We start from the raw sequence: 144179 nt of genomic DNA, 5'->3' as shown, positions 1-144179 counted from the left end.
TTTGAAATGGTAATGTATGATTAAGTCAAAGTAAAGAACTTGCCCAATTAATGCATTATTTCCTGTTTAATGTGACACTAACCTTCTCTAGTGGGCAGTGCATGCTCTCTCTGAGGAAGGGTAGGAGGTTGGGTCGGTCAAACTCAGCATACAAACTGATCTGCCTCTCATGGTACTTCTGCCCCTTATGGTGGTCCCGCTTAAACAGCTTATGCAAATACTGAGGAGAAACAGGTAAAAAGAAGCTAAGCATTCAATGTTGACTACAGCTGGATCCCTCAGACACATCTGCATGATTCAAACCGCCCGTATTCAACACACCACATGTAACAGCTCAGGTCTGTCTTTTAATTCCTCCACCACTTTGTCCATCTAAAGGGGAAAGAAACACACATGTTCATCTGTACAGACAGTTTGGGAGGGTTTAATCAGAAGACTGAGGCCACTGCACTGAACTCACTGATATTTTATCTTCATTATCCAGCAGCATGTCAACAGCTTTCTGAAAAAAAAAAAAGAGAGAACAAAGAGGCGGACATATCCTTCAGACACATTTCTGACTATAAATCACATTCTTCCAAAGTCAGCTATAATATATCTCATCAGCAAAAGAATCCATAACTTCCTGTACCTATGCACTTGACAGGTTTCTTGCATTACATTCTAAAACAGAGGTCCTCAATAAGACCAAAGGAAAAAGATGTTTCACCTCTTTGTCGAAATCCATGAGCAGGACAATCTTATCTTTGATGGAGGAGAACAGGTTGTGTTTGTGAATGAGCTGGTAAACATCTTTGTGTCTGAGTTTCAGGTAGATCTCCAGAGCGCGATCATAACGCTGATCATACGTGTAGCTGCATACACACATATAAGAGCAGTCTAACTTTCTGCAGAGCTGCTTATAAAATGATGTTACAAGCTTTCGTTTAATGATGAACTGGCAGCATTCACTCACAGTTCGGCCAGTGTGGTGAGGAGCATGCTGTTGGTAGGGTCCTTCTTCAGGTGTTCATTCACTGCCTGAACTATAGCCATGTTGTTATACAGCTCTCCCGGCCACTCACGAATCAGTGTGGCAAAACCCTGTGTGAGAAACAACAAAAGGAATGCACTTCTTCCATAAAAGTTGTTGTTGTGATGCATTCACAATTTGAAACCTTAATGTTACGGTCTATCTAACAGGCTACCATCTAGGTCATGCAATTGAAAGAAAAAAAAATATATAAATAATGTTTAAAGGAAAACACATACCTCATAGTCAGTCTTGAGGAACTCATGAAGTATCATCTCATAAATTGCTGGTCGAAGACGAAGGTCTCCTCTTGGTAAGTACTGACTGATGGCCTGAGAGGAAGATGAATGGAGTGGGTAGTTACCAAATAGCATTTGAACAATGCTAAAATGAAAGATTTTAGGTTAAACTTATCATTTTCATACACTATAATTTCTAAAAAAAAAAAAAAAAAAAAAAAAAAATATATATATATATATATATATATATATATATATATATATATATATATATATATATATATATAAAAATGTAACTAATTTCTGACAACTTTGTCAAAAAGTAATAATTAATAATGTTTATTTTTTTTGTAATAATGTAATAGTGTGGTGTTATTATGATTACATTACAACATAATCATAACAAAGATCACACTAATATTTGTTAAAAAACAACATTATATTAATTGTTCAGAACAGCAGGAGAAGTTATAATAATATATATTGTATACATTATACTTAAAAAAAACTGACTATTATTATTAATAACAATTATTCTGAATAATAATAAGTATCCTCATTAATATTATAATACTATTTAGTATACAAGTCCTGCAGGGTGGCAAATAATGATTATTTGAAAAAAAATAATAATAATAATAAATTCTGCAGACTCACTTTCAACTGTCCAATTGTTTTGAATCTGTACACTTCATTCTCCCAGAGATCCATGTTTTTTCCGAGCACTTTTTGACACTTTCTGTCAATAATGAATACACAGAGAGAAATGGGGTGTTTATCAAGGCTTTTATTCATATTTAAATGGTTAGCACATTAATAAATCAGAGAGTTGATGTCCTGTACCTGGCAGCTGCATCATAATCTCCCCTCTCCACCAAATGATTGATGTACGCCATTCCAATTTTCTATTCACAGAGCACAGACAGGAAGCACCCACACTGTGATTCCAAGTTATTATAATAACTAAGACTAGCTTTCTCCAAATGACATCATTCATTTGTTTTCACCTGTACATCATGCCGTTTAATGTTTTTGAAGCTGATCTCTGCAGCCATCAGTGCTTCCTGTGCAAAACATCCAAATCAAAACAGAAATCATTAAGCAAAACTCAAATTTTTAAATGTTATGATGATATAAATGCATCCTTAGACAACTGGACACGTACCTCATATTTCTTCTTCTCCAGAAGCCAGTCAATGTGGTCGTCCTGGTCTCTTTCTTTAGCCACTACAATGTCTTTAGGGCTGATGATGTAGAATAGAGACTCTCCCTCAGAGTGTTCTGGAATCACAAAAAAGAGTTAAAATAATGATTATATAATCAAATTGGGAATTTTACTGATTAGACTATAGGTTTTGGGTGATTATTCTGGTATTCTAGTTGTTCATTCATCCTGTTGTCATCATACCGAGTCTGTAGTCCCTGCACTGGTTCTCCTGGAAGTTGCGTACAGTGAGAGCGTCTGATGAGATCTCCTCACAGCCCTCAGCTAACGGCTGGATGATGTCTAAACGAGGCCGTGTTCTGAACTCCTCCTCCTGTGACAAACAGAGTTATATTTATTATTACATTTTACGCTCACAGTAATACAAAACGGAAGGTTTCTAAGAAGATCTAAAGCAGCGGTTCTCAACATTGTTGTCTCTGAGGCTCCTTATTGCCATATTTTTGGTACTTCTGCTGCAGTGACAAAGCTGCTTTTTTCAACCTTTTTTATTTACAGAAACTAGCAGCGGCAATACATTAAAATAATCCAACTGTTTATAAATCATAAAAAAAAATCTAATCCAATACTTATAGATTTATGTGACTTTTATAGTAATTTTGATAAAAAAATATATATTTTGTACTCATAAATGGTAATTTCTATCCAATAATATCGTTTTGAGCTTGACAAAACTTTCTAGATTTATTTGTTATAATGGTGTGTGTGTGTGTGTATATATATATATATATATATATATATATATATATATATAAAAATCATATTTATTATAGAAGATTTTCAGAACTTTCATTTTCTGTCATATATACAGGTTTTCAAAGACCATAAGAATCCTGGTTCTTAAATAAACTGCCAGTTGTAATGAAATGAATGAACTTGCTTTGTCTCATTTGAAATAACTTGCAGACCCCTTGGACATTCATGAGGCCCCTGATCTGAGCTCTGGTGAGAGTGGGTAATATTACCATGTGCTCAGAGTTCTCCTTGACATAGTACAGAGTGACCAGCTGATCTGCCAAAGGCGCCAATCCACTAATGAAGAACTCTGTCTCAAATGCTGACACTGAAAGAAATAAGAGAAACAATCCAGAAAAAGTCAAAGTGATGCTATTGTACAACCTAAGAGTTAATAAAAGATAAAAGTTTGAATTTTTGGATGAACTGTCTATTTAAATGTAATTATGTTACATGTTCTCATTATGTGTGTGACTGTAACTGCTTCAATACCAATCTCAACGTAGCGACTGGGTAGATCTCTAATTTCTGTTGGGTCACGCTCTTTAACAACACATATCTGAGAAAAACAAATGAAACAAACAACGTTATTCAAATAAAAAGAAACAAATTTAGAAATGAGCTTTCTTAGTTATTAAAACACTTGAGCTGCAGTTGTTCTGAACACACACCTTCACAGAAGAGCCCCAGCCGATGATCAGCGTGGTGTTGTTTTTCCAGCACAGACTGCAGGGGTACATATCCGGCCTAAGACTGGTGTTGTCCCGCAACACGTTAGTGATGCGCTGTTTACTGCCGATGTCGTAAATTTTTACACCCTAAAACACATCCATTACATTTTAGATAAAATCACGATTAGTAAGGCATCTTAATTAACATCTCAAATGTGTGTAAATCTGATTGTACCAAATTGTTTGCCCAGGCAATGAGATTGGCTCTCCATTTCACATTGGTGATGTTTCCCTCTCCTTCATGCAGAACAGATGTCTTCCAACGGTTCAGCCAGTTCCTCTCATAAAGTAAAAGCTACAGGACATATTTCGTTCATTTAAAGTTAGTAAGCAATTGCTGATAGAAATTCACCAACACAAAACAAAATAAGCCACAGGTTTTGCACTACAACACCAGAGGGCAGCAGAACATAGAGCACAAATAGCTACTAAACAACAGAGTCAAAGTCAGTGACTACATGTCTTTTATTTCTGACGTGAGACCATTTTTATTTTATTTTGATTATTTTATGTCTCTAAAAAAATCACAGCTATATTTATTTGGTGAGTAGTACAGTAAAAGCATTAAAAGTATGACCATTTAAAAATGTTAATGTATATTAAACATCCATTATATATTATTGCTATGATGATAAAGCTGAAGATGTAGTCTACATGATCCCTAGAAATTATTCTAATTTGCTGATCTGGTGCTCAAGAAACGTTTCGAATTATTATTAGTGTTGAAAATATTTGTATGGAAACCATTATATACTTTTTTCATGATTCTTTGATAAACAGAAATTTCAAAAGAGTTTATTTGAAATAGTTTTTTTTTTTTTCGTAACATTATAAATATGTTTACTGTCACTTTTGATGAATTGAATGCATCTTTGCTAATATTGCAGTAAGTATTGGATTGGATAAGTGTATTAGATCAGACCAGATTCATGGGCAATGTCATGGTGTTTAGGTCATGTTCAGGAGGAAATTCAATAAAAATCAATTCACAAGCATTATCAAAATCCATTTTAGGAAAAGGGAACATTCGGTTCAACCTTTAGATAATGGGACATTCATAAAGTCTCTTAGGTATGCAGTACAACAAAATCGAACTTCAGAAAGAATAAAAGCACATGGGAGAAAAAGAAACTGACACTCTCATGAACTGACCAGAGAAGAGACGCAAACATCAGATTTTCTATGAAAGGGTATTTAATGTTTTGGTTTACTCTGATAATTCAGATATTATTTGCTGAAAAACTACATTTTCTGAGAGGTTTGTGTGATAATAATCAAGTGCAGAAAGCAGCAACACACTTGATGGCTAACCTTGAATCCAAAGTGTCAAAAATGCCACACACAATCAGCACACAGCCAACCTGACCTGAATGCAGAGAAAGTGACTGAAAGGAAAGACGGTTCAATGTCGCTTCAGTTCTACACTTTTGGCTATGTTAACAGATCACAGCGCAGCAATAGGAGATGACACTCCAAGAGCCGAGCAGATGGAATTGAATTGCCTTTGACAAGATGCGTCTTCAGTGGAAGCTGTATTGATTTTCATGGCAGGGCTGCATTATGGGGACCTTAAGCTAGGCAGAGTGAAGGAAACAAGCAGAAGCGGGAGGAAAATATAGAGGACTTGTCCACTGTGGCACACAATGGACGCCGTTAATTGCTTCTGATAAGCACAATGCAATAACAGTGTGAAGCCATTTTATGAGAATCAATCGTGGCACAGAGGATAAAAATCTATGATTTACAGAAATTGAGAAGACTCTACATGAGTGGTTCAAGATTCATACATCTCAACAAAATCTCTAACAGTCCACTTTACAAAGAACCAGAGGCATTTATTCAAATCCACTTCACAATTGAAGATTTTTCCAACCACAAGATGTCTGATCAGTACATGCGAACAGATCAACTTCTTCCAAGTGCTTTTTATGACAGACACAAACCCTGTTTTCATTTCTACAGATGTACGGAGTCTGGAATGTATCGGACTATGGCATCTTTGGTTGGTAGCATTGTGTCCTTTGAAAAATGAGCGTATTTGTTTAGTCCATAAGCCAAAGAGTGTTCTACATGCTGCAAACACTATATGGCACTCTATGTAATGACAGTTATTTATTGCACAAGAAGAGACAACATCTCTCTAGTGAACAACACTTTGGAGAAAATGGACCACTCTCTCTCTCTCCCTGATTTTCACCCCAGTCTAAGGCCAAGACGGAAAGAGCGTTTCATGCCAAACAGCTTCAGTTTGAGTAACCACTATACACGGCACTCAACATGACAAAAAATGATTCCATTCTAATAATTTAGCTTAACCCTCAGAGTTGAAACATCACAAAATAAATGTTTAGACTAGGTATGAATGTGGCTTTTGTTTTTATTTTTATGGCATTCAGACTACATTAACAGAGACACTTGCTTTCAAAATTCAGTGGTTGATGAATGCGTTTTTTTTTTTCGTATATTTTTGCAAGAAGCCTGCAACCAATCTTGACTACCGTCAAAAGTTTAAGGTTGTTATGATGGCAAAGCTGGATTTTCAGCAGCCATTACACTGTCTTGACACGTGATGAGAAATCATTATAATATGCCGATTTGGTGTTCAAGAAAAAAATTTTGATTTGAAAAACAGTGTTCAGGAATTTCAAGTCTAATTAGTATTAATGTTGATTTGAAAACAGCTGTGCTGCTTTACATTTTTGTAGAAACCATCATGTATTTTTTTAATGTTTTTTTGATATTTGGAATGTTTTTGTATATTTAGTGCTTACTTGCTGAATAAAGTATTTGTGTCTTTATAAAAAAAATTACTGACCCTGAACTTTTGAATTGTAGTGTAGTTACATACTGATTCAAATCTAAAATGACATGCATATATTCTTCAAGCAAAATGGCTGATTTCTATAAATTGGAAAAGTATATGTGCACCAAATATAGGGTGTTGGTTGAGAGAAATGGTAACAAATATGTCAGTGGAAAAGATGACTTATATATTAAGAGATAAATATACAATTAAAAAAAAATTGGGGGGGGGGACCTTTCAAATTGTTTTTAAAATGTGGATGTATGAATGTAAAATACTGACAAGCCTTTTATTTTTTATTTGTTTATTTATTATTTTTTTTACGTTACATGTAAATTTATATGTATGTGTGTGTAATTAAAATTAAATAAAAATATGGCGCATTGAGTCACTACCAAACAAATGTGCACTTGTTTCCTTTTGTAATTATGTGATGCATTGAGTCATTACAAGACAAATTTTCACAATTTTTACTAAAAAATAGCTAATTAGAATTTGAAGGGTGTCATTTGTTGAATAGTGTTGGTGGGTTTTAGGGTTGAAAGGCACCCAATCGCTACTCAAAACTAGCCCAATCCTGGTTAAAATTCACATTCCAGGGGCTAAATCTCACATTATTGGGGGTTGCTTCCAAAACTAGCCCAATCGCATTTCAAGGGGGTCCCCTGTTAAAGTATCCCGAATGCACGGGAAAATTGGACAATGAACGAACTGGGATCTGGAAATAACATACATAAGTTTTGAAACAGCGCTTTGTTTTGTAACAGTGTTTTTTTTGATTCTCAGTTTGTTGTTAAACTGGACTTACCTTATTTCCTCCAGTCACAAACTGTTTATTGTTGGATTTGCTGAACTGAGGGTGTAGCGCCACGACCTGGAATTGATCAAGAGATTTCAGTTCAGTTTACGGCAACATCTGAGTTAATATCAATGTCCACTCCAGTACTTCTGAAGCCATATAGTGCCTCAGAGGGGGTTAAGACTACATCCAGTCTGAAAACATGCTCAAATAGTCCTTTTTAACCCAGGAAAAGTTAAAGGATTGATCCTCACAAACCAATACACAAAAATATCGATATAAGAAGATGACAGCGCCGGCTCTCTTTAATGTGTGCCATAGGTTACATCACTCATGCTCCACAAACAGGCGGCTCATGCATGATATGAAATGCCCTAGAGAAATCAATTAAGACTTGTAGCAGGCTGAAATTACATTGTTTTTCGAGAATTATCCATGTTTGCTATGACGGGAAATCGAAATCAAAGGGCTATTTCCCATCAGGCAGCAAAAACATTGCCAGGGGACCGACGACTTGCATTAACAGCAATAAGTTACCTTGATGGGACAGTCAAAGTTTTCGTGGAAGCCCTCCCTGGTGTACAGGCCGAACACTTGCACCTGGAAAAGATGAGAGAGAGAGAAATGGAGAAAGAGAGACAGAGATGTCTTTTTAAGGTAAAATCACTGTGGTCCAGAGATGCGTTCTGTGATAACAGTTGACTTGGGCAAAGCATCAGACCATATCCAGTGGGCTAGTTAACCATCTGCCAGACTCCCAATTAGTGCAAAGGTCAACTCTTTCTGCCCTTGCATGCCTTTATTTATGACTTAATCACTAGCGGTGCTGCAGTCCCCGACGGCTACAAACAAGCGTTAACAAAACATTTCACCTACACCTGTCTGTATAAAACAAGAGGAAACTAAAATGAGTGCGAGGTCTCAAAAAAAGTATTGAAAAGTGAAGCATCCTCTTGCATTTAAGATGATGGTGGGGAAAAGAATCTACTGACTTCAAGTTGTTCATTTCTTTCTGGTCAGGCAACAAACTTTGCTATTCTGAAAATCATGTATTTTAAAGTGCAGGTTTCTACTTCTTGGAAAAACCTAAAAAAGACTCTTCCTCTTAAGAAATGTGTCATATTTTGCATAACATCAATAGCAAAGTGGCTGGTAAGTGCAGAACAGCAAACAAAGGTCTCTATATTAATAATTTAATAGTTTAATAGTTTGATGCTTAATAATTAACAATAGTTTAATAATTTCATAGTTTAACATATGAAAAAGTTTGCTATTATTAATTGTGAATTGCCAAGATCACCACAGAACAATTCAACATTTATGTCATTAAAATAAATAAATAAATAAAAGTAAACTCAAGTATACTTTTCTAGTTAAACAGTTTGGACAGTCTATGAGCAAATTATATGAATTATTTATTAATTATTGTTTATTAATTATGTATTTATCAGTAGTTTTTTTAAGTTGTTTTTTGAAGTTAACTACTCCTAGATATTGCATGGGTTTCCATTCATTTATTCGCTGAAGACATCATGAAACGTATTTTACTTTGGAACATACCAACTTCAAATTGTTCATGTTTTCTTTTCCATTCCTAACTAGTATGAAAATCAGAATTTTCAACACGCAGTTTCTACTCATTTGAAAAAACCTAATAATGAAAAAAATCTTCCATGTCACATTTTGCCAAACAATGGTAGCAAAGCAGTCTGTAAGCTGGGATTCACAGTGCAGAGGAGTGAACAATGGCCTCCATATCGATTTTAATTGGTGTAGGTGCGACAAGATCTCGCCTCTGCCATAGGAACAGGGACAAACGTGGTCTATCATGCCACAGATCAGCCTGAGAAAGCCACACAAGGTGCTGATGATTAGCCTCCGTGTACTGATAACAACCAGCTCATGATCAATGAGCAGATAGATGGAAAGGAGCGATAGAAATCACAGAAGTATCGAGGAGGAGAGGAGTTCTTTTTTTAAACACATTTTAAAATGGACCAAATGCACACATGCTGTTTCTGTGGGTGTCAGAGTTGATGGAGTCGGTATTGAGTGGGAAGACAGGCACTACATCATGTCTTGCAAACAGAGAAAGATATGAAAACTCAAGTAAACAACTCCTTAGACTCTCGTGGGGAAATTCACTAAGAATGAACTGTGCAATGCTGATGGCATTGTTTATTTGCGCAAGCTTTGGATTTAGCACCCAACTCACGAAATATACCTGCAAATCTGGTAAGGGCATAAACAAACTCAAAAGAATTAGCGCTGAATGTGTTTTGCATAATGCAAATCCCCATTTTGCAGGTCAGTTATGAGTGCTGGGTTATGGAAGATGCAGCAGACTACCATAATCTTACATACTTTGCTGGAAGTGTACAAAATCACTCCACCACTGTGATACAGACACTTAAATATGTTATTAAAATGCCAATAAATCACTAGTCTTTTTATGTATGCCTCTTATTATCATTTTAATTACGCCTTTTATAATTTTCATGGATTTATCAATTTATTTAATTGTTTATTAATTTTCTAATTGTTTATTATTATTATTGTTATTATTATTTATTTTTATTTATTTTATGACTACTATTTTTAATAATTTTAATGTAAGTCACTTTGAATTACAATTCTATATTAAATATAAAATATATAACTAAAAATATAAATAAACTTGCCTTGCCTAGTGAATAGTTACAGTACATGCATGTCTGGATATATGTGCATTTATTATTGTTTTATCCATCATAGATAGAATAGAATAGAACATATACACAAAGATTGTTTGTTCTGGAGCAACATTCCTACTGACCAATCACTGCACTTGGATTTTAGGAGAAGGGACAGGAAAAAGGCCTGTAAGTAATGATTGATAAGTCAATGCCCTTTGATTTTAGGAATAAATTGAGGGTTTGGGGTTTAAACTAGAGATGGGGCTGTGATTGGTTGATCGTAAAAGGTTAATAAATTAAGTTAAAGAACAATGGAAGCTGAAGTTCTCACCTTTCCATCTTCAGAACAGATGCCAACATGATCACCGCTCTCATCCAAACTGATCTGGTTTATTTTCACTAGACTCTATAAGAATAGATAGAACATAGAAAAGAAAAGACAAAAGAGTAAAAATAATCAGACATAACATAGCTAAAACATGGACAGATAACAATTACACAAAGATAATTTCAGACTTGCAATTTCAAACTTCTGTGTAACATTTCCTTGGATATCCAGAAGGTAAACCTTCCCAAAGTGTGTCCCAAGAGCCAGGAACTGAAAGCAGAATGAGACACAAACATGTTAGATACACAAGTCAAAAGCACGGGACATCCTGCACTTATACAGAGTTAAAAGCTGTGGAGGCGGTATTAAAAATGAGTTTTACCAGGCATGGCTGTGAGGCCTCAGTGTTTGTGCGTGTATGTGAGAGTGTGTGTTTGTGTGTGTGGTTTCGTCTTGACCCTTCGAGGGCAAAAAGTGTGAAATTGCTGGAGGACAGGAAAGCCTATTTATCAGAGCGGCCCAGTGTGAAATAGTGTTTTTTTCCCCGACATATCAAAACGCTTCAACATAATATATGCGCCACAGGTCACACATCTCTGCCCTCCACACCAACACTCTGCCTGTCAGGCTAATGCAATTACATTTCAGAGTTTAACGTATATAAACGTTCAGTATTATCTGACGTGAATTGCCAATACCAACCAATTCAAAATTTATGTCATTAAAAAAACTAAATTAATTAGATAAACTAAACTTGTGTTAACTTTTCTAGTTTTACAGTTTGAAAGTTCTAGGAGTATATTATAAATTATATTACAGATATACAGCTCACACACCAAACTTTTTTGAAGGCTGCTTACTCCTAAATAGTGCATGCAATTCCATTTATTCGCAGGCAACATCATAAAACGTCGGTTGAGACCTATTAATCTTCCTATTAATTTGTTAACTGAAACAAGACGTTCAAACAATTAAATAACTGTAATTATATGCAAAAGTAATTAATAGGATAGTGCAAAGAGTTCTATGTACAACAGGTGGTTGGAGGGGAGGGGCTTATAATGAGGTCTAGGTGATGTCAGCAGAAAAGGAAAGTTGTTTCAGAGTCAGAGCAAGTTAGAGTATTATACTTTCATTAAATATTTAAAGCCATTTTTCCACCTTGGAATAACACAAGCTGATGAATGAGATATTATAATGATATTATGAGAGTGGGAATGTGTTTTAAAAAATATGAAAAATTTTCAGTTGTTTTCAAAAAAGTCACTCAGTTCACAGAATATTACATACATCTTTAATTAGCAGAACATTTCTTACAATTACATGTTTCCATGGTATTTAGCAGATTAACACTATTTCATCTGGATCAGTTGGTGAAACAACTGTCCCAAAGCAAGCCAGGTAATTTTGTCAATTGTATAATTATTATTATTATTATTATTATTATTATTATTATGATTATTATTATTATTATTATTATTATTATTATTTATTTTTTTGTAAATCAATTACCACAGTAATGATAACAGCCAGGGACAATTATAACATTAAGTGAAGATACTAGTATTAATATTAAAAATGTAAATTATAAAAATAATATATTAAATTACTGGACAACATTACAATAATTGATCATAACATTACATACATTATAATAAATATGTATTTCTCGATTGTCTCAAACCCTACACTGATTTTTAGATATAAAACATTAGTACTGATTCATTGCTGTCTGAGTCTGACAGAAAATCAGGCCTACGTTTAAAAGCTGCATATTTTTGTAGGCCTAACTTTGTTAATGTTCACTAATTTGCATTATTGCAGTTAAGTAATTAAGCATTCCAACTAAGAGAAGTAAGTTCTCTTTTTTCTTGTCAATATTATTGTTTGATAATATGATTGTTTCATTTGATTTTGAATTAATTACCAATTTCATAAGGCCCTGGTGAATGGAATCAGTGAATTCCATGTGCTCCCTTTAGTTACATAAATATTGGTCATTAAAGTAGCATAAAGTTGATTTTGGATTTTATTAGCTACAGAAGAGCTTATGTTGTGTATGGGCTTTGCATTGTGTCACTAAGGTTAAACAAATAAAATGAAATCAGGCCACATAAGGTGACATTCAGTTCAGTCCAACCGCCAACCTAAAATTAGTTTGACACCCCTGCAGATTTGGGTCTATCACCCTGTCATCTGAAAACTGAACCCAACTTTACAAAAGCATCCAGACACACTATAAAACACACACACAGAATGAGTCTTGCTCTGAAACTGAGGTTACCCTGCATCTAAACACACACACACACACACCTGCTTACACGTGCACAGACCTTTCCCTGTCGCAGCACACCGAGCCGCCCCATGCTTCACTGCAGTCTATAATGAAATGCTTATATTTACAGGCACAGTCGAGCATGTCCAACAGAACCCCCCGCAATCTCCCCAAATAAAATCAGCCAAAAATAAATAAATAAAAGGTGTGGCCTTACCAGCCTCAGTGGCTCTTAAAGGGATTTATCAAAATCGAATTGCTGAGATGAAATTCGGATTGCTGGCACTTAAAATATGAGGCAACATTAGGCAGGAGGGCCGCTGGTGCGAGCGTGTTCTTGTGTGTCTAGGTGGCGGAATGCACATCGGAGCGCATACATAAAAGACTAAAGGAAGAAACAGAAGCAGGGAACGATAGGGATAGGAGTGAAGGAGTGAAGGGGGGACTCATTGGAAATTCAGCTTTTCAATGTCTTCACTTCTTGCAAGCTTGCCTTTTTTTTGAGAGATGGAAGAAGAGAAAGGGGGGGGGGGTCCCCAGGGAAAAACAGGAAAGGGGGGGGGAGAATAAAAATCAATAGCTGTTAATAAAACATCAGGTGAGGAGACATAACTAGGTATGACTATTCCTCCACAGTGTCTGTGCATGAGTGAACCGGCTGCCATGACGATTAACCAGCCCACGTAGAATGTTCCACCAACAAAAATATCAAGCTCAGGACAAAACGGAAAGAAGACAGGCAAAAAAGACATAGAAATCTAAAGGTAGAGGAAATAAACAGGAAATCAGCAAAAGGCTGGTGGCCTGTGAGCATTTGTGCCTAAGCACTTCTCTAAGAAAAGTACAGTGTGGAGAAGACAAGTCAAAAATATTATATTGAGAACGATGCAAATGTGATAATAATAATAATAATAATCTGCTCCAATAAATCTCTGCATTTAAGAATTTAAAAAATAAATGAAAAAGAACTATAAATTTACAGTTAAGTTTCTAATTAAATCATTTAATTTCTGTGCAATATGAAATACATCCACACACTCAAAAAAAAAAAAAAAAAAAAAAAAAAAAATTTGTAAGCACATCATATCCTGCACTTTGTTTCTTAAAAACAGGCAAAATAGCTTTTAAGCACCTTGTCATGCACTGTCATGCAGCTGGCCGCATCCTTCTGCAAGACCTCGGTCACACCATTGGTCAGCCTCTCGTACTTCAGTTTAGGCTCCTCCTCTGTATCCTCCTCCTGTACAAACAAAACACACCCATTCTTCACTAATGTTAAGTTCAAGAGGCACCAGAGAATACAATTTATTCACACATTCATAATTAGCATTAGTAATATGTGTTAAGTAGTAAGATGATTTTTTTAAATGCAAGAATGCATTAAAAGTTACAGTGAAGACATATTTTTTCCAACAAAAGGTTTCAATTACAGATAAATGCTGTTCTTTCGAAGTTTCTGTTCATCTGTGAATTCTGAATATAATGGTTTCCACAACAGTCTTCAACATTGATAATAATAAGAAATGTTTCCTGAGCAGCAAATAAGCATATTAGAATATTTGTGACACTAAAGACTGGGGCAATGATGCTGAAAACTTTAATAAAATTACATTATAAAACATATTCAAACAGAAAACGGCTATTTTAAATTATAATCATATATACTTTCGTACTCTATTTTAGACCACATAAAAAAACCCACACACATTAAATAATCTTATCAACCCAAAACATTTGAAAGGTAGAAGTGTATTTTGGACTTAACAATTCCAATCACTACAATGGAAATAAGTAGCCAGCATAATTATGAATAAGATAAAATCACAGGCATACTGCCTATGTGTTTCATTTTATCAAAAAAAATTTCTTCACGTCACCAACACCTCCATTGTCCATTTCCTGTTGTGTCCAGATGTGAAATTTCTAATGCCTGAGCATTTGTCATGGTCTACAAAGCCATTACAGACAGGGACGGAAAGACAGAGAGAGGCGGGAAAAAATCCTGACAAACTTTCTACGGTGGGGAGAGGTGGATGATTCTCTCCAGTTTCATATCCAATAATTTCTTCCTCTTGTTAGTGTTTGCCATCGCCACGCCGATGTGGTGGATGAGTGTTGTGCCTCATTCCCTGCCAATCCTAATTGGTGCCCTGGGGAGCAGGGGATGAAGGGAAGTCTGTCTTTAATTGCCCCTTTTCTGGAGTGGTGTGACCATCCACACTCTCCTTTTTCACTCATTCCTCATTCTGTCTCTGTCTTTCTAGTTATAAACTTTGCTGGAATGTTATAGTGAAACATTGGACCTCAAAACCACAGATTAATGTCAAACCCCGCCAGCACACACTGCATGACATCATGTTTAGAGGCTGTGGCATGTTTTCTTTAAGCCGTGAGTGGTGCGTTCTTCTTTCATGAGGAGAGACGGCTTTACGTGGAGTGTCATGAATGCTGTCAAGCTCCAAAAATGTCATACAGTATGAGCTCAGAGGACTCGGAAGGTGTAGTCCATCTGAGAGCACATTTCCACTCAGCCTTCAACACATCCATGGTCACATCAGGAAGTGTTGGGGAGAGATAGATGAGGGGATAGAGACGGTATGGAAGGCTTATTTTCATCATGAAATACGAAGGTTATTGATTTTTTTTTTCTTGAAATTTTCTTAACTTTTTTCAGAATTGCAAGATATAAACTCAGAATTACAAGATATAAGATATTATTGATTTTTTTTTCAGAATTACTTTTTTCAGAATTACAAGATATAAGTTAGGTTGCAATTATGTAAGAATTGTGAGATAAAAAGTTGCAATTACTTTTTTTTTTTTTTGGCAGAAAAAAACTCCACAATTATTTTCTATTTGGAATTTAGACTTTTCTTCTCAGAATTTCAAGTTAATATTTATAAATGTAATATGTTTATGCATCAATTGAGAAAAAAAAAAAAGTAAGAATTGCAAAATATAAACTCAGAATTCTAAGAAAAAAGTCACAAATGTGATACAAAAAAGTCATAATTACCTTTTTTTAATTCTGCAGTGGAAACAAGCTCCTTTATCTCACAATTATTTTCTTGCAATTTCTTTACAATTTCGACTTTCCTTCTTAGAACTGCGGGTTTATATCTCAATTTATATATCAATTAAGAAAAAAATGTTCCAAGAATTGCAAAGAAAAAAGCCACAATTGTGAGCTAAAAAAAAAACAAAACAACTGATAACACTTTACAATAGTTCCATTAGTTAAAGTTAATGTATTAACTAACATGAACAAACAATGAACATTACATTTATTACAGTATTTATTAAGCTTTGTTAATGTTAGTTAATGACAATACAGTCATTCATTGTTAATTCACAGTGCATTAACTGATGTTATCAAGCACTTTTGATTTTAATAATGCATTAGTAAATGATGAAATTAACATTAACTAGGATTAATAAATGCTGTAGAAGTATTGTTCATGAGAACTAAAGTAAAAATTAACTTGCTTCTGCCATGGAATAAAAAAAAAAAGGCTGCAATTCTGAGTTTATATTTCACAGTTCATACTTTTGAAAAGAAAAAGAAAGTGACGTGACATACAGCCAAGTATGGTGACCCATACTCAGAATTCGTGCTCTGCATTTAACCCATCCAAAGTGCACACACACACCGTGAACACACACAATTTATGCTGCAGCGCTGGGGAGCAGTTGGGGGTTCAGTGCCTTGCTCAAGGGCACCTCAGTCGTGGTATTGCCGGCCCGAGACTCAAACCCACAACCTTAGGGTTAGGAGTCAAACTCTCTAACCATTAGGCCACGACTGCCCCAATCAGTCTTTTCCTATCAGAAATGCAAGTTTATATCTCACAATTGAGAATTAGAAAAGTTTTTTCTCAGAATTGTGAGATTATATCTCGAAATTCTATGTCTATATCTCACAATAATTAAAAAAATTAAGAATTGTGAGATATAAAAAGTCACACCATTTTTTTTAAAATTCCATGGCAGAAATAAGCTTCCATAAAACACGGCTCTACAATTATGAACAAAACATTTATGAATGGTTTACAGTGAATACAATCTCCAAGGTGCCTGGGTGCATAGAGAAGACAGGAGATAGCTCCACGGACTGAGATTTCATTTACGAGGCTGTTGTTTCCTTCTTTCAGTTTTCATTTTGAATTGAGGACTAGAAGGTCTACTTGACATTTCATTCACTGTATAACTTAAAGACATTTTCAATTTTCAAAAGTTTCTTCATGAAACAGCACTCGAGAAAATGAACACACTGTAATATGACCTTTTACAGTGGCACTGTACACTGAATATGTTACAGCAAGTTACTGTATACAGTTCTGCTAAACACACTCCTTGCACGACTGCAAGATGATAATTTTAACAAAATGGGATCATATTTTTTATTTAGCACTGTCCTGTGTCACACAAAGATGTTTTCATAAAGTCCACAAGACAAAATAAAAATGAACCGGTTCAAAAGTTGACATACCCTTGAATCTTTATCATGCATATTGTTACCTGGATGATCCATGTTTTTATGTTAGTGATATGAGTGGGTGTAAATTTTCTGACTTAGATGATCAGGGTAAATTGTACTAATTTCTGGGAAACATGTAAATATCTCATGTTTCAAATGGGCAGTGCTAACTAATCATATACATCCCCTGGCTTATAATGCATTGTGTTGCCTTCTTGGTGTTTATTCAGTTATTCAGTCTTGTGTACTATATGTAAACATCCATTATGTGTTATTCAGGACAGTACTATATAAAAAGTAACCTGCAATTTTTATGATTAATATTATTTTGTTAATATTATTAACATCTTGCATATTCTACAAGGGGTATATAAAACTTCTGAGCAGAACTGTATGATATAGGATTCTTACATTAGCATTTGACATAACAAATTGTAACATCCATAACGTCCAAAGCTTTACTGTGAATATGTTTACAGTCTCATTACATATCTGTGCACCCCTGAAAAACATATGGATACTTAAGATACAGTATGTACATAATAACAATAAATGAAACCAAGTGGAATATACAAGGTTTTCTCTACTAACTTTACATATCTTTTTATTTTAACTATAAGAGTAACCACAGACAGCAGTTCAAAAATGTTAGACCAAAAAAAAAGGTGTCAAAATAGTTTTCTAATCATAATTTTGAACAGTATATCTATTGTTTTATCATTCAAAATCAAAGTAAAGTATTTTTAAGTGTTTTGCTCTAAAAGTAAGTTTGAGCAACCCATTCTTTCAAATAAATACCACTTTAAAATTTTGTTACCTAATGCATTTTAAAACTACAACAGATTTTGCTTCAATAACTGTAATCAAATCAGTAAATTGAACAGTTCTTGATTTTACCTCTGACTCATCTGTGGATTCTTCACTTAGTTTTCTTCCCTGGGGGGAAAAATGTTTTAAAAAAGAAAACCAATGAATTAATGCTGGAAAAATTATGAACATGGCATATTATTTCTTAAACACCTTTTAAAAAATATATGCAATGGCAAAGCCAACATTAAACCCAACTTAAAAACGTAATTATCCTAAATTTATAGCTGAGTATTCTTCATTTCGTCAGTAAACTTGCTGTCATCCCTGCTGAATGAACAACCGGTTTAAGGTCTAAGGTAGTCTGGTTTAAGATGGTCTTCCAGCTTGCCCAGTTGACAAGTGTCCAAAAGCAGTTAAGCAGACCATGTATGGGAGAGCGGCTAAAACCAGGAAACGACTTTAAGCTGTATTTTTTAGGTAGTGATATTGGCAAATGTCAAACTATCGAGTTAGTCTGACAGAATTACACGATTTTTAAAATAGTTTCTTTAAAATATAATTTACAGCTGCAACCTCAAATAGCCAACACACATTAAAAATTAAACATGCAGAAACATTACATGTATAATCATAGGCTTATGTCATTTGACAATGTTTTCTTCCTTCAGAACCCTACCTGGTCCTCCACTTCCGCCATGATAGGGGCTCCAGATGTGGGATAATAAGGCAGAAATAGTCCTATTCTACTAATCTATGGTCTATCGGCAACGTTAGTAATATTTATGTACACTTAAATCAGTTATTTAGCCAAATAAACCAGCGCAGCTAGTCATGCGATACTCATTATTATGTGCACGGGTTCACGTGACAAAAACAGGAAGCCTCGCAAGCCTAGAGCATCATGGGAGTTGTAGTTAAAGTGTAAGGGAAAGAATACGTTTGCAACCGACCGTTTCTCCAAATATATGTGATTTTTGTGTTTTAATTCACTTTATTATTATAAACATTATAGTAGCAAACGCATTTTTGCCGACCCTCACATTTTATTAAATCAAATCGTAATTGAGCAACATATTTAAATGTCGTCCAAATATATATTTGTATATACATCAGCTGACCCTAAAGAATCACCATCTGCCTAAATCTTTTTGGTTATTATAATACGTCAGTCAATAAGAGGACGTGTGCTGAGATGTAGTTTGACATTGTTACATTTGTAACAGATGGACCACCTTGGACAGCATCATCTGAGACAGGCTGTCAATGTGTCTCATATGTTTATGCCGAAATTTGGCTGGCAGAAGCTCTTGATGTATTTATACAGTAATGAGTTGGAATATCAGCTCCATTCACTTAAATTTGCAGTTTACGCAGCAATTATAAAAATTCCCTGTGCAAATTTATGCAAATTAGCTTATGCACATAAAATATCCACAGAATAGTATTTTAATCTTTGCATAATAAATGTTGATCATATACAATTAGATCAGAACCAACACTGCATTAATAATGAGGAGTTAAATCAGCTCAAAAGAAAGGTGTAACAGATATTTAGCATATCTTGCACATTTCAGTGAAATCTTTTTTTTTTTCCTTGTGACCCTAAACATCAAAGCAGAAGTTAAATATGCTCTAATTTCATTGTGCGATTTATCTCTAATGCCCTCTGTAGTGGGTGAAAGCTCTTTAAATAGTTGAACAGCTGGGGTCATTGCATCTCTGCTACGTTCACATAGTAATAATTTATGAGAAATGACCCACTGTGTCTCTGCTTATTGCTTTATTGTCTCAAGCCTTATAATGCTTTGGGCTGTTTCTAAATTATTCACTGATAATGTCCTATTGGGTTTTTGTTGTTGTTATTGTTGTTGTTTTTTCATCTTCCTTGGTGGTTTAGCTGATATTATCTCTATAAACAGGTCATACCCAAGATTTTTTTTTTTCTCTTTAACAAAACAGTTTATGGTTATTCTTAATTGCTGAAAAAAAAATACTCAGTTACTTATGTAACCTCGGTTCCCTGAGATATGGGAACAAGTACTGTGTCGTTAGATGCTATGGGGAAAAACTCCTTTTTCTCAGAGGACTGAAGCAATCACATTTACAATCATGCAGTGTAACTGCACAGCCATTGGTTTGTGCAGTAAATAAAAAACAAACCAATGGCTCGGCAGCGGAGATGGCTGTATAAGCGGGCATTTCGCCATAGGATCTCAGGTAAATTCAACTGAACCGACAACACAGAGTCGTGCAGCATCATGGCATGGCAAGGAATGTAGTACTCGTTTCTGTATCTCAGGGAACCGAGGTTAAGTAAGTAACCGAGTAAGTTCCCTTTTAATACTTCACTCGTACTGCATTGCAAGACGTATGGGGAACCAATACAGTCCCGCTGTGTCATGAAAGAGGAACGACAGACATGAACTGGCATTAAAGGCTCAGAGGGACCAATTACACGCAGGGTGAGCCCTGCAGGAGGCAAGAGGGCTGAACTCACTGAGATCAGCCTAGCCTTGGATAGTCTTTCCAACGGTTTTGTACAGCCTCAGCACTACTGAAAAGGCCGAGAGCGTACCTGAAAAAACAGGCAATGCCTGAAGAATTAGACTGCCTTAGGCAGGTGCGCATCCATTTAAGCAGATAGATTCCGAGCCTGCAAGGCCGGAACATCCAAGTTAAAGAACCTTGTGAAGTGGACAGTGAGGCCCAGCCTGCAACCACATAAATATCTGCTATAGACACACCGCTAGACCACACCCAGGATGAGGCCACACCCAGAGTGGAATGGGCTCTGACTCCTATGGGGCTATGAAGACCCAGGGAGGAGTATGCTAGCACGATAGCATCAATTAACCATTGAGAAATCCTGTGCTCTGTGACCAGGGACCCTTTGGTGCAGCCACCAAAGCATACAAAATGTTGTCCCGACCACCTGAACGAGGTAGAATGCTCAATGTAAATTCTCAGTGCCCTAACTGGGCAGAGAAAGTTAAACTCCTGGTCCTCCTCTGTAGGAGGAAGCACAGAGAGAGTGGGGTGTAGAGCACCTTAGGAACGTACCCATATCTTGGTTTTAGGATGACTTTGGAGTTGTTAGGCTTAAACTCAAGATAGGCAGGACTAACCGAGACAGCCTGCATATAACCTACTCTTTTAACCGAAGCTAAAGCCAGTTTCAGAGCGGTTTTCAGCGACCGGATTTTCAAGTCTGTAGACTGTAGTGGCTCAAAGTGGGATCCCTTAAGGGGCTCTCAGGACCGTGGGCATGTCCTACTCAGGGACCGTGGGGGACTGGGGTGGATTGAGCCTTGATCCTTTCTGGAAAAGAACAATTAAGTTATTCCGGCCCTTAGGAGTCTGGTTATAGGAGCAGTCTGTAGACTGTAGTGGCTCAAAGTGGGAGCCCTTGAGGGCTCTCAGGACCATGGGCATGTCCGACTCAGGGACTGTGGGGGACCAGGGTAGATTGAGCCTGGATCCTCTCAGGAAACGGATAATTAAGTTGTTCCGGCCCATAGGAGTCTGGTTATAGGAGCATGGGAAGCTGCTATAGCTAAGGGCATAGAGGTGACTTGTAGATTGGGCTTTAGCCTGTGAGGTAATATTCAGGACACTGTCAGGGAGATCGACTGATTCCCATTGAGAGCCCAGAGGTGCAGAGCCTACAGCTTGGGCTGGGGGTGCCAAATCATCCTGTTCGCCTGAGAGAGAAGGTCCAGCCTCAGGGGAATGGGCCATGGGGCTGCTGTCAGCAGCTGAAACTCCTCTGAAACCTAAAGCTGGTTCCTCCAGAGTGGGGCCACCAGAAGGACTCTTTGTCTGTGTTCCCTGACTCAAAACGAACGATTGGGGGGAAAGCATATAGGAGGAGTTTGGGCCAATGTGGGCCAACGCATCCTCTCTCTTCAAAAAATACATTGGTCAATGAGAGTTCTCTTTTGAGGCAAGAGATCGACCTCTGCATTGTCAAAGATCTCCCAGCTTCTCTGAACCATTTGTGGATGGAGCATCCACTCCTCTAAGTGGACGTTGCTCCAAGACAGCATGTCAGCTCCTCGGTTCAATGTGCCAGGCACATGTGCTGCCCTCAATGAAAGCAGGTTGAGATGTGCCCACTTCAAGAGGCGTTTTACCATCTCAAAAAGGCGTTTCGAGGTGAGCCCGCCCTGGTTATTTATATAAGACACCATTTTCATGCTGTCTGAGCAGACTAGCACGTGGTGGCCCTTCAGGTCTGGTTAAAAGGTCTGAAGGGCTCGACATACTGCCGTCATATTGAGGCAGTTCATGTGTAGCCGACCTTCTGTGTCCGACCAGGAGCCGAAGGCCAGTTTGCCCTCGCACAGAGCTACCCAACCTGTGTTGGAAGCATCTGTCGAGACAACCTTCCTTCTGTAAATAATGCCCATGGTGACGCTCTGCTTGAACCACTGGGGGTCCTTCTAAGGGGCCAGAGCTGACATGCAGGCCTGGCTCACCTTGACACAAAAGCATCTGTGATGCCATGCATGGGATGGAACTTGCACTTTCAGGCTGCATTAATTAGGCAAACTGGAACCGGGAACACTTCCCATAACACCCGATGTACTTGCTACATTGTTAGAAGAATGGCATCTACGCTCATATTAGTCTGTTTCTCTCTTATTCCGAGGTCACCGTAGCCACCAGATCCAGTCTGTATCCAAGTCAGAGGGTCACTGCAGTCACCCGGATCCAGTATGTATCCAGCCCAGATGGGGATCAGCACCTAGAAAGGACCTCGACAGCCCTGAAAGACAGCGGAGACCAGGACTAGAGCCCCAGAGACAGATCCCCTGTAAAGACCTTGTCTCAGACGACCACCGGGACAAGACCACAGGAAACAGATGATTCTTCTGCACAATCTGACTTTGCTGCAGCCTGGAATTGAACTGCCGGTTTTGTCTGGTCAGAGGAGAATTGGCCCCCCAACTGAGCCTGGTTTCTCCCAAGGTTTTTTTCTCCATTCTGTCACTGATGGAGTTTTGGTTCCTTGTATGGTTTTGTTTTAAATACCCACAACTTTCAAAACTGTTTATGTAGGGCTGTGCAAAAAATCGAATAAGTTAGTAGTATATCTCCAGCACGTGCGTTCAGATCAGCGTTGCCAGGTTTTCACAACAAATCCTGCCCAGTTGCTTCTCAAAACTAGTCCAAAACTAGCCCAATCGCGTTTCCAAGAGGTTCCCCGATAAAAATTGCAAGTCTGTGGTTGTTTTTCATGTCCGCGGGTTGAAGCGACCCCAGTATCAATAACGTGATATTTAGCCCCTAAAATGTGAATATTACCAAGGGAACCCTGCCGAAAAACGTACACTTTAAACCCGGGATGCAGTTTTTTATCGGGGGAACCTCCTGGAAACGTGATTGGGCTAGTTTTGGATTAGTTTTGAGAAGCAACTGGGCAGGATTTGTTGTGACAACCTGGCAACCCTGATCTGAACGCACGTGCTGGAGTTATGCTACTAATTACAGGACCGTCTTTACTGATGAGATGTGCATGAAAATCGTATTTGATTTTTTGCACAGCCCTAGTTCCTTGCCGCTGTCGCCTCTGGCTTGCTTAGTTGGGGACACTTCATTTATAGCGATATCGTTGACTTGATTGCAAATTATTGCACAGATACTATTTAAACTGAACTGAGCTGCATGATGACATCACTGAATTCAATGATGAACTGCCTTTAACTGTCATTTTGCATTATTTTTCCTAATTAATGTTGTTCAGTTGCTTTGACGCAATCTTTTTTGTTTAAAGCGCTATATAAATAAAGATGACTTGACTTGACTTGACTTTCAGCCAGTACTGAAGTGGTCTCATATGAAGCAATACGAAGAAAAGAAGCTGCTGTATGGACAGTGCACATTCTGGCATCACTACTGCCCTCATGTGAGTCGAAAACTGCTCCCAGGAACTAGGGTTCATTGGCTGGGAGATAGTGAGCTCTTGGCAAAATTTACCCTGAATCCCAGGCATTCTTAGTGGCTGAGGAAGAGGGGTCTGTGAGATATTAGCTCGGCCTCTGACTGGGATAAGATGAGCCAATCGTTGAGGTAGTTCAGAATACGGATTCCCATCTGTCTCAGGGGGGAGAGAGCTCCATCAATGAACTTCATAAAAGTCAAGGAGCCAGGGACAGTCCGAAGGGAAGGACCTTGTATTGATATGCCACTCCCTTGAAGGCAAATCTTAAGAATCGCCTGTGGTGGGGGGCTACCTGAATGTGAAAGTATGCGTCTTCCCGATCCAGAGAAAAGAACCAGTTCCCTGGGCATATTTGCAAGAGGTTCTGTTCCAAAATAGTTATGCTGAACGGCCGTTTCGTGAGGGCACGGTTCAGGTCCCTGAGATTGAGGATAGGCAGGCCACCATCTTTTTTGGGGACGAGAAAATAGCGGCTGTAGAAGCCTGACTCACTCTGGGCTGGCTGAACCATCTCTACAGCTACTTTTGCCAGTAAATTCATCACCTCGGAGCTCAGGACGTGAGTGTCCATGCTCTGCACTAAGGTGGGAACCACTTTGCTGAATCAAGGGGTTCTTCGAGCGAACTGAAGTGAGTAGCCTCATTTAAAATCACCAAAAACCCAGTCTGACACTCTAGGGATGGCCTGCCAGACCTCGGCCCGTGTGACAAGGGGTTGGATTGGTTCGAGTGGTGTCCCGCCTTGTGGGGACCCAACACTCGTGATATATGTAAGAGGAAATTTGGTCTCCTTTCTGTCGCTATAACAGCAGCTGGTTGTGTGGCCGCTATTTGAATACTTTTAAAACTACATTTCATGACACAATAACAGTAATATTTTAAAAATTATCCAAATAAATGGTGGTTGAAATCACAATGCTGCATGAACTCAACCAATCAGCATGTTTAGCGGCCAAGTCCCATCCCCGAAATTTCCAGACCTTTGAAAAAGTACTACCTCGCGAGCAGGGACTTTCTGAGGGGCAACTTTTTACCCAGACCTTTATTTAGATACTGGTTCCTGAGGTAGAAACACACCGAGTACCAGCCCAAAGTCCCTAGTTCCAGAAGTGGAAATGTGGCTAGTAATATTGTAAATCATAAGTTACAGCATTCTGCTCCGATCTGCTTTGAGATTTATATAACAATTATTTAAGATTTATATAAAAATTTCAGAATTACAATAAGAGCTTGTACTCAGGTCAGGACATGTATAAGAACTTGATTTAGCTTTCCTGACAGCGGAAGTATTCTACTGTACTAAAGTCCTAGGCCACCTTGAAATGTTATCTGTGAAATCATGAGGTAACTTGTTAAAGGGTTAGTTCATTTATCTTACAAAAATGCATGGATTCGCTACAGGGGGCCTTTTTTTCATCCCCCAGAGCCATGTGAGGGACGTTTTATTACAGATGCACGCACTTTATTTCATGTCTTCTGAACTGTTGACAACAAACACCCACTTACCCCCATTGAAAGGCTTGGAAGAGCAAGGACAATTTTTTATACAACTCCGATTGGTTTCATCTGAAAGAAGAAAGCCACATACACCTAGGATGCTTCGAGGGTGAGTAAAACATGGATGAATTTTCATTTTTGGGTGAACTAACCCTTTAAAGAACTTCATAACATTTAACTCAAGTCAAGTCACCTTTATTTATATAGTGCTTTCAACAATACAGATTGTGTCAAAGCACTTTACAGTATTAATTAGGAAAATAGTGTGTCAATAATGCAAAATTACAATTGCAAACACTCAATTTTCAGTTAAAGGCAGGTCATCATTGAATTTAGTGATGTCATCATCCAGTTCAGTTCAGTTTAAATAGTATCTGTGCAATCAAGTCAGCAATATCGCTGGATATTAAGTGTCCCCAACTAAGCAAGCCAAAGGTGACCTTTGGCTTGGGAGAAACATGGCTCAGTCTGTGAGCCTGTTCTCCTCTGGACAGATGAAACCAGCAGTTCAATTCCAGACTGCAGCAAAGTCACATTGTGCAAAGGATTCATCTGGTTCCTGTGGTCTTGTCCCGGTGGCCGTCTAGGAGACAAGGTCTTTACTGGGGATTTTACTGTATTTGTCATGGTCACAAGGTCATCTCTAGGTACTGATCCACCATCTGGGCTGGATACATACTGGAGCTCGGTCAAATACTGAGGTGCTAAACCACTCAGGGCTTTAAAAGTAATAAGCAAGATTTTAAAATCTATAAGATGTTTAATAGGGAGCCAGTGCAACCGGGCTAATATGGTCATACTTCCTGGTTTCAGTAAGAACTCTAGCTGCTGCATTTTGGACCAGCTTGAGTTTGTGTATTAAGCGTGCAGAACCACCCAATATAGAGTTTTAATATAATATAATTTTGGTGTTGTGAGCGTGTGTTTTAGTTTTTGTGTTTTTGATTTTGAGAGTATGTGTTATTCTATACACTGAAAAATATATTTTTGAGATGGAAAAAAAATCAGTTTTACAAATGTTATAAATGTGGCTTTCAAAGGAAAGACTGCCATCAAATAGCATACCTAGGTTCCTAACTGATGACGAAGAATTGACAGCAGCCATCAAGTTTTAGACAGTGTTCTAGGTTATTACAAGAGGAGGTTTTAGGTCCGATAATTAACACCTCTGTTTTTTCAGAATTTAGCACTAAGAAATGATTTGCCATCCAGTTTTTTATATTGACTATGCATTCTGTTAGTTTTTCAAATTGGTAAATTTCAGCGGGCTGCAAAGTTATATAGAGCTGAGTGTCATCAGCATTACAATGAAATCTAATACCGTGTTTCCTGATGATATCTCCCAGGGGTAATATGTAAATCATGAAAAGTAATGGCCCTAGAACTGAACCTTGAGGCACTCCATACTGCACTTGTGATCGATATGATACCTCTTCATTCACTGCTATGAATTGATGGCGGTCAGGTAAGTATGATTTGAACCATGCTAATGCACTTCCACTAATGCCAACAAAGTTTTCTAGTCTATGCAAAAGAATGTTGTGGTCAGTAGTGTCAATCGCAGTGCTAAGATCCAGTAGCACTGATAAGAGAGATACAACCACAATCAGATGATAACAGCAGGTAATTTTTATCTCTAATGAGAGCAGTCTCAGTACTATGATACGGTCTAAATCCTGACTGGAAATGGGGTCAAGTTGTGGTTTGTAAATGAGAGGCTTTATAACAACCAGTTTGAAGGTTTTGGGGACATATCCTAATGACAATTATGAATTAACAATAGTCAGAAGAGGATCTATGACTTTTGGAAGCAGTACCGTCGCAAGGGCTGTGCCAAGTGTGCGACCACTCAGGGCCTCACTCATGACCTGCATTTTATGTCATTTATATCTAATTTTTATTACTGTTTTTCCACCCATTTTATCCTTTGAAAGACTAAAATAGTCATAGCTGATAGACAGTATAAGACTCTGTGTATAAGAATGAGTAAAAATGTTTGTTGTTAGGATGACAAAAAGTTTTAAAAGTTAAACTTTTAAGCTGGTTTAGACCCCTGCATTTAACCCTGACTTTTTTTATGCCCCTCGGGCTGGGCCTCAAACCGATTTTCACATCATAGTTCAGACGTGGGCAGGCCTCAGGCCTGTTTTAGGCTTTTCCTCATTTTTATATTTTAGACATCCATCAGTTAGTGATGAAAAAAATTGCCACGCAGGTGGAAACAACATGAGACCGTGCTACGTGACTGTCAAGAGCAGCTCGACAGTGTTTAGTGTCCAGCAGCAGCAGTATGGTGTGTGCCATCAGCACAGCTGAAGAGATCTGCATACAAATGCATGCAAAAGGCTGAAGCGATCCTGACTCGCCATCTCTTCATTAGATGCGCCTTTAGAGAGAAGTGCATTTTTACAGATTATGGTTATAATGAAAGAGTTTTTATTTTTGATTGGTTTATTTTCGTTAAGAAGTAAATTAAATCTTTCTATAGATATATATTTCTCATGTCTGTGAGGCATGTGTTCGCTGAGTTTCGGTTAATTTTTGTGAAGCGCTCCTGTTCAAGATGTGATGGCAGAAAGCGCATCATGTTTGTTTTCTTTATTTTATAAAAGCACAACGTTTTATTGATATTGTGAGTGCACACAAATTAAAGTAGACCCTTTACAGTTATGAATGATGTATTAATCTTACCTTTATGAGCAAAAATGATGGCGTATTCACTGAAAAAATAAATGCAAGTGAGCGCACTTTAGCTTGCACTCTCCACACAAACTATTGGATATAGCGCACATTTATCTAGGTTTAACATTTAAACATGCTTGAACTATTTTGAAAAGGCTAAATTTACCAAACATAGGCTCTCTGTCTGCCGCTAGCTTTTTTAAAGTCGTTACTTTAAAAAAAAAAAAAACTTATGTTTAAAGAATAAAAAATGCTCCAAACGTTTTTCTAAATTATCTTAATAATAAAAATAAATAAATAAATAAATAAAAACCGAAACTAAATATAATCACTTTGCCATTACATACAAAACTTAACTATTTTAATAGATGAAACAGTAGTATAAGCTGTTTTGGGAGAAGGGGAAAAAAAGACAGGCTCGGGCCGGTAATTCTGATAAGCTGTCGGACACATGCCGAGCTAGGGCCTGAGCGTCTCGGGCTAGAGCTTAAATCTGAGGCCCGTGCAGGGCTCTATGCTGGTCTGCCTCAGTGGTACAACAGCGCTGGTCAATGTCAAAATGATTGAGATGGTCAATAAAATCAAAGAAGGCGGGTCTTACTGTCAATGTCACAACGCAACGAGAATTCATGGAAAGCTGTATGTGTAGGCTACTGTATTAGAAAACTGTTTTACGATAAGAGATTTTCAGCGACCGACAGTATTAGACTACCTAGTGACGCAAACTACTCCACTTTTTATGAAATTTCGCCGTTTTGAACTGAAAATATGCGATCATGATTCATGTAAATCATAAATTAACGTGACAAGAGACGTTCGTGTTTTTTTGACTATTACAAATAAGAGTGAATGTGCACATTTTAAAATAAAATATTATTTTCAAATAGTGTAAACTGATTACTACTTCATAACTACAAACCTAGAACTTATTTTAGCATTCTTATTTGCTTATTTAATTGCTTTATTATTATTATTATTATTATTATTATTACTATGCAGTAGATCCTTATAAGCATGTGCATTACCATGATTCGTGTGCAAGCATGTCAGTGAGCACAGCATCTCCTATAGTAGAGAATGAGTGGAATTGTGGAGTGGTAGTAGAGAATGGGGGGAATGAAATTATCATGTTGTAGCTAGGCTTCTGTCAAACAGAGCACATCTAGGTTATGATCAGTGATCATATTATTTACAAAAAGTTCTTTCGTAGAAAGGGACCTGATATTCAATAAGCTAAGTTTTATCATTTGTTTATCCGTATTACATCTGTTTTTTATTTGTTGAACATCAATTAAATTGTTACTCTTAAATTGGTTTGGATGTTTTTTGTATTTTCTAGTTCGGGGAACAGACACAGTCTCTATAGTGTGATATCTAGGTGAAAGAGTCTCTATGCTGAGAATTAGCTGATTTCTGTGACATGAGGCGGCTAGCAGACGGTCGGTTAAGCCAGTCTATCTGCTTCCTGACCTGGGCCCCAGTTAGTCAAGTGCAAACTCTAAGAGTATGTGCCATATTTCTAGAGAGAAAAGCGGCACCAGCCCAGGAGGGATGAAGACCATCTCTTTTCAACAGATCAGGTCTGCCCCAAAAAACTTGTCCAATTGTCTATAAAATCTATGTTATTCTGTGGGCACCACTTAGACATCCAGCCACTGAGTGATGACAGTCTGCTGTGTATCTCATCACCATGGTAAGCAGGGAGGGGACCAGAGCATATTACAGTGCCTGCATCGTACTTGCAAGTTTACACACCTCTTTAATGTTATTATTAGTGATTTCCAAATGGCGAAGTCGAACATCATTAGCGCCGGCATGAATAACAGTCTTGCTTAATTTATGTTTAGCATTAGCCAGCACTTTTAAATTTGCCAAGATATCAGGCACTCTGGCTCATGGTAAACATTGAACTATGGTGGCTGGTGTCTATATTTTCACATTCTGTACAATAGAATCTCCAATTACTAGAGCACTTTGATCAGGTTTCTCAGTGGGTGCGTCACTGAGTGGGGAGAACCTGTTTAATGTTTTGATTGGAATTGAAGAGCGGTGTTTTGACCCACGGCAGAGGCTCTGTAACTGGAACAGAACAATGTACAGTACAGGACTCTCTGAGCTAGTCGCATCCAAAGCCGTATCTACAGCCCTCACATTCTTACTGTCCTCAATTAAAGTTCGAATTAGTGTCTCTAATTCTGAAACCTTCTCTGTCAGCCTAACTATTTCCCTGCATTTATCACATGTGAATCCCTCATCACTGACAGAGAGAGCTAAATTATACATGTGGCAAGTGGTGCGAACAACAATAGAAAGAAAAGAAGCCATTACTCACCTTGGTTGAAGAATGATTCTGACGTACCACTGTTGTTTAATGAACACGTGAGAAACGGGGCAAGAGAAAAATAGAATAGAAACGTGAATGGAGACGTGAATGACAAGCTAACTGGCTAACAAATGCTAAGTTAGTAAACATATGAACATAAAAATACTAAGTAGCTCCGGTTTTTTTTTTTTTTAGAACCACACACATATAGTTTGTGCAGTATCTGTAAGTAATCTGGATTGTTACTGAGAAGCCTATTGTACACTTCATAACAGTTAAAAATCAATTGTATGGCTGCTTTTGTGACAGTTTATCAATGTGACAGACTTGATTGGCTTACTGAAAGTACTTAAAGGCTAGGACAGAAGACTAATTGTCCTGCGAACTGCTACAGGACCTATTCCATGAAGGTAGCTGAACAAACTCAGGGTTATAGGAAAGGTTTTGAGTTTGAGTTTTGACAAAACCAAACCAATGCAATCAGGCTTTGTTGATGCCATGAAGCAGCTCATGAACTTTCTCTGTCAACTTTGATCTTTGATGAGACTGTGTTTACTTTTTTTTAGTTCCCCACTTACTTTACCTTCCTCAAGCACTGACAGAGCACAGACTGAGCCAGGCCAGTTGACATCCAAGCTTTTGATCATACATTCGGAAAAATCATCTGCATGATAAAATGTACAGTAGGTCTGTGTGTTAACATATTCATTTATATTCTAAATCAAAATTGATGTCACTGAAAGCTCACATGTACAATAGAACTACAGTACAACAGATTTTCTTATCACAAAACCTTTTATAACTTTATTACTCACCGGATGGCTGCTGGGGGAGAGCTGAGGGCTGCCCGGGCACTGAAAGTGGCTTGGGCTGGAAGCACAGAGTGAGAACAGCAAAGCGGCTTCAAGTCTAGATAGTAAGCGAAGAGAAGATCGTCGTTGGTTTGGGATGGTTGATCTGAGTTAGTGAGGTAAGCTGTGAAGGAGTTTTTTTATTTTTTTTTTTTATTGGATGAAACTATGGCTGTGAACCTTACACGAACCTTGCACTGCTGTTACACTGTTACACTCTTCTTCAGTCCTCTGAGAAAAAGGAGTTTTCCCCATAGCGTCTAGCGACGCAGTACGAGTGAAGTATCAAAAGGGAACATGTTTTGTTCTAGTTAAAAAAAGGTGATAGTAATATTTATCATAATATAAAAATTTAATTGTTTACAGTGCATATAAACAAAAATAAATAAATAAATTATAATTATATATATATATATATATATATATATATATATATATATATATATATATTATATATATAATAAAATAATACATCTTTAGTTGGCCTAATTATTTTTGAGAGCAGACATTGTTAAGATTAAACTGAAATTTGAACAACACAATAAAACTAATCAAAACAAAATGGTAGATATTTAAAAATAAATAAATAAAATAAAAGCAATGACATTATGATTAGTCCATAGTTCGTTTATAGCCATTTAGCTCTTTACTTCTGTTTATTCTATATAGGTTTCAAAATTCATAAAAGTTGTGTTCATGAAAACTCATGGATTATGGAGTTGAAATGTTTAAGATCTAAGGAAGAATGTGTTGACTGTATTCTCAGCAGGGCTTTCTTTACCGGCCTTGGTGGGGGATAGAGAGGGTGATGAGGGTGAGAGGAAGGGCCAGCACTCCCCACTCACCCGACTGCCCATGTCAGACTGCACCACCATGCCAAGATCAATCTGGAGGGAGAAGAGGGGAGATGGGGGGCAGGTTAGAAATTGTGTAGACAGTGAGACTTTAAGGGGTGGGGGGTTACAGAGGGTAAGACAAGCCTACACTTGTACCTTTGTGATCTCTTTCTCACCTCATGTCCCCTCACTGACAGTGGCAAAGGTCTGGAGAAAGTGAATCACAATCTCACAGTCCATGGAAGACGTGTCAGAATCAAAGCCGGAAGGAGACCTTTACCCATCAGTCTTTGTGCAGTAGAATCACTTCAAACAAAACCCATATAATAACTTGCCTGTCATTGCCTCAGTGCTGGTCTTGTAATCAAAATTCATCTGCAGTGCAACAGAGAGGTCTATTGTAAACTTTTAACGGAAAACAATAGGCAACAAGGACTTTTCCTTATCTCCTTCTCAAAAGACAAAGCAAAATATTTTTGTGCCATAGAACATTAGTAGAAACCAAAGCAATTCAAAAGACAGGTCAAAATCAGGCATACAACAGAGATATTAATAAATAATGTACTATGATGGCATTGTGTTGAAAGCAGGCTCAGGAGGATGAAAGAATCAAGCCAGGGTTGAGGGGCTGAGATAGGTGTGTATGAGTGAGTGAGTGCATGTGGATCTGAGTGTGTCAGATGAGACACCACAATGACCTCCGCACCAAATGGAACTTAAAGGTCACCTCCTAGGAGAATGGCTTTCACACTCAACTTGAGGAAGATACTTTTTTACTCAGTAGAGATGAGTGCAGTAATGTAGGAGGAGATTGGCCATACATTGTGTTATTAGGACACATATTTAAGATGTGTGATGAACAGTGTAGCCTTGTTAAGCCTGCTTGACAAGGAATACTTGAATACACCTCTACTGTGATGAGCATGTTTTTAATTTCTAAAAATCTTTTCATTTTGGATATTTTTGGGGGGCATAAATTCAACTCTCCTGATATTATAATGAAGAAAAAAATCCTATTTAAAACAATGAAATTCTTAAAAATATTTTTTAAAGTAGTTTGGCATATCCTTATGGCTATATAAGCGGGCATTCTGGCATAGGATCCTCAGATTTCTTCTCCTTCAGCAACAACCACAATCTTCGCTCTACGAGACTCGAAGCTTTCGCTATTGACAAGCCTTGCAGCGGATCAAGACCTCTCTGCTCAGCTGATTCACTTCTCCCTGCTGCCACAAGTGACTTGGTCTCGTTTGGTGGAAGCGAGGATGATCCCCTAGATGACATTACGTCATTGGCGGCCTCAGACACGGAGGAGCTATCAGAGTCAACAATCGACCCTGTCCCCTTGCTGTCTGTCTAAGGCTGAGTGGTCTCTGCCGGAGGAGCCCACCCACAGCTGCCTGGACAAATGGTTCCTGCTGACTTCAGCCTTTGCTGGATGAGCTTACTCTTTGACTGGACAAGCGGCCACTGCACTACACTCCATGGCGGTCCTCCAGGTCTTTCAGGCCAAATTTATCCGAAGCATGGACGAGTCTGGCCCTAATCCCGCGACATTCAGAGAACTGCGCACCATGACCAACCTGGCTCTACGCACCATCAAGGCCACGGCTCAGGTGATTGGCAGGTCTATGGCCAGCCTAGTGATGCCCGAGCGCCACTTATGGCTGAACCTAACGGAAATCAAGCGCTTCACTGCTGCACAGAAGTCGTCCCAGGCAATGTGGCACTTCTTACCAGGGCTTGAAAAAAATAAAATAAATAAAAATCAATCGGTTCACTCCGAGCAGAATCGACATTTTAACGTTTCTGTTCCTGCCTTCCTCTGATATTATTACTGTTCCTTTAACGCTAGTGATGCCCGAGCGCCACTTATGGCTGAACCTAACGGAAATCAAAACCAGTTCGGGTGGAAGAAATACCGGTTAATAACGTTAATTTTTTTAATAATAAAGAACAGCATTTTCTTTACTTGGGAGAACATGTCATTCACTTCTTCGTCTGAAGCTTGTGTCTGAAGTATGGCAGGAAGCTAGAGGACACAGTGTCTCATTCCCTACTCAGGGAACCATGGTTACATTCATAACCTGAGATGTTCCCTTTCAAGGGAACTTCGAACTGCGTCCTCTAGGGGTCGCTATGGGGAACAGTATACCCACACCGCCATGCTGAGGGGAGTGCTGGCCAGAATCATGGCGAATACTAAGTACCAACTCTACCATTTCCATGGGAGTTGCCCCTGGGACGTTGTCCGTGACATTATCCCTTACTGCCAAAGGCCTAGGCTACATACCCAACTTACCTGTTAGGGCCTCGACCCGGGGTAGAGCTCAAGGCTTGAAATCAAGAAAGATTCTTTTTAAAGGGATACGGCAAAGAGCCTAGCATTTTATACTAAGTCTTGCCAGTCACACAGGGGCTACCGCTTTGCTCTTGCATAAGCTTGCTGAAGGAACTGTCTCAACAGATCCCTAGTAGCAACACCCTGTTTAGATAGGTGTATGAGAGTATACAGGTGTGGTGTGGCGCAAGACGGGGCTTTTACCAAATCTAGAGAGGGGACGAAGAAGCAAGCGTGTGGAGGTGACCATATATGATTTTAAAAAGACTGCAGAGCACTAGCGTGCGAACTTACCACAGTGTGGATTTCAGAAAGTGCTCAAAGATTTCACGTACGCACTTACCATAATAAGGATTTTAAATACTGTTCTGGGGGGGAGCTTTCACGGCACTCTGAAAAAGCAGCTCATTGATGGGATGGTGCATCTCACACAATATGTTTGGGGGAAAAACAGAGAACTCTATCTCATGGGAGAGGAGAACTCCGAATCCAGGAAGAGAGTAGCGCACTCATAGGCAACCCTTTTTGGTAAAGAGGAGCGCTGCTAAAGTACTACGAGAACCGCCCAAATAGCCCTTCATGTTGAGGGAAGCGATGCTTGAATTGTAGTAATAAAGACACACTGGCTGAGTGGAGCCCAAGGAACCAAGGTTTAACCAACTCAAAGAAAGGGAACGAAGCTGAGCGTGTAACCCTTACCGTACAGGATTTCAGAAAGTGCCCAGAGTCTTGCGTGCACACTTAACACTTATGTGGATTTTAGAAAGTGTGCGAAGTGTTCAACGTGCACACTCACCACCATGTGGTTTTCAGAAAGTACACAGAGCTTAGCGTGTGTATTTAAAGGTTCCTAAGCATCACAGAGGTGCTGAACTGCACGGGAGAGGCAAGCTCAAATTTACAAACCTCTGGCAAGGGGAGCATCACCTGAGACAGCATATACAAGAAGATTATCGCAACTGCCACCTCCACTTCCTGCTCGATGCACAGCAAGAAGGGATATACAAGCAACCAGGGAACCCCTCAAGGTGACCAGGCCGGACATCCAGGAAATTCCTTGCAGTGCCGTGCCGGGCCTGATCATCAAGAAGGCTCCCGCAGAAACCTATGATCTGGCCGCCTGATACCCGAAGCATGAGGCTGGAATCAGGGCTATCATACCGGCTGGGCATAATGCAGTCGAGTGTTTAGAAAAACACTGCGATTAAGCACTGCAAAGAAAACTCAAAGAGGATTAGTACACACATAACAACCAGCAATTTAATACATATATATGTATATATAGAGTGGACCATACTCAAGGTGTGACTCCCTTTAGTCCAGACTATCAGAACCATAGAACCAACCAAAAACATCATAGGTCCAGCATAGGAGACTGTTATGCAAGAAGTTTCCACCTAACCTCGGTCAGGTGGAGAGCTGGTGGTTACAGGGGAATTAGGAAGGGGAAGATAAGGGCAGATGTAAAAAACCCCAAAGGGAACGAGTAGATACTCATGTATTGCTCTGATTCGGATGAAAGTGCTGATGCCTCATCTGGATCACATCCCTTAGGTCTTGCCTACCTTCCCTTGACCCATGATTCCTCTTACCCCTACCCGCAGGTGGGGGATGAGCGCAAGTCGTGACACTATCCTTCTGTGCCCGTCTCTGATCCTCAGATCGAGACGGACCAGGAACCCTATATTGTTTGGGCTCAGACCTGGACCTTCGTGGAATGAAGGATTTGAAGGCAGCTGAGCGCACCTTCGCCTCCCTGAACTTCTCGACTTCCATCTCAACGGAGGTACCGAAAAGTTTGGAAGGTGAAACCGGAGCATCAAGAAGAAAGCCCCTTTCTTTCTTCCCGATATCTGGCAGGTTCACCCACAGATGTCTCTCCATTACCACCATGATGACCTCGCGGCGTCACCTTGCTAGCGCGCTTCCATGGCAAGTCCAACTTTGATGTGGCGCAATCCATAACTCTACATACGCAGAGCAGGAGGATTGAGAAGGCTCAGCCTCAGCTTCTTCGCCATCCTCGGACATCTCCTGCTCTTCCTGGGCTGAACCCAGCAGAGCACTAACCTCTGTATCGGAAAGTGTTAAAGATATAACATCATCCTCCAGAGGCTCTCTCTTGTCCACCGCCAACAAGCACAAAAGGGAAAGTCCCTCTCTAAACTCCTCAGCCAGATCCACCTGTGATCCCCATGAGCTCATTCTCCTCCGTGCCTCAGCAGCAGCGGATCCTGAACCACGGGAAGCAGATAGGTGCAACTCTTTCCTCGAAAAGAAAGACAAATGAGAGCGGAGCTTTTTCATTGAAAAACTATCACAATGCACACAGACTGCCCCCTCAAGGACATCGCGTGCATGCTCTTCACCCAAACAAACAACGCAAAGATTGTGTGTGTCATCGGGTGTCAAATAATGATGACACGGATGCACACACTGTCTAAATGCTTTGCTAGTAGTCTCCATGAGAAAGATCGCTCTTACCACGTTCAGATGCACACTTCAAACAGAACAGTCAGTGAAGACAAAGACCAGAATGACGTTTTCTCCCGGCGTTTTTTTGTCTATATTTATATATGTTGTGACGTGTGGTGCTGTCGCCGGCCAACTTGTTGGTGTTTTTTTTTAATGTATGCTTCAGACACGGGTCATGAAGAGCCATTCCCCATAGCGACCCCTAGAGGACAGTTTGACGTTCCCTTGAAAGGGAACATAAGTCGCGGCTCACATCGCATTTTATTAGCCCTATTACTTTCCGAAATAATGAAGGCCAAAATGCCTGCAGGCTAAAGCAAAATGTTTACAAACATTATAAAAACAGTTATTAGTTTCTCTCCAAAACAAGTCCTCTAAAGTTTAGGCTATAAAAACGTCAATCCAAAAACAAATTAATTTAAGATGAGCTGATGCCTACCTCTCTCATTCGGCACAAATCCAAATGTTTCCATATTACCGACGTATCTGGATGCTAAAATATTATTTATTATATAGTGTTTGTACTTTCATCGGCATAAAACATCATCCTTCACATTGGCTATATCAGCACAGTGAGGCGCGGTAAAGCTGAATGCAACAAATTTTGTACAATGGAGCAGTGTAACTTTTTTATTTGTTTCTTTAACTGTATTTTATTTTGATAATGAACAGACTTCAATATAGCAAAATTATGTTGTGTGTGCGAGTAAGGCGTCGTCATGATGGTCATACCAACGCTGGTTGGTTATACAGAAGCAAGACATTATTCAAAGCTGTCAAGCTTTTGCAAAATAATTAAAACTGTAAAGCTTTTGCAAAATAAAGAAAACTACTCTCTGCTGTTTTGTTTTCCTTTCTGAAAACTTTGGAATGTGTCACAATGAACCGTAATTTTTCCCCTTTTTTTCTTTCGTTTCATTAATCTATCAATATGAGTGAATTTAAGTGAAATATACTTAGTGTATGTGCCTATATTCCTTTTTATGTAAGCCTATAGAGGTTTTTTGTTTTCTCCATTCACAGAAGGCTGCAGGTGCGTGTGATCTCTTGAATTCATCTTACACTATCCTCAGATAAACTCTAAGGGCGGTGCATTGCCATTGCGACTTACCTATGATGAGTTCACAGCTGAGTGGACATTTCACTTGCTGTCTTCAGTGTCACATTTGCATAGGCCGTACTACTGGAATTCGTGATTGGTTGACAGCAAATTTCTAATATTAAATGGAACGATAAAATAACGTTATTAACCGGTTAATGGCCAAATTTCAAATTTTCGATTCTGTTCAGAACTATAAAATTTGATTTAGTTTCTGTTTCTGTTCCTGTCAAAATTTCGTTCGTTTCCAGTTTTCATTCCTTAAACCGGTTCAGAGCCCTGCTTCTTACCAAAGCGCTTCAGCTCTGCAGTTGCTTCCAGTCACCCCAAGTCAGCACCAAATCAGCAAGAAGTCTCTATGCCCTTAAATGGTCGTTCTTCTTTGCCTGGTGTACAGCCTGTGGCAAAGACCCAGTTTCCTGTGACATATTTTTGATACTGTCCTTCCTCCAAGAGATGCTGGATAAGGGTCGTTCACCTTCCACTTTCAAGGTCTATCTAGCAGCTATAGCAGCTTCTCACACTCATATAGCTGGCCAAATGGTGGGCAGGAACAACTTAGTTGTCTGCTTTTTGAAGGGGTCCAGTAGACTTAACCCACCTTGCCCCTTTACCAACCCTACATGTGATCTGCCCACTGTTCTGAGGGCTCTTAAGAGCTATCCCGTTGAGCCGCTACAGTCAACCAACCTTCAGCTCCTGTCACTGAAAACCACTCTGCTACTGGCTTTAGCATTGGTTAAGCGAGTGGGAGACTTGCAGCTACTCTCTGTGAGCCCTTCCTGCCTTGAGTTTGGGCCCAGCGACTCTAAGGTCGTCCTGAAGCCAAGGCATGATTATGTTCCTAAAGTGCTCTCCACTCCGTTCAGAGCACAGGTCATTACACTTTCTGTGCTTCCTCCACAGGAGGGGGACCAACAGTTGTATTTACTCTGCCCCGTCAGGGCGCTGATAATTTACATTGAGCGCTCTTCCCTGTTTAGGCAGTTGGAACAGCTCTTTGTTTGCTTCTGTGGCTGCACCAAAGGTCATCTGGTCATGAAGCAGAGACTTTCCCGGTAGATAGTTGATGCTTTTAATGCTAGCATACACTTTCTTGGGCCTGCAATGCCTTGTTGGAGTATGAGCCCACTCCACCAGAGGCGTGGCCTCTTCTTGGGCTTGGTCTATCGGTGTGTCTATTGTAGAAATCTGTGCGGCAGCTGGCTGGGCCTCATCGTCCACATTTGCAAGGTTTTACAATCTGGACATCGCTGCCTTACAGGTTCCTTTCTGCATAGTTAGCACGCACTTGCCAGAAGGTGGGATTATCTGAGTAGGGTTTGGCCATAACACACTCAAACTTGCCAGAATTGCTTTACTTCTTGTATGCTCTCGGCCCTCCCTGAGTGGCTAGGTCTTTGTTGATTTTTTTTTTTTTTTTTCATGGAATGATTACCCAGGGCATGACCTCTGTGAGTTTAGACCATTTGCCACATGAAGGGTTTACCCTGTTATACTTGTCCCTCTGAGCCCCTTGGGTGCTTAAAGGTCCCATATTGTCAAAACTACAATTTCCTCTCTTTTTTCATGATAACTGAGGTCTAGGGGCTATATATCTACCATATAAATTTCAAAACAGTCAATCCACAGTCAAATGCACAGAGCCTGCATAAAGTAGTTGTGCCTTTTCACGAGCCATTGTGACTTCCTTAAAAATGTGATGTCAGAACTACTCTGCCTTCAGTCACCACCCCGTGTACTGCTAATGTTCATTTATTTGGAAATACCACAGCAGTGTAGTTCGAACTTAACCATCTGTTCTGCACATTTCACAAGTGACTGCTTCATCAATCAGGCACAGTTCAGTGCTGGTTTTTCAAAAAAGCTAATCATCAAAGATGCTGCAGTCCCTACATTATTGGGTACAACCTCAAATCCGCAACCTGTAAGTAAACTTCTCACACATTTTATGTTGCATTATGGAGCCAGCATAATCTGAAATTATAGTTTGTAAATGGTTATGCAATGCTAACGTGATGCTAACATCAACTTACTGTATCAGTAGGAAAGCAATAGTTACGTACTGCATTCGGTGTTTGAAAAAACAAACAAACATTAATTAACATTCAGAAAAATCCTGTTGTAAGCGCATTTGAGGAGGTGGTTGGTTGTCTCCTGTCGTCGCCGATTCGTGTCTGAGTTCGGCTCAAACACGTAAGGCCGAACAACATTTCCCTCAGCAGTGACCATCATTAACATTACCAGAAAGCCGGTGTTTCTATTTACGTTACTTGTGAGTATCACCAAGCCACAGCAGGCTACAGCATACATGACCATAGTTACCTGTGGTTGGCCTGGCCGTGCGTCACTCAGAGAACAACAGGTCAATCAGAAGGGAGGCTCATGAATATTAAATAGACAGGCAAAAATCAACCTGGGCCGGGTATCCCGATAACGATTGATCTTAGTGCTTAAGAGCCTTTTCTATGAGTCATTTTATGAGTTATTTTGTTATTGATTTGTTTTTGTTTCACTTGAAATGCACTTACACAGTGGCACGTAGCTGTGCTTTAAAGTGCTACTTAGAATCGCTTATCCCGTAGTCAAGTGCTGAAATGTCCACCTAATAGAATGGCTTGTAATTGTAGTAGCCTACTACAACCCCCTCAGTTATTGAATGTAAACCTAATGCTGCTTATACAACTCTGAAATAATAACTATAATACAATGTTATTATAATACATATCTATTATATTAAATTATAATTAAGCAATCATAATATACTTTTAATATAAATATATACATATATTATAGTACTACAGTATATAATATAGAGACGTTATTTTCCAGGTCCAATACATTGCTGGGTGTTTCGTGCACGATCAAGCAAGTCTTGTCCTTTTGTTTCTGCCCTTTTATAATTAGTTTCATTTATATATATTTATATTTAACACAACAACAACACAATAAAAACAGAGTAAATAAAGTACAATTCACATCCTTCTATTGTAATCACATTGTGCACTTCTGAATAAAGGTTACAAGTGTATCGCCAATTAGCCTGCAGGTTACCACATAAATCTGTCTTCCAATGAAATATATATTCTTAAGGACATCAAAACCTAAAATAAAGCTCTTGAGGTGTGTTAAATTATGTGAAGTTTATGTATTTGAGAAAAAATGACTTTTTCCTTAAGGGAAGTTCACATAAAAAAAGGCTTCAGATCTCCGGGACGTTGAGTTTACGTTATTAACCAGTACATATGGTGCATCCAACAGCAGAACAATAGCATAAAAAAAAACAACAACATAAAACAAGGAAGTATATCACAGAGAGTTACTCAATAAGTTTCTTTAAATTATGGATTTTTTTATGAAAATGCAAAGTTAGGTGTCATCAAAAATCTTTTACATTTATCAGTATTTATCTATGAATTACACAAATAATAAAAAACAATCTTGAAAATAATTATTGTACTATATAAATATGTGTATAAAATTGTAAGGAAAATATATTATTACTTTTTACTCAAAGGTTACATGATATTTTCATTAAATATTTTAATAATTAAAATCGAAGGTTTTCTTAAAAATGGTATAAAAGTTTTTCAAAACCAAATAAAACCAACATCTTTGCAAATTTGTAAAACCTTGGCACGTGTTTTTTTCTGTCCTTTATTGTGGTCACTCCTATTTGTCATCGACCCACTTTTAAGATTTACATGCATTTTTGGAACGGAGTTTCCCTAAAAATAAAAATCTTTTTTATTTTGTTCCCAGAATAAGGACATCAAGAGTAAACAAATTGCCATTGTTTGCTAGTCCAATTAATTCTGATATAGCATGTATAATTAGTCTATATTTAGTTCAAACTCATATTTTCCTATTAATCGGAGATACTATATTTATTCCTTAATCAAGTTCACAAAGTGCTTGCCTCTAAGTAATGGACACCCATATGCCTCACATTGAACGGCATGCTTACTTTTTGATTAAATTAGCTATTTTATATTCATGACCAAAGCATAAATCACAAACAACCCTCTTCGTTACATCCGTGGCACCGAAGGGATAATAATTTTCGACGGAAAGAGGACTAATATGGTACATAATTCTCGTTTAATGTGGGAATTGGGCCTGAACCACACAATTATCTCCCACCGGAGAAAGACAATGTCTTATTTCACTTACAAAGCTATTCCCTATAATTAGGATGCACCCCTGCATCAGAGCTGGCCCAATGCCCTCAGTGGCAATTAGTATTTATTACACTGTTAATGACCATGGCATGTAAAACTCAGTGAAGTGGTAAATTTAGATCAGTCAGTGGTACTCAGTGGCTTGCTGCTAAATGTTGGGGAGTAGCTATTTGCCAAAGTGTCTGAACTGTGTCTCAACTGCCAACTGAATTAATGCCCAAACGCAAAAAAAAAAAAATTTGAAACAATCTAATCAAATAGAGATAATTTTATAATTTTTATTATTTTTTTCTTTATTTTTTATTCTATATTTTATTACTTTTTTATTTTCTTTTTTTTTTTCATTTTTAATGTAACCTGAAGGCAATATGTTTATGCTTTTGGATTCTAAATGATAAAATGTAAATTGTAAATTTTAGATGTGTTTTGCTTTTATTAAGTCAAAGTAGGTGTTAAAGGGGCTTTCATGTATTGCAATTGAACCCTTCTTCTCTGTCCTTTTCCCTATGATTCACTAATGCACTGTCACCAAGCTTAGGATATTTTTTTTTTTTTCTTTGCAATCTACTTAGCAATGATTTATTGATTGTGGCCTCTACCTTCATACTGAATTAGCAGGCCTTTTGAAAAATCACATTTTCTCACCTCTTGTGTGTGTGAACCTGGATGGGGGTTGACTTTGTGAATCGAAATTGGTGCTTTTGGTTGAGAGCCAATCCCTCCCATTTGGCAACATTTTACCATTTATTCAGTACTATCGTGGAACATTAATAGAAAGGTACTTGTTACAGATCTATAGGCTACATCCAAAGACTTGAAGAATAGCCTACATAAAGTACAGTTTATCCAGTATATGTTGCTGATTGTTGCATGTTAATTACAGAGAGGTGAATTTTAAATGTAATTATCATTAGATAGTATACTTTTAATTGTTGTTTCAATTGTTTGTACTTTTTTGTACTCTATTGTACTGTTTTACAGAGTGAAAAAACTTGACAAATTAAAAAGGAGTCGTTCTTTTCAAAAATCAGTCATCAGGTAAGTCTTGGGTCCCACTTAAGTAGATTTGCCTGTTCTTAATAAACTATAAGTTGATTATGATAAGCTGATAGATAATGACAAGCTTATTGTTCACAGAAGTACTAGCACATGTGCCACACAATTAAGGTATAATGTCGATAATTCAAATAATTTACACGACAACATTTATATGAATGTTTAAAGGTTTAACATGGACAAAATGGTTGATCGATTTTTAATAAATCTTCATTTTGATGAACCGATATTGATTCTTAAATTCAAATATTGAACTTTTAAGGCACGTTCACACTATGATAATTATAATGATAACGATAAAACAGTTTTAAAAACCTATTATAGATAAGTGGTTTTGATCACAGATATGGGTTTTGATCATAGACTGTATAAAAACATGGACGTAGGCTAGTGTCCATGACATCACCTGTAGATTTCCGAAGTGCGTTTTTGAAGCCTAAAGTACGCGCAGGCGGGCGCCATCTTGGCCATCTTGGCAGCGCGTCACTGCGCGTCACTCCTGGATAATCGAAAATGGGCAAAAACGCTGGAGCTGGTTGCTGAAACCACCTAGCGCGACGGCAGTGTCAGCAGCGGCAATCCACTTGTCACTCAAGTGGCCACGCCCTTAATTATGCAGAACTTTAAGGCTTAATATAATTTAAACAGATGAGTTATAAAAAAAAATCACCCCTCTCACAGTTGTCACCAAGGGCAAAATTAGCTATATAGACCAAAATCATTTTTTGTACCAGGCTGCAAACATGTTTTTTCTGCTGTAAAGTTGGGCATTTTAACATGGGAAGTCTATGAAGTCGTGTGGGGAAGTCGTGGCCTAGTGGTTAGAGAGTTTGATTCCTAACTCTAAGGTTGTGGGTTCAAGTCTTGGCAATACCACGACTGAGGTACCCTTGAGCTAGGCACTGAACCGCCAACTGCTCCCCGGGTGCCGCAGCATAAATGGCTGCCCCCTACTCCGGGGGTGTGTTTACTGTGTGCACTTTGGATGGGTTAAATGCAGAGCATGAATTCTGAGATTGACTCCCTTTTGCAGCTAGCCTCTAGCGGCCAGTTGACAAATTACAGTTTAAGTTACTTCCTTGTTGGCCTCACGAGAGATAGCGGGAGGTTGCCCTCGGTTTTGATGCTCTTTAATACCACGTGTCAGAACGCTGTAGCGTCTCAAGCAGGAGATGTCTGCTCCGCGAGCCTCCGCTGACTGCGCGCGCAGGTTACCAAACGCCTTCAGGGAGCAGCGAGAAATGAACCAATAGCACGAAATAAACATGAATGAACATCAGAAAGGTATGTTGAAAGAAACAGTACAGTTTACCGAGATATATCACGTCTCTGTAATCGCTCAAGCTGTGTTTTATCCACGGAAAGGCATCAATAAAACAGCTTTTAACGTTAATCAGTGTAACATAACATTTTATTTACCTCAGGAAAGCCATTCAAAGTCTTTTTAGCTCGTTAGTTAGCAAGAAAATATAACTCTAGAGAGAAGCATTTGACTAAATATATGCACAATAAATCCTTATTTCTGTATATTTTTATTTAGCCTGGTAACGTTACTGATGTTTGGTTTATTACATGTCTGAATAAATCTGTAATGAAATCAAGTTTGTATGACAGCCACAGTTTAAATGATTATATATTTAACAACAAATTGGAGTAGACACATAATTATATCATCATTTAAATGTTTTTATAAAGCTCAGATTTTGAGTGTTTATATAAATAAATAGCAAATGAATTTGGACTGTCTTGATAATGTTTAATATTAAAGTAAGGGTTCTGTTTACATATATGTTTACATATATAGGGTGCAGTTTACATATATGTATTAGTTGTGAGATATCCAAACTAATCAATATCAATTAAGTATTTAATTTGATTTGTGAACTCTGTGTCAAAACTCAGCTCTAATGAATAATAATAATAGTTGCTTACCTTACCAAGACAGTAGATTTTAATCACTAACTGATAATGTTTGCATGCACATGCAACCTGTGTGTATTCATACACTCTGATGTAGTTTGTCCTCTATGTATGCTAGGTGGAAGATGCTTGGAATTTCAAGGTATTAAAAACTATTTGTCAGTGTCAGACAACATACATGCTCGGAGACCTGCACTGCTTGGCAGCCAATGAGAGTCCAGATAATGTTTCCGTCAGTGACTGACCATGGAAGCATGCTGATGAAGACCTTTGAGTACAAACTTCTTATGTGAGTATTTGGACTTCCTCTTTTTAATCTCTCTTACTAATACCACTTCCTCTCGTCAGTTTCTCTGTATTTTCTGTCTCGTTCCCCCTTCTTCTGTCCTGAACGCTACCGAGGCCGATCCGTCATTAGCTCCTGTAGACTTTGATGCACCATAAGGTCAGCTCTGAGATCGATGTAACAAAAGAAAAGAAAAAAAAAAATTCCCCATGCACACAAACTCACTCTCCTGAACAATCAATGGTTCTTTATATTTATCTGAGGGGGTCCTGATAGTGTCTGAAGCATCACAGCTTTCTCCAGCACTCATCACTGATAGGTTATGACACATTTTCTCACTGTTCTCTGATCCTAGTCAATTAAGTAGATTCGTCCGAGCAGCATCAGAGAGAGAAATTGGCTGTTGCTTTTGACAAATGCCACCCATCAATTCACCATGCAATTAATTTTCCTGGAAATAATATTCAATAGAAGTCATTCTAGCATAAATATTTCAATTGTATGGACATAATGATGATTTGAGTGGACATAATGAGATTGAGTGCACTTATGCAAATGAATTGATTTTTAAATATTATGTAAAATATGGTTGGGGGATTTTATTTGTTTTAATATGTTTTTTGTGTTTATTAGTAGTATATGTGTATTTGTTCATCCTTACCTTGTATGGAAGTATTGAAAGAATGTACAAATAATAATGATGATGATTATTTATTTGTGTGTCTTTTTATTATGAAAGTCAGAAAAGTAACTATTATAAACTGATTTAATATTAATCTATGGCTGCATCTAAATATTATATTGAAAATTAATTAATCTGTTAATTATTTCTTTGATTAACTGAATGAAAAAAATATGAAAAATGAATTATTTTAATAAAATTAGCTAATTGTAATCCATTAAAAAAAAAAAACTGTTATTCAACATATTGCTTATTGTTGTCCTTCAAAGTTGTGCAGTTTGAAAGCTATAGTTACTGAATCTGTGTACAGTAAGTTGTGCTATGCATTGTGCAAAATAGTTAAAACATAAACATTCTAAACCAAAAAACAGCTGATTGCTTACATTTAAAATCACTAAATTAAAAACACTAAAACTAAATGTTAACACGTACAAGGAACAGACACATTCACTCATCTGAAGGTAATTGTGTTACATGTATTCTCCATTCTGCTCTCATAAAATATTAATACTTCTTACAAGTAGATTTTTAAACATACATTTATTGTTTAACAAGAAATGTTTTAGACAAATGTTTATTTTATACAGAATTATTGTACTTAATCTGTGTGGCGCACATGCACGGGTTGGCGTTATACCCTGAGGAAAATTTGTCTCAAATTCATTAAAGAGCACTCATATCTGTTAAAGCACATGAAATGGCAAGCCACTTTAAACTACAATATATGCTTTTGTTTGAAACAACTTGGATCGGGCACTCTGCGTCCTCTGCTGCGTTTTGTCTAAAGAAATGCGTTATTCCCTGCTGCTAAGTGAGGTGACTGGTAAATGTTTTCTGTGGATATATTGCGTTTTCAGTTGATTAAGATGTGATCAATAATTAATCAAATTTGTGTGTTGATTATTTCCATTATCGATTATCAATGATTTTATCAATTAGTTGTTGCAGCCCTATGTTATACAAACTTTATTTTATTTTATTTCATTTGAAAACACCCTGAGTACTTTCAGAATATATACTTATATTTAATATATAGTATAGTATAGTTTTTATTTTATTTTATTTAATTTTAATACATATTTTATATATATAGCAAATGGAATGTGTTATAAGAAGAATATTTAGAGGTTTTTGGACCATTCTGAGACCCTTTTTGTGGCCCCGGGGGACTGCAGAGACCCTGGCAGCTAAGACCATTAGCAATTAGCATGGATATCTTATGAGGGAAAAGCTTCAGAAATGACCCTCAGAGTAGGCAAAAGGAGAAAGGGAGGGATAGGGGCTCGAGTGCTTTTTCTTGTTTCTCCTCCTGTGTGGCCGAGAGGGAGTAAGGCGATCCCCAACACACACACGCATACGGTACACACACATTGGTGCACGCACATTGACGCAAGGTCACTTCTCCATATGTTCTTTGGCATGTGGTATTTGGCTTGGAGTACTTGTTTGGTTGTTGCTGTTTCATTAGTGTAATTAACTGTAAAGGAGAGGATAGGTTGGGAGGAGGTGGTGGGACTTTGAGATAGATGCTATGACTTTACATGGTTTGTAGTGTGATACTATTTTCTTTTGAGAAAAGAATAACAAAAGGATGTCACTGTTTGATTTGATTTGTACTGACACCAGCAAATAGTGCACAAAAACAATAACAAATGTTTAAAATGAAATTTTAAAAGTAAAAGATTAAATGTAAAATCACTACTGTTCTAAAGTTTGGTAAGTTTTTTTTTTTTTTTTTTTTTTTTTTTTTAAATAAGTCTCTTTTGCTCACCATGGCTTTATTTATTTGATCAAAAGTCATTTAAAAACTATAAAACTCTTAAATATTATTTAAATTTTTTATTTTAATATATTTTAAAATGTAATTTATTTCTGTAATGGTAAAGCCTTTACTCCAGGCTTCAGTGTCAAATGATCCTTCAGAAATCATTCTAATATGCTGATTTTTTTTTTTTTTTTTTTTTAGAAACATTTCTTATTACTAACAATGTTGTAAACAGTTGTGCTGCTTAATATTAATGTGGAAACCTTGATACATTTTTTACAGTATACTTTCATGAATAAAAGGTTCTAAAGAACAATTAGTGTGTTCTTGATAATATAAAAGTAATAATTTCTTTTTAAAAAACCTACCTTTGGACAGTAGTGTATATTAAATTGTTACAAAAATAAAAAATGAGCAACAATTAACCTTTCAGACCTTAGGTTGATGATGCACTCTTTCAGCAATGTTGCCGTCAATGGGCAACCAGGTGAGACATGGGGCCCACGAATGATCTAAAGTATCCAGATAGAGATTTGTTGCCCATTCTCAAGTTGCCCTATGCATCATCCCCTTAGCAACTAAATAGCAACACTCAGGCATCCACCCTAAAATCGTGGTGAAAACAAGCAGTTCCTTCATTCTTTTTCTTGTAATTTTTCCTTCTGTTTTATTGTACCCTCTCTCCTCCAGCAGCCAGTGGTGAAAATTACATTGTATTGCATCCTCTCAGGCCTGCACCCCCCACCCCCCCACCCACACTCTCCCCTGGCCTCTCACAGCTCTTGTTCAGTCAACAGACTGTAAAGAATAATAATAAAAAGTATTGATTATTTTGATGACTTCACAATTCAATTAGGTATTAATTTTGCCCTCCACTGGACCTATCAGGCAGCTCAAAGGGGAGAGAAGGGACGGGAGGAGGGATGGATGGATGTTTTGCCTTAAATGAATGCAGCGTTAGAAGCCCCCTCGTTCAGCGCCGTTCTGAAATAGAGGGGTGCACTGATGTGTCGGTGAGTCACTTGTGCATAAGTGCACTGAAAAAAATTCCAGTGCAATGATCACAAGAGACATTGTTGCAAAGCATATGAGTATTGACCAAGCGGGCCGCACTGCGAATGACAGCTTAAACTATTCCTATTGATTAACAGTTTCATAGATTATCATGTGTCATATCAAACTTTCATGCACTCCATCTGATAAGCACATTAACAGAGGCCCCACTGGGTGCCATGCATCGACCACCCCGAGGAGGAAGAGAAGTGGGGCAGAATTAAGGGGGGCAGAAACCCTGTGACAGCGCTTGATCCAAACAGATCACCTAGCCCCCATCTCAGACTCATTTGGGCAGAAACGACTCTGTAAATAAGGGAGCATAAAAAGAGAAAAGCAGCTTTTTTGCCCTCCGTATGTCTACACATTTGTTTGCGTGTCTTGCTATCAGAAGGGGTGGGGGAGGTACTTCTGAAGCGCACGGGAGAGAGAGAGAGAGAGAGAGAGAGTGGAGGTGACATCTCGAGCAAGTCTCCAGAGGCAATCCCAGGCTCGCACCAGCAGTGCCTCACTTGATGTATCTGCGTTACCCACACTGGTTTTGGTCTTGGTTTTGTGACAAGCATGCACTGACTGATCTCACCTAACACTCTGGCAATGCTCTAACTGCTCGTGGATTTTAGCAAAGTTACATTTTTGGAGCATAAAAATTTTGATATTTTTTCTCTTTAATCTTGAAGCACCCTTCTGGTAAGTTTCTTGTTGTAGAACTTTTTTGCTTGCTTCTATTTATTTAATTAAAATTTATATATATATATATATATATATATATATATATATTATATATATAATTATATATATATCTATATATATATATATATATATATATTTTAATTACTTAGTTAACTTTATTGTACTTAAATCATACAGGAAATGTAAGTAATATTCTTTAGAAGAACTCTACAATAAATACTTTAAATACAATGCTTTAAATTTAAATTTAAATTTAAATAAAACAATCATGCTGATCATTCTTCTGATTCTGTCTCTTATTGTTTAATTTAAAGCAATTTATTTGAAGTATTAATTCTAGAGTATATATTTTATAGAAAGAATCAGCTGCACTTCATTGAGAACGCAATGGCCCACATTCAACTTCATTCAACTTTAATATTGCGCTATTCATCTCAATATGACCCACACTGAATGTTCTCATCTTATCAGTATTTGATAACACAAAGAGCAGTTTATGATTGGTTTTAGTTAAAGTATTAATGGACACACACATATACCACACACACACACACACACACACACACACACACACACACACACTTTGTGGTCCTCAACACACAACACACACACACACACACACACACACACACATATGATTTATATGTGTGTGTATATGAGTATATATATATATATATATGTATGTATGTATATCATCTTGACAACCAAGTTTGAAAAACCAACATTTTAATTCTCATTTGCATTCTTACTGTTAAATGCAAAAACATTTGTTTATTTAAACAAAACTTTTTTTTTTAGTTTTTTTTTTTGCTTGACATGTGACACATTTATATGTAACTTAAGTGTTCTATTTAATGCTGATGGCTCTTGGGTGATACTCAGTGAAAATGAGTCATTTTGACGAAGTGGAGCATTGTTTAACCAAAATCTTTCAAATGTTCCTGCCATCCACAAGAGCTCTTCAGCACTACCAACCCGCACACAACAGCCATCAGAAAAGAGAGAGATAGAGAGCAAGCGCTTACCATAGAGAGTGTTTAGCAGAGAGTGTTAGAAGAGGTGGTGAGTTTCAGAAAGCAGAGAGAGAGAGAAAGCGAGGAAATGAGCGGGCATGTGTGTGCATGAGACCCACAGAGAGTGAACCAGTGCACACCAAAGCTAACATCACTTCTTTTGCCTTTTTCCCCCCTCATTGTCCTCCCGACCTGGTCTTTCCTCCACTCGCCTCAAGGATCCGATGATCACAGGGCAGCTGAGCAAACCGCTGCTCCCTCTGCGTGCCGATATGGACGCCTGCGAGCTGCGGTTGACGACAAAGTGGCCAGCCCGGACAGCGAGCTCAACGAGGAGCCCATGCTGCTGTCAGCTGACACAGACTCGGAGGGACAAGATGTATGGGTGAGTTCAGCCTTCATTCACCTCATTATTGTGCATGACACCCGGGGTCATGTGCGGGGGAACCTAACACCGGAGAGAGTGTGTTTGTTTGTTTGTGTTTGCAAGATGCTGTGGTAGAAAAAAAGTGCTGGATCAGAGCAGGAAAATGTGTGGTTCATGTGTAGGTAGATCTGGGGTTGTGAAGTTGGAGATTGAAGGTATTTGTGCCTCTTACTCTTACTTTAAATGCTGAGTGACTTCAAATTATGAATGCAGTAATTACATATATATTCCTTAGATTTAAGTTGGGTTTCTATAGAGTTTAAATGTCTGAAAAGTTCTTCTCCAAGTTTACACTGTGCATTTCAAAATGCATTTTTGAGTTTAAATAGGAAAATCTATCAAATTTCCACTGTGGAAAACGAGTGTGGAAGGAAGTGTCCTTCCTTCCTGTGGACGCTGGTGGGGTGCGCCATGCGGTATGTGGGGACCAGTTTTTTTTTTTTTTTTTGGTGTTCATAAAGCAGAAAAATGTGACAGAATCTGGGGCAAATAAGCAACAAGAGACATATAATGTACACACACACACACTCGCACACACACACTCATCTGTCATACAGGGTGACATTTCTTCACTTTTGAGATCTCCTCTCGGGCCTAGGGACTGAAGATAAAATGAGAGAAAGTGAAGAGGCCTGAGGAGAGGAACGTGTGATTGTTGTGGCTGCCACAGCTCATGAGGAGCTCAGAATCTAAGCAGACCTGAATTGTACATCCTTGATGAGGAGCCATCATATACCCTAGAATCTGCTTTAAAAGCCATTGAAGATGTTGTAGAAATCATAATAATAACAACCACCGTCATATTATTATATTATTATTATCATCATCATCAATATTATCAATTATTTCGTTTTATACTTACTTTATTTATTATTCAGATTTTCTTCCTATTCTGCTTTTTTTTAATTACTTTTTGAAAATTACGGCACTTTTTAAATTGATCCTCATGCATTTATGAATGTGTGTGTGTGTGTGTAATTTTATATTAATGTTGATTATTAAAATATTATATTAATGTTGAAAATTATGATTATAATATATTCTAATTATATCATCAATATTCCAGTATGCTAGATGAAGTTTAATTGAAAAACATTTAAAAAATTATTTGAAAACTTAAACGGGCTTCTTAAAAATATGCGTTTATCTATTCTGGAGTACGGGAGCATACCATATCGAATTTTTGCATATTTAATAAGGTCCTGACATCAACATATATATATATTAATAGTATATATATATTATATATATATAATATATATAGTCGATATATAGTATATCTATCTAAATTCAAAACCATTGGCTGGAATTTTTTCCTTAATCCTTCTAAACATAGTGTTCTTCGTGTTTTATGTAAAAACTTGATGTTCCTTGCCGTAATGAATGATTCGCCTCTGGACCTTGTTTAACAGGAAGAACAGCCTAGAATCCTTTAAACTGCTCTGTGTCAGTGTATATAGGTGTGTGAAAAGACAAGGTTTCAGGACCATTTGGATTCATCATGCATTGAGCGGACCTGGTTTGCTGTGGTTGTCAAATTTGCAAACATTAATGATATACTTTAAGACTGTGTGTAAACTTTGCCGCTGGCTTCTTTCAGGACAGAATTTCCTTTTTCAATTTAAATAGAAGTCAGAAAACACATATAAAACATGTGTCAGATAAAAGAAACAGCCTGCAAATTTCTCAGCTGAGATTCCGGGCGATGAGTTTATAGACTCCAAACAGCACTTTTACATTTATTTTCAACCTGTATTTTTCCATTTCCTATAGTAGCACACCAAACCACATAAGATTTTTATAACTTTTTGTTGTTCGTAGAATTGTTCCTGTTCCTAGGCTATATAATCTTCTAACGACTATAAAAGAAATCCCATTTTTCTGTTGTGATTATATTTTGCATTTAACATGTGCATAATACTGAATTCAGAACCGTTTATTCTTATTGAAGAATCGTCTTTTTATGACAGAACATAGAAGCATAATACTGAATTCAGAACACTGCACGCAACAACACCAAAAGTACATTAGTAAAAGCGAGTCATGTTCTCAGAGATGCCGTACAATATTGCAAATAAATGTAAAAGAGCACATGCATAAAAGGATGCAGAATAACTTATTTATTGAAAATCTCAGCGTAATAATGTGACCTTCTCATGCTTTAGAAAGTTTTTACACTCAGACTCGAATGTATTCTGCTGTCATAATGCATTCATTCCTGTCGGCAATTTATCTCTATAAGTATTTCTAAAGCTTATTATGTCAGTAGATATGGAAATGAAGTCAGGCATTCATACTTTGATTCTAGGGCTTCAGGTTTGATAGTCAGTAGCTGGTGACTGCATCTTCCTCTTGTCTGTGTTCCATATCTTGACTGATGCCCTAGGTGAGCTTTTCTAAGCGCTCTCTAGGTTTAGAACTAACAAGCAGCATTACATTAATGATACGAAATTTTGATCCCCTGGGCCAACTTACCTGATCATAATAAACATTATAATGCTATCAGGAGTGCTTTGTATACCTAACATTAAAAGTCAAAAATTAATTTCTTTAGAAATGTTTGAAATATACATGCTTTTATTCTCCACATTTTAGAATATCACCTCTGTGTATGATAATACAGAAGTATATAATTTTCCATTCCGTTACATTATTTGTATTAAAAATAATTTACAGGTGTAAATGATTAACATATTTTTTTTTTCCAAGGTCATTAATGATTGAATTGAATTCGAGAGCATTATTGCGAAAATTTCATATGTTTTTTTCATTTTAGGATAACCTTGCTTTTTATTAACTGAACTCGGGTACTCCGTCTTCATTACCGTACGGTTTTGAGCTACTCACTGAAGCTATGTTTTACATTTAGACAGTTAAAATAAACATTATAAAGAGTATTGCTTGTGTGTTTTGAGAAGAAGTATACATCAAACCCTCAGCTAACCCCCCACACGAGCAGCACACAGCCACCCTACCAAGAGTGTATGGTGTGTTGTTGTGAGGGCCGCATAGTATAGAATCGGGTAGAATGAATTGTTTGGATGAGAATGGATTTGTGAGCGGGACGCTGCCGGTGTAGCCGGGTCTCACCTCCACGGTGACTTGGTGTGTCACCACTGCGGCGCTCTTCTTGCTGACTGATTTTATTTCTGGGAGTGGGGGCTGGCGGGGTGTGTTGGCAACGGGTCTGTTTGTGTTCTGATCCCGTCCCGACCTCTCTGTCAGGCCCGCTGATCTGTCTTGTGGTTCCTGCTGTCACGTCTGATGACTTTTTTTAAAATATCCCAAGGCAAGAAAATCCCAGTTACTGTTTCATTAATGCAAGTGTTACACATTTTCTTTATAAGCAGTTCAAACCCTGCTTTTGTTTGCTATGTTGCTTTTTCTCTTTACGCTCCAGCTTGTAGCATGCTCATTGTCTAGCTGTCAATCTATTCTTTTTTGTAAAAAGCTCACTTTTTTTTTTGTTTGCACACGAGGACACAAACACTTGCACGCACAACCCCAGTTTTGTGATGTAGACAAATTCTTTTTCAGACCTTTTTGTAATGAATCAATACATTTCTCATTTTGTCGTAGATTTGGTCAGACTATTATTTAAACTCTTAAACAAACACGCTTGGCCTTCTTTTAACGCCATCCACATGGAGCATCCCTGCTCTGTTTCTTGCCTGTTTAGACGTACACCAAGCTATGCGGCCGTGGCGCTGTGCCCCGGGGCCTGCTTGGGGCAAACGGGTCAGGGCTGAAAAAAAAAAAAATCTATTCTTGGTGCACAGGTGCCCATCAGAGAAATGTCTGAACAAGGTCACTGAACTTTGGTTACAGAAAGAATTGAGGGAATGAAAGATGTGAAATACCAGGAAAAAAAATGACGAGATTATATGATGTTGTGTGTTTCTATTTATTTGGAAACGTAATTGTCTGTGTGTGTGCCATATTTGTTAAAGACTCGTAGCCTTTTTTACAAATATTATAATGAAAGCAGGCATACCTGAAATAATTTTAAAAAATACATTAAAAGTATTAGAATACAACATGATTATTTGTTAAATATATAACTCGTTTTGACATCAAATGCTATCCTATATATAGTATATATATCTATATGATATATAGGTAGGATTAGTCGTGATATATATATATAGTTAAACAATACATTGAAATAGTAAAAGCATAAAAAATTACTTATAATATATCAGTTTAATTAGAATCAATCTGAAACCATATTGTGTGTTTTACGCTATCTTATTTAATGCATCTATGTACACAATGCATTATGCCACCACACACAACACACACACACATATTTGTTTTCTTTTTATTTATATACAATTAGCAAACGCAAATAAAGGCCTCTAACATAGCTTGTTCCTATTCTTTTCCTATTCTATCATGTATTTATTATTTTTTTTGTTTTCCTTTTATTTATTATAGACTTAAACCGTGGTGATAATGCATTAAGCTACCTGATACTTGTTATATCCCTTGCAATCATTGCTCTCCTAGTTGACTTTGAGCTTCCATGTCCTCATTTGTCAAGCGCTTTGGATAACAAGCGTCGCTTAAATGCCTAAATGTAAAGGGCATATTCTAAACTGTTACAATCTCAATTTAAAGCTTCATATTGAACATTCAAGAGCAGTATTTTTCCCTTGGACCTCCATAGAGGATTTATGCTGAAGTTGATTTCTTTTCTGTGGTAGACATTGTTTGAGGAAAAAAAGGACAGATTTCTTTTTATGTGAACTGTATGTGTCTGTGTGTGTGCATATTTGTTAAAGATCTAGCTTTTTTTTACAAATATTATAATGAGCAGGCATACATGAAATAATAAAAAAAAAAAACATTAAAATATTAGATTAAAATGATTATTTGTTAAATATATAACTCTTTTGACATCAAATGCTATATATATATATATATATATATATATATATATATATATATATATATATTATAAACAATATTTGAAATAGTTAAAATCATTAAAAAATATATTAAAATAAATCAGTTAATTAGAATCAATCTGAACCATATTGTGTTTTTTTTTTTAAGATTGAAATGAACTTGATGTTGTTTAATTTATATTATCTTATTTTATATTAAAAAAAAAAAAAAAAAAAAAAAAAATATTAAAAACACACACACACACATATTTGTTTTCTTTTTTATTTATTATACAATTAGCAAAAGCAAATAAAGGCCTCTAACACTAGCTTGCTCTATTCTTTTCCTATTCTATCATTTTATTTAATTATTTTTTTTGTTTTCTTTTTATTTATTATATGACTTAAAAACGTGTAATGCATTAAGCTAACTGATACTTGTTATATCACTTGCATAATCATTTGCTCCTAAGTTGACTTGATTGCTTTCCCCCTTGTCCTCATTGTAAGTCGCTTTGAAAAAGCGCTGCTAATGACTAAATGTAATGCAGATTCCTAACTGCTTACAATCTCAATTTAGCTCATATTGAACATCAGAGGCAGTATTTTCCTATGACCTCCCATAAGAGAATTTTAGTGCCTGAAGTGTTGCTTTTCCTGGGTCTAGACATTTTGATTAATCATCTTCTCTTGCCCTCAAAGAGTTCTTTTCGTTTAAAATTGTCACAGAAGTGGCATCATACATATGTCTACCGACTCAATTGATTCTCGACAAATTGATCGCCGCATTGAGTGAGCTTTTGCATCCCTGGTTGAAAAGATCTGACAAAGTAGGATGGGGAAATTAAAAACTTCTTTTCATCTCTTTCCTAGGCTTTATTTTCAACACCTGATTGAGTGTAGGTGATGATACCAAGAACGTCGCCTAAATGGTTTTTTCATCAAAGATCACTTGTGCATTTATGGACACATTGTGTAGTCTAATTTCCGCCAAACGTAAAGACCGCCTTGACATTTGCTTTCAAGGAGTGGGTGCGTGTGGGGGTTGGGGGTGGTGGGTATGAAGGCCGCAGAGAGAGAAGATGGAGAATATGAGGGGGCCTCTCTTTGTGTCACGTGGATAGAACATTCTGTGGGTTTTTGTCAGTCGTTCGGGAAGATGTTACTTTTGGGAAGCTCCAAAAGAAAACATTATGAGATTTTTTTGCTAAGGCAATGGGAGACAGAAATATATAGATGATCGAACATTTGTTTAATGGTGGTGGATTTGATTTGAACGGAATGCCCGATTTCCTGGAAGTAAGCTTTATTGGATACTTTTAAGGGTTCTTATGAAAGACAAGTGCTTTCGAAAAATCTCTTCAAATTCTAATATATCTATATCATATTTTGTTTTACGCTTAAACATTGTCTACTCACACAAACAATGTAAAAAAATATGTTTTAAATGGTTATTAAAAAAATAATAGTAATAAGACCCAGCTGCTTTTATTCAAAAAGCGCTTAAAAATCATCGACCGATTCATCAGTCGTGATCGGGTGGGGTTTATGATAAAAGAGGCTGATTAGTTCTCAACCGCGTGTTTGTACTGTCTGCTTTAAACCTTTTTTGTGTCATTCGGAAAACAAGATTATGACTAAATTTAAGGCCGTCAACTTCAGAATAACATCTTTCTCCTTCATCTTCCTCTCACTTTCAACTGCCAGTGTTTTTCGACCTCCCCCGCCTTTTAAAAAGCTCATTTCTCCAGGTTTCACTCCAGCTATCACATGCAAACATCCCCAGCAACCCCGTCCCTATTTATTGTCAGGTATATTAGCTGCAAAAGCAGTGGTTAGGAGGCCAAACTGCTGTTTTTTCACTCTTACTCACAGAATAGGTGATGGGTTGTGTGTGTGTGTATGTACAGTGGCTGTCTACTCTTTTCTAAGAGACCCGCCTCCTCTCCAGCATCCCAAGACAAGATAATAAGGCACTCGGAGGCACAATCCGGCATTATATTCAGCCACCAAAGCCTCGTCTCTTGTCAGTTTGCATTTTATTCGGGCCCAGGATGTGATGCTTCTAGCATCAGCCTGTCAGGAGGAGAGGACCAAGAGAAGACAGGGGCCACTCTTTCATCACTTACGTCCACCTTGCGGTAAGCCAAATGCCGCACTTATACCGATTCCGCCGAATGGAGGCACACGTTCCAGCCCAGGGGTCCACCTTCGTCTGATAGAACTAGGGAAAAAAGGCACGAAAGGATAAAAGAAATTGTTTGTATTTGGTATTGAATGGATATTTTGAGAGGAAAAATGTATCTGTTGTAGACAAAGAGAAAGAGGGGAGCAGGTTTATGACTCAATGCCACTGTTTCTGTTAAGAGGAGAAGCGTTACCATTCAAGTGGAACCGCAACTTTTGGAGTCAGGAAATTGTATTTTTGAGATAAGAAGATGTGTTTTTGACAATCAATCGATCATTCCAGAGTAATGCAGAGCATCTAAAGGTGGAATCTACTGTCACCTTTATTTTTTATAGTGCTTTTCCACAAAACAGTTTTTTTCAAAGCAGCGTCACATTAATAAACAGGAAAATAACAGAATCCAGTTATGTAAACTCGAATGTGAGACACATCCAAATTCTGTGTTTAGTGTAATAGTTTAATATGCAGCTCCAGTCAGTTCAGTGTCAATACAGTTTCAGTTCAATAACTGTGTAAAGTTAATCTATTATGAAACAAGTTCCAGATTCAGTTATAAGCAGCTCTACACAGAAGGCATTTTTCAGCTGACAAGTCAGAGTTCAACATTGACTTCCAGTTCAGTTTCAGTAACAGTGTGAGTTTTGCAAAATTCATCAGTTACTTAGAAACAAATTTGATTCAGCTATAAAGCAGCTCTAAAGCAAGACAAAAAGTGTTTTAATGGCTAGCCACAAGCAAGCACATTTAGTTGTTTGTTTCTGGTCCTTTACCCGGCTCGTTTGCGCTTTATATGCACACACACCTACACATTAGCCTGTTGCTACTCCCTCAAAGGCCCTCCAAATAAAAAAACAAAGCAACACACACTTATATTTGTGTAAGTCACTTAGCTGAAAATATGGAGGAGGGGGTTCGGTGCTAAGCAAAAGGTCTTGATGTGCCTCACTCAGGTTAGTAATAAGGCACACACAGTCTTTTAATGAGCTGGCCCTCTTTAAAATAGAGCGCACTCGCCCCGAATACCTCTCCCTCAGGAGTTAGATCTCATTACGGCAGCTCAGGCCTTTAGTTGGCTGCAGTGAGCAGGTGAATCTGCTCTGCCCCCATCTCCCTAATGCCTGACTACCAAGGCATGTGTATCCACTCGCTAGTATGCGTCTGATACACGCTCAGCGCTACAGAATAGATGCATATTCAAGCAGGATAGGGGGTTGCAGGGGTTGCAGGGTCCACTTTTGTATTTAGAAATATCTGCAGGTAGGTTCAGCGAGGACATGGGTGATAATGTAATTGGGCATCTGGATTCGATTTTAACTTTGGGTAATGGATGGAGGAAGGCATTTTTCAGCTCAATAACGATTGTCTTTTTCATGAAAGCTATTTTGGGTTGTTCCAGCAATAATTGACTGATATAAAGTGAATGTTTTTCTGTTGTTTGTCGCTCGAAGTTCATCTCCAAACTGCCTTGCAGTGTCTTATGGCGACGAGAGTTTCTGATCACGCTCCCGCCTCAGTTAAATAACTGGTTATTGTTGTCGGTATTGTTCGTTCATATTCACGTATCAACATATTGCATAGCTATAATGCAAACTTTGTCACATAAAGCTGAAGATTATGCCCTCTGTCCATGCTCTTGTGAAAACTACTTGCTCTTTTTTTAGAAATTATTGCACATCAGAGTATTGGATGCTGGTTGCCAGTGTAAGATGTGGGTACCAGCAAGCCTCCTGTTGGTCAACCCGCTTCATCAGCCAGTCATAAGGCTGTTATTTTTTTCTGTTTATTTTATTTTTTTGGCTAGTTAACAAACTAACTAGAATCATTTGTTTTACACGCCCTGCTTTCGGAGAGTAGAGAGTCGATATTTTCACTGATGCTCACTCAAAAGAATGAGGATTTTTTACCTTTTTTTTTTAGCAATAATATATTTACAGTATACATTGCTTAAATATTTTTTAATGAAATGTTACATTTTCTGTAGAATGTATTCACAAATTTTCAAAATGTAAAAAAAAATCTTTAGAAATAGAAAATGTAAAACATTCTGGAAATTAAACAGCTGTAATGTAACTTAATGAATTCATATACACTTTCTCTGAAAAACAATGTCAGCTTGCCTGAAAAGCTAAGAGACTGTGGACTGTCGTTGTTCTTAATGCTTGATCATAAAGACAGGGTTGTCTATGCGGGTATCTGCTGGTCCACTGGCACCAGAAACCCAGTATCGAATCATCTACTCGGAAGCCATCATGTACGATATACTGTTTCAAACGTTTGGGGTCTGTCAATTAGATTTTTTAATGCTTTGAAAAGAAGTCACTTATGCTCATCAAGGCGCATCTGTTTGACATAAAAAATGCTGTACAAATGTCAATATTATTATTTAACTGTTTACAAATACTGTTTAAAAAATTAATATTATTCCTGTGATGCAAATATGAATTTTCAGCATCAGTTTACTCAGTCGTTCAGTGTCCATGATCCTTCCGAAATCATTTTTAATAATGTTGATTTCGTGCATCAGAATAAATTTCTAATTATTATCATGTGTTGAAAACATTTATGCTACATTAATACTTCGCTATGGAACAAGGTAATACTTTTTTTTGCCCAGTATTTTTTGATGAAAAGAAAGTTCAAAAGAACAGTATTATTTTAAAAATAAATCATTTGTAGCACACCATGACCTTCACTGTCACTTCTTTGAACAATTTAAAGCATCCTCTCGTGAATACATGTATGAATTTCTTAAAAAAAAAAAATCTTACTGACCCTAATTTAACGGTAGTAGTGTTACTTCATATTTCAACAAAAGTCCGTGTCATTTTGCTCTGGCTATTTCCCCATCGCTTTCCCGCTACTAAAAAACTATCAAGGAAGAGTTATTCCAAAGAAAAGGACATTCGTTTATTATTCTTGTGAATGTCAACATAATGCACTTCTTTACAAGCAGTGGACCTGCTCTCCATTGAGGTATGGCTGACTGTTCTCGTCACATAACATTCCTGAAAACAACTTCTCCCCCACTCTGCATGTTGCTTCCATCGCATGGGAAGTGTTGCAGCTGTCAACTAATCATAGGGTAGAGAGGGTGGTCATCGTGGATGAAAAAATGACAATCAGTGTGGTTGTCTGGTGCGATGCGAGGCGCAGTTGCGTAGCTGGAAAACTAGAGTCTGGATGTCTTCACAGACCCTTTATTATTTATGATGGAGTCTCTTTGAGCACAGACCAGTACTAATGCATAACCCCCTGTTCTTCTGCCTTATACCATCCCTTTGAAACCCAAAGATTGATGAGATGAGAGCCAGGAGTGACTGTGCTTGTATAGAGGGGGTAGAGGAATGAAGGTGTTTGCGTCCGGCAATCCACAGAAGTTATTAATGTGATTTTTTTTAGGGGCACCTTCCTGTTATATTTAAAGATATGGAACAGAAAGATTTGCTAGCTTCAAAGCTCCAGACTCTTCCCTGCAAACCTTCTTTTTATGCTAAGACAGGTTGCAGGATGACCTTGCGTATGAGGGAGTTGGAGAGATCGCACCACGCTTCGCGCTCCGATTGCTTGTTGTTTATGATGATGTCCCTTGATGCTGCCGAGTGACCTGGGAGAGAATGAGATGACTGCTTAAAGATGAGATGAGGAACAAGATGATGAGACCCATGGTGTAGGTGCCGAAATAAACATGAAGGGGGAGGAAGTGTAAAGACTGTAAAAGGCAAATTGAAGTTTACGATATTGGGGTTTTTTTTTCATAATCTTGCTGAACATGAACGGCATTTTTTTTAGATGTTCTATTCTGATAAAGAATACACTGCCTTACTCTCTTGTGTATTAAAAAGGATTCGTTCACCGAAATTAACTGCGCGAGAGTGAAAAAATAATAAAGAATTAGGATTTATTTGAAATAGAAAGAAATAAATCTGTATGAGATGTCGCAGATGCTTTTAGTCTGTCAGTATTTGTATGTAGACGCGTGGTGCAGTGAGGGACGTCTGCGTTAGGGGGGAGGGATGGACGGCCTTAGGGTCCGTGGCGATGTCGCTGGACCATGACATGTGTGCATCTGGCGTGTTGCTAACACCATCCAGAGAGCTCTTGCTGTCACCCCACAGGCTCCTCTAAACCCTGCTTGTATTTCTACACATGTTATAAACACTGACAGAAATGACATGTTTACATAGTGTTACATGGAAAACTAAATATTTGTACTGGCCCTAAGTAGTATGAGGGATACAGACATTTTGAGGTTCCCAGCCAAATTAACACATTTTTAAAAAAGAACAGTGGTGGAAGAATAGATTCGGACTGTAATGCAAATAATTATATTTTTCTTGCATTTTTTTTATATTTTATATATTTATATTTTAGAAAACAAAATATGAACAAAATATGTAATTTTGTTACTGTTGCTACTGCTTTGCTAGTTCGCAAGCTGTGACTTTTGCGCTATAAAGAAATGCAAACATGCTGTAAGAATACAGTCTACACTTCAGAGTGCAAGATGATCTTTTGCTTCCACTAATACAAAGACTTTTACAGCTTTACAGCATGAAGGATTTACTCTGACAAGTTAAAAAATAATGAGAAATATGTCCTCATTTTCTTTGTCCTGATTGTGAGCAAATAGCTATTAATATCCTTATTCACAAAAAATCAGAGAGGCGCGCAGGTTAAATTTGCCACATGAGAGCCAAATAGAACACGTATAGAAAACAGAGAACGGGACAATGTACTCACAAAAACGGCGAAATACAAAGGATGAGACCTTTCGCCGAAGACCTGACAATATTTGGAGGTCAGGAGGCGAATCCTAATTTGCCACAAATATGCTTAAGGTAATTTAGGAAGAGCTCGGTGTCAGTGAAAAGCATGGCAACCCTGGCATTTTTCTGTCTTTGCTCTAAAAGGGTTTGATTTTCTTCAGGCAGAGTTGGCCTCAGATCCTGGCTTGCAGATGGGCCTAAAAGGATGAGGAGTCATGTGGATGGATCTTTGTCTCTTTTTCAACCTGCGGTAATCGAACGTTGACATTGCCTGAGGATAAGAGGGAGAGGGAAAGGCTTCTTCAACAGATGTGGCCATTTGGGTGTTAATCTTCAGATCACGCAAAATCAACACCCTGTCCTTCTTTTTTTCAGGCCTTTCCTTTGCCTTTTTTTTATCCGTCCTTTCTCACAGATGGGTTCTGTGAGTTTCTATCACTCTTTTAATAGCATAAATGCCCTTTCCTCTGCCCCCTGCTTTAATTCGGTTTTCTCCCCCCTTTTTGTCTACTTTTTGTCTTCACTTCGGGTTTCTCCGTCCTCTAGAGTTCCCAGCTACAGTTGATCCATCCCAGTGTTTGTATTTTTAGATTTTTTTTATATTTTAATATAAATAATGTCTCTGTGCTGCTGGGAATCCCAAAGCTTGCTCTTTATTGAGTTTTTAGTGAAAGACCACCTTCCTGTTTCATTAAGAGTTCAGTATCTTTTCAGAGTCTTTCTGTCCACAGGGAGGTTTAGAATAAGAAGCGGTGTACTTTGACATGTCATACAGATTTATGGGGCTTTAGATGAACCCAATTAATTTTAGTTATTAACACTATATTTAGTTATTAAATGTGTATCTTGTAGAAATATATTAGGATTTCCCTGCATGTCCATCAGGAGGATATGACAAATAAACACACACACATATATATGATTATGTATGTCAGTGTCTGCTATGAATTTTTACATTATCAGAGATTTATTCTTCCCTGACATCCATCACACTCAATATTCCACAATGCAATGCACTTGAGTTGATGCTCTGCTGTGTGTGTTATTTTTTTTTTTTTGTTTTTGGTGATACTTGGTAATTACAGTTCTGGTCAATAAAGATTAGCTGATAATTATTGTCACAAAGTGGCTGATAACGGATAAATTGTTGATGATGGAATTCTATATAATTTTGTCCAAATAAATTGAATTAAAAATAAAACACTGAAATGATTTAAAATGCTACAAGACAAGTGAATTTAGTAACTGCAACATTCGAATGTACAGTATTATAAAAAAGTCCTTTAATATGGTACCAATATTTTTTACATTCCTAATTTTTGTATACTATACATGGATTCCACTCACTCAATAAGGTCAAATCATGCAGGCTGCTACTGTTTGAAATATTTATTTCTCACATAATACTTATTTACATGATTTTTTTTTTGTTTTATGTGTGCAGTATTCAGTGTTTTTCATGCAGTATGCAGTAAGCATTTCGGCTAGTATTCCATTCCCAAACATCGCTGTCTGCTTCCCTGGTTTCAACCACCACATTAAAAAATCAGTAACCCAACAATTTGAACACAATTGGTTGATCATTGACAGGATTTAGGACTGTGTTAAATGTGACGTGTCAGTCATGTTGTGAGGGCTTTAAACTTTAAACTCTCTGTAGCACCAATACAATCTATTGTCTTCCATGGGCTTTAACTTTGATTGATCCTGTTGTCAACAATACATCAGCGGTACTTAAAAATGAAAGTGTGTTATGTGCCCCAAGCAAAATTATGAATCAAATAATACTGTACGCTCTGTGCCAATACAGTTAAATGTTTTTCAAAGAGGTCACTGCATCAGGCTTAATGATTTTTATTCACAGTGGCTTTAATCTTAGTCATATTTTAGATCGGAATGGGAAAGATCAATACACCACTAAACATGTCTTTCAGTTGGATTGGTTAGAGATCAGATCAACAGATAATATAATGCACTCTATTTTGTTATAAGTCAACAGCACATTTATGGCCTGTTTCAGTTCATCGTGCCTTTTATATAGCACAAAAGCAAATGGCACACTTACCGAGTGCTTTGTAATTCAAATTGGATTAACTGCATGATAGTGAATGAGATGATAAATAGATGAAAGCTCACAAAGCGGACACACACATGCAGGGGTGTTCAAGATCAGTTTGGGGGCTGTCGCTTCTGAATAGCCTGAAAGAGCATCTCTCACCATCACTGAAGTTATGACATAATGTATTTCCTTTTGAAAGTGTTAAAGCCGCTCTTTTATGGAAGGAAAAACTGATTATAAATGTCTGTGGGGGCGAATGCCAACCTCTAACTGAGCCCTCGACAATGACTGTTTAATTTAGCCATCTGCGAGCAATTCTGCACTAAATGAGATGGCAACAAATACACTGGTCAGGGTAATTTTGCAGACGCTGTCCTTGCAGTGGGGTAGAACCCACTGCACTGGACTGATCAATCTCAATACATATTTACCACTCAAGTAATCAAAGGAACAGAAGTTGTTTAATTGATTATTTGTTTTGTATGGTATATTTTATAAAACTCATATTTACACTACCATTTAAAAGTTTGGGGTCAGTCAGATTATTTTTTTTTTTTTACTTAATAGATGTTGTTTTATTATTATTCAGCAAGGATGCATTAATCAAAAGTGACAGTACAGACATTTATTATTTTAATAAAAAGTTTACTATTTCAAATACATGGTATTCTTTTAAACTTTCTGTTAATCAAATAATATTTCTATTAATTTCTGTTTCCACAAAAATGTTAAACAGCAGCTGTTTTCAACATTGATAATAATAAGAAGAAATTATTTCTGAGCACCAAATCAGCATATTAGAACGATTTCTGAAGAATTATGTGAAACTGAAGACTGGAGTTTGAACTATCAAAGAATCTTTAAAAAAGTTTTAAAATCAACATTTTCAACATTGATAGCAATAATTAATGTTTCTTGTGCAGCAAATCAGCACATTAGAATGATTTCTGAAGGATCATGCGACACTGAAGACAGCTTTGCCATTACAGGAATAAATTACATTTTAAAATGTATTACAATTGAAAACAGTTATTTTAAATTGTAATAATATTCAGCAATATTACTGCTTTTGCTGTTTTTGTTATCAAATAAATGCTCATAAATTCAAACAAATGTTGCTGTTTATTTTAATGTAATTCATTAATTGTCTCCTCATGTTTTAGGTACAAGACTGAGTAATGACTGCAAATAATTTTATGTTTTTTGATTTAGATTTAAATTTTATTTAATTTTATGTGTGTTTTGTTAGCAGACACTTTTATCCTTAAAGGACTAAAAGTTAAGACACTCCTAATCACCCTTCTTTTATAATATATGACAGTCTTCGAAACAAAATATACAGGCTGCACATAACATCTCATAAGACCTTTCAGAGGTCTTTGTCTGACCCCTGTGTTGAAGGAGTTTTTTATAAGAAATAATAATAATAATAAAAAAAAGCAGTTTAACTCTGACCTCTTGGTGTCTTAGCCACTTCATCAGAGCCGGCACATCCCAGACTCAGTAGGTGAGGTCTCTCTCTCTCTTGCTATCAGTCTGGGTCTCTGTTGTGTTTAACCTACTGTAGATAGGGCCACACTGAAATGATTACAAATGAGACACTGTCAGACCAGCGCAGAGAAACACGGCCTGTTAGCGCTCGCCGCATGCTGTGCGGGAGGATAGACGAACGTTTCAAAATATTCTCAATTATCAATACCTTTATAAATTAGTGAGCGAGGCTGAGTATGGTGATGGACCTCGGCAGTTTGATAAGTGGTTTTCTTTGTGATACCGTGTACTGTAAGTCTGTCAACCTTGAGAAGTGAGTTTATCGAAACACCCTCAGGCTTTAAAACCCAAGCAATAACTAGTACTAGCAGTTCGGCTGCTAGTACATGGCATTTAGTTTGGTTAAGGAAAGCTGTCCATCCCAGGAAAAAATTCTCCTCGAGCTAGAGTGGTGCATCAGTACTTTAGACGTACATATCTTCAGATCTCGAAGGGTAATCCACTTAAAGCGCAGGCTGTTTTAATAAACAGGTCATAAGAACAATGGGATTGGGTAGTGGGAGTGAATCGCTGTTGAAAATCCCCAGACGCCCCGTCCGTCACTCCTCTTTCTGCTTTTTAATTTTGTTGCATGGAGGGAAAAAAAAACACAGTGAAATCCCCTTGAGATGAGGAGCCTGTACATGTATTCATTATTGATCCCCCTTTTTCACCACCCGTTTTAACTAAAATGTGTTAAGTTTCCTATTATTTGCCAAAAGGATCAAGCGTTCCCTATACTCAACCAATGAAAGACACTGAAAGACACGCTTTGCTGCTTTACTTATAGACGTGATATTTTATTCACAACTCGCCAAGTTACACCAGAAGCATCAATGCGTAACAGAAGCATTATTTATATATGATATTGTCATGTGCTCTGTCAATGTGATGCTTCTCATCAATTATACAGCGGAGCATCTCCTTTGATTAGACGTGGGATCGGCTTTGTTTTTCATTTTTGATATTGAGCTCGTGAACATATGATAATGGGGTCTGACATGGGAGATTTTCCTCTGATGTTTGTCATTTGCCAAACTTTGAGACAAGCGCGTCGTCGCAGCATCATTAGTGCTGTCGCTCATCTGGAACATCAAAAGGAGACAAAAGAGCCCTGTATGATAATATGTGATCATCCCACAATTACAAAAAAAACTGGTGATAATACAAAATTCTTGTTTGTGTCACCTTTTTTGCTTTATTAATCTCTGATTTGTTGCTCATTATGCAGAATAGACAATGCAATACCTCCAAATCCAAGTATGATTATTGTGTGTAAATCTGATATTAAAATAAACAGGGCTTAGGGGTCAGTAAGTTTTATTTATTTTTTTTTTTTTTTTATTTTTTTTATTTTTTTAGGGAGGAATTATTTTGTTGATAAGAGGAGGTAGTTAATTAATAAGTGTTTTTTTTATATTTTTTTTATAGTTGATGTTGTTTATTGAATAATTCTTATAATTATCTGTTTTCAAAATGAACAATAATATGTTTTGAGCACCAAATCAGAATATTAGAATGATTTCTGAAGGATCGCGTGACACTGAAGACTAGAGTAATGAATGTTAAAAATTCAGAATCGCAGAAATAAATGACCTTTTAAAATATATTAAAATAGAATACAGTTTATTTTCAGTTGTAATAATATTTCACACAGGCTTTTCATGCCATTTTTAAAACTAAAACTCCAAACTTTAAAATGGCAGTGTACATTATGTATAAATTATTTAAAAAAGTGCATGCATTTTTTTTTATTAAAAATGCATTTAATTAAATACATTTTATTTTTAAATAACTAAATTGTTAATATAGCTATTTTAATATAATAACATTTTCTTAATTTTATTTGTATTTAAATGATTATTTATTTATAAAGCTTAACATTAAAGCCATAACTCTCAGTCTCACTCATAATCCAACAAAATAACAAACTGTCTTAGAACTACTATTACAAGTCTTAGAACTACAAGTCCAAACTACATTATTTCATTTTTGAGTTATAACACATTTATTATTGACTTTACTTCTCTGGCTCAATTTTCTGCTCTAGCACGATTTATCTTTGTGCAGGCATTCGGAGGAAACCAGAACAAACTAATCATAAGCTTGTTGTGTTTAAAAGCACACATCAGAACGGCTGACCGCTAACCAAACAATGGCGGGTTTAGGCGTTCCTTAGGTGAGCGGTCACCAGCAGATGTTCTTCATAAGTGTGCTGGGGAGCTTGATTACAAACTTTTATTAGGTTTAGATCAGTGTGTGTGTGTGGAAGATTAGGGCCAGGGAGACAGGTCTTTACCCTCCAGTGATCTCTGGAATAATGAGCATATGTTACCATGGTGATTCTCAGAGAAGCCTCTGTCTTTGTGAAGAACCATTTAAAATCAGTTGCTTTGTTTTTTGTTTTTTTTGGCCATCACTACCTTCCTGTTCCTAATTATTAAATGTGTAAGAACTGTGTGGAAGTGTAGAAAAACAATGTGGAATAGATTCAGTACCTGATTAAAAAAATGTAGTAATGCAACAAGTTACAGCAAGCTAGTTTTGTAAGCATGTTTGCTCTACTCAGTGTTTTGTGGTGCAGTTGATAGAAGGAATCAAAAAGGGGAAAAAAGAGTACTATATATTAGTAGAAAAAGCAGTAGGTTGGATTTGAATAGAATCTGCCTGTGACCATGAACCAAAGGTAGAACGCCACAAAAATAGATAACTAGATATAATAGACATGCCTTTCAAAGCAGCATCAACCAACTGAGACCTTGCCTGATCTTTTTCTGTCTGGTTAAATAGATGTTAATGGAATGAGCTATATGAGTTATTTATAGACGATAAAAGATTTGAATGATACTGTATTCAAGTCAGTGTGATGACCTTCAAACTCCTGACGCCTGCCTAATGTCAACTCTTTAACATCACTGAAAGAGGATCAAACAGCAAGACTGTATCAGCTATTGTATGTAAATAAATAAATAAATAAAAACATTAAATACTGTCTTGTGAACAGAAGGAACTGTGATTTTCTCCAACAAGTTTGACATGTTTTGAAATGTAAAGACAGCAACTTAACACTATAAATTTTCTGGGTTTCCTTTTTACACGTGGCTTTTCTAGTTCAGTGTGTGCGCAGGTCAGGTGTGCAGTATTTGTGCAGTATTTGTGCTGTATGTGTGTTTAAATGTGTGCATGTAGACAGATCAGAGGAGAACTCTGGCATGTAAATTGATGTATGGTTTGAGTCGCTGAATTAAGGAGTGTTTAGTGTGTTATATGTGTTTAGAAGAGAATACATGGTGTGCAGACTCTTTTATTGGGAAAACGTTTTACTACAGCAGTTACAGAGCACCCTACTGAGGGCTCACTGCCGTCAACAGCATGATACTGTCTCTGAGTGTTTGTGTATGTGGTTATGGAAGGGGGAAATGGAGGAATTTATTTAAAAGGATTTTTTATTCTTAAAGAATGGATAAATACTCTATCTTTTGCTCTCTATCTGTCTCTCTCAGGTGGTCGAGCTGGCTCGGTTCAGTCTGATGCCAGCAGCAGTCCCACAGAACATGGTCATATGGGCCTATCTCACCCCACCTACCCTGTAGGACCACAGGTGAGAACGCAAACAATTTCTCCTTACACAGTTTTGTTAATGTCAAAAAATGCCATTCACAACCCATTTTACATTTGAATGTGACATAGGTTGGATTTTATCCATTAGCAGCTTACAGGATCATGAGAAGTGGCTGTTACATACTAGAATGGAGCCAGGCTGAATGCGAGTTTGCTAAATTTGCTAACATTATCCAAGAGTTAACACAGAGTTAACTCCCCAACACCGACCTGCCTGACTGGGATTGCTACTAACTTAATGTTTTTTAGTAGTGTAGCAGTAGCTCAGCTGTCTTCAAAATAATGTAGCTAGTGTATTTACAGTCTACTTTTTATAAAATAGGAAATCAGAAAGAACTTTATTGGCAAGTTTATTTTACACATAATGATTTATGCTGGTGACAGGAGCTTTCAATGAACATACATAGTGCAGACGTACATATAAATTAAGGCAATAAAATGAAATATAACACTAATAATAGAGCAGATGTAGAATAGATACAGAATAAATAATAAAATTAAAATATAATACTATCTGATAATAAAAAAGAATTATACTGGTAGACAGACAAAATATAGCGGAAATAGTGTAACACAACCTGACAATAAAGGGTTGACAGATATATGTCACCAAAGCCGATATATTGGCTAATGTTTGATATTTTAATTATCGCAGTGGCTGATAAGTGTCAAAAGTTGGAGTTTAATTTTGACAGCCCCAAAACCTTTATTTTGACAGTGCTGAGAATGCATCGCAGTGCCTAAGCACAGACACAAAGGAGCTCTCATTTTCTGTCTTCATCAGTTTGCGGTCTGTGATTAATGAATTATTAGACTGACCAGTGTGAAAAAGTAGCATCTGCCTTTCTATTATTAGTAATAGAAAGACAAATGGCAGATTTATTAATAAGAATTCAACCAATTCATTAAAAGCAATGATTTTGTTTTTCACAGATCTGATATTAATCTTTTTCTGATGAATATTCCAAGGAGTGTTTAATGAAGAACAGCTTAACTTTTGGTTCATTTCTTGTACATATCTATGGCTTCTAAAATCTTGAAATATATGGCATCAAAGACCACTTTTAAGAACGTTTGTGTTTGTGAAAGTACATCTCATTCCCATAAATGAATTCTGTATGGGAAAATCTCAGATTTTTTTCTTCTGCAGAATAAAAAAAGTTATACATGTTTGGAATGACATGATGGTGATTAGGGATGAACTGTTCTTTAAAAAAAGTAATAAAAGATCAATTTTGATGACTTTTTTGATGACTTCAATGAGCCTACCATCCAACTCAACACCAAACTAATGCCCCAGTAAAACAAACATGCACATACTTTTAGAAAATCAGCTGTGGTCTTTTTTAGGATGAGTAGAACATACAGGCTCAAGAGATGGAGGATGATCATTGTCTTTTGCCATATCCAGCTCAACATGCCGCAGCGATGTCCAAGCTCTTGTCTTCTCGTTCCCATGAGCTCTGCCTTAATAGATGAACCCTGTCAGGACAGTCCCAAAGAAACAAACACTTTTCAGCCACACTGCTCTCTCCCTGTGCTGTGGCTTATTCCCTTGTTTATAGATCGATATGTTTTGATGGATTCTCACTCTAGAGACGGATATTGTGTGCACTGCCATTACGGAACTGGATCAGTAAGAGGGCAGTTAGCCCTACATGGGTCCGACTCTTTCCTGTGCCTTTGGCTTCACTCGCGCAAACTGTTATCTGTCTGATTACAAGTAATCTTTCAGCGTTTCCTCCGCTGGGCTGCTCCCTCCGTTCTTATTATTAGAAAGAGGAATGGGATGGGTGGTGGGTTAGGAAAAGAAAATGGTAATTTAATCACAAAAGCCCGATCTAGAAGGTGCATGTTAAGGTAAACGTGTTATGCTCAAAGGTTCTTTTGGGACATGTACAGTATGTTCAGTATTGATTCTGTTAAAATTTGTATTTTTAATGATTTGTCTCTTTTAATCGTACCTCATTTTAAATTTTTTTTTTTTAAATTTAATAATGAAGAATAATTGCATTTCACAGATTTTTATTCCAAGTTTTTCCATGGTATTGTTTGCATTATCTTGAAGTACTATTTAAACTATGGAACGTTAATATAGTTATCATTCTGTATGACTTTATGGGTAAAACTTTAGCATAGGGACAGATTCTCAGTGTTATTACATATTGGCTGGTTTATTAGTACTTATAAAGCACTTATTCTGCATGACCATATTCTACATTCCTAATCCTACCCAATACATAAATTTAACAACTACCTTACTAACTATTAATAAACAGCAAATTAGGAGTTTATTAGGAGTTTATCAAAAACATTGCGAAAACTGTTAGTGTATTTATTACAAATATGCTGCAATATCTTTGAAACTGTATTTTGTGCATGTAAATGGACATTTAGGAGCAGCGAGGTGGTAGCGTGATTTAAACATCCCAAGGGTATTTTGAGTGAGGAGTTCAGCCATTTGAAAGTGTGTTTTGATCCTGGGGGATCCCATTTCACAGACACGCTGGGGTTCAGATCAGTTTGTCAGCCGCCTTGTCTCTTAGAGAGAGGGCTGATGGGAAAATGGTGTGAGCTATTAGTGAACCTAACACAAAAAAAAAAAAAAGAAAGAGAGATGAAGCGGTTTTCATGCTGAGTAAAGGAGTATATGGCCCTCCCATGATTCCTGACACAGACATTTTGCTGGACACAGCATAGTAGTTTTGTACTCCTTGGCTAAAGCCCATGAAATTATAACAATTGAAGTTGTATTTTATCACAGTTAGATTCTTTGTATGCGGGTGTTTTTTGTGGATGCATTGTGGAAGTCTGTTCTCATCATGTTCTCACAGGTGCCTGAGCAGTAACCACTGACTGCATTTTTAAATTTGCGATCTCCTAGAGTCCTGAAATAAACAACATGTAAAATGCCGGTCTTAGAGGTTCTCCTTAATTTACCCCTTCATTTATAGATTGAAACAGTCTGTGCCATAAATATATTATACTCTTATATTTGCTTAACCCCCTGGAGTCGATACATCGGTTTGTCAAAGATATGACAAAGCCTGAGCTCAGTATACACAGTATACACATCTTGTGGAAACAGAGGCAAAGCAGGCAATGGCATTCACTTTGAGACTGAGATGAGATGCTGGCAGATAATCTTTGATTTTGTGCCTCAAATAAACGACATCACACACACACTTAAAACAGCAAGATTAAGCATATGTCACAAAGCTTTGTCAGAAGAGTCTTTGTTGTCATCCTTTGAGTGGTTAATTGATTTTTCTTTCTTTCTTTCTTTCTTTCTTTTTTCGGCATTCTTTTTATGCCAGTGTTGTGAATGAAATGTCAAATGACATCTCTAAGTATGTTCTATAGGAAGTGTTTGAATTTTTTTTTTTGTGTGTTTGTTTTTCCATTTAGATGGAGAAAGAATATTTAATGTTGTTTTTATGCTGATTATCATTTGATTCAAAATGTTTGTTGTGAATGAAATGTTAAAGCAATGAGTAAACGTTGTCTTATCATACAGAAATCAAATGCACCAGTGAACTACTTTCAGTTCAAAAGTTTCTAGAACCTCCCATCCTGAAACAAACAAAACAAAACTAATGTCTGAATAATTGCACTTCATATCTTTTATTGTCATTCTATGATTTTTTTAAACTGGAAGACAAAAATAAATCAAATTAAATAAAACATAAATAAAATTATTTAAAAAAAGAACATCACCGAGATACTGCACAGCATACATTAAATAAATAAATAAATAAATAAATAAATAAATAAATAAATAAATAACTTGTTAAACTTCCTGTTTGTTCTCTCTTTCAGTCTCTGCTGGTTGCTCAGCAGCTGGCGTCAGCAGTTAGTGGAGTGATGTCCGGAGGGGCACCTGGTCTGAACCAGCCCATTCTGATCCCCTTTAATGCTGGCGGGCATCTGGCTTCCTGTTTGTCTGGTTCTCTCTCTGCCCACTGCTGCCAACATACAGGGCCTGGTGGCAGCCGCTGCTGCTGGTGGCATCATGACGCTCCCCCTACAGAATCTGCAAGGTATGAATCCATAGTGAAAAATAATTGGTGTAGTTACAATTTTAACACATTGAATTAAATTTGAAACTTTGAAGTAGAAGTAGAAAAACTGAAATAGTATTTTCATGTAAAAAGTTCTTCAATAATCTTTGTATTATTTACAGCTACAAAAAAAACCTTTTTATAGTGTAGTGTATCAGTATTAAAAAATGGTCAGAATTTTTGAGAATGTAAATTCTAATAATTTTTTAATGTTACTATGGTCTTGTCTAAGTACTTGCATTGTAATGTAATTCTGACTTTAATTCTGACTTCTGTAAATACGTGTACATATGATGTATGAGGACTGTAAAGAGCATGAAAACAAAGCCCAAACCTGAACATTTTAGGCAATTTAGAAATCCCAGCCAGGACATGTCTGGGAAAGAGGTTAGTCACCCTATTATAATTTGCAAATACAGTACATAATGTTAATATGGTCTTGTCTCGCTTGTGGTCTTTTTACTTGAACTCCAATTTCTGGCAAAGTTTGAATCTCGGGTCATACACATTATTATCATTGTTGTTATTTTTGAATATTTAAATCTATAAACTAAATGAAATAGCTGTTATAAATTGTGTTCAAAGCACCATCATATATTTTAAAGCCAAATTCTACAAGGAGAAATCATAAAAGCATTCTTTATTATACAGCATTCAGTCTTCAACAGTTTGTTGTGTTTTTGGGACTTGTGAAAGTGGTGCCATCTCATAGTAGCATCACCCCATCTAAACAGCACGAGTTTTAAGGCGTACCTACGGAAAGTGCTTGAAAAGGCAGAGGACAGGAGGATCAGAATGATATAGGTGGGGAAAGTAGTTCACATTCATTACAGGTCAGCGTTTTGCAACGAAGCGCAAAAGCACTTTAAGGCTCTTTCTTCTTTCAGTAGGAAAATTCACTAGCATGCTTGTGTCTTCTCCTCTTTACCTCTGTCTCTCCCCCTCCTCTTTGCTTCCGTCCACGAGTCCATACTTCTCCTTGCCTTTTAAACTTTAATGCACAAATGTTCTCTTTTGATCATAGTTGTAAATGGTTTTCATTTTAATGTTTAAAACATTGTCTCTTTTATACCATTAGATTGAGGGGTTGAAGGGGGGAAACCATCAGTCATAAATCTTAGATGAGGTGCCTTCTCTAATGCCTGACTAAAAAATAGGTTATAAATTTGAGTGCATGTAAAATAGCACGTTTTCCTTTTTTGGAGGAGGAGGAGGACGTAGATTAAAATAATGCATGGCAGGAAATAGGTTGTCCCAAAGAGATGGATGGACGGGTGGCTAAAATAGTGGGAAGAAGAAGTCTCTAATGGACACAAACATGCATAAATAACAACATGCATCAAAGCACGTCTAGGCTTTTAATAAACACTCACAAGGGCTAAATAAATATCAAAAATTCCCAGAATTCCCTCAGTCACGATAATGTGCCTATGGGGCTTGCTTCACATTTTGAAGACTCACTAAAATGGACCCTAGAAAAGACGTTCTATTTTGGAGTGAATTTGAATGCTCCATTAATTGTCTGTCTTAAACTTCTAGCGTTTTAACTGGACATATATGCTTGTTCAGCAACAGTGATGAACAAGTCTTTTTTTCATCTAAATTAGTTTTTTTTTTTTTAAGTGAGGCTATATTGAAAATCTAGAATAAGGAATCTAATTTAAACTTGGCTTAAAACAAAGTAGTAGTATTTAAGTAAGTTTTAGTAAAACTATATTTTTACATTTTTATTTTGTCGCATCGTGTTGCTATAATATTTAGGTAAAAAAAATGCAATATAAAATATTAATAAAAAGTGATTGTTTAATAAATTGTTTAATATTTATATAATTTTGCACAAAAGGAGCACAAACCAAATAATAGGACATTCTGACATTTTCCTTTTTTTTTTTTTTTTGCTAACATTTAAAAAAAAAAGTTTTTGATAAATAAAATAAAATAAAATAAAATAAAATAAAAATAAAATAAAATAAAAATAAATAACCAGTTTGAGTTAAATTCTTATCCAGGTAATATAATTTGCAATAAAGAGTAAAACTGGTCTGACACTTGTCAACCCCACTATCCTGGAATAATTCACCAACAAATGATTAATGTTGTTCCAAACTTCTACAACTTTCTTCTATGAAACATTTGGAAAAAATAAAACTGGTCTGACACTTTTCATATTTATTTATTTATTTTTACCTCCATACAGTTAGTCAGTAGGGTCCAGTGTTGTTTTGGATCTCAACATTCTTCATATTATCTTTTGTTTTTGATATAAGAATTATTTATTTTATGTTTGGAACAAAATTACAGTGAGTTCACTTTTGGGAGAACTGTCCCTTTAAATACTTCTTTGCACTCAAATTGTGAACATTGACATTGTATTTACCTGTGGTGCAAACAGAAAAGTGCTCATCCTAAAAAATACCCAGCGATAAACTAGTGTGACTTATTCTGACTAGGCCTCTCAGTTTAGATTCAGAACCTGAGGGATTATCTAAGGGTGTAGTGTCACGGGTGCCATGTGACATTAAATGATTTGACTGTGTCTGCTTTCCCTACAGCCAGTTACACAGTCCCACAATCCCCCAATACTATCCTATCATCCCCCCATTGATGGAGAGCTGCTGGCACAGCACTTCTGCCAGACAGTCTTAGTTGAGCAGTGAGCTCAGCCCCGCAGGCCTGATTAATCACAACCTGGAGAGATCTCCACCTCAAGCACCAAAAAAGACACATAGATCAGTGTGTTTGTGTAGTATGTTCTAATTAACTCAAGATCAAACACTCGGCTCTGTTCAAGGAAAGTGAAGGAGACGGGCCACTTTCATGAGTTCTAATAGAAAAGTCAAACTAATGAAATTCAAATAAGATCAAATACGTTGCTTGTGTCAGGGTGAGAATTCAATTAAAACGTGTGAATTATAAAAACAACAACAATGTACTAAAAAGTCATTTATGATGTCATTGTCTTGTGAATGCAATGTGTTACATCAATTCCATTCTACCGTTTGACCCATTATTAGAGCAAGATACCAATTATTTGTGCATTATTGCATGAATTAAACAAAGACATTAGAGTCCTGATGACATTATGCTTAGTTATATATTACTGAATAGGGATGGGAGTTGTAAAGAATGGTAACATAAGGTTTTTAATAGCTAATTTTAACAAAAATTTAATGAATACTGTAACAAATATATTGACCATTGTTAGTTAATGTTAGTTGATGCATTCACTTATGTTAACTAATAGGACCTTATTGGAAAAAGTTCCCTAAAGGATTTAGTGATACAGGTTCTAATTACTCTTAACGACTGTGGTTCCTTAAATGTTTCATTTAATGATTTTAAGAAAAAGATTTTTGGGAAAAAATAATTGTATTTGTTTATTTATTAGTTTATTTAGCTTAAAGGGATACTCCACCCCAAAATGAAAATTGTCATTAATCACTTACCCCCATGTCGTTCCAAAACTGTAAAAGCTTTGTTCATCTTCAGAAAACTTCTTCGCTTACAAAAAGTTTTCCCGTCACGTCATATAACCCAGATTACACGTCTGATGGCAGATGGAGTATTCTGACGATGCTTTCAAACCTTTTATGGACCTTGACACTGTTATTTATTTGGCAGTCTATGGGAAAGTTACAGGCCTCCCAGTTTTCATCCAAAATATCTTAAATTGTGTTCTGAAGACGAACTAAGCTTTTACGGGTTTGGAACGACATGGGGGTAAGTGATTAATGACAAAATTTTCATTTTGGGGTGGAGTATCCCTTTAACATTTTTGTAAATGTGCCAGAATTATTTGATTTTATTGTCTGACGAAGAGCCTGTTAGCTCGAAACGTTACCTTGTGTGAAGTCCATTAGTTAAATTGTTTTGCATTTTTTAGAGCTTATTGGTGTGCCAAATTTTGTTTGTTTTTTTATTAATTTCTTTTTTTAAGCAACCAATTTAGAGCTTTTTTTTGCTGTTGATGTGCATGCTTTGGTTCTGTCTTTATTCATCTATGAATACTCATTTATTAGTTGTCTTTGATAGCTGACCAAAAATGAAAATTCATTCATTATTTACTCAACCTTACGTAGTTCCAAACTTGTAGGTTTTATGTGCAACTTATTTTTTCATCTATATAATGGAAGTCATCTTTTTTATGTGTTCTGCAGGAGAAAATAAGTCATACAGTTTTAGTGTGACATTAGCGTGAGTAAATGATGACAGAATTTTTATATTTGGGTGAATTAACCCTTTAATGTGAAAAATAATTTGATCACTTTTAAGAATAAGAAAAGTACTTGTATTGCTCCTAGGGCCCTTTATAACATCATAGCTCACCCTTTTCCAAATTAGGAGATGTCTGTGCCTCGCTGTGACTGTCCACGTGAGTGTGCGGAGCAGAAGGCTCAGTGGTGCGTGTGCAAACCCGCCACTGCGTCTCTGCACTGATGAATGGTCGTCACAGCGATGGGGCAGCTTCATGAAGTTCGGTACGGTCGTCTAAATAAAAGCCTGCACTTGCGTTACTCTGTGCTCATTTTTAAACCCTGGCGCCGCTGTAGCTGTTATTTTGTCAGGAAGATTAATGTCTGGACATGTCAAGTAAAGAAAGTGAATTCCCTCTTGAACACTATGTGTACGATTCCAACTACAACTTGAATAGAATAAGAATCAGCCTCATGTTGTTTGTCCATCAGACTGTAAACATGGTGTTAGGAATGGAATTAATCATATATATATTTAGAAATGTTGTATGTTTAGAAAAAAAGTTTGGATTGGAAATTATAATATGAATATATATGAAGTAGGGTGGTGTTTAAAAAAAAAAAAACCTTGCAAAATGAAGTGTGTTTGCTTGACACTGTGACTTTCTTTATGCCACAAATAACATCGTTTGATTTCATTTGACTTGATATGAGACTTAATGATATGATTTCACTGCTTTGAAAACTTACAAATCCCTCTGTTGTGCGTTCCTACCAAATTCTGTCTCATAACAAACCAAATGACAGAATGTGCCTCTCCTTATATCAAAGTGTCTTTCAATAAGCTGCAGAACGAAAATAACATCTACGTGGTTGCTCATCAGATCAGAAAGCCTCAAAACAGGCCTTTTGCAAAAAACATAAGGGTAACCCTCAGATCATGAAATAACTGTCTTTTCATGACCTATGAAAAGGCTTTTTGGAAACATCCTTGTAATACACCATATTTTCCCTAAAGAGATGTAAAGCAAATGAAAGATCAGTGCTACATTGTCAGCCTACTTTGAGTTAATGCAGAACAAATGTATACTTGGCCTCTTTCATATTCATATTGTAAGCTGCCTGATCGGAGAACATCAGAACCTGCAGCGTAGCGCATACCAGGGAAGGAATAGTGCGCGAGAGTTCGCGTTCCCTTTGCAGGAAACATAAAACGGTACTCAGGGATGAGGAGTAATTGCCTGAGTCTCTCCACGCTCGTAGGCTAATGAGGAACCAAGTTGGCTCTAATCACAACACTGCTCCTCTGTCTCAATGAAAGAGCAGTTGTAGTCTCACAGGAATCCCTCTCCTGTCAGACCGGGGCAACTTGACGCTGCTAACTCACTTAGTTTAGCTAAAAGTAGCCAAGTCAAAGAGAAACTCGAAGCCTTTAGGGTGATAAAGTTGCACACGGGAAAAAGACAATAGAAAGCGCATAATTTGTTAGCGATATGTTTGTAACTAAAGTAACAACAACTGTTACTCTTGTTGTATTAAAAAAAAAAAAAAATACCACAGGTGTAAGTTAATTTGAGAGACTTTTGTTTAGATGTCGAGTCAATACTTGCTAAAGGAAAGTTATCTGCTACAGCAAATGATACCTCTCTAGAGAATGTGGGTTTACAACTCTGACAAGATGATAAAAACTGCTTTAACTAGAGGATTGAAATGAAGTGAAATTAAAAATCTTTTTTTTTTAAGAAGAAAAAAAAAAGTACAACACATGCAATCTTTTAACACCTTTTTTATGACCCTTGAAGACACTTTAAGGAAACTTAAAGCTCCATTAAGTGGTAATTGAGTGAACTGTCCGTGGTGCTGAACTGCACTTGTTCATTCACTATGTAGCTAGACATGACAACAGTGATATTCCATTACAAGGTAAACGTAGATAATAGGGGTTAAGGGGCTTCAAGTAACCTGGATTTGTGTTTTAATATTCTGCCACCAAAAATACCATTTTGATTACTATGTTTAAGTAGCATGACAGACTAATTAGGTTCAAATTAATTAAAAAGTTTGTGATTTGTAAAATTTGTTACATTTTTGTCTTATGTTTAAATCTTTTATGCTCACCAAGGCTATATTTGATCAAAAATTACAGTTAAAACTAATGTTGTGAAATGTGATTACAATCTAAAATAATATTTTCTGTTTTAATATACAGTATTTTAAACTGTAATTTATTTCTGTGATGGCAAAGCTGAATTTTTAGCAGCCATTGCTCCAGTCTTCAATTCCATATAATCCTTCAGAATTCCTTCTAATATGCTGATCTGCTGCTCAAGAAACATTTATTATCATTATCGGTGTTAACTTTTGAACTTTGTTTATTTTATTTTTTTTTTCAGGATGAAAATGAATATTAACTTTTTCAGATTTTTTTCCAGGATGAATAGTAAGCTCAACAGCATTTATTTGAAACAACCAAATCTTTTGTAACATTATAAAAGCATACCACTGATGCTCTCCATGGGCTTGACTTGTTTTTAAACCCTTTATTATAAAAATTGGACATTATCTCTCTATCGCTTGGTTTAACTTAAAATACTGTATTCCCAGCATGACTTCAACACCGTCCTTTGTTTTAAGTTTGAGGCAGTTGTAAGACGATTCATAGGGAGTGAGTCGTATTAAATAAACTAAGAGTAATAAAATTGCTGGCACCCTCATACATTTCAAAGCTAATGTGACTAGCAATGCACTAGCAGCACCTGCACACAGACTTGCTGTGGTAATTTGATTGATTTGTTGTGACAGCAGACAAATAATTGAGAGTGAGAGGTGGTGTGAGTGTGTGTGTGTGTGTGTGTATGTTTTAGGGTGGTTACACCACATGTTCTCCAGGAAGAGACAAAGATTCTCATCTGCCGTTTGCTTCGGATATGTTTTTTCTTTTCTTTCCTACTGAGTGTGATGCAGGGTGACTGAAATGTGACAGTGGCTTAGACACACAAAAATAACACAAATCATAATGTACACATATGCTGTGAGGTTGGCCCACACATATCCAGGCGCTCAAACAGAAAGCACCTCACGTCAAAAATGTTAGACATCATTGCACAGAGTGCAAATACATTTTACCACATCACACACAAATGAAGCATGTGCACACACAAGACATGTTAGCGTGTGTTTTTGCAGGTTCTTTTTTTCCTGCCAGAATCACTTAAAATGATGTGCGTAAAACAATGTAATTTAGCAGTTAATTTAAAGTTTCTATTATCAAAAAATGTATCACAGTTTTCACAAAAATATTAAACAGCACAAATGTTTTCAACATTGATAATAATAAGAACCAAATCAGCATTTTAGAATGATTTCTGAAGGATGATATGACACTGAAGAATAAATCAAGGGCTACTGAAATTTCAGTTTTGCCATCCAAGGAATAAATTATAATTTAAAATTATATTAAAATAGAAAGATGTTTTAAATTGTAATTTGTAATTTTACTATATTTTTGATCAAATAAATGCAACCTTGTTTAGCATTAGCGACTTCTTGCAAAAACATGAAAAATGAAAAATTGTACCAACACCAAACTTTTTAACAGTAGTCTATATACTGTATGTATACATTGTTTAGTTGTTTTTTAAGTATTTATAAAATTATGAATGCTAGGAGAAAATTAATAACACTACTAAAAGAGTAGAATATGAAAATTACATGAGTCGGTTAATGATTACATTTTTTGATGAGCGAAATGAAGGAGTTTTCCCTTAAAGCAAAAAAGGATTGCAATTCTTTTAATATTTATATTAATGGAATTTTACATGCATTTACAAGCAAAAATAGTACAATGATTATTCCAAACTGTGTTCTTTTATGCAGTTCATAAGTGACACATAATGCCATCTTCAAGCATCGGCTAAAATACATCTCTTTCCATCTTCATCTCTTTATTTTTTCTTTTTATTTATTATACAGTTAACAATAGCAAAAAAGGCCTCTAACATTAGTTTTGCTCTATTCTTTTTCTATTCTATCTGTTTTCTTTTTATTTATTATAATAATAATAAAAAAACCCGCTAGCGTTAAGATAGCACTTGCATATCATTGCTCTCTTGCTGATTTGTATTGCTCCTTTGTCCTCTTTTATAAATCGCTTTGGATAAAAGTGTCTGCTAAATGACTAAATGTAATGTAAATAATGTCTGTTCATATTTAGCCATAAAAACTGATGATTTCATTTTTTTTTTGCATTTATTAACTATTAATATAATAATTTTAATCATTCTTAATTATTAAAATGATTAATTATTACAATTATTAACTTTAAATCCTACTAAACACAATGAGACCTAAACTGCTCAGTTGTGCACGGTGAAACGTTAAAAAGGGCACGGTGTGTCCTTCGGGTGTCAGGTAAAATCGAGCTGTTAATGTTTGACATATTGGTGGCGTTTGTCATCTTGAAATGGCTTCACCAGCTGCCTGTCCTGCCACATACTGTTCTGTCCTGCATGACTGGTGGCATTGTCACTCTGTTTAAATCTGTGAAAAGGGGAAAAATCCCCATCCTCTGAGAAAGATGGAGAGAGGAAGAGAAATGGAGGGGGGTGTGAAGAAAGATTGGAAAAAGACAATAATAATGGTAATCGTATAGGGCTTTGTCCGTTTCAATCGAGGAGGCCACATTGCTTTGGCCCTCCTGTGGTAAAACCAAAAGAGACACACAACAAGACCTGGGATGCACAGCAGCCCATATATACATTATGCCTCTGTGATTCTGCTGGGGTTTATCCTCCCTCCACTCATCCATGTTCGATACATATTTTATGGTAATTGCATCAGTCTACAAATAATTGGGAAGTGCCAGTAATGTTTTTTAAAGGAGTGAACTGGCAGTTTTCTCTCCCGATTGAAGAAACTGGTGCACGGAGGCCTGAAACTAACTAAGCCTCTCAAAACTGGCATTAAATTAAACCTATCGTTTGAGAGCGTTTCACCGCGCCTCCTCCTAAACCCTGGCTGAGGGAAAAACGGGCTGAGACTACAGCTCTCTGGAAGTTAGAACATCTGAAGCAAAGCCGCATGTTTGTGCTGGTGGAGTCCAGCCCTGTGCCCCATGTTCACTCAGATATGTAATGAAAGAGTAGGGGCTGTTGGGACGTAAGGGATATACATACATCCTGCAAACTGCTCAGGACACACTAGACATGGGATTAAAAAAAAAAAAAAGCTTTAAAAGTAATGATGGCAGGAGGTGGAGGAGAAGGAGAAACATAAGAAGTCTGGGAAATATTGGAATGAGAAATTCTATGAAAAAAAGATTATTGTGAGTGTTTCATAGCCAAAGAAAATGTTGTCAAACTAGATTTATAGATTTTGTTTTAGATGTTTCTGTGTGCAAGGTCTATACTATGATGCTGTGTTGTGGATGGTGGGAAGTGGAACTGACAATGAGTTGATAATGAGTGTGTGGTGTGTGTGTTGGTTGAGGTGTGTTGGTGTGAATGTTTCAAGGGTTGATTTTCCTTTTTTGTTTAAAACAAGCAGTGACTTCTTAGTCTTTTATTTTGGTATTTTTCTTTTGCTCTTTTTGATTTACGAAATTTACATTAAAAACATTTTAATACTAATTATAATTTTGTCCCTCAGTTGTTAAACACCAAAATTCTGTGGGTTTACGATTTTATAAGTAAGTTAGCCTACTTGTTTTCTCCAAGAAGACTAGTCTTCTGAACTGAATTTAAATGCTAAAAAGTGTAGAAAACTGCAAATCATATTTTTCTGCTCTATATTAGGTTTTCCTCTCAACAACTATTTTTTTTGTTGAAGATAATGTTGTTGTTGTTTTTTGTGGAAGAAATTTTTTTTTTGTTGAAGAACATACAGTTCTTGAAATTTCTGGAAGCACACATTTAAATGAAGCTAGTTAATTTAATAAAAATACCAAGAAAGAAATATTTTGGCCTGTACCAGTGTGGGTAGCACTTAGAAAAGTAACGGCACATCTCTCCTCAACAATTTATGTGCTGAACTCTAATACTTAGGGCTAGTGGTTTGATAAACCAGATAGGATGGGTTCTGAAGCCCTTGTTTTAACCGCTTAAAGCCAAGCCAGTTATCTCAGCACAGAGCTACTATATTTCATGTTGTTAATTTTCGGTACAACCTGTCAGTCCCCTATCAGGTTATTCTAAAACCTTACTAGACTTCTGAGAGACATTTCATAGGCTTTTCTGTTGTCAAGCTCTGGAATAGGAAAGCTTGATTAGTGGATTTTTACGATGGCTTCAGCTGATAGGAACATGACACTGACGACACATTGTAACACGAAATCTTAGAGTCAGAGCAAGCAGCAGGCGAAAGAAGAAGATCGGTAACTATGTGGACATGTTATTCCTGCTACTGGGAAGAACCGGGTAAGCGTTTTTCCATTTATCTGGTTCTGCAATGACCCGTAATGCTTATGGTAAATTTCATGGGAGGTGAAACGGAAATGAAAATGTGGGGGGGTTATAACACTCACTGGACAAAATGTCGCGATTGTGCTCTGTCACGGACCTCGTAACCATAGCATTCTATTGTCTCGTCTGAAGTTGCCTGTGTGTGTGTACATGTGCCTTATGGCTGAAACTCCCTGGCAATTTAAACAACTGTAGGAACCTCAAGGTTTTTGGTGCTGAAACAACATTAGACTGACGAGCCCGATGAGCAAAAACGTGTTTGCCACGATGGTAAAGAGCTTGTTGTGACCTATTTATAACCTTCTTGTGTGAGTCAATGGTATTTTATGAAAAAATCTGATAATTAGGCTTCTTACTGAATTGAAAACAATGGAATGTTTGGGCTTTGTGTTTATTGAGTGGCCACACATCGCTTTTATTTGTTAAATTTTAACTACTGAAAAAGTCACACTTGCATTTTCACGTCCTCTTGCGGAAAGTCAACGTTTGGCATTATTTACCATCCCTGTCGTGGCACGGAAGTAGATTTCAAAGAAAGTCCAAAAAATGCGTAGGTGTTAACAATTTGAATTTTGCTCTGGCAACGTACGGCTTAAAAGAAGAACACATGTTGGTCGATAAGGTACAGTGAAAACTTCCAAATGAAAACAAGGTTATTGAATGTCCAAAACGATCAATAGGCAACCTCCGTTATCATTGTCTGATTAAAACGGAGGAATCAATAAAAAACCTCCAAAATCTAGCTTCGTCATATTACGGTGCTGTTCAATCAATATCTAAAAGAATCAGCCTATCAATACAATCACAGAGCATTTTTAATCAGGCGCTATAACTTTCTTTTCCTCTTCGCTAAGTTCTGCAGGTTATTAACATCATATCCTCTGAACACCCGCACAGGAATTGATAATAAGGATCACTATTCAAGCGGATAGTGAGTGACACATGATAAGCGTTTCATTTGTCATTTCATATCAGATGAAAAGCCTAAATATGAGAGGGTCCAGAATTTGACCCTTCGGTCAGGTGAAGGTCTATATCTCAGATAACGCTGCTTTGCCCTCCTCTCTCGGAAACACAAGATGCTGTGGTGGTTTTTGACATGGCAGATGGTGCTGAAACCAAGCCTTTTGGAAGCGACAGACAGGCTAAAAGCTATCTGCGGTTTCTAATTGCCATCTCAGGGCATAATTACCTTAATTAATAGATGTGCTTTCTGGGGAAGGGCTTCAGATTCAAGGGTCTTCTGTAAAGTGTTAAGGGGCCCTAAAAGGCCTCAGAGGAAGGCAGGGTGGAGTGTAATGGTCCCTAAGGGCTCCTTGCTGAAAACACAGCAGGCGCATCAGGGTTGGATCATGTAGCTGGTAATTAGACCACAGACGTGAGAGAAGAGGAGATATCATCACATTAAACTCCTACATCTTTCACAAACAGGGCCAAATGTTGGACACCGCTGGCTCCAGAAGTGGGAGGGGTTAAGGCATTGAGACACACTCAATGTGTCATTTTGCCTCAAACATGGAACTTTTCACCCTCTTTTTTTCTTTCCCAATTCTTTTTCATGTCTTTTTAATATCTATTTGTTCATTGTCCATCTGTCATTGTTAATTTTATTTTGTATTCTCTGTATTTTTCTCTTAAAAAGGTTTTTCAGATGTATTCAGAATTGTAATATTGTGTATTTTATTTTGTTATTGCAGAATACCTGATAGATAAGCAGAATTTTTAGAATTTAAGAATTTCCAGGGCATTAAAGGAAAAGCCATTAAAGTTAATAATACTCTAAAAAATTCACATACATTATTAAAATTCTATAAAAAAGCATTTTTTTTTTTAAGTTTAAAAGATGTATTTGGCTAAAAAATTGCAATTCAGAGTGCAGCTTTCTTTAAAAAAAATAACAAATAAAAAATCGATTATGTAATCAATCATGGAAAAGACATTAATTATTTAATTAAATTAATTATAATTTAATTACAATAAATAATAATAATTACTTCAATTTTAATTTATCTATCGGTCTGTCTACATAATTTTTTAAATAAAAAAATGTAAGTTGAAAAGTCATTGAATATAACAAAGTTGATGCACTAGTACTTTTTTTTTTGTAAGGCAGTAATTTAAATGTTAAGAACTATATTTCTTTTGAAAATTCTCATTAAATAAATTTAATAATGTGCTCTTTTCTTATATTCTTGGGAAATGATGATTTTCATGAGGTCAGAAGCGTAGATCCATAATGTGTGCACAACCTGCATGTGAATTAGAATATTTCATCATGATAAATCTCTCCTCATAATTTCAGGATATTAGCCATGGCAAGTTCTATTTGCGGCCTAACCAGATAATATTAAAAAAAATTGGAAAAAACAGCTTCCATCAGCTAATATCTTCCACATCCTCAGACCATATTTTGCCCTCCTTGTTGATCTTTCCCTCCATCTTTTTCTTCAGCGATTTCCACCCCTTCTTCTTCCTCCTCCTCCTCCTCCTACCATCATGCCGTTTGTCAGTGTCCTGCTGGCGAGGAACTGCATGTGCGTCCTAGGCCGCATACATTTGCTCTGATGATGTATTGTCCTGCTGAAATTTCATTTACTGTGGCTGGCCTCTGCAGACCTGTTGCTGATCACTGAGCCGCGATATAAAGCGCATAAGTAGCAGACCACTTCATTCATCATGTATCGCTCAGACCACTCAAATACCTCATAGTCCCGTACGGGAAGCTACTAAGCCGGCAGAAAAGGATCACAGTGCTTTCTCAAGTCTATCAGGACAAGTACAGGGTATGCAGCTATCTGCGGTTTCTAATTGCCCTCCTCAGGGCATATTACCTTAATTAATAGATGTGCTTTCTGGGAAGGCTCAGATTCGGAAGGGTCTTCTGTAAGTGTTTTAAGGGCCCTAAAAGGCCTCAGAGGAAGCAGGGTGGAGTGTAAGGGTCCCTTAGGCTCCTTTCTGAAAACACAGCAGGCGCATCAGGGTTGATCATGTACTGGTAAGTCGACCACAAGACGTGAGAGAATAGGAATATCATCACATTAAACTCTACTCTTTTCACAAACAGGGTCCAAATGTTGGACCCCTTGGAAGAGAAGTGGGGGGTTGAGGGGCATTGAGACACACTCAATGTGTATTTTGCCCTCAAACCATGGAACTGTTCCACCCTCTTTTTCTTTTCCAATTTCTTTTTCATGCTTTAATATCTGTTGTTCATTGTCCTACTGTCATTGTTTAATTTTATTTTGTATTCTCTGATTTGTCCTCTTAAAAAGTTTTTACGGAGTCCAGAATTTTAAATTGTATCGTCTTTAGTTTGTTATGCAGAATAACCCATAGTCCAGAATTTGAGAATTTAAGAATTTCAGGGCTTAAGGAAAGCCCATTAAAGTTATAAACTCCTACTAAAAATTCACATACTTATTAAACTCTATCAAAGCAGTTTTTTTTTTTTTAAGTTTAAAATATTTATTTTGGCTAAAAAATTGCAATTGTGATGCAGTTTTCTTAAAAACAATAATAACTAAAAAGCGTTATGTAATCCATCATGGAAGACATTAATCTTTAATTATTAATTATAATTTAATTACAATAAATAATAATAATTCCTTCATTTTTTTTTATCTATCGGGTCTGTCTACATAAATTTTTAAAATAAAAAAATGTAAATTGAAAGTCATGAATATAACAAATTGATGCAACTAGTACTTTTTTTTTTTGTAAGGCAGTAATGTAAATGTAAAAGAACTATAATTTCTTTTGAAAATTCCTCATTCGTAAACAAAATTTAATAATGTGCTCTTTTTCTTATATTCTTAGAGGAAATGATGATTTTCACTGACAGAAAGTCCAAAAGAGCGGCGTCCACATAATGTGTGCACAGCCTGCATGAATTAGAATATTTCATCATGATAAATCTCCTCTCTATGAGCCCTACATGAGATATTAGCCATGGCAAGTTCTATTTGCTTTCACGGCCTAACCAGATAATGTTAGAAAAAATTGGAAAAAGAAACAACTTCCATCAGCTAATATGCTTCCACACATCTCAGACCATATTTCTTTCCTCCTTGTTAGTCTTTCCCTCCATCTTTTTTTTTTCTTTCAACGATTTAACCCCCCTTGCTTCTTTCCTCCTCCTCCTCCTCATACCCATCATGCCCTGTCAGTGTCCTGCATTAAGCGAGAGACACGCGATATTGCGGGCCGTCTGGGCCGCATACATTTGCTCTGATGATTGTATTGTCCTGCTGAGGAGTTTTTCATTTACTGTGGCCTGGCCTCTGCTGAACCTGCTTGCTAAGTCACTGAGCACGATAGCGCATAAGTAGCAGACCACTTCATATTCATCATGTATCGCTCAGACCATCTCAAATACCTCATAGTCCATGCAGGAGAGAAACTACAACCGGCAGAAAGGATCACAGTGCTTTCTCAAAAAGCTGAGGTCGTATAAAACACCATATGCTTGTTTTTTTTTTTTCTCCCCAAAGACACCATATGTTTGTTGTTTTTATTTTTGTTTTTTTAATGTTTGTGTGCTCATAAAATGGTTCAGTGTATGTCAGGGACAACCCAAAAAAAATATAGTTTGGAACAACGCACACAAATTTGTACGTTATTTGATAATTTCAGGATAATTCACGTTTTTTCGAATCAGCTGGTGACATTTCTACTTGCGTTTTTTTTTTTTTGCCATATTGGGTTTTGTTAAAGTGCATTAGGAATCACAAGGCGTGTAATGTCACTTAGAGCTCTAAAGTTTCAAACAGACCCGCTGCCCCGCGGGCATGACGCTCCTCTCTCCTTCATTCGGTAGCACGCAATAGTGCTTACATGTTCCGCGAGACGAGCAAAAAGGAATAATTAAAGAGGTGAAATATAGTGGGATAAGGATTTAGGGCAAATCCTATTGTTTAAAGCGGTTTCATTCCATTGAAACATCTTTTTCTTTTACACACTTTCTTGGAGGCCTGGTTTACACCCCAAATTGGTTTTTCGGTTACATGCGCACACATTCCGTCTTGTGTTTTTTCAAAGGCCAAAGCAAAGCACAATGCAGGCAGCGTAACAACAAAGACCTTATGATGTACGCGCATTGTCTTTAAATCACTTCATTTTGATTTATGGGCGCTGCCCTGCGCAGCATTGTGCTTATCAACTTCAGGGATGCAGCTGCGGGCGGAACAACAAAAAATGCATTTTTAATAGCAGGCAGAACGGGAGTGTAATCCTCAAATCTGCCTTTTTCTAAAAACATTTCTTCGCTTCTAATACGGACGGAATTGCTATCGAAATCAGACTTTAAATGAGGCTGTAATATGATGTGGATGGGCCAAACTCTGTACCGTCGTCCACCTTTCCTCACTTTAAAAGTGCCCACTCATTCCCCCCTCATGCTTTTACTGTCATCCAAAAGAGCACTCTTTCTCCCTGGCGCCATCAGGGCCCGGGGGATTGATTTTTTTTTTCCACTCACTGAAGACACCTCGTTAGCATAAATTGTGCATTAGACACTAAGGGGAAAGCAGCGTGTGGTACATTACCTTGGAACTGGGCGCCTGGGCGGAAGGGAAGCAGAATTTGGTGAGATAAATATGGAGATGTGATGCACAGGTAAATTAGTTTGTTAAAGTAGGTGGGACTGCAAAAAAGAACTACATTTAAGACATTTAAAAAATAGACTTAAACTGAATGTAATGTTTTGGACACTAATTGCATGTAATTTTCCATTATTAAAAATTTATTATAGTTATTTTGGTATGCTTTACCATAATGTTTGTTATTACACAGTTTGTAATGATGAAGATTCGCAATGTAGTTCTTTTGAAAATATTATCTTTAAATGTAACTTTAAATGTTTTAAAGGTAGATAGGTTTTTATTTTTACTTGAAGAAAGAATACAAAAAAGCGAGTTTTAACTATTGAATTTCCACCCAAGACACTTTCTAGCGGGCTCGGGGTGTAATTAAACGATTTTTATCATAAAACTCTCTACTTTACAACCATTTTCTCTCTGGAAAGTTCACCGCACCAGAATTCCTTTAAAAATTCCCAGCGAGAGCCCATTGCAGCTAATACCCTTGATCAGATCAGACATGCATGTCAGACAGGAGCTGTCCGTGTTGTGGTCTCGACGCCCAAACACGCTGCTTCCAACTTCAAGCCGCTAATATCAAACACGTTGGGCCTCTCAAACTTGCCTAGTCTAACCTCTTATTCCATTTTCAGCATGTGTCTGATCCCAATCCAAACTGCTGAGGGGAATCATGTTAATATAGTCACCTGAGCTCCACTGTAAGCACACTGGAGATGCAGATCTGCAAAAAATAATATGTCGAATCTTTATTATTTTATTGTTTTTTTTTAAGCCAGGCTTAACGGTTTCTTTCAGGAACAGCACTTTTTACAGTAACGTTTTTTTTTAAAGTAAGATGTGTGTGTGTGTGTATCTCATTAAAAATCATTAAAAATCTTTAATCGAACCACATAAAAATATAATAAAAGATGGTGTTAATATGATCCTATATGATAATCAGTGTACACATCTATATACAAGAGAAACCTGGGGCTACTTTTCACAGATACTATATCATCAGGAACTATATGGTTCTATGAAACAAATGTTTGCGCACAAGCAAGTTTGCATATTAGTTGCAAACATGTAGTAGTCAAACATCTTAGTATCAAAATAGTTCAAAATTGTTTTGTATTTTTGCCTTTTTTTACATGATTGTGTTTTGTGTTGTGTCTTGTTTGTTTTTAGTATTTTTGATTTTTTGTTATTGTTTGTTTTTTTTTTTTTTTTTTTTGTTGTTAAGTGATCAAATTTTTTAGTTATTTGTTTTTTCATTTTCAATTTTCCCCAAGAATACCATCTTACATCTCTTGTTCTGTTCCTTTGACTTGTTTTTACACATCTTTCGCGTTCTCCACCACAGTCATTTCACCAACAGAACTTAATTAACTTACCGTTACTCACGTTGCCCTTGCGATTTTGCGCCTTTCATTCCTGCACAGCCCGGTGGTATGTGAAAAAAACCAGAATAACCCCCCCCACCAATGATGTTGTGACTTCATCTTCACTAAGTCCAACTATTATTTCTAAAAGTGGCTGCATCAATTCAACTTTAGTAAAGGTGTACTACCTTTTAGTAATCATGTCACTTTGTCAGGTCTTTAACAGGATTAACATGTCAGTCAGTAAGACAATAAGATGCATGCAGATAATAGATTTTGCATTTTAATTGTCAGTTAATTTGCCTGTTATACTCTATGATCCGTATTTCCTATAATCTAACTATTTTTACACACAGATTAGTCTCGTCAGGTGGACAGCAGGACAGCGGTCGTTATTGATGAACCGTGGATACTCTGCTCTTCCCTGCATACTCCTCTTTGATACAGAAACAACAATAGTGCTATCACCCTGCAGGTTCAATGTGACCTCTGCGCTGACTCTGACATCCGACGCTCCATGCTAACACACACACTTACTCACATCAAACACATGACAGGGTTATTTTTAGCACAGTTTGGCGCACACACTACACAGGGTCACTGATTGTGGGGTAATGAGCTTCTGTTAAACAAGGCGTCTCTGATCTGTTCTAGAGAATTCTTTGCTACTACTTTGCTTTGAGTTCAGGTTGGGCCTCCAGAAGGAAGAAAGAAAAAAAAGGTACTAAATTCGGAGTGGCTTCAGGTGCAGGGAGGCAAAACAGAGCATCCATACGTGAGGAGGGTCACAGAACCTGTCAGGACGGGCCTCAGCTTCATTTGTGTGCCCACTGAGAAGGATGTCAAGTATTATTTCAGAACTATGAACTTCAGAGGGTCTGACAGGCTTTATATGTACCCTCTTTACTTTTGCTTCTGGCGTAAAACTAATTAATAGTCTGGTAATCTACAATCTCTTGAAATGAAAAAAAGAAGCACAGTGTTTATAGTGAACCAATGTATTGCTTTGTCCAAAGAAGTGCATTTTTATTTGTTTTTATTATATTTACAGATGATCCATGCTAGAGCAGAAGTGTGAGGATTTGTGATTTTGTAACTTTAGAATAAAATAATAAATCCATAAATAATAAAAATTATTATAATAATTATAATATATATATAGTATACTATATAATATATATTTATTATATTATATAATACTACTGTATGTATAATATAATAATATTTTAAAATAAAATAGTTTCGTTATATTAATAATATATATGCCTAAAATAGGGATATTGTACTAAATAAAATAAAAAGGATGTGAAAGAACATACTGAAGTACTTTTATTTTTCTACAGTAATATATATATATATATTTTTTTTAAATATAATGTTACACCTTTTTACTTTGGGGATCAGTAAGATTTTGTAATGCTTTTGAAATAGACTCTTACACTCACCAAATCTGGCATCTCAGTTAAAAACAGTAATGTACAGTTTAAACAGAAAATATAATTACAATTTAAGATAACTGTTTTCTGTTGAGAATACATTTAAAAATGCAAATTTATTCCTGTGATTACAAAGCTGCAATTTTCTGTTCACACAGTCCTTTAAGTATATTTTTGTGGAGAACTGTGACATCTATGATAATGCATATAGGCATCCTTATATTTATATATATAGGTCGTGGCCCACAAATATTGGAAACCCTTGCGTTAACTTAGATAAAAAAGGCTGGTGCAAAATTCCTCTGCTTGTTGTTAATCCTTTTTGTCTATATTTAAAAAATTTAGCAGCAAAATTATCCGTTTCATTGGATAATAAGAATTTAAACAGGGGGAAATATCAGTAGGAAATAAACCGAGACCCTTACTTCTTCATTACTTTTTGAAAACCTCCATTTGTGCACCATTTACATGTTCTAAATTTAGTCTCTACCACTAATAGATGTCCTGATGAGTGTTAGAGAAACACCTGACAAGAGATTAGAGACCATTTCCTTCATCCAGAATCACTCCAGACCTCTTTAGATCCCAGCTTGCCGTTGTTGCTCTCTCCTCAGTTTCAGTTTCAGATCTGTCTCCGCGTTTCCGTATGAGAAATGCGTCAGGTGCCATCTCCTCGGACATGGCTATAGCAGAAGCTTGGGTTTGAGCTCAGTGCACCCATTTCAGTGTTTGTTTTGAGGTTTTTTGTAAGGGTTATTGTGGTTGGAACATCCAAACATGGCCCATTATTAAGATTTCTAAAGCAGAGTCACGTCACTTACTGATTTTTATCTGTGGTATTTGATAGAATCCCATGATGCCATGGATGTGCCAGGACCTCCAGCAGAAATATACAGGCCCACTAACAATCAAAAAATACAGCAGTATTATTTCATTGTACACATGGGGTACCTTTTTTTCTCTGGTTTCAACACAAACCCCTATTGCGTGTTTGCTGCTAAAAAGCTAATTTTTTAGTTTCATCTTGATCAATAGAAGCCCTTCCCATTTAAAGTTCCAGTCATGGCTGAAAATGAATATGCTTAGTTTGTTTTTGAATGAGCTGGGTCGAGAATTTTTTCTTGTAACCCTCCCAAAAACAACATGTGGTTGATGTAGGTTCTGTTGACAATTTTTCTAAGGTTTTCTTAACCAGAGGCTCAACTATTTTCTGCAATTCTCCCCTTGGGAGTCTTTTAGCTACGCAACTCAAAACTCTCCTCTCCAGGCACATTTCACACACTTGCTCTTAGCTCGATATAGACACACGTCCTCTTCCAGGCAGTATTTGGTATTTCTCATTGTGATGGATGATTAACGGAATTTGGGCTTTGTTTTCCCTCTTCTTTATATTTCTGTGAAACAGGAAGCCAGAGCTGGATGATTTCATGTTTATAATCATGCTGGAGTGCTCAAAATTGTGAAATTTGAATGGGAATTTACCTAGAGATATTTTACTCATAAGAATTTATTAGGCGGTGCCAATAATTGTGACCAACGAGTATTTGAGAAAAACATTCATTTCATAATGATATTTCCCCTCCGTTTTAAATTCTTATTATCCAATGAAAGGATACATTATTTATTAAAGAAAAACACACACAACCACAAAATCTGTTAACCTAATATTTCTGACACACTAATTTTTTGTTTTGGGTTGTCAGATAAAACATTAAAATAAATAAATAAATAAATAATCCATTATTCTAAACTGTTAAATTGTGGTATAAATAAATCATGGGTGACATACAGGTATATGGCCATTTTCATTACTTTATTTTAGGTCTAAACATGCTGTCTTAACATGCCCTGTTGTCCATATGAGAACTGCTAGATTCAATGCAATACTATTGTTGCCTTTGCATCCTTGAATTTTCTTCATTCTGTATATGCTTGAAATTAATCTGCTTTAATCCAAATGGGGAAGCGGTGTTTTTTCAGTGGAGCTGAACAGAACAATGCTGTTGTTGCTATTATTACATGTGTTTCCATTAATGCAAGAAAGAAAGCAAGTTAGTTTTTTTTTTTTTTTTACAGTAAACTCAAGATGACTTTTATGTTACCATGCTAAAGCATTGTCTGCTGTCCATGTCCTTGTGTTCTGTTCATATAAACACTCCAGTGATGTCACAGCATTGCTGCTCCGTATTTGTGCATGCATTGTGTTTCAATGCATTCAGACCTTTGTAGCTCTGTCATTGCTCTCGCACCGGACTCTTTAACTCAAGGTCTGCATCGCAGAAGCACACACAGCCTCCTCTTTCCCGTGCAGTGAGACTGGGTCTGTTTAAAGGAAAACAGAAGGTTAGCAATGTTCGTAACGAGATGACAGAGTTGTATAAAGCATTCGCTCTCAACCACAGTTTTACCCCGCAGTGCTGGCCCATATAATAGGAGCCACATGGGGCTTTCTATCTAGGAGGCTACATCCTGTTCCTCTCTCTCTCACCCACCCCACCCCGTCCTCTCTCTATTTGTTTTCCTTTTCTTTATATTCTTTTGTTGTTCTGTCTCTTTTTCCGGTCTCACGACTGCTGCGGGAGGAGACCCGCCCATCACCTTTGAGCTTCCCCTTTGGTTTCGATAATATTTTTGACAGGATTCAGGCTTTCTCTTTTCTTCGTCCTTTTTTTCCTGTCCTCCTCCTATTCTTTTTCACTTATTTTATACTTGAGCAGCTCGCTCGGCTCCTCTATGGTTGTGCGAAGGAGCGCCACATATATACACCCGGTCAAGGCCTGCGAGACAACTTGCCCCAACATTTCAAGTATGAATTGGACTCTTGGAATTTTCCCTGGCGCAGAATAATATATATAATTCATGCTGGGGGTTGTGAGAGTGGGTGTCAATGTGTCAGGCGATTGAAGAAATTTAAAAGTGGCAGCTGTTTTACTGGTCGAGAGACACACCTCTTTTTTTTTCTTTTTTTTCTCTGAGTAGGGGTAGAGAGAGCTTGTGGTTCATCAAAAACCTCTCGCCTGTCTGTCTGGTTGTGATGCACGGGGGAGCCACACTTATCAAAGAAATGTCAGCACCAATGTATTTTCTTAGTTATCTTCTGGAAAAAATTTATGTCCTGGTTTCAATTATCATCTGCATCAATTAATTATGGTCACTTCTTGTCAAGTACGCTGTGCACAAACACATGCTTGACGATAACTTTACGATTCTCGCTTTGTAGCTGAGCATCGATCCATTGTTCAGATATTTTGTGATTTATTTTTGGAAAGCTTGGCAGCGATAAAAAAAAAAACCTGATGTTAGTAAACTAGACATACATATATATATATATATATATAGATATATATATATATAGATATATTATATATGATATACTGTATATATATAACTGCTGTATATATATATATATATATATATATATATTTTTATATATAATAAATTTTTAATTTATATTCCAGGATGAAGTGAGATTTAAGCTTAAAATATGAAAAAAAAGAGAAAAAAAATCCTCTTTGCCATTTACTGTAGGTAGTTACAAGTGAAGTTAATAATAATAATAAAAAAAGTCAAACAGTTTTGCAGGAAAACAAGACAAAATTATGGAAATTGTGCAGTGTGCATGAACAGGATAATTTGTGTCACACCTTTTAGTAATATGGCTGTCAGTCTCAAACACTGTAGATTCAACACCTAAATGGATTCAAATATTGAGATATTACAGTGAGATATCATCTCAGTGCCACCAAAGGAGAACATCTTGGTGGCCTGGTGGATTTCTGTTATAACTCCAAATAATGGTGCCCATAAAATGTGTGTGACATCTTGGCTTTAAGTGCAGTGTAGAAGAGGCATCTCTTAGATGACTTCGCAGTAAAGAGTTCATTATCTGAACATTGAGCAGAGGTCAGGCATCTGTCTGCAAAGCTTTGCTCTGATTCTTACAGAGAAGGTTCAAACAGAAGGTCACATTGGTTCTTTCTGATGTGTTAGCAGTCTGTTTTTTCCAGTGTTGGCATTCATAAGGTATGTGTATTATTTGAGTTGACTTTTTGTTATGCGAGTCATCCTTCATTGAGTGCAGGAATAAGGCTGATTTTGACAAACATGAGAATGGAAGAAGCTCCTTTAAGAGTATGACCGAGGCCATCTTGTTCTGTCATGGATAGTATGGAATGTATAGGTCTTTTACAGAGTAAACTTTGTTTCTCCGATCTCAGCGTGTCTGGCGAGTCAGAATATGGCTATATATGAATTGTATGGCACAATTTAGGCTCTACTGCTTTCTTATAAATAAGAAGTCTACCATGACTTCGTGGGGATTACAACTAAATGTTTCTCTTCATGTACCACAAAAACATAAAGGCTTTGACATGCACTCAGAGTTTGTGTATTCAGAGAAAAAAATATAGGCAAGAGAAAACCATGGTACGTGGTAAAATTCCTTCATTTTTGTAAGAACCTTCACTGTATTCATAGATCTTAAAATTAATTTTCTTAACACTGAAAATAATTTAGTATTTTTGTAGATTTTTCCAATATAAAAATATGCTGTATATACACTACGGTGTATATAAAAAAAAAGTGTAAGAAATCAATACTTTTATTCAGCAAAGACTCTTTTTTTTGTTTTAAAATGACTCTAAAGGCATTTATAATGTCACAAGATTTTATCAAAGATGCTATTCGTTATATGTTCTGTTCAAAGAATCGAGAAAAAAAAAAGAGCATACTTCATCGAGAAGCATATAGTTTCCCAACTAATAGCAACTAATAATTATATACCCACGCATATTAAAATAGAAAACAGTCATTTTAAATTATAAATAAATGCAGCCTTGGTGAACAGACTTTCAAAAACAAAGAACAGTAGTATACATTCTAAAAACAAGATAATTTGAATTTCATTAAAAAAAAAGTTAGACTTGCAAGACATGACTAATGTATTAAAACTCTTCAGATATAAATCTTGAATTGTTTTTCTAATGCAATGTATCAAATATTTGTTTATAATACAAAAATCCCCCCTCCCGGTTTTGGCACCAACACCGCTACTCCAATACACCAATACTCAGCTCACCTTCAGCCATGATGCAGGGGGCGGAGCTCCTCTCCACACTCACACCGTTCACAGCTTCTCCCTCGTGGTGGGCACAGTCACCGGCTCTCACACCTGGTCTGACGGCTTGGACACTCCGTCCGGGGTGATCCTCTACTCAGTATTGCGCTGGCTCGAAGATCGCAGCGGAAATTGGCTCTCCGTCATCGGTGGGCTCAGGGTTAAACTCCGCACAGTGGGGAGATGGTGGGCTGGGCTCTGGGTTGGGAGTGGTACTGGCGATTAAGTCCTGGGAACCGGCGGGGAATGGAGATCCATTTCTTGCCAGTTTCCACTCCGCAAAGGTGGTGAATTCTGCTCGAGGGCCATCTTCAGACGACATCGCTCTGCACGCACTGTTGAGGCTGGGGTTGAGGGCCATCTTCAGACGACATCGCTCTGCACGCACTGTTGAGGCTGGAGTCATAGAAGTCTGGGTATGACCCTCGAGCAATTTTTTTCCCCCTGCTCCAGCAGGAGAGGATGAATTCGGGGGCAAAGGAGGGTGTCCAAAGGGCACAATGGAAAGAAAACCGGAAACAAAACGGAGGGGAAACACACAATAAACTGTTTTCGGTGTGTGTGACAGTTCTTCTGTCACACTACACAAGGAGTCTAGGAAGCCAGGAATGATGAATTCACAAAACAGGAGTCTTTAATAATCCAAATGGGGAACATAGAGCACATCGAAGACATTAACAGAAAGGACTAGGGCTTTAAAACACAGGATAATTGGGGAAACAGAGGTGCATGGAATAACTAATTAACAGGGACACGGAACACATGTGGAGGGAAAAACAACATAATGGTCCAGGGGCGTGACATTACCTAGGGTGTGTTAAAATGGCTTCTCTATTGATTTTTGAGCTGCACTTTCTAGTTTTATCCCAATGGTCCATGATTAGATTTTACTGCTAAGAGTCCATGTGGAGACCCTCGTATTACAGTTTTTTTAATTGATAGCATCATTTTGTCCAATCTGTAGTCACATTTTCAAAAAAACTATACATAATTAGCACAAGATCAGTCTGTTCTGACCATACCTTTAACACAATTTATGTTGTTTTTCACACAATATTCAGTAATTTAACACGTTTCTAAAATGCTTAAATTTTCTTTTCACATAAGCTTACCCCCTCCCAAAATCATAGATCTTTCTTGATCACTGGCATCAGCTACCGTGGAGCACCATCCACATCCAATCCCCACCCACTGGTGAGCAATTTCAATCAAGGTTCCAATTGAATTTCTGCATAGAGGACCCTATTTTTTTCTATTGTACATTCTGTAAAGTAATGACTCATTCAGTTTTAGACAGTATGTTGCCAAGAATGAACACATTCAACACTTAAAAATGTAAAATGGGTTTCATTTGAAGGTAACTAAATTACAAAAAAACAATGGATTTTTATATTGTCTATATGCAGGTAGAACTGAAACGTATGTCAAACATGTACAAGAAAGTAATGCAGTTTTTGTAAAGCCATCAACTGTTAGTATTTTGACAGTCACTGTGCTATGATTGACTGTATGTTCCTACTGGATAGAAAAGTAGTGCTAATGTTTTGTCCGAATGACTCTCGATTTTTGAATTGGGATTGATGTGGTTTTTTGATAGAGTTAGTGTACATAGAAAAAAAGGTATTCAGCATTTTGAAATGTAGAGTTTGTATTTATTTAACAAAATGTGGTTTGGGACAGAAAATTAACTATTTGGCTAATTGTAGGTGTAGGTGTAGATGTAAGTGTGTTGCTGTGTTACGAGTTTAGAAAAAGTACTTTAAGTATTGGTAAACGCTTGTTACAACAGCAATAAACTGTAATCCAAAGAGAGATTGGCACTGGAGACGACAGCATCATTACCTTGCCCTTCACTGTGTGTGAGAGTGAGAGAAAGAGAGGGATAAGTGTGCATGTACTGTATGTTTGTGTGTGTGTGTTTGTGTCTGTTTATATATGTTAAGTTGAATAATGCATTTTTTCAGCTGCTTTTTGTAAACACTAAAATAAAGAATAGTTATAATTAATACTGTAATTTCATCTTTCTAATTAATGAGTTGTCATCTTGTTACATTCTCACAAACATCAGTTTCTCTGCTGTGAGTTGTAGCTCCAAGAGATTTTTAAAGAGGAGAGGCCCATTTAAGAATTATTATAATTACTTTAAATGATGTCTAAGAGTCCTCAAGATGAGATGGAGGACGCTTTTTGACTTCAAAACAGTGGAACATCTTTTTCACAGGACAGTCCTTACCTCAGATGCTTCTTGAAGTCTTCTGCTTGGGCTGTTCAATAATTACAATGTACCAGAAAATATACTATGTAATGGCCAGCAATCAGTGATTGTTCTGCAATTACAGGCTAAGGAAAGCAATAAGTGGTACAAACACTATCATATTGTCCAGGCCAAGGGTTTACTTTTATTTGTAATCATAATTCTTGTGATTAAATATGATGCTTATGTTTTATTGAAGGTGATTTGAATTTTTTTTTTCTCTTGTTTGTTTGTTTGTTTTTAATTATTAGTTTATAAATACTTGGCAAAGATAGTGATAGAAATCAACATCTTTCTTCCTCTTTTTCTCATCGCAGCTACCTCATCCTTAAACTCTCAGCTCCAGCATCTTCAACAACTCCAACAGCTACAGCATCACCAGCAACAGCATCATCATCATCAACAACAACAGCAGCAACAACAACAACAACAACAACAACAGCAGCAGCAGCGAGAGCGAGAGCAGCGTGAAAGAGACCAACAACAAAGAGAACGTGAACGAGAGCAGCACCAACAGCTCTGCGGTCCAAAGCATCTCCAGCCACCCAGCCATCATCAGCTCACTCCTCCAATTCAATCACAAGTCTCTGGACCTTCCCCGGGCTCCACCTCCACCTGTACCTCCTCCAATCATAGCTCAGCCCATCCTCCCCAGTCTCCGCCCCCTCACAGGCAAAACCAATCACCACCTCACAGTTTGCCGTCACCTGTCACACCTCCTCTGCAACTACAGGTAAGATTAAAACGAAAATTAAACCTTATTTATTTTATTTTATTATTTTATTTCATTTTATACAATTAAAGTAATTGGAGGAAATTTACTTAACACTTCACATTTTAAAATAATAACTGCATTTTTCTGCATTCATATTATTACAGTCAAGAACTTGGTGTTTTGATCTGGAAAAAAAGAGAGAGAGAAAAAAAAAATCCTTAATGTGATATCGAAATAAATTCCTCATATTTCCAGACAGCCGTAACCTGCAATCTTCTTTGTATTGCTCCTCACCCAGTTCAACTCTTGTTTACACACTAAAAGTGAAGTTATTTAAAGCTATAATATAAGTCGACTCGTGATGGGGAGCAGCTCCAGAGTGCTGCATGGCATGGGGGCAGTCGAGACTGATCGACTCAATGTAATGACCCCTAAATATGATGTCGCCTCACTTAAAGAACTCATTCTTCTACATTATTCACAACATGTCTGGAAGAATGGAGCTCTAGAGTGAGACGAGGTCTTGGATGAATGTTAGGAGAATGGGGCAGTAATTCAATTGAATGATTGAATCTGTCTGGGAAATCTTGGATATTACAAATATTGTTTCTGGAGGAGGTGCCCGTTTGCCAAGCCTTTCCCTGAAAAAGAATGAAAAAAAAAAGAAATGAAAATTGAAAGTTTTATTGTTAAGAGTTGATCCCAGCCATCTTGCTAGCGACAGCAATAGACTATTATTGGAAATGAAGAGCTGTGGAATATTGAATTCCGAGTAATGATGCTTTTGGTGTAATTTCATTTGAAACAATTTTATGATAATCACTTATTGACATGTTGTGAAAATGTATAGTATATGCAGCCGATTGAACCAGATTCATTTTCAACATATTTTATTTTTTGCAAATAACATCTTGCATTGGAAAGTCCAAAGAACCATATGCCAATGTTGTCTGGATAATATGAGTTTGTTGATATTTTATTTTGTTATCTGTTATTGTCATGCAGGCTTATAAAATTGAAACAAACCCCACAGATGGCACACATGAATCGCTTTGATGTTTTTTAAAGGGGCCATGTCATATCAAATTTGCTTCGATTTTACATTTTCATTAATAAGAAAAGCTTTTTCAACTACGAAAATGTAACTTTAAGCACTCAAAACGTCCTTAAAATGAGCATTTATTGAAACTAATCTACAAAAAAAAAAAAAAAAAAAAAAAAAAACCTGCAACTTTGTGTAAAACTCAAATATGATAAAAAAAAAAAATACTAACAATATAATATATGATCTGACCCCTTTAAATTTTCATATAGCTTATGTTTTAAGTGACATAAGTGATCTTTTCATATCTTCCTCTCTTACTCTGTCTGTCTATCCATCTGTTCCTCCTCTTCCTCTTCTCATCTGGCTGCCTGAGTCAGTCACTAAAACATGCCCTCCTTCCTACATGTCCCAGTGGTTTCATTTCGGTTTGAGAGAGGCCAGGGTCGCCCCTCCGTCCTTCCCTGCATTCATCAGCGTCACATCCCTTATTGCTCTGTGCTGTACCACAACCCCACTTCCCCTTCCTCCTTTTTATGGCTGCCATCAGTTTAGTAATTTATTTCACCTTCTGTCCCTCTGCCCAGCCTGTATACTCACCAGCTGGATCCTATGGGGCCCCACACTTAATGGTCTCCAGAGCCCAGAACTAGTGGTTTCTTTGGGATTCCTTAAGAAAGGCCAGACTGATATTTCTTAATTTGCAGTTGAAGCATACTTGGTTCGATCTGTCAAGTTATCATCAAGCCCTTCTGATACATGATTCAGAATAAAGTAAATGAGAGGGTGTGACATTGGGGCCTTCAAAAGCTTGGCTTTAATGCGTGATGTTGGCAGCCTCATTTGTTGCATGCAGGTCTAGATGTTTGTGAATTGTTCTAAATGGAAATGTGTATCTGATGATATATGCACAGATTTTAATATATATTTGTGGTTGTTGGTTGTGTACAGTAGGTTTAAATGACTTTTAATAATTTTCAAAGTCAGAGAAAATGTCTGAAGTGAAGTGAACTGACATACAGACAAGTATGGTGACCCATACTCAGAATTCGTGCTCTGCATTTAACCCAGTATTGAACACACACACACCCGGATCAGTGGGCAGCCATTTATGCTGCGACACCCGGGGAGCAGTTGGGGGTTAGGTGCCTTGCTCAAGGGCACCTCAGTTGTGGTATTGCCGGGCTGAGATTCGAACCCACAACCTTAGGGTTAGGAGTCAAACTCTCTTACCACTAGGCCACGACTTCCCCTGATTAGGTTTTGGAGTCATATTTTATTAGTTGTAGTACTGCTTATCAGGATTTTAACCATGGCAAAAACTGCATTTGGACCCAGGACAGAGACTTGCGGAACCCCCTTCGCCTAGGGTTTGTTAGTAGAGCTTTCTCTACAGGTTTTTTAAATATGAGTCCTGTTAGCAGGTGAAACACTTGTACTTACCAGGGTTTTTGACCAAGGCAAAACTGCTTGAGGACCCAGGACAAAAGCCTCGAGGAACTCTCTTCACCCGGGGTGGTTTAAAAGAGCTTCTCTATTGGTTTTTGAGCTGCACTTTTCTGGTTTTATCCCAGTGGTCCATGATTAGATTATACTGCTAAGAATCATGTGAGACCCTCTTATTAATCCAAAGAGAGACTGGCACTGGAGATGACAGCATCATTACCTTGCCCTTCACTGTGTGTGAGAGTGAGAGAAAGTGGGGGGGTTCCCGCTTCATGGGGGTCCACCTTACCACTTAACCATTGTGATTGTGTGTGTGCCTGTCCTGTGGGTCTGCAGTTGTAATTGGGCTTATGTCTATGTCTGCTTGAGAAAGTTACAGCATACTTCACCAGAGTGCTGTTACGAGTCTTTAGGGGCAAGCACAGTTATACACTGCAAACACCTTGAGAATTTTGAGAATGTGTATTTCCAGGATCTGTCATAATTATCCCTTCTGGACACACAGGTACCACCCCGCCCTCTTGGTTTCTCTTGCCTCCCATTCCTATCTTTGGGTATAATCATTTTAGTAAGGGAGGGCAGACAGGTCTCCTATTATCTGAAGACACCTAAAGGCCCAGATAGAGGCCTTCTGTTGCTGAACTGACAACATGACAGCGTGTTAGCATCCCACTCTGATAATACCACAGTCAGTGTGTCCAGTGTATGAAGCTAAGTGCTCACCGCCTGCACTCTCTCTCTCCCTCTCCCATTTTTCTTGTCTCAACTCTTTCTTTATTTGGTCAAAAGTTCAGACAGGGTTTTTTTGGAGGTCTCTGACCCTGAGTTCCTTTAGACAGTTCAGTTTTATGATTTTATGATCCAGTAATGTTTTTCTGTAGGCAGTAATGTTTTTACACTAATTTGAGTGGAGATGCATGCTTGTTTCTTTATTTTAGTTTAACCAAAGTCTGAAAAAACTAGCATTAATAATGACAACTATCACATAGCCTATATTTGGATCTCAGTTGTGGTGACTGCATTATTTAAACTTATAAATGTACTGTATCTATGAATAAAAAATAAATAGCAGTATTTAAGTGTTAATTACTTAAAAACACTACTGAATGATGACCCTATATATTTGCTGCTGATTTGCTTTTGTCCATATAATGTTGTTTTAGACCCAACTGACTTTTATTTTATGGACAAAAACTTTTTTTTTAAAATATCTAAAAAGGTTTGAAATGACACAAAAGGGTGAGTAATGTTGATTTTTGGGTGAACTATTAGGACCCTTGCTTCTTTTATTTAGCTACTCCACAACACTGTGTCAAAAATCTAAATATTACTATGGCAATCTTGTGATACCAAAGTTTAAAAATTCTCCATCCATCTCCACTTTCTCGTTTTTGAAAAACTGATTAGGTTTGCCTAATAGCAAACTCTAACAACAACAGAAAAAAAAGGAAGAAGAAGCAGGGAAGGCAGAGATGGGCTGTTGTGACGACAAACCAGACGGTAGAGATTATGAAAATTTGCCTAAGTGTGTTAATTGGCTGATTAGCGGGGTGGCTGGATTTGTAGGTGCTGATTGATTGGAGCGATGGGGGTTTCTCCCCACGCTGAGGGGACTCGGGGATTTGAGGAGGAGGGGGCAGTTCGTTCGGTGGGCAAGCCGGTTACACCGGAATTGATCTTAATTAGATCTGAGAGACCTGCCACAGCAGAATGGTCACAGCGATTAAAATGAAAAACAGGAGAAATTACTGATCAAATTAATCATAATGTCAGCCTAACAGCTGTAGGTCTGCTGTAATTTGCCACTCCACTGGCTTACATCAGCCCTGAGCCATACACACATGCACACTGATCTGTGGCACAGAGGGAGAGGTGGGAGCAGGGCAGACCGTCCATACACACACACACACTGAGTCAAGCACACTGATATAGGCAGATACACAGTATATACACTCATGTTGTGACGATTTTGTGACAAATGGTTGTGCTGTTTTTTGTGGAATCTGATACATGATACATTTTTGAGGATTCATTCCTTTCATTGATTCATTGATAGAAGGTCAAATGAACAATATTTACTAAAAAAAAAAAAATGAGAGTTATATATACATATATAAATATATATATATACACACACACACATACATATATATATATATATATATATATATATATCAGTAATCAGTAATTACAGGCTACTGCCCGATATTCAGCCAATGCCAATGTACTGTACTGCCTCAGCATATTGACGACTCACCCCGTCTCCTCTCTTCCCATTCCTAACTTTCATCACTCTCCCCTTGCTCACCTAACCCCTTTTCAACTCTCTTTCACTCGTTCATACTTTTCCTCAACCTCTCTAGACTGTACTGCACCCTTACTTGTCCATCTTTTACCCACGCATTCTCTCCCACTCACCCGTCTCTCTAAGACACACCCCTCCTGATGTACTGATGTGTGCCACGGGAGGCTCAGACCCACGAGTGCTGCAATTACACTGGCCTCTTCTCCTCCCTCCTTTCTGTTTCTCTGCTCCTCTCTTCTCCTTTCCTCTCATCTACCCCCCTCTATCTTTGTCCATTCTCCACCATTCCCCAGCAATCAGCCATCATTAAAGCTCGCTCCTGACAATCCATCCTTACCAAGGTCAGGCACCCTTCCATCCCACATATGCTCATGGACAGACACGTATACACACACATGGTGTTTTTGTTTTTTGTAGTGCCCCCCAAAACCATGCTGGTTTTTCTCTTGTAATGGCCCTCCCAACCCCCGAGCACTACTTATGTGGTTTTTATTAAAATAAAACAGCCTAACTGTCCTTCATTTAATCCAGAGAAAGGTTTGGCGTTTGATAAGATTGTTTGTCAAGTTTGTTATTTCATGTTTGTCAAGGCAGTCTCTTATAGTCACAGAGGTTGCATTTATTTGATTAAAAAGTAAAAACATTAATATTGTGAAATATTATATCAGTTTTAAAAAAAAAATAAAAAATAAAAAAAAGAATAATATATATATATATATATATATATATATATATATATATATATATATATATATATATAATATATATATATATTATATATATATATATATATATTTTTTTTTTTTTTTTTTTTTTTTTTTTTTTTTTCTTCGAATTTATTATTTATTTTATTTGAATGTATCTTACAATTAATTTTATTCCTGTGAGAGGCAAAGCTGAATTTTCAGCAGCCATTACTCCAGTCTTTAGTGTCACATGGTTCTTCAGAAATCATTCTTATATTCTGATTTGGTGCTCAATAATCAGTTCTTATTATCATCAAAGGTGACAAAAAGCTGTGCTGTGTATTTTCATGGAAACAATACTACTTCTTTCACGAACAGAACAGCACTTATTTGAAATCTTAGTAGTAACACTTGTAATAGTGAGATTATAAATGCCTTAACTATTACTTTGGATCAGTTTATTGTGTCCTTCCTTAATAACAGTATTAATTTCTTTCAAAAAGCAATCTTTTTTAATTATATTTGTTATTTGTTAGTGTTTTGTGTTTTCAATTAGTGTTATTAGGATTTTATTTTGGTAAATTGCCAGATGGTTCCTGTTCTCAACATGAAATCAGAAAATACAACTGAATTTATCCTGTTTACTTTTTAATACACATTAATGCACATTAATGCCTGTTTAGTTATCTAAGAGAAAGTTCTGCTTCTTAAGCAACATAAATCACTAATTTTTCAGCTTGTCACCTCCAACCACTTAGCTGTGGAGCACTTTTCACAATCCAATCAATTCCGACTGGGTAAAGTCACGCCCCACCCTAAATATTTTCGTATTGAATATCCCATTTTACTTGGTAAAGTAGCTACATAATATAAGTGTGTTGCAGTGTTTCATGTTAACATTAATAATGTGTGTAACATTTTGTACAACGGGCTGCCTAAATAGTGTGTAATTAGGTTGTAAGATTGTAATGTAGGATTTGTATTGTGTTTTGTTAATTATTCAAGTTAAGTAAGATTTTAACATAGTACTCTATATAACAGAAGTTCACTTTTATAGCAATGAAACATCTAACCTCTGTCCTGTTCTTCTTTTTTCCTTTCCTCACTTGTTTTATCCATGCCATGTACGGTCTCTCTATGATCTCATCAATTTTTTTCTTCATCCTTCTCCCCCACTCTCACTCACTCACTCACTCACTCACTCACTCACTCACTCACTCACTCATTAATGCAGCCCAATAGACAGCCCTTCTTAAGAAGGCAGAAAATTGCCTTACATAACGAAACTCCCACTGTATGAAAATACAAATGTGCACTGGTGACTGAAGCAGAAAATAAGACTATTGCCCATCAACAGCAGCACAGCGTTTGGTATGAATAATTATAAAGCATGTGATGCAGCCAGTGAAGAAAATCTGGGTGCTGAAAGCAAAGCAACTTTTTATTTACCCAAATGAGGGATTATTTTCAGAAAAAAGAAAAGGTAGCACTGGGCCACCTAGTAAGAAATAAAAATCTTCCAACTGTAGACATTTCAATATATACAGTGACAATTTACAATAAGTTGTCAGGTATTGTAAATTAAAATTTTCTGCATGTTTGGAGTAAGCAATTTTATTGAAAATCCTCTATGATTACAATAATAAAAAAACTTTAAAGGATAATGAAGACTGTGACTGTAAAAACAGAAAAGAAGTTGACTTCTTTTTACCACAACAAACTGTAAGATTATTACTGTCATTCTGTTTATTTCTCAATCTGTCCTCACATATTAGCTGGACCACTTGATTTAATCTAAAGAAGTTAAATGTATAATATTGTTTATATTATATTGTCAAATTTTAGTGTTTTAATTTTACCATTTTAAAACATAATCTTGACTGTTTTTGAGATGTTAATGTTTCCCATTCAGGTTGACAGGAGATGTATGGCTATTGCTTAAATAAATAAATACTGTAGGTGGGAATGTAACCAAGATGGCCTCTAAGTTAACTGACTGCCCTTAAGGGGACTTTGCTATTTCTTCATCTCTCTTTCTCTCTCTCTTACTAAATATCTAGGGTAATCCTCAAGGTTCTGTCCTGGGCCCCATTCTGATCTCATCATTCATACTCATACTCATACAACCATACAAACTCCTCTTCTGCCTTGCCACAGCATTTATGCCTTCATCATCCTCCCTTTCACAAATATAAAAAAATAAAATAAAAAATATGGTATACTAAAACAGGATAATGGTGTGGTTAAGGAAAACACATTTATAATATGATTCAACACTTGTTAAGCTTGTTCTGACCCCTGTACACTGCAGAGAAAGCCACAGGGAAGAATCTGATGAATGTTGTCTCCAAATGTTGTCAGTTCATCACTCCACTTAGAGTGTATGAGTGTGTGTGTTAAAGTTTGGTTGAGTTTATTTGCATGTGTGTGTGGGCATATAAATTGATGTGTGTGTCAGGTTTGTGTGTGTGTGTGTGTGTTTTTTTTTTGTTGTGTGTGTGGGCATCATAGCCACAGAGCCCTGCTCAGTCACCATTAATCTCTGTGCTCCGAGTTCTCAAAATGGCAGCTGGCAGCCCCAGCTCCAAACTCAACCATTTCTCTTCATTAGCTCGGCTCACTCTGAGACGCCATATGGAGGAGTAATCATTTACCATTATTCTAGTTATGAAACTCACACACAGCTGATGCTGGACTTTATTGAATAGAGGCCATCAAAAGATCACCAGCCATTGATTAAGCCAATATTAAAGTCATTCAAATGCTGGATCTGTATGTCAAACAACAGCAAGTGGAAAAGAGATGGCATTCTGTTTAAATGCCGGAGAGGAGAATTTGACATGATGAATTAAAATAGTTGAAGTTTCCTCAAACAGAGACACGCTGTTCTGTATTTTTTTCACTTAGATTAAGACATACAATATTTAGCTTTCAGTCATTTAAAGACAAACAACCATTCATCATTTAGCATTTGATGTTTTCATTATTTTTATCATTTTTTATCACAGGAAATTACAGGGGAGATTAAAAAACTGATGGAGACCTGGTCTCAGGTGGGCATCAGAAATGTAATATCAACTTTTCACGAAACTGATGGTCTCTTGTATAATTCTTACTCTTCGGATATTTTTTCTTACGGATATACTAGTCAATAGTCAGCAGTTTTGCTTGGAACTTTAGTTTTGCAGCAAACATTTTCAATAATCAATCAAATGGAAATGCGGCCAAAAACATTTGGGGTAATTTTTCAATAGGAGAAATGGTAAAAGATGGAATTTGTAAATATATAAATCAAATATACATTTATTTAAACCATACTGGAGGTTAACCAGGACTGCCTCTTTGCAGAGAAAATAGAGCAAGGATGATTGATGGCTTAAAATTCCTGTAAAGATTTTAAGGACCATAGTTATGGAAGCAGGATTTTATATAATGACACCAAAAGCAGTTAATTATGCTTGGTGTTAATGAGTCACATGATTGACGGTCAGCACTGGGCAGTCTATCATAACTTTATAGGTACGTTTGTCATTAATTTCCTTCCATGTTCCTCTGTCATTTGCATTCTGGCGTGTTAAACGTGACCCCTTTTGCCCCCTCTTTTCCCAACAGTTGTGCTTTTTATCTGATTAAGTACAGCATTTAAAATAGCCCTCATATGCGTGTGTGAAAATGATGCCCTTTATGCTGCCACACAGTTTTCAGAGCAATGCATCATGGGAAGGCTGACCCAAGACTTCCAGCTTAGCTTCTTCAACTTTTACAGCATTGTACGTCTCTTCAATCCCTTTTTATCTTCCTCTAGCTTTTTTACTCTCTCATCTATTCTTCCCTTGAGTTGGTATATTTCTGTTTTTCTCTCAGCTATTTATTTATTTGTCAATAGGAAGGTGAAATGGGGCTCTGTAAGTAGCATTGGTTAGTGTGAGGAGAGTCCAGAGGAGATGGCAGGTGATGTGCTCCAGGGTCCCAACAAGGAGCTGAGGTGTTTGGGACAGTCTAATGGTGTTTTGATTACCCGGGCTGAGGGGAGGCTCCAGCTGGGAAACGTGGGAGAAAGAGAGAGTTTTTTTTTTGAAGGAGGTAGCATAAGGTCCTAGGTCTGTAAGTGACGCTGGGGAGACTGTGAGCATGCTCAGATGTGTCACTTCTGATTATGTCCACTCTCTATAATGGGAGAGACGGAGCGAGCAAGGGGGAAAAGAAAAAGGGTGAAACAGAGGTGTGATCGTCTTAGGAATAGATATGATGCAAAAACTATATTCCTTTGGCTTTTCTGATTTTTAATAGCAGTCCTTGTCCGATCTGTCCAGACACTAAATCTATTGTCTACTGTCCCATTTAACTGACAAAGAAAAAAACTGCATGTTACAACCCAACACACCCATAAAAAAAGAAGAAGAGATTTGTTAATTATTATTTATTTTCATAATTATATTAATAAAATGGTCTAAGCATCCTTTACATTTAGGTTTTGTGTGTGTGTGTGTGTGTGTGTGTGTGTGTGTGTGTGTGTGTGTGTGTAGAATGATATGATTTCAGATAATGAATTAAGTTTTTTTTTTGTTAGTTTTTTCTGCAAAAACAATTTTGTTTTGGCTTTTTATTTGTTTAATAGCAGTCATTGACTGAAGCCATTGTATATTGTCTTATTTAAAGCTACAAAGTAAACCTGCATATCAGTTTACCCAGTTTTTTTTTTTTTTTTATATAGTGTAGGATGATACAATTTTCAGATAATGTAGCCTGAATTGCAGTATTTTTTTTATTACCTAATAGCTATTTTTAAGTATTTTTTCTTTTAGACATAAATCTAACAACATTTATTGGGGTTTATTTAAGAACAGTTTGACATTGAGGTAAGAAAAATCTTAATATAATTAATATAATACAATTATATTATAATATAATATAATTACATTTATATTCTGTGAAAACATTTGAAAAGTTTTACGTGTGAAAAGTTTTAAATGTGTTTCAGTTTTTTTTAAACAAGACAAAATTACAGATTAACCAAATTACAATACAAATATTGTTCTATAAATCAGATCATATGTATTCTCTTACTATGACATTTATTCCCTACATCTTGCCAACACAGGGTGGTTTTTATTTTATTTTATTTTATTTTTATTATTTTTTTTTTTTTTTTTAGGTGTTGTAACTTTTTTTTTTTTTTAACTGTAGTGTTAGCAGGACCATGTCCCTTGAGGCCTGCCTTTTCCTATTGTATTAGCAGAGAAAGCGATTAAGTCTAAATTTGCAGTCTGAACAGAACAGGCAGAAAATGAACTCTAGCTTCTGGAGTGCTCACTTTGATGTCCAGAAGTCCCTTGCCATGGTAACGGCAAGCTGTTTTCCCCCTTGTTCAGGAGATTACATGGGTTGTTGCTCCATCGGACCCCGCTGGTCAAACGGCCATTGCAGTCCTCGCAGAACTTAATAGAGTTTAAAATTTACTCACCCACTTTGCCATGAGGTGCAAAACGTGTAAGAAGGATCTCTTTCTTTCTTTCTTTCTTTCTTTCTTTCTTTCTTTCTTTCCTTCTTTCTTTTTGAGTAGTTTTAAAAAAAAAAGTTATTTTTAACTTTATATTTGTTTCTAATGGCTGCTGAAAATTCAACTTCACCATCACAGAAATAGATTTTTAAAAAAGAACAATAGTTAATTTAAATTGTTGTATCATACAGCATTGGTGAGCATAATAGACAAAAACATTAGAAAACTTTAGAAATGTATTAGATCAAGTCCTCTCTATCAAACCCCTTCAACTTTAACCTAAGAGGAGAAAAAGAGACGGAGAAAGAACAGGTGTTTTTGTCACATTTACCCAGAGGTGTACCTGCTGTTTTTTCTGTAAAAAAAGGAAGCCAGCTCTTTAGATCCACACACAAAGATACAATCAACACAAATAGTGGAACGGTAACACGGTTTCCTGCCTCCCCACATGGCTCCAAGTGGAGGCAGCCTGCCGGAAAATCACCTGTTTAGATGACAAACACTGCAATCCCCTACAATCCACACATTCTCCATGTTACCTTCCTGCTGCCCCCCAAGTTACAGAGTCTTAAATCTGCCCCGCTGTGCTGCTGAGTGTTTTTATAATGGACTTAAATATTATTGCTCCTAAAATTACAAGAATTAAAAACAGTAAACAATAACTGGGACAATAATGCCTTTTCAATATATACCAAACATATAAAAACAATTGTCTAGGCTCTGTGGCATACAGTGTTTAAAGAGAGCAGTATTTACTTAGTCTTAAACGTCCGCTTAATTTGGAGTTTAAATAAAAAACTATAACGATCATTGGTTCATTTAATTTTTTTAAGGGTCACATATTACAGAAAATGAAAATAATATTAATTCTGATTGATACTGGTATAATTAAACTGATCATTTTTTATAATCATTCTAGTTGCATTTATTTCTATAGCTATTTATACAATGTTTCAAAGCAGCTTTTACATTAATAAACAGGAAAACAACATTGTTAATGTTGTAAAATTCATCATTTGGGAAGCAACTTAAATTTCAGCTAGAAAGCAGCTCTACAGAAGACATTAGTGTCATTGTTTAACTGAATTGTGTTCAGTGTTGTTTCAATTCAGTTCAAATACTGTGTCAATGCTCCAGTTCATTAATTATGAAACAGGTTCATTTCAAATATAAGCACTTTTACAGAAGGCAATATTGTCATCATTCTACACTATTCAGTTCAATACAATAATAGCGTCCATATTAGTTTCATCATCCAGCTCAATTTAGTTCAAATTCTCATCTGATAGTATCAGTCCAGTGAAATCAGTAATATTAATTGTCTTTTAAACCCAAGCTGAGCAAGCCCAAGGCAATAGTGACAAGGAACCACAACTCCTAAACTAAATCTTTAAATATTAACATACTTAAAACTGAAAGCATTGATTTTAAAGCTAAAAGTGAGGCATCAATTCCCAACATTATAAAGTACAGCATGTACAGTAAAAACACATATGTTAGATGATTACAAATCTAAATGTTAAAATGTAAGAAATTAGCTTGCACAAGTAAAAATATATGCAATATCAGTCAATACTGATCAATTAAAAAACAACAGACTACAATTTGATGCTTGAAACCACATTTGGGACAGGGTGCACACTTTATCTTTAAGATACTTGCTCTGAGACAGGTGTTTGACTCTCTTCTTAAGTTAAGCTAGGAAATAAACTAATAGCAGATTCAAGATGTCAGTGGATCCCACTAAAGATGATCCCTATGTGTATCAGCTCATATAATTCACTGGGCCTTCTTATTATTCCAGGAGAACGTGTTTCATCTACTCCGCCGGAGAGTGAGAGTGTGAAGGGGAATAAAGAGAATAGGATAGAAGAGGAGTGTTTGCCCCTCAGATAGGGTGAGAGGATTATCTGTGAATTCAATCCCTGCTTGATATTGCCATCCTTGTCCATCTCTCTCTCACGTGTGATTTCTCTCTGCATCTCACCCCCACTCAGAAATACATGTTTTTATTATCTGAAGATGTTAGTCCAAGATAAGATGCTCCCTACGCAGACACCTTCCCGGCAATCACAAAGCTATTCTGCTTTTCTGTTTTAAACAGAATAAGCATTCACGTGTGCACAGGGTTACTCGGCAGGAAATCGCAAGTGATTTGAAATTTGACTAATGCTCTGCAATAAAACGGATGAGTGCATTAGACGAAGCATTGAGAAATAATTTGCAGTTGTTTACAGTAGATGCCTCTGCATACAGAAGAATCATTTGAAAATATCTTGACAAATTCTAAAGATGAAAGGCTGAAATGTTCTGAAGTCTCTGAGAGCTTTTAACACTCACAATAGCCACATGGTGAGGCATTGAAGAGCTAAAATCATTGCCCTTAACATTTTGGGTCGCTGATATTATCAACTGGCACTTGACTTTTGCAGAAGGACAAAGAAACGCCAGCCACAAAGAGACGATTTCTGTGATTAGTGATAAAAAAGGGTGACTTTCAGTCCAGGAGACACAGTATCAATCTCAGCCAATTTTAGGCCACCACATGAAATATGATTTTCATAAGACAAATGCGGTGTCATTCTTAATGTGCTTAACCTTTACTGTCAATGAAAAAGTATTGATCGCTCCGTGGTATTTTCTCATCATTTGATTTCAGAGAGCCTGGTAATATATGATGGTGTGATAAGATGAAAAGATGAATGGCAGCTGAATGCTCGTCACTTTAACAAAGCTGAATGGCCCCCGCTGAGAGATGGGGGGTGCGGACAGAGGAGACAGGAAACAGGATGAGAATATAGTTAGTCATGGTTATACTTCCTTAGTTTCCTCTTGCAACTTCTTAGTTCACCCAAAAAATTAAGATTCTATGAGCATTACGCATCCATCATGTTCATTCCAAACCTTTCTTTTCCACAAAAATAAAAAGGAAATAGGTTGAAAGGATGTTCTGGCAATTCTTCATATGCTTCATAAGGATTGGATTATTGAGTCATTGAGTCAAACAGGACAACCGGACTGTTTAAAATATATGACTCAAAAGAACAAATTGTTTGTGAAATAAACTACTTTCCTCGTGAGCTCTTATGAACATACTAAGGAGAGCTTGTGAGAGCATGTAGCACATGACATTTTAAGTATTTTTTTTTTTTTAAGATGATTTTGTAGTACCATTCAAAATATTTGGGGATAATATTTTGTTTTTTTTTTATTTTTGTTTTATTCACACACTTGAGGATGCATTAAATGATCAAAAGTGACAGTAAATTCAGTTATAATTGTTACAAAAGGTTTCTTTTCCAAATGCTGTTCTTCTTTGGCAAACTTTCTATTTGCTTAAAGAATCCTGAAAAAAAAAAGTATAATGGGTTTCTACATTCTGTTTTTTTTGTTTAGATTTCATAGATGCTGAAAAGAATCCTGAAAAGTTTGGTCACCATAATCAGCATATTAGAATCATGTGACCACTAGAGTAATGGCTGCTGAAAATTCAGCTTTGCCATCACAGAAATACATTCTATAGATTTAAAAATATTTAAATTATATTAAAATAGAAATAGTTTTATTAAATTGTAATAATATTTATTAATAATACTGTTTTTACTGTATTTTTAATTAAATACAGTCTTGGTGAGAATAAGAGACTTAATTTCATGGTAAAAAGCAACCAATAAATATTCAGAATTTCTCTGTGTCATGTTACACAGAAGAAAGTAAGCATTCAGGTTTGAAATGCTGTGAGGGTGAATAAATGATGAGAGAACTTTAATTACAGGGTGAACTATCCCTTTAAAGCACAATGAGATCAAAAATATATCATCACCGTACACCTGTGAACTCTTTTTAACTGACAGTATCTTTTTGGGATTATACGCTTTGTGATTCACAGCAAAAGCAAACTCACAACTTGTCAAAAAAGAATAGCAATTTGATTTCAGAAATAACCTGTGTCTATATGACTGTTGACTGCCATTAGGATACGCTGTCTTTTTTACTCTTTCTGTCTTGCTGTCACCGCACCCTGTTCTCCTCTGTTGCCTTCGGAGCGCTGTTTCCATTACGCCCTCATTGTGATGAGTAATTGGGGAGTCTGTGGTGCAGTCCTGCGTGAGCTCTTGATCTCTACTTAAAGAACTAATAAGCCTGTATTTCTGCAGCCCTGCAACCAAATAAGCACTGCATTCACACGGCTTATAGGAGGTTAGCTTGATTTATTCACCTGTGCGTTTGTATGTGTGCTTGCATGTGAGTTTTTGACAATGGCAAATAACTACAATGAGGAGAAATCAACCACAAGGGGTATCAAATGAGGTAAAAACAAAAGAAAAATATCTATCTATCTATCGCCTCTATCTATCTATCCGTCTATCTATCTATCTATCTAGCTACTATCTATCTATCTATCTATCTATATTCTATCTATCTATCTATCTATCTATCTATCTATCTATCTATCTATCTATCTATCTATCTATCTATCCAGCTGTCTGTCTCTCTGTCTATCCGTCCGTCCAGTTATTAAGAGCAGATAATATGGAATGTTCACACTCATTTTTACTAAAGTAATTTATCTCTGAAGTAATTAAAAAATTAGAGAACAAAAAAGGGATCAGATGTTTTTTTATAAAAAAAAAGCTGATTTTTTTATGTCTTTTTTCTGAACAACAAAATCAATTATGGTAGAAAGTAAATGTATAAGTTATTATGTTTTTTTTATGAAGAAAAATTTTTATTTTGGTTTAAAGTAAATGTATAAGTTACCTTTTAAAATAAAAGTAATCCATGGTTATCCATATGGTTCAACCAAAGAACATTATTCTTTAAGTATAATTTGTTCTATTAGGTATAAATGTACCTTTTTAATTTAAAGCTGTCACCTTTTTTGAAATATTTATGAATAATGCTTGAAGAATGAAATTTTTTTTTGCTGTAATCAATGTGCTAAATCATTCGTTTTTATTTTGTATTCACTTCCTCAGCTCAACCCTCTGGCAAGTCCGGACAGCATTTGCCGCGCAGCAAGCAGCGATGGTTCGATTTTTTTTCTTCAATATACCGTTGGTCACACGGGTGTTTGGTAATGCTCTCTCCAGCCTGCAGGGGGGTTCACTGGGACAACCTGGTCACCAATGTAAACAAGGGCCAGTTACATATATCCACACACACAGCACATTTTAAACGGTTTTTTGTGCACATATGAAATGCACAAAAATTGTAAGCTGAAATCTGCCGCACATTAATCACTGGACATGTAAGTCCGAAAGAGACAAGTAAACATTCTTGTGAAATGGTCTGAACGTCATTTCCTTTATTAGTATAATGTAACCCAGATCCAGATCCAGTCTTCAGTACTGACCTTTGTGCCCCGTCTTTAGCCCGTTAGAGGGAGTCCGAGAGGGGCATTGTGTTTAGATTGGCAAGCAGTGTAGGAGTGCAGGGGATAAAATGCTGACCTTGTCATATTTACGGGGCCGGCTGCAGAATTGTTCCATCAGTATCCAGAGGCTTGAACGATGAGGCTTGTCAGACCAGGGCTCTATCTAATGAATCATCTTATCGCAGGTGCGCACCGCTCCCATATTAAAGGAAAGATTGTATAGCCAATGTGCCCTTTCACACTACAGACCGCATTATTTACCTTAACCCTTGTCTCATTGACACTTTCTCTTCTTGTAATACGACGGAAAGCATTGTTTGAGAAATCACATGCAGGTGTCCTCTTTATGTAGCCTCCCCGCTTATATGAAGTCTTATGGATGCTTTTAACAGTTCTGGCTGTAAATGTAATCAGAAATGTCTAATGGCATTTTATATGTTAAAGGAACCATATAATCCTGCACCATCATGACAGTAGAATAAATCGGCTTATCAACTTTTAAAAGGGAGGAGAAAATGGTCTCCATATTTTTTGTTGTTGACGTCATAGGCAATTTGTCAAAACCACCTCATCTATAATCTAGTAAAAACTGGCCACATAAGGCAGATGCATCTGTATATATACATTTATCACACACACACACACACACACACACACACACACACACACACACACACACACACACACACCATATGATAATAAACCATAACTACTGTTCAGTTTTTTGTCCTCAGATTTAAAAAATAAAATAAATTAAATACCTTTATTCAGCAAGGATGCATTAAATTGATCAAAAAAGGGGGATAAACTCATGGAACAATGATGAATGAACAGTTGATTTTCTATTTTAACATACTTTAAAAATATAATTTATTTCTGTGGTAGCAAAGCTAAATCTTCAAATCTTCATCAGCCATTATTGTAGTCTTCACTGTCACATGATCCTTCAGAAACCATTCTAATATGTTTATCAATCTTGGAAACAGTTGTGCTGCTTAATTTGTATTTTTTTTTCTTCGATGAATAAAAAGTTAAACACATAATTTATAATGAACATAATTTATTCAAAATCTTTTGAAAAAATGTAAATCTTTTTTTTTTCAATTTAACATAATTAAAGGGGTCATATGATGCGTTTTCATGTTTTCTTTTGTCTTTGGAGTGTTAAAAACTGTTTGTGCATACAGAAGATCAGTAAAGTCGCAAAGATTAAAGTTTTGATTTGCATAACACCGCCAAATGTATATGCAAAAAAAGAAGGCATAACTTTTATTCTCGCTGTAGTATTGTTGCCGTCGGCGCCATGTCGTGGAGACACTGTGTATTTTGTTGCAGAATCCAAATTACTTTGTTTGGCCTTCCAAAACAGGACACAACTAGAACATCTGTGCATCACAACAGTGGTTAAGTTTTATTTACAACACTGTTCCAGAACAGTACAACCCAAATATTTGAATGTGTGCAGCGCATTTTATGGAGGAAAGGTTCCTGGACCTGGTAAGGGGCGTAACATTTCCTCCAGAACAGTACAACCCAGATGTTTGATTGTGTGAAGAGCGTTCTTTTCAGAATGATGAGCTTTGTAAAAATCAGGGTCTAAAAATCTAAATTTAAATTGATACAAATATCTTAATGATATAAAAGATGTGTAAATATAAAAAAAATTTTTTAGCTGTTAATACGTAGCAATTTTCTGTTAAATTTTGTTTTATTAAATTATATTTGTGATTTTATGGTTTTTTTCAATTTTTTATGTTGTGTTAATTTTATGTTTTTATTTTTTGCATAATTATAAATATTATGTTGTGTTACATCCAAATTGTACTTTTTAGCATCAATCAAAACATCCATGTGTACGGTAGATGTTACCTAACGAACTGGTATGGCCTTGTCTGTACTAAAGGTGCCTGCAGGGCTTGGCTGGACATATAGGCATGGCAATGCCGTTGATGGGATGCGCTGTGTGTTTGTAGTGTCGTGGCGGCTGACATTGGCTGACATAATCAGGTCACTGAGACGGTCAAGCCCAGGGCTACAGGCTCTGCTCTCCCCCTTATTACTGACGCACATTATTCAGGTTTGAGCCTGCTAAACACCCACCGCCCTTTTGAGCCTCGTCCCCCACCCTTCTTTTGCTTTTAACATTAAAATGATACTAATACAGGCCCCAGACGTGGCCAGGGGAGCAGCAGATGCTGCCACCGACCCCAAAAAAAGTGAAAGTTTTGGAGTAAAGGGATGAGGCAATGTGTTACTTTAGATTGAAGCACTCTTTGTTTGGTTAGGGTGTATTTTAGCTCTTAGGCATTAATGTTGGCCAGATATTAGATTACCAAAATAACACAAATGTGGCCGTGTTGCTTAAAGCGCAGTCTAAAAGTAGCAGAGTTTTCCTTCAGGTGCCAAACAGCTAAATATTGTCTCATTTGGGATGAGAGATTGTTATGGTGTCTAAGAAAAAGGATAAACATTGTTTTTGTGGAGGTTTGAGTGTTAAATGACACTTGAAGAAGGAAATAAATAGTGAATATTGCAGTAGGCCTGCTGTGATTATTAATCGTCTGATCGCATCTGATCATTATTTGATCTAACTGCAATAAATGTGCTGTTTAAATTTCTGTCACGATTTGTCATTCAAATAAGGGAAATGTGAGCATGTAAACAAGTAATCAGGGAATCAAGGATTAACATGCGTAATGGTTAGAGTTTCACACATGGTAATTGACGTAGTCACAGGATGAGAAGATGAGTCACTTCATTTATTTCTGTGGAAAATATATCAAAAATACTGTAAATTACACAAAGACAATAGAACAATTTACTTTATGTTTTTTGTGGGATTGTGGGTTTTTGTTTTTATAAGACTACATATTATTTTATTTTATTAGATTAGATTAGATTAGATTAGATTAGATTATATTCGATTCGATTCGATTATGTTAGGTTAGATTGTTTAGGTGTAAGTTTGACAGTTGTTAACGTTAAACATGATCAAAACACACAATTAAAGCATTAATTGCAAATATTTGTTTGACAATTTATCGTCAGCACAGAATTTATGATCGTGATAGGCCTACATCTGAGAATTAACACATATTCAAGTAAACACGGTTATTACTTGGATATGACTTAGTCTGATATGTTTAACTGTATAGTTTATCATTTGACAAATAAATATGTTTACAAATGTCTTGTTATAGAGAAAAAAAAGGTTAACATTGCTCACTGCAAAACCGAAAAATGTAAGGACTTAAGCATGATTTAGGGGAACCTTGAAAACATTTCCGTTTTTAGCCTATTGTATTTTCACAGATGTGATGGGGTCTGAAGAGAGCAAACTTTACAGCAGTATTTGCTAAACGGTCCACTGCCATCCACTCTCAAATCTAGTCATTCATCTTTTAGATGGAAAAAAAAAAAACTTTTTTGCTTAGGATCAAATGAGTGGGAAGATCAAAGTTTTTTTCACCATAGTGACCTTAGCAGTCTCTTCTGGGCTTGAATGATAGCAGGGGCAAAATTTCCAGCTCTTTTAACACTGTTTGGCTTTAAACATCTCCCTCCTCTGAATTTTCACCTTGGTTTCAAACCATCTCCATCATTCCAAATTTACCTCGACCAAGACTCCATTGGGAAATAGCGAAAGAAAGAAAGAAAGAAAGAAAGAAAGAAAGAAAGAAAGAAAAATAAATCAAAATAAACAAATAATGTTAATTTAAAATGTTTAAATGTTTTACAGTTATAATAATATTTAATTCATTTATTAATTTAATACTAATTACAGTAACAGCTTGTACTTAATGTGTAATATTCTGTTCTTTAAACGTTACAATTGTTTTATAATTGGATTAATTATATAAACATGCAATATGAATAACATGGACACATAATATAATGCGTTATTGATTTAGCATAAACTGTCTTGCCAGTAAAGTCCACAATTCATGTTAATATTTATTATTATTATTATTATTATTATTATTATTATTATTATTATTATTATTATCTTATATAAAGGAAATCATTTATTATTATTTAACCTAATTTTGCTAAGCAATTGATAACTTTAGAATCAGAAAATGCAGTGTTTGATCGTTTTTGATCTGTGTTTCTTTCACAGCAATTGATGTTAGAAGTTTGGAATTCTCTATCAATATGTCTCCCCATCCTATTCCCTTCCAAACAGCGGGCAGTAGGGCAGAAAATGGGCAGGGATATTGCCTTGCGGCCATGGCTAACGCTGAAGATTGGCCTGGCTGCAGGAAGAGATGACATTCCGAGGGAATCACTGCCAGTAATCCTAATGAGTTCTGCTCAAAGAGGAGAAACAGAGAGAGAGACAGACAGAGAGAGAGAGAGAGAGAGAGAGAGAAAAGGAAGGGGGGTGATTGATGGCCATAGTGTTAGTGTTAAAATATTATGTGTTGTAGAAGAAAAGAAGGTATTATTTTGTATTATAAAAACAAGAAAAAACTGTTATTGACAGATATATAACACAGTATATGGACCCTTTAGAATTTATTTTAACCCCCATCAACCTAAAAATGTAAAGGGTTAGTTCACCCAAAAATGATGACAGATTTGTCATTCCAAATCTGTATGACTTACCTTCTTGGGTGGAACAAAAAAGAAGAAATTTTGAAGAATGACTGACCAATATATAAAACAGCATTGGATTCAACTGACTTTCATTACATGGAGAAAAATTTAAATGATCAAAATTAGAATCAAATTACTTTCCACAAAAGAAAGAAATGCATACAGGTTTGGAACGACAGGAGGGATGACTGAATTTTCATTTTTGGATGAACTATACCTTAAAGTTTAGTTTCTTCCCTGAAATCAATGTTAATACTAATTTAGCTTTCATATAAAGTAGATTTGAAATGTTCAGTGTTAATCAGAAAGTTGATATAGTTAGCCTTGACATTTCATTATTAAAATGATCTGTAGAGATCAAGGAGCCGATAAATTAAAATATTCAACGAGACACACATACATAGCACTTAATAAAACAATAAACAGCAATTTGCATAATTTAGTTTTGCCACGCTAGCTGGAACCTACAGTAATAGTACACAAAGTACATGCCTACAGAATAATTGATTAAACTAGTGAAAGAAATAAATTGAATCTCATATAGAAATGGCAGAAATGATTGACTGTGTTTTTTACAGGGCAGAATGCTGTTTTTGATTGAGGTTAATGCAGCTGCGAGTGTAAAAACAAAGTCTTGTATGCCACAGTAAGCTGAGAGCGCTGTGAACGGCGAGCAGCCTGGGACAGTATGTAGCTGTCAGCTTGTGTGCTGTATTATTGCTCGTGTTAGAGCAGCCACTTAGTCCAATGAGAGTGAATAATTGAGCGGAACAAGCCCTGAGACAAGACAGCATGCAAATGCCATGTCGGGGGACACGAGCGCCACACCGCACAATAAAATATGTTAAGTGGCAGGAGAGAGAGCCGCAGAGGATTGAGAGGGAGCGATAAAGAGCGACGGAGGGAGGGAGGGAGAGAGAGATAAATTATCTGTTGCTTAATGCGAAGCAACGCAACCAAATGAGCCGTGGTGAGGGTGAATTACACATAGTCTGCCCTCCTTTTTTCCACCGCTCCATCGTCATTATGTCAAAGAGAGGAGGGAACAGGCGGAGGAGAGGAACGGTCAGAGATTATACAGATGTAGAGCTTGTTAGCGCAGCTGGGGGTCTGCTGGCAGGCGAGGGTAAATTATACGCAATAGATCAATGGTGCTTTTTCAGTCTAGGGGTTTATCAGTGGTATAACACTTAGACACACACACACACACACACACACACACACACACACACACTCACTAGAGGGAAAAGTGCTTTTTAACACTTTCCGTTCCTCCTGGTTTTATTTTTTGGGGTTTTGCACTTTTGTTTCTTGACAAAGTATGTGCTAGACTCGAACTTGCAACTCTAGCATGAGCACCACAGCTCAATTTGTCTGCAGATTTGTACAGCCTATGTGCATACCACTAGGTCAAGGGTCTTAAACCTTTCTCTGGCCTTTTCTTAGTGGCATAAAATGTTAAAGTTCTGTGTTTTAAAGAATATAATATCATATTAATGTATTTACATACTTTAGTTCATTGCCGTGCAGATTATTTTATATTTAAATTTGACTTAATTTTAATGTGGGAGAGACAATGAAACTAGCATTTACCATCTTAAGTTTAGACTAACTTGAACTTAATATTGTTTTATTTAATTAAACATAATAAACATAATAATGTGTTTAAGGTCAAACAATTATTGACAGACCTCCTGCAGTACAATAGACTACCTCTATGAAGATGCTAGGTTAAGGAGCCAACTTTATGATTAACATAAGACAACATTAACAACCTATTTTACTGCTATAATGTGACATATTTTCAAATTATTATTTTTTTTTTTTTAAAGAAATATTGAATTAATTGATTTGCCAAAACTGAGTATTAAATGGTTTGCATAAAATCAGCCATATAGCACTTATTTCCTAGTACATGATCACACAGACAGACAAGCATTTAGACCTTGGAAGAATCTGAGTTTATGAATCTTTCATAAGAATACCAGGAACATGTACATTTGTTTTATTCAGCAAGGATGCATTAAATCTCTCAAAAGTGTTTTTACCTTGTTACAAAAATATTTTAATACATTTCAATTAAATGCTGTTCACTTGAACTATCTATTCATCTAAGAATCCTGAAAAAAAAGCGTATCAGTTTTCTCAAAAAAAAAAGAAAAAAAAATCAACATATTACAATGATTTCTGAAAGATCATGTGACACTGAATAAAATTAATCTTTGCCATCACAGGAACAAATTACATTTTAAAATGTTTTTAAAATAGAAAATTATTTTAAATTGTAATAATATTTCACAATATTACTGATTTTACTGTATTTTGTGACTAAATAAATGTAGCCTTGGTAAGTGTAAGAGATTTATTCCAAAATCTTTCTGACCACAAACTTTTAAACAAGTAGTATAAATAGTGTCATTTTTGATGCCATAAAATATGTATTTATGAGTTAAAATTAAAAATAAAGAAAAAAAAGTGAAAAAAAAAAATATATATATATAAAATAAAAAATCTTTTTATTCCTACTATTGAGTGACTAAAGCATTTTGATCTCCTGCATTTATGCATTGCATGGTGCTTGTGAATGTAGTTGTGGTGCTCTGGATGTAAGAGGGCTGAAGTCTTGCAATTCCATTGACATAAACTCTTGTTGTGTGTCGGGAAGAGGCATGGGTCCTTTTCTCCAACGCAGTTGTTCTACATGACTCATTGAAGCCGTGGCCTTGAGAGGTAAAACACTGCAGCCACAAAGGGTTACGGCCTTTGATCTGTGACAACTGGAGAAAGGGGGTATGAACCAGAGAAAAGGACTGTGGGAGGAGGTCTGTGTGCCTGGTCCCTTACTAGGAATTAGAATTATAATAGTGTGTGTGTGTGTGTGTGTGTGTGTGTGTGTGTGTGTGTGTGTGTGTGTGTGTGTGTGTGTGTTTTATTGGGGGATGAGTGGTTAAGAGGCTACGCTATTAACTCGGCCCTTCTCTGCATTTTACACTCACACATACGCAGATTTTTCCTCTGGTCTTATGATAGATAATACAGTCAGTGGTGTGCACCAGCACACATAAAGGTACTTGGAGTCTGACCTTTAGAGAGGAGCAGAGAGCACATTTTGTGTAGGGGGCTTTCATGTGCCCATACTTGTGTCTTTGTGTAGACTGTGTCTAGCTGAATAACACTGTACCATACAGAGCCAATAATAAAAAAAAGTATTTTTGCATAAACATAAATCAACATGCATGCATGAGGAGATATATGTGTGTGTAAAAAATGTTGTGTATATACATTTTAATATATGAACTAACATTGAAAAGTTTTTTTTTTTTTTTTTTTTTTTAAGAAAAGATACTGTACTGAAACGATGCATTAAATTGATTAAAAGTAATAGTGTTGACATTTATAATGTTACAGAAGATTTCTGATTTCAGAAGATTTAATGATTTCTGTTCAAAGAATGAAAAAAAAAATCACAATTTTATCAATGTAAATATTAAGCAAATTAATATATATTAGGCATGTTTCTTGAGCACCAAGTCTGCATACTATATTTCTGAAGGATTTGTAACACTGGAGATTGGCAAAATGTCTGCTGAATATTCAGCTTTGTCATCACGGGAATAAACTACATTTTAAAATACATTAAAGCAGTTATTTTAAATTATAATAATATTTCACAATATTACTGTTTTACTGTATTTTTGATCACCTAAATGCAGCCTTGGTGAGCATAAGAGACAAAAACATAAAAAATAAATAAATAAATAAATAAATAAAAAAAGCAGAGTAGATTCTATATGTTGATTATTCTGAGAATAATTCAACCTGAATTTTATTTCTCTTTCCCTTCCGTCTTTATAGATCATTGGTACGATCCCTCTGATGCCAAACTCTGTAGGACCTTCCAGCCAATCAGGGGGCGGCACTCCCTCACTACAGGTCCAGCCAATCACACCACAGCTGCTGACCAATGCACAGGGTCAGATTATAGCCACTGTGATTGGCAACCAGATCCTGCCAGTTATCAACACCCAGGGAATCACACTGTCCCCCATTAAACCTGGACAGCAGGTATGCAATAAAATAATGACTGTATGGTGTGTTGATGTAAATTACATTATATATGAAGCTTATTAAAACGAGTACCTGAAAACCATATTATTGTAAATAAATTTTCAACTTAAGAGACATTTTAAGTGCTAAATATAACTTTGGTGTGTTGACATTCATTTTGTGAAAAATGCATGATATGTTCTAATAATCCCATAGTAACCTATAATATACAACTTAATAAAGCCAAAAATGTCAGATACTGTATGCCAACAGAACCCAATCATACAGCACTCGCATAGGAACACTGCATTTAAAGGCCTTGCACCTATAATAATGCATAACAATAATCAAACTTTAATATAAATCATCCTCAAATGTGACCCTGGACCACAAAACCAGTCTTAAGTCGCTGGGGTATATTTTTAGCAATATCCAAAAAACAATGTACTGTATGGGTTAAAATTATAGATTTTTCTTGTATGCCAAAAATCATTAGGATATTAAGTAAAGATCATGTTCCATGAAGATATTTTGTAAATTTCCTGCCGTAAATATATCAAAAATTAATTGTTGATTAGTAAAATGCTTTGCTAAGAATTCATTTGGACAAGTTTACAGGCGATTTTCTCAGTATTTAGATTTTTTTGCACCCTCAGATTCCAGAGATTCAAATAGTTGTATCTCGGCCAAATATTGTCCGATCCTAATAAACCATACATCAATGGGAAGCTTATTTATTCAGCGTTCAGATGATGTATAAATCTCAATTATGGAAAATTGACACTTAAGACTGGTTTTGTGGTCTAGGGTCACAAATAACAATGATCATACTCTTATATCAAATAATAATCAAAAAGGTAGGAAGAAAACATTTAAAGAGCCTAACAACAGTTCAAAACACAGCAGACTATACAGGCATGCATATTATTCCCTGTCCCACCCTATAATCTACAGCGGTCGGCTATAAAAGCATCTATAGGTCAGCCTCATTTCTGTTGGAGCAACTCCGTGTCATATTTACTGGAACCTTTGATCACGTACATAAATGCAGTAATGCATTTGAAATAATGTTTATGGATTTGTCTGCATTTCAATTGACTCCCAAACATTTTCATGCAGCGATAATTTATGGCTGTCAAACACGGTTGCGGCAGAGAGATCCACTGAAGCTCGGTAATTCTCAAAGACCTGTCGACAGTTCTGACAGTGTATGCAACACTACTGACATCTCTCAGCATCCAAAGCAAAACACACTCACGCACAAACACACAGAGGAGAATTAATAGTGCAAGAGAACAGCAGAGAGAAGCCAACCCACTTTTAGACAGATGAGACGCTTGCTTTCTTGAAGAGTGGAGATGTACCATCTAGAAGAGGCGCTCGATGGTGCATAAAACATGAAAATGTATGGTGCTGCAGTCATGCCACATTGCCCATAATAATGACTCATATTGTAGACACATAATTTTGATTTCTCTGCCATGTGTTTTCCTTTTTGTGTTAAGGTTTCGGAGCTGAATAGCCAAACACTGTTGTTTCTTTGGTGCACTTTAATGTATCTGACAGCCGTGTCCAATGAGAAATTATATGGGGAGTACTGTAAATGCAACCTCTAAAATCTCCACCCATCCACATTTTTCATCTCTAATAAACATGAATTTCTAATATAAGACTCAACAGTTTTGCCTTGTAAATAAACACATGACTCCAAATCTCGTCTTTTAAAATGGAAACAACCTCTTTATTTTATCATGATCAGATCAGTTTTCATGATCAGATTTCATATTCAAAATTGTGATGCTTCCTGACCAGTATGTTCATAAATGCTGAGTAACAAAAATATACAAATAAAGTAATTTTTCTACAGGTAAAGAAAGACAATTAAATAATCACAAGATGGAAACAATATGTGTGGTAACATGGTTTTAGTGTGAGAATGTCACTTCTTCTTTATGATGATAACGTTTTTTTTTTTTAAAAAAAAAAAAAACAAAAAATTTTTTTTTGGATCTAATTATTTGAGGAGAATAATTAATGTGAGTGCTTGTGTAAAATTATAAGTTTCATATTTATGTTTTTAAATCCTCTAAATGTTGACCCAATTCACTTTGATTGTACTGTAAGTGGCTCATCATAACCTCAATCACTCAATCACATATGGATGAGTCATAATGAATGAAAATGTATTGTAATCAATATTTTAACACAAATGTTGTTGATTGGGTTTAACTTGTGCTGAACCTTGAATATTACTTTAGTACAATTTCCTACATCACACATTTCTGTCAGAGTTTAATCCATTTATATTTGTTGTTGTTCACCTTGTGTGTATGAACCTTCTTAAGTGTGTGTAACAGCTCATGTGTGTGTTTTCACAGCTGTCACAGTCCGGTCAGACTTCACAGGCTCCTCCTGTGTCTCAGCCAAGTCTGCTCCGTATGCCCCACAGCCAGAGCCCCCTTCGCCAGGCCTCTTCCTCCTCCTCAACTTCATCATCCTCATCCTCGGCTCTCAGCGTCGGGCAGCTAGTCAGCAGTGAGTGTGCACACATCTCTACATGTTAGCTGATCCACTTTTATTACACATAAATGCTTTACACAAAGAAAATTGTAGATTTCTGTTTTATATATATATTTATTCTGTTTTTATCAAATTTTAGTTGATTCTGCCATCTAGCTGACCAAACTGTGGGCCTAATGAAAGGAAGGTTGTGTTTAGAACGGCTTTGGCCTCCAGAAGCACCACATATAAATCACTCCCTCCAGCCTGTCAGAGTCATGGCAGCCCTTTTAAAAACTGTTTTACTTAGATAAATTCTCATTTGTCATACCCAATTGGCCTAAAACCATCTGCAGTAGAGTTTTAAATTCCATTGATCAACTTGCTGTGGATATAACCGATGGACTGTTGTGTTTTCTTTTTTTTTGTTTTGTTCAAAACATACACAATACCTTTAGCATTCTGTATTCATTCATTTCATTCAGTCTACTGCCGTGGCGCAGCTCTCCATGCCAGAATGTGTTTGTCGCGATGTCCTTGGCTAACGTTAATTCCCCAAAACATGTTTTGAATGGAGGGGGAAAAGTCTGACTGACCCTACAGCCACCATGTTCAGCTCAGATGGAAAAAATGGCATATGTTCAAGGACTGTGCACATTTTGGATATGACAAATCTTATTTGTATTTTATTCAATGAGGTTCATCATAATTACAATATCAAATCACACTGTTGGGCTTTGTTAAGACATGAAAAGATTGGGTCATGGTTGTCCTTTTGGTGTCAAATTCTTACATCTAGGAGTATAATTAAAAATGAATTCATTTTAACAGTTCAGCGATGAACACAATAATGTTGGATTTTCAATGTTACATAGGAGCAAGTTCAGCTTTCAACATCTGATTTGCATATGGGTAGTAAAAGGGTGCTGGTTCAATAGATATTGACTTTAAATAAGTCTGATGGATTATTTTAATAATTCATTCATAATGACGCCCATCAATTATTTAGTTGCCAAACTTTTCTTATGTAAGTAAGAAGTAAGACCACCTGGCAGTGATGCATACTGTAATACCAAATCACGTTTTATTAACCTTAAAATGCCGTCTTGAAACTACATACCCTGAAGTGCATTTCTAAAGCTGCTAAATTAATCAAATTGAAATTGAACCTCTGCATACCTCTGTATTTTATAGCAAAATGAGCAATAATATGGGATAAAATGAATATGCATTGCTTTCAGAAAGGCATTTTAGAATGCAATTCACAGAAACATTCATTTGATTCAAGTGCAATTCCTAGCTTGGCTAATAAGAACAGATTTAGAACAGATGTAGTGTTGATTTTATTGTCATTGACTTTCACACTTACATGATATATAAGCCTGTAAATCAGAAACCATGTCTTAAGAAAAATCAGTCAAGGGTTGGAAAATAAGACAGGAATAATAGATAAATGGAAGCTACTTTGAAGTCATTCTTGTCAGAGTCATATTATACTTAAATTCAGTTATGCAATTAGTCTTTGAAGACTCTTAAGATATTCCTGTTAGGGTATATTAGACCATGTAAGAAAATAACAAGATGTAGATAAGCCAAATAAAAAAACATAAATGTAATATACTGAAATAAAAATCATTTCATAGAAATCATCCTTTGTTCAAGTATCTGCTTGAAATAGCTAGAAGGTCTTCAAAGTCAATATTATTTTGATTATTATTTCAATATAGATAAGCGTGTGTATATATATATATATATATATATATATATATATATATATATATATAAACAAGCAAAAGCAGAGTAACATTGCATTGTTTGAAGGTTAAGAATTTGTGAAAGGAGAGTTGCAGCTTTGATCTTTTCTCTTCTGTTTTGTAGACCCTCAGACTGCCCCCAGTGAGGTGGATGGTGTGAACCTGGAGGAGATTCGAGAATTTGCCAAAGCATTTAAAATTCGCCGGCTGTCTCTGGGTCTGACTCAAACTCAGGTGGGCCAGGCTCTCAGTGCAACTGAAGGCCCTGCCTACAGCCAGTCTGCCATCTGCAGGTATGGAGGTCTAACAGCTAATATTACTGACAATTAAAAAAAAAAAAAAAAAAAAAAAAAAAAAAGATTTTAATATATTTTATTATATTATATTATATTATAAATAGGAAAAAAAAATTGTTATTGTGCAAACTATAGTATAAGCAATACATAATCAGGTGATCATAATCTACAGATAGGTAGATAGATAGTAGTCTACTTTGCGCATTAGTGTCACCCAGGTTTACATCCTATTTATATTTAACCACAAATAACTAAGATGTTAAACAGAGTTGTTAAACATTCATAACTGATGTGCAATTATGTCAGACACATCTATTTAATTCCAGTCTATGCTTGTCTCCACTCATCTTTGCACTGCCTATATGATAAGATCCAGTTTCTAATGTAAAATACATCAGCTGTGGTATTACAAGAAGCACTTAAACCACTTAATAATTTCTAAAGTCCATTGCCATGTATTCACATGACATTTAGCTGAAAGTAACTTGACAGGGCTTGACATTTAATAAAACGTGGTTTTCCACAGTGCAACAGTGACACGGATTTGGTCATAAACTGAAACTGATGTCCTACATTTTGTTGCATTAGTAAATCAAAGGGTGGTTTTAATGTGTGATTAAGTTTAATGGATTTGCTGTTTTATATTACTCTATGCTCTTGTGGTTTTTGATATTGGAAATGAATAATGTTATGTTAAAAAAAAAAAAAAAAAAGTATGGTGACTGTCAACATCAAGAAAAAAGAGAGGCTTGTTTGGAACCAAATAATGATTTGCATTTCCTGATAAACTAATCTCCCATTAATAAAATCAGGGTTTTCATGTGTTTCTTGTTGAGCTTGATGAATGCAGTTAATAAATTTTTAATAAACTGATAATGTGTAAATATTACATTTTTGGTACTTAGTTAACAAATTAATATATGTTTTACTACTATTATTTGGCTATGCAGTATTATATCTAACATTCATAATAGTTCTTTCAACAAAAACATGGGATTTGTGCCTGTAGTACTCTACAAAAGTAAAATATGACCTATTTAAGTAAAGTGCAAAATATGTGCAATAAATAGTGCAATATAAACAATACTCTAAATAATAAAAAACACAGCATGCATTAATTACCACTTGATATAAATTACTCAAACCTTATTTGAATGAACTCTGACCTTGCCACACAACATCACTGTGTGACACATTAAGGTTTACCGTTCAGAGTTTCCTGTTTCCTTTTGATTTTAATGCAGCAGGATTGTAAAAGGCTTATGGTTCTTCTGATGAGACACTTGTGTTTATCTAACATGCTGCCGTCACAAGCTTTTTAAAATTTAATCATATCAGCAACATACGACCGATAAAACTTGAAATTGCTCGGTGCAGGGAGAGTGAGGGAATTCCTAATGAAGCTTCAAACTAGTGCAAAAAGTCTTAAAAATCCTGCATGAAATATTTATCTTCATACATTATTTAGATATGTATAGCATACATTAAAAGCCATTAGTTTCCCAAATAAACAGGTGATGTGATGTTTTTTTCTCTATATGCATCCTTTCATCTTGTCAGAAAGCAAGTGGGATTTTTTTCCCTTATTTGTTCATTTGTATGACATTGGACATGACATTGTGCAGAGTGTTTTTGGCTTTAAAGGCAGACTTCACATGCTTTAGTTTAGTTAACATCAGCAGAGACAAGAGGAGAAAGAGGTGAACGCATTTTTGCTTGTGAGTGTGTGAGCTCTTGGGGCTCTTGTAGTCTTTGCTCAGTCAAACTCGGCCTGACAGATGTCTCTATCTTGTCCGATCTCATAGTTCACAGTGGAAAAAAGCTTTATTGGTTTGTCTGAATAATCACAAAGGTGCATCGTCAAACTGATCCAAGACAGGGGTCATTATTAAAGCCAGGGGGTTATTGTTGATTTATGAATGATGTGGATGATTTGTGATTGATGCAAAGAAATCATAAAATACATTTGTTTAAATCTGTTAAATACACCATACACAGTGCGTCAAATTAAATTTTCCTTCTTTTACACGGTGCCGTTCACAGCCATTCCTGGCACAAGCCCTCTTTTGCATGCACTGTTGCACACGGATGCTCATAAGATGTCATATCATCACATAATTGCGAGATGGGAATCGCTTTTCCACTTTTAAGCCGTGTGGATTTACAACATTAATCCACACCAAAACACTGGATTCACATCAATGATTCATGTCTCAGGCTGCAAAGCTGCCATCTATAATTTGCATGACAAATTGGGCAGAAGAGCTGCTTAACATGACTGTATATATATTTAATCACACCTACTTCTCCCACTGCAGTTTGCTCGCTTCATTTATATCTCAAGGCTGCCGTCTTTATTCACCTAATAAATAAATAAATAAAAAATAAAAAATCTATCTATATAATTATCTATATAATTTTAATCAACAAGAATCCATTAATCTATCAATAATCAGTAGTATCAGTAAAGACATACAAAATATATATATTCCATATGAACATATTAAGCAGCACAATTGTTTTCATTATCAAAAATATTAAAATGATTTCTAAAGGATCATGTGACATTGAAGACTGGAGTAATGGATGCTGAAAATTCACCTTTGCCATCACAAGGATAAATAAAAATTTAATATACAGGTGCATCTCAATAAATTAGAATATTGTGGGAAAGTTCATTTATTTCAGTAATTCAACTCAAATTGTGAAACTTGTGTATTAAATAAATTCAATGCACACAGACTGAAGTAGTTTAAGTCTTTGGTTCTTTTAATTGTGATGATTTTGGCTCACATTTGACAAAAACCCACCAATCTCAACAAATTAGAATACTTCATAAGACCAATAAAAAATAAAAATAATAAAAAAAACATTTTTAGTGAATTGTTGGCCTTCTGGAAAGTATGTTGATTTACTGTACATGTACTCAATACTTGGTAGGGGCTCCTTTTGCTTTAATCACTGCCTCAATTCAGCGTGGCATGGAGGTGATCGGTTTGTGCCACTGCTGAGGTGGTATGGAAGCCCAGGTTTCTTTGGCAGTGGCCTTCAGCTCATCTGCATTTTTTCCTCTTGACAATACCCCATAGATTCTCTATGGGGTTCAGATCTGGTGAGTTTGCCAGTCAAGCACACCAACGCCATGGTCATTTAACCAACTTTTGGTGCTTTTGGCAGTGTGGGCAGGTGCCAAATCCTGCTGGAAAATGAAAGCAGCATCTACAAAAAGCTGGTCAGCAGAAGGAAGCTTGAAGTTCTCCAAAATTTAATGGTAAACGGGTGCAGTGACTTTGGTTTTCAAAAAACACAATGGACCAACACCAGCAGATGACATTGCACCCCATAGCATCACAGACTGTGGAAACTTAACACTGGACTTCAAGCAACTTGGGCTATGAGCTTCTCCACCCTTCCTCCAAACTCTAGGACCTTGGTTTCCAAATGAAATGCAAAACTTGCCCTCATCTGAAAATAGGACTTTGGACCACTGGGCAACAGTCCAGTTCTTCTTCTCCTTAGCCAAGGAAAGACGCCTCTGATGTTGTCTGTGGTTCAGGAGTGGCTTAACAAGAGGAGTAGGACAACTGTAGCCAAATTCATTGACACATCTGTGTGTGGTGGCTCTTGATGCCTTGACCCCAGCCTCAGTCCATTCCTTATGAAGTTCACTCAAATTCTTGAACTGATTTTGCTTGACAATCCTCATAAGGCTGTGGTTTTCTCTGTTGGTTTTGCATCTTTTTCTTCCACACTTTTTCCTTCCACTCAACTTTCTGTTAACATGCTTGGATTCAGCACTCTGTGAACAGCCAGCTCCTTTGGCAATGAATGTTTGTGGCTTACCCTCCCTGTGAAGGGTGTCAATGATTGTCTTCTGGATAACTGTCAGATCAGCAGTCTTCCCCATGATTGTGTAGCCTAGTGAACCGAACTGCAACCATTTTGAAAGCTCAGGAAACCTCTGTAGGTGTTTTGAGTTGATTAGCTGATTGTTCTTTTAAATTATTAGTAATATTTCACAATAATAATGTAAATGTACTGTCAGAAAAATACATTGAACAGGGTTTAAATGAATCCAGACAAAATTTTATTGGAGCAGAGGGCAGGATTGGAAGAAAACCGGTGAGTAGAATGACACAAAATAAATGAGCAGTGGCAACATGATGAAGAAAGCAGACCTTATATGTTAACAGGAGGCGAAGGGGATGGAGAAGCACACACCCCAGCGACTGGACCAGTGGGTCGGTATAGCAGGTAAATATCTTCGGGAACAGATGAGGACAACCAGAAAACTTCTAGGGAATACATGGAGACCATGTAAGTGAGTTTTTCCTTGTTTAAAGTCAAGTGTGTGCTAAAGTAATGCACTGATGAGGGAGTAATCGCTGATAGGTCACACCGCCCGCTGAAGATGTTGATGAGCCTCGTCCCATCCCCTTTTGTTCTCCAAGGGTTCCGAGGGCTCGCCTGACCAGGGGAATAATGGTGGCTGAAAGACGAGCATGCACTAGAACAGGGTGAGACCCATTGATGGTTGTGGCTGGGAATTTTGGTTATACTCCCCCCAAGCAAGGAATCATTTCCAGGAGCCCTGGTGGCTCTGGCAGAAGGTCCTAAGGAAGCGGCTGATCTCCTGCACATTCCTCTCCACCTGCCCATTGGATTATGAATGGTACCCGGATGTTAAGATAACATTCACACCTAGGAGTGAAAAGAAAGCTTTCCACACACGTGAAATAATCTATGGACCACTGTCAGAAACAATATCCTCATGAATTCCAAAATTTCAAAACATCTGGTTAAACAGGACATCTGCAGTCTCCATGGCTGTGGGGAATCCCTTCAGAGGAATCAGCTTGCATGCTTTGGAGAATCTGTCACCGATAACCAGGATGACAGGTTAGGTTGGTGATGAAATCCACCCCTAGGTGTGACCATGGGAATCTAGGGGTGGGCAGAGGAAGAAGTTTGCCAGATGGTAGAAGGTGTGGAACTTTGGAGATTGCACATTGTTGACTTCCTTGGATGAAACACTTGATGTCATTAGCCATGTCAGACCACCAGTAACAATGTTATAGGAGGGTTTGGTCGGTCCCCAGGTGGCCAGTACCCATGGATGAATGAGCCAACTCAATGAGAGGAATACAGTGAATTCTGGTAATGTAGCTGCAATCTGGAGGGGACCCTCACAGAGCAGGTTCACTGTTGGAGGTCTCAGACATTTGTTCATGGATGATAATACAATTGTGGTTTGGATGGGGTTTGGAGGGAGGGTCTGGTTCGAGTTCTTTGTTGATGTCAGAGGGGGCATGAAGTCGGGATAATGCATCAGCTCGGGTGTTTCAGCAGCCAGGTTGATAGGAGATGCTGCATTGAAAACTGGTAAAGAACAACGCCATTCTGGCTTGTCTGGGGTTTTGTCCCTTTGCTTAAATACTGTAGATTATTATGATCAGTGAGGATATCGAAAGGGTGACGATCTCCCTCTAACCAGTGCCTCCACTCTTCCAGGGCGAGCTTAATGGCCAAAAGCTCATGATTCCCAATGTCATAATTTTGCTCCACCGAGTATAATTTCTTGGAAAAGAAGGCACATGGAAGGAGCTTTGTTGACTTGTCCTGCTGCTGTGACAAGACTGCACCCACTTCAGTAGTAGAAGCATCTACTTCAACCACGAATGGCTTCTGGTGTTAATGGTTGTTTTGTAGTGGTGAGGTAGTGCGGTTATTTAGGTGTTTTGAGGTATTGAATGGTTTTTTCAGGTTTTGGGTTGCTTTGTAGGGTTTTGGGGTTGAGTTTTGAGACTTGGGTGATAGGTGATGTCAGGATACTGTAGTTTTGGATGAATCGGCCGTAAAAGTTCACAAATCCAAGGAATATCTGAAGTTCTCTCACCATGGTTGGAGTGGGCCAGGAGGTAACAGAAGATACTTTCCCCTTGTCCATTTTGAGCCAGTTCTTTCTTACTATGTAACCAAGGAAGAGGATGGTACTCAGATGAAAGCTGCAGTTCTCAGCTTTGAGGAACAGATAGTACTCATGGAGCCTCTGGAAGACCACCGAAACATGCCGGTGATGTTCAGCCAGGCTCCAGGAGTAGATAAGAATGTAATTTATGTACACGATTACAAATCTGTTCAGGAAGTCCTGGAGTAACTCATTCATGAAGTCCTGGAATACGGAGGGGGCGTTGACCAAGCCTTACAGCAAAACAAGGTACTCATAGTGCCCAAATAGAGTAATGTAGGCGGTCTTCCACTCGTCCCCCTCACATATCTTGATATAGTTGTAAACACTTCGGAGGTCCAACTTGGTGAAGATGGAGTCTCTGCAAAGTTGCTCCAAAGCAGATGGGACAAGGGGGAGTGGATAATGGAATTTAATGGTTATCTTGTTGAGTGCCCAACAGGGACGTGCACAGACATTTTAAGGGGCAGGGGCTCAGGTGGAAAAAAGGGTACTTCTCATATTTATGTATTTTTTTTTCTAAACAAATCTATATAAAGATATATTAGGGATATGCAATATTATATATATATCAATATTTTCTGGGATTTTATCGATAAGGATAATTAGTTGTTATTCTGCTTAGTGTGTTAGTGTGCTGATACCGTGGACTACCATGGACAGCTGACTGCTAAAGTTTTTAAAATTCTGCATATTCTGTGTGGTGATCAGTTCACAGCAGTGATAGAAGTGAATCTTTTCCAATAAGTTTGAATAGATTTTTACATTTAATGGGCATTTTTACCTTAGCCTTTTTTCTAAAAGTGTGCATCTTCTTTTCAGTCAAATTCTTAAATTGAATCAGTCAATTAGAATAATAAGTCATTTGGGCTGTTACCAAGCAAATGAAAACAGTATTGACAAATTTTATTTTTGCAATGCAGAGAAAACAAAGAAGCTGTGTTAGAAGGGGCATTTAGTTGCATTTACACACTGTTTAATGCAGGACATGAATGTATTTAACCTGCAGTTACAAATGCATTAATACTGTTTTGATATTTTTAACCATAAAACATTAAATACTGATATTTGAAATTATTTAAAAAAAAAAAAAATGAAAAGATACTTTAAATGTGAAAATAAAACTGCCAGTAGGCTGCAATAAGTCACTGTTATTAAGTGAGTCATTGCGATTGAACCAAATCATTTAAACAGTTGATTCATTCAGGAACAAAATGGTGTCATGTTGCTCAGAGATGCAAATTGGAATTATATTTGTTGGTGAAATAGAGCAAAAACAATCAATATTGTGTCTAAAACTTAAGTGTCTTAATATTAAATTATTGTTTATTGAACTGCTGTATAAAGTCAATATCACATTTCTAATCATGCTAATTTTTGGTGGAAAAAACGTCAGTTTTCACGTGATACTGATTAACTATATGAAATAATATAAATATATACATTTCTGCCACCATATCTTGAATTTTGTGATCATTATAAATGCTTTTAATAAACTGAATCATGCAGTGAAAGAACATGCACTGGTCTAACCTACTAGACTTCATATTGCCTTAGCCTTAACTTTATCTAACTTGGTAGCTCTCATGAGTCATGGATAGGATAATTTTTGGCTCTACCACTGCATGGTGCGGCACGGTACGGCTCGTTGCAGTTCACTTTTGGGGGGTTTTCTACTGGGTACAGTACCTGGTACCTGGTACTTTTTTAATACCACCTCGGTTGAGGTTCCAAGTGAACCATACCATTACCAAAACGTGACATGTAAACTCTGCTGATCAAGGATTGGCCAGAGAGAATTGTCACTACCTGCATCACTGAACTTGCAACACAATCACAAAAGAACCACTAGATTTAAATCAGCATAGCCAGCGAAGGATCGAACGTAACTGTTTTAACCGAGCGCACCTTTCTTAACAACCAAAAAGTTACGTTGTCTGTTGCGGAAGTACAGATGTTCCTCTCATTGATAACAGAGGAGCGGATCCAGGGAGAGCTTGATGGTACGACGTGGAATGAAAAAGTTTTTTTAGGAATCATGGCAGTAGAGGTGGCGCACTATAATGATATGTGAATAATCCCGCCCACTCTAAAGTGTTACTTAACTGCAGTGGAAACTCAAACCATTCCGTGACGTGCCGTACTGAGCCGTGCCGAGCCGTGTCGTACCACGCAGTGGAAAAGCGCCATTAGTCTGTTGTTCATCACTACTCACCTCCACACCAAGACAAACACAGCTGGAAAGGGCAGGCTTCAGCTGTGGCCTAATGGTTAGAGAGTTGGACTTGTAACCCAAAGGTAGCAAGTTCGATTCTTGGTGCTGGCAGGAGTTGTAGGTGGTGGGGGGTTAATGAACAGTGCTTTCTTCCACCCTCGATACCCATGGCTGAAGTGCCCTTGAGCAAGGCACTGAACCCCCAGTTGCTCCCCGGGCGCTGGATATAGCTGCCCACTGCTCCGGTTGTGTGTTCACAGTGTTTTCACTTCTCACTGCTGTGTGTGTGCACTTGGATGGGTTAAATGCAGAGCACCAATTCCGAGTATGGGTTACCATGTTTGGCAAATGTCACGACTTTCACTTTTTTCTGTTTGGGTATGGATAGTGGATGGACACGTCCATGAGGTAATGGCACACCCGGTTCCATTTCGATGGCACAGTCCCATGGTCAGTAAGGTGGTAGCTTGGAGGTTAATTTTGGGCAAACGACGGCGGCTTCTTTCGGTAAAACACAGCTGAGTATTATTCACTAAAATGGGTTCTGGTTCTGGAGTGTCAGATTTCTCTGGCTGGAGATGTTGTAGGGAGGACTGCCAGGTTGGATCATTTTCTAAGTAGCTGTGCATGTGACAAGCAACATGAACAGACTGCTGGATAAACTTCTCGAGTCCTATGGTGCCATCTTAAGTGGCCAATTGCAAATGAAGCGCTGTATTTAGCCCCTGGGGATAAGTGGTGAGAAGAGCTTGTTAGTTCCATCCACTTGCAGCAACAAGAGTTCGGAACTTCTCCAACTGGACGACCAAAAATCTCTTTGAAATGAGAAACTAAATTTTGAAGAGATGCTGTAATAGGACCACCTTGATACAACATTGTCATTTCTAATGCCATTGAGCATTGTAGAAGAAAACCATTGCAGTCCTCCTCCAGACCAGAGTAAGGCGCTGGCTTGACCATGGCACTGGCTATGTAGACAGGCATAGGAGCGGGTGCAGTGGAAGTGCTGGTAGTGATAGGTGCTGCCCTGTGCCCACTTATTTTCCAGCTAAGAGTTTCAGTGTGTTCCCGGAATGGGTCGGGCCAATCTGGATCCGTATTTTGGTGTTGGTCTGGCCTTCTGTCAGGAAATATACACTGAACAGGGGTTAGATGAATCCAGACGAAACTTGGCAGGATCGGGAGAGAACAGGTGAGTAGAATGACAGAAAATGAACGAGCAGCGGCAAGATGATGAAGATAGCAGTCCTTATATGTTTACGGGAAGAGAAGGGGATGGAGAAGCACACACCTCAATAACTGGACCACTGGGTCGGTATAGCAGGTAAATATATTTGGGAACAGATGAGGAGAACCAGGAATCTTCACAGAAATGCGCAGAGACCAGGTAGGCAAGACTTTCATTGTTTAAGGCCATACTGAGGCTGAGATCTGTACTTAAGTAGTGCACTGATGAGGGAGTAATCGCTGACAGGTGCAGGAGGTTAGTACTCAGGTGGCAGGGCATGCTGGGTAATGGAAGTGAGAGAGCATGGCAGATCTGTGACATGTACTGTATTTTTTATTTCTTAATAAATGCAGCCTCGATGAGCATAAGATAATTTTTAAATTTTTATACCAATGTCACATGTATTATTGATCAATCATTGACCAATAACAAGTATCCCTGCACTTCCCTTCTTTTATTGCAAAAAAATTAATAAATAAATAAATAAATAAATAAAATAAAATTAATATTGTCACTGCTACAACCCAACACAGTTTTTGGTTTTTGTTGATTCTGTTTCCACCTGCTTTAGCATTATTATATGCCCTACTGTTTCTCTCCCACCAGCTGAAATATTTAACTTATTTCACGTATTGTTGCAGCAAACAGGGTCTAAAATTAAGAAATTGAATAAAACATGACTTAATAAATAAGTCGGCATATGCCTGGACTTCGGTATTGTTTCCTGCTCGGTTGGATTTAACAGGGTGCTGTCACTCATCTCCACACTGAAAAAACGTCTGTGCATTTGAGGACCTGGGAGAGCGAGCGCCTTTGCCCCTGCTTCAGGCGTCTTTTCAAATGCCAGTTAAGATTCCATCAAAGGCCTCCTCACAGGAGCCTGTCCAGGAGTTCAGGACCAAGAGAGACTATGTGTTGTTTCAGAGAGCAGTAGTTCACCTCTCTCCCCTCTCTCAGCTGGGCTTTACTCCATCTGCTTGACAGATGTCCAAGTGTTGGATAGGAGCACAGGTCAGGAAACTCACTGAAACATCTCTCCATTAAAGTCTATATGAGACACACTTTGGAAATCTCCCCGTTCAGTGGAGTCATTGGAGAAAAAAAAGCTCTTTTTATGGATCTTCTGTAGCTATACACTCTGGCAGATTATACAGGCTTTATATCAGATCGTTGCCACCCAGGGGGCTTTGCTTCAGACTTTACATTGAACATCAATTTCAATGTTTTTTTTTATTTTTTATTTTTTTATTACTATGGCTCAAATATATGTAAAATACATATATATATATATATATATATATATATATATATATATATATATATATATATATATATATATATATATATATCCACTCACAATTAAAAACAATTCCCATGTTTCAGTGAAAACCCAAATAAAAAGCCACATAGTGTACTAAACTGTTACCAGGAATATATTTCCTGGTAATGTAAAATTTAGCTGTAGTTTTTTGAGTGCTTAGTTTAAAGAAATGTAAATAGCTACCATGACAAATGTTCCATTTTTGTTTTTGAACAGAAAGCAAAGTTTCTACAGCATTAGCAAAGTAATACCTAAATATTAGTATGATTTACCTCCCTGGAGACCCCATAAACTTGCAGACATATTCAAAAGTGAAGGTGAAAATGTATTAGCATTAAACATTAAATGAGCATCAGGGTTGGTTGAGGAAGACGGAAAAGTTGGAGAAGTGTATTAAAATGTTCTTGCATTTGAGTGAATAATTTAAGCCATTTGTGAATTAATAATGCTCTAAATGTTTTATTGCATCCTTGTGTTATTTATTTGACAATATGTATTAAAATCACTTGCAGAAGAGAGAATTCCTAATCGAATGTGATGCCATCAATGGATTTGATTGTACAGAAGCACTAGACAAGACAAATGCCAGGCCAATAAATAAATGAATTCATTCTTTATGATATCAGTCAGGTGTTTGTTTGTTTTTGGACCTGCCTGTGGAAGAGTCCTCTTGGTTCAGCGCCTCATTGGTACAGAGAGCCAATAAAAGCAACACATGAATGAACATTATGTACTGGAGTGGACAAACTAGATCTTTGGGCTTAGATTAATTTGTTTCACAGCACACAACAGCTGAAGACATGGGGTAGAGGCCATGAAGCTCTCTGTCCCATTGGTGGCCTGGACCAAGAGACCCCTCTGGGCAACTAGGTTAGATAGGAAACCCCTCACCCGGTCTGGGCACTTGAGTAAGCTTGTTCTCTCTCAATTCTCCCCCAGACACACCATCCTGAGAAGCCACTTTTTCCTACCACAGGAAGCCCAAGAGAACACTATAGCTAGCAGTCTGACAGGCAAACTGAACCCTGGCCTTTTATATCCTGCCAGGTTTGAGAAGTTGGACATCACCCCAAAAAGCGCCCAGAAGATTAAGCCTGTGCTGGAGCGCTGGATGGCCGAGGCGGAAGCCCGCCATCGCTCCGGTATGCAGAACCTGACCGAGTTTATCGGCAGCGAGTCCTCCAAAAAGCGCAAACGCCGGACCTCTTTCACACCGCAGGCCCTGGAAATCCTCAACAGCCACTTTGAGAAGAATACTCACCCCTCCGGTCAGGAGATGACAGAAATCGCAGAGAAACTGAACTATGATCGCGAGGTGGTGCGCGTCTGGTTCTGCAATAAGAGGCAAGCTTTGAAAAACACTATAAAGAGGCTGAAACAGCCCGAGCTCGGACCGGTCGCACCAATGGACCCTCTGGTTGATAATTTGGAGGAACACCCTTAGCTTGACACGAACAGCATGTGGCGAACGCGCACCGATGGCGAAACTTCTGATGTTGTGGACTTAAAGACCTGGACGATTACTATCCAATGCACCATCGAAATGGATGAACTGTTGACAACGACAAAAAGAAATAGTGTCAGTGTTATCATCACAAAAGCAAAAACCAAACAAGTTCAGAAAAAAAGAGAGTTGTATGAGAATTATAGTACTGATTCATAAGAAGTTTGTGAGTAATTAAGAACAAGGATCATATTAAAATCAAGGAAGGTGAAGAAACTACTTACCAAAGTTTGTTGCATCTGATACCTGAGGTTTTTTTATTGTAAATGTTTTACATTTTTACATTTTTACTGGGGGGAAAAATGGTAAAACAAAACCAAAAAAGAAAAAAAAGATTTGTGTGATGCGGTAGATGGGTGTGACATTTGATCTTTGTCTTATTTTATCACTTGGGTTTTTATGTAAATATTTCTGGTAAACTGTCATCGAATTGAAATGACTGATTCCAAAAAAAAAAAAAAAAAATACTTTGAGAAGTTTATTTCGAAATTGTCACGTTTCTGCTGTCTGTAAGGCCATCATCAACTGTGTCATCTCACTCTGTTCATAAATATTAAGGCATGAAAGAGTGCATTTGGGAGGAATATTTTGCAAAGAGATTCTCGGTGAACATGCCACAGATATCCACATACATTGCAGCTGTGATTTAAAGCTATTTTATGGTGTTACCAAAGCCTCCTAGCCAAAGAACAAGGACATTGTGTCATACCTTGACCTATGGTGTTGCCAAAGCCTCCTAGCCAAAGAACAAGGACATTGTGTCATAAAAACAAAGGGTCACACACTCACTATATATATATATATATATATATATATATATATATATATATATATATATATATATATATATATATATATACACATACATAAATACAAAGATTTCAAGTTAATCAGATGAATTGTAAAGATTTCACT

General features: G+C 36.9%; 3 protein-coding genes across 5 annotated transcripts in view; 2 read left to right on the top strand and 1 right to left on the bottom strand.

Moving 5' to 3' along the window:
• LOC109082331 (VPS41 subunit of HOPS complex) overlaps window positions 1-18992 on the bottom strand; it is a 21487-nt gene extending 2495 nt beyond the window's left edge. For both annotated transcript variants that reach the window (XM_042714170.1, XM_042714171.1), the window contains exons 1-22: window positions 18786-18992; window positions 18197-18235; window positions 13955-14062; window positions 10740-10817; window positions 10551-10625; window positions 8082-8144; window positions 7554-7619; window positions 4118-4237; window positions 3883-4029; window positions 3704-3770; window positions 3442-3539; window positions 2660-2789; window positions 2417-2532; window positions 2259-2315; window positions 2095-2156; window positions 1909-1990; window positions 1252-1344; window positions 956-1083; window positions 710-854; window positions 461-502; window positions 322-372; window positions 83-220 (exon numbers count right to left, since the gene is read on the bottom strand). In XM_042714170.1, the coding sequence (XP_042570104.1) occupies window positions 83-220; window positions 322-372; window positions 461-502; window positions 710-854; window positions 956-1083; window positions 1252-1344; window positions 1909-1990; window positions 2095-2156; window positions 2259-2315; window positions 2417-2532; window positions 2660-2789; window positions 3442-3539; window positions 3704-3770; window positions 3883-4029; window positions 4118-4237; window positions 7554-7619; window positions 8082-8144; window positions 10551-10625; window positions 10740-10817; window positions 13955-14062; window positions 18197-18235; window positions 18786-18806 (1926 nt within the window). In that variant the 5' untranslated portion in view covers window positions 18807-18992. The remainder of the gene's footprint in view (window positions 1-82; window positions 221-321; window positions 373-460; window positions 503-709; window positions 855-955; window positions 1084-1251; window positions 1345-1908; window positions 1991-2094; window positions 2157-2258; window positions 2316-2416; window positions 2533-2659; window positions 2790-3441; window positions 3540-3703; window positions 3771-3882; window positions 4030-4117; window positions 4238-7553; window positions 7620-8081; window positions 8145-10550; window positions 10626-10739; window positions 10818-13954; window positions 14063-18196; window positions 18236-18785) is intronic.
• Window positions 18993-74235: 55243 nt separating this feature from the next.
• LOC122135456 (POU domain, class 6, transcription factor 2-like) lies at window positions 74236-120075 on the top strand. Its single transcript, XM_042714896.1, has 4 exons — window positions 74236-74326; window positions 101080-101495; window positions 119737-119910; window positions 119998-120075. Exons 1-4 carry the CDS (start codon window positions 74299-74301, stop codon window positions 120073-120075), a joined length of 696 nt encoding a protein of 231 aa, XP_042570830.1. The 5' UTR covers window positions 74236-74298.
• Window positions 120076-126139: 6064 nt separating this feature from the next.
• Window positions 126140-143977, top strand: LOC109091924 (POU domain, class 6, transcription factor 2-like). Of its 2 annotated transcripts, none has more exons than XM_042714168.1 (4): window positions 126140-126497; window positions 128858-129014; window positions 130857-131025; window positions 142808-143977. In XM_042714168.1, exons 1-4 carry the CDS (start codon window positions 126309-126311, stop codon window positions 143202-143204), a joined length of 912 nt encoding a protein of 303 aa, XP_042570102.1. In that variant the 5' UTR covers window positions 126140-126308; the 3' UTR covers window positions 143205-143977. The 2 variants fall into 2 exon arrangements, with proteins under 2 accessions (XP_042570102.1, XP_042570101.1); XM_042714167.1 differs by having other exon boundaries at window positions 126150-126497; window positions 142700-143977.
• Window positions 143978-144179: the final 202 nt, after the last annotated feature.

This window comes from Cyprinus carpio, chromosome A24 (assembly GCF_018340385.1).
Source record: "Cyprinus carpio isolate SPL01 chromosome A24, ASM1834038v1, whole genome shotgun sequence".
Lineage (NCBI taxonomy): Eukaryota > Metazoa > Chordata > Actinopteri > Cypriniformes > Cyprinidae > Cyprinus > Cyprinus carpio.
The sequence above is the reverse complement of the archived record's forward strand: the minus strand, read 5'-3'. Positions and strand labels throughout refer to the sequence as shown.

What these genes read in the sequence shown, in the direction of transcription:
- LOC122135456 (XM_042714896.1), top strand. Translation starts at nt 74,299, where the DNA reads ATGACGCTCCCCCTACAGAATCTGCAAG. An exon ending in CACCTCCTCTGCAACTACAG is followed by an intron (nt 101,496 to 119,736) that starts GTAAGATTAAAA and finishes TCTGTACTAAAG; the next exon opens with GTGCCTGCAGGGCTTGGCTG. An exon ending in TACTGACGCACATTATTCAG is followed by an intron (nt 119,911 to 119,997) that starts GTTTGAGCCTGC and finishes ATACTAATACAG; the next exon opens with GCCCCAGACGTGGCCAGGGG.
- LOC109091924 (XM_042714167.1), top strand. Translation starts at nt 126,309, where the DNA reads ATGCCAAACTCTGTAGGACCTTCCAGCCAATCAGGGGGCGGCACTCCC. An exon ending in CCATTAAACCTGGACAGCAG is followed by an intron (nt 126,498 to 128,857) that starts GTATGCAATAAA and finishes GTGTTTTCACAG; the next exon opens with CTGTCACAGTCCGGTCAGAC. An exon ending in CGTCGGGCAGCTAGTCAGCA is followed by an intron (nt 129,015 to 130,856) that starts GTGAGTGTGCAC and finishes TCTGTTTTGTAG; the next exon opens with ACCCTCAGACTGCCCCCAGT.